A 105,140-nucleotide genomic window follows, 5' to 3' on the forward strand; every position below is an offset into this window, starting at 1 on the left:
CTTGGGGCTCCGGGGAACGGGGCGCGGGGTCCGCCGGGGGACCTACTGCGCTTGCCGGCCGGGCCCCCCAACTCCAGGCCGAGCCCGAGCGCCGGCAGAACGGTTGTCCCAGCGCCGGGGCCGCCCCACGCCAAGTGGTGGGCTGCGGGGGAAGGAGCGTTGGGGGCCGCCTGGTACCGCTGCTCACCGCTCCTGGCGTGATGCTCTGGCCTCTGTGATTTGAGCCGGGCTTTTAGGGGAGGCTAGGATTTCATGAGGTCGAGCTAGACCGGTGGAGCTTTCAGGGAGGGAGGATTGCCTGGGCAAACGGGCAGAGAGATGGGACAGAGCAGGGCGTGTTCAGGTGAAGAGGGAAATTAAGTAATAATAATAATAGTTGTAATTACTGCATAATAAAGTTTACTGTGTTGTATTCAATATAAAATCTAACCCCTAGCTCTGCTGGAAATTCATTAACTACCTGTAAAACCTACCTTATCTATTCTCCCCACATTCTCAGCGAAGTTCCCAGGCATCTCAAGACTCCTGTTTTTCTTGCTGATCAGCTGCAAGGTCACAGGGCAAGATAACACCCAAAGAATGTACAATGTGTTTCTCAAAATGCTATTTTCAAATGTAACATAGATCACAAGACATGTTACAAATTAATTAACTGTTCTTTGTTCTGGCTTTTGTAAACCTGTTAGCTGCTTAGTCATCCTACATGTATAAAAGTCAAGCCCTGTCTTTGTTAGGCGCTCAGTCTTGGGATACTAATCCGCTGAGCCTGTGGCCACCTTAATAAAATCCTCCTGTTTCACCCATTGGTCTGTCCAGTCTCCTGAATATTCTGCAACGCAGGAACAGAATGGAGTCCCATGAGCCTGGAGAAGATACTTTTGGTTTGGAGGCAGTGGGAGAGGAGGCTGCGGAGACTAGGAAGGGGCCTGCATGCGGGGACTTCATCCTGCGAGTGGACAGCGGGTGAGGGATCTGGCTCCTCTTACCATCAGCTTCTCTCAAGAGTTTCGGCTCCCCTGGCAAGAGTCTAAGGAAAGCCCCACATTTTCCAGCCACCAGTCAGTAAGAAGCTGGGCCGGAATGGGCAGCGCACAGTTGCCACCTCTCACCACATAGCGTGAAGACCTCACACGGGGCTTCTTGGCCCCATCACAATTGTAAGAAAACCGTGCATCCTGTTGTCCATGTGTAAAAGATGAGTATTTTCCTGATGAAGTAGTTTATGCAGAGGTCCCTTTCATGCCACACAAAGACTGTAATAATGCATTTGGAGGATGGGTAGGATTTCGGTGGATGGGGAGCTGGTGACCAGGTGCAAGGATGCTTCTGGAGTAAACTCTTGGCGTCTGGGATCACGTGACAGGGATTGATCTGAGAAAGGAGGGGCGAGGGAAGGGACAGTGGCCTTACGTGGAGGGCAGATTCAAGCCCAGAACCAAGTCAGCCCGCCCAGTTGCCTATGGGACCATCTACTCTTTGAGAGCAAGACCCCCACCCACATCCGGGTTTTTGCCTAGAAGTAGTTCTGCCTGTCCAGAACCTCCCAGCCTTGAAGACCCTTTGGAGTCCTACCTTCTTTGGATCCTGCTTCCTTCCAAACAGCCAGACAGGCTATTGACCGCTGTCCTGGACAAGTTTTTTTGGGCCTCTGCTGAAACTCTCCTTTTGTCTCTACTTTTTGAGGTGTCCGTTTACATTCTAGTTCTCAGTGACTTTCTCTAAGTGAATCCACACTGGTTTCTAGTAGCCACTTCTTCATTTTGCGAATAGTCACCAGTCTCTAGTTGAGGGATTATTTTGCAGAATGTCCTAAGGAGGCGTCAATCTTTGGGCATGGATACCAGGAACTCCTCTCTGCTCTGTAGGTCCCACCTTCAGATACGGGTGGCTCAAGTAGTCTAGCTTGCCACCTAAGGCAAAGTGTGCCTGTTCTTCCTTGTCACCAGCTGCCAGTCACTAATACGCCATGTGAATGTGTCCAATGACAGGGAAGCCCCTCGTCTCTAATTAAGATGGTTATTGCCCATATGTAAGTGTAACTTTGTGGCATATGTCAGTTTTTCTCACCAGACTGTAGGGCATGTTACTGTTCCTGGTGTGGCTACTAACATGTCTGAGGCCATCGTTTTAACCTTGAGAGGGGTGGGAATTGGGAAAGAGAAAGAATCTTGTGGGGCTCATGCAGTGTCAAAAAACCTAACTGGCCAATGGAGGTTTGTAGTCATGGGGATTTTAGCCTGTGGGGGAGGGGCAGATGGGAAGGGGACAAAATGAGACTGTCCTGGGGGAGGAGGATCTGGCCATTAGATTGTTATGTTTATTAACAGAGGACATGAAATGCTTTAAAATAAAAATATTGAGCAATACTCTTCTGCGCTGTTTCAGTGAACCAGCTGTTTTTTTTTTTGCTGGGTCATCGTCAGTAGTCAGTTCCTGTGTAATGAAGACAGGAGGGGCAGGCTGGGCTCTAGTAAATCTGCAGTTTACCATTTCTCCACTAAAATGCCCAGCAATGCTAAGTCACTGTTTACGTAGCAAGATTGCACTGGGTACCAACCATGTGTCAAGGACTGTGGTGTGAAAAGATGCAGTACCACGTTCAGGGAGCCCATAGTGTAGGCGTGGGGAGAAAATTACTGTGTAGGTTGGTAAGCGCCATGATAAAGGTCTACATTGTGCTGCAGAGGCCTGGAGCAAGGGCATCCACCCATACATAGACCTAAGATACCCAAGCAGTGATTGCCAACTTGAGATCTGGCATGTGATACGGGATGGCCCCACTTGTCCACACATATGGGCTCCCAGCCCCGCTCCCTCGTGCCTGGAGAGAGAGGGGATCAATGAAGACAATGGGTGGAATGAATGATGCTGTTTCTCTTTTGTTTCTGAAAGATTTCTCCATGGACAATGGCAGCCACGACTCAGGCCACAGAAAGGAAGATTGAATCACAGGCTGCTTGCCTGCTTTCCTTCGAAGGTTGAACCGGGATGGCAGAGAAGAAGCTGGCCAACTGCAAGAATACAGCCGTGGAGTTCGGGAACCAGCTGAGGGCAAGGCCATGTGGGAGTACAAGCTGCTGCAGAGGCAGCTGGAGCCCAGCAGGAACTTCTGGATCCTGCGACTGCCCCCGGGCAGCAAGAGGGGAGGCCCCCAAGGTAGCCTCAGGATGCATTGTGGTGTGGGGGCCTGAGGGGCTGAGCCTTTGAACACATGGATGAGCAAGTGTGACACTTGTGGTTCCAGGTGCCTGTGACCTTTGATGATGTGGCCGTGTATTTCTCCAAGTAGGAGTGGGGCAAGCTGGAGGACTGGCAGAAGGAACTCTACAAGCATGTGATGAGGGGCAACTACGAGATGCTGGTCTCCCTGGGTAAGGCCTGACACTCATTTCTCTGTTAAATGGGATTTTGCAAGTCCTTGTACGTCTCTCTCCACGTGGTTGTTTTCGTGGCAGTGATACCTAAATCACCAGAAACGTTGTTGACCTTGCAAGTTGTTACTTCCTATGAAAGATGAGCCCTGGGTGATGGAATCAAAAGCTCCCCTCTGTGTTGAGTTTCCCAGAATGGCAGGCTGGGAAAGGCGGTGGTGTCTCTTCTCCGCAGGCCCAGGGTGTGAACCTTTCTGTTGGTGCTGACTTGGAGCAGGGAAGGCCCCTCCCGCTCTCAGATCCAGTATGTAATCCACTCACACTTGAGAAAGACTCTTTCTTTCAGCCTTCTCCTACAGAGATGCGTGGCCCTTACGGCGACGTGCCTCGAGGTCAGTGGAGAACATGGGCAGATGGTGCTGCTTGCAGCAGACGTTTTCTTCATGCCTCAAAACTCTGCTTCCCTCAGCCCCTGGGGCTACTGCTGCTCTCCTCGTTTGATCCTGCCCAGGAAGGGCCTGGACTCTGTTTCTTCCTGGGCTGATTTCCTCTTCCTGATGGTTTCTGTGTGACCCCGGAGCTGAGGGCAGTGAGGCCTGATAGAGAGGATGGGAGCAGGTGCAGTCGTGAGGTGACATTTCATCAGCACAAGCGTGCCGCTGTTTCACATGCACGCTCTGTGGCAGTTTCTTCACTCTGGCACTGCTGACATTTGGGACCGGGTGATTCTGTGTCGGGGCCATCCTCTGCATTGTAGGATGTTCAGCAGCAGCCCTGGCCTCTACCCCCCAGATGCCAGTCACCTCTCCCCAAGCCCTGGGCACAGCAATCAGAATTGTGTCCAGACTTTGCCGAACGTCCCTGGGGAGCAAAATTGCCTGTGGCTGAGAGCTCCTGCTCTATGACAATCAAGAGGTTTCCTTTCTAGACCATTGTTGGTTTTCCGGGCTGACTGTCCCCAGCTCTGACTGGAACGAGGCAAAAACTAACCTTCTGTCTTTCCTCAGACTACGCCATCTCCAAGCCCGAGGTCCTCTCCCAGATTGAACAAGGGAAGGAGCCCTGCAGCTGGCGCCGCCCCGGCCCCAAGATTCCAGATGTTCCTGTGGACCCCAGTCCAGGTAAGGGCTGAGAGAAGGCCAGGGAGGCATCAGGTGATCTGCGGGAGACAGACGGAAAGGCCAGGAACGGTGTGATCTTTCCAGAGAGAGCCGAGGAGACACATCAAACTTACTTGTTTTTAGTCTGAGTTTTGTTATAGTGGAGTTTTAACCTCTGACTTACTCAGCTAATGCTCCAGAAACAAACACTTTCTATCAGGGAAACAGGTGGCAAACCTACTCTTTTAGGAAGAGACAAAGCCAGGGCACAGATGACGGGAGGGAGAGGAGGACACTGAGAGGGAAGGCAGGAGAATAGTCGACTCTTGAACAACACGGGCCAGAGGCGACAGACCCCAATCCCACGCAGCCCAAGGTCTATGTCTAACTTTTGACTCTCCAGAAAGTTAACTGCTAATAGTCTCCTGTTGACCAGAAGCCTTAATGATACTATGTACAGTCAATAACACATATTTTATATGTCCTAGTTACTATGTATTGTATACTTAAAATAAGCTACAGAAAAATGATTAGGAAAATAAGGAAAAGGAAATATGTTTACTACTCATTAAGTGGAAGTGGGTCATCATAATGTCATCATCCTCAGCGTCATCTTCAGACTGAGTAGGCTGAGGAGGGAGAGAAGGGGTTGTTCTTGTTGTCTCAGGGGTAGCAGAGGAGAAGGAAATTCACTTATCAGTGGGCCTGCATAGTTCAAAACCATGTTTTTCAAGGATCAGCTGTGTATTGAAACCAAGATTAATTCAAAGCTTTGCAGAGAGTCAGCCTTGCCTCCGAGAACCAATCTTAATTGATGAATTAACGTATTTATTTTTATTTGCGTTGGAGTCTCCCTCTGTCACCCAGGCTGGACTGCAGTGGTGCTATCTTGGCTCACTGTAATCTCTATCTCCTGGGTTTAAGCAATTCTTCTGCCTCAGCTTCCCAGATAGCTGGGATTACTGGTACCTGCCATCATGCCCAGCTAATTTTTGTGGTTTTTTAGACTCAGGGTTTCACCATGCTGGCCAGGCTCGTCTTGAACTCCTAATCTTAGGCCATCTGTCTGCCTCAGCCACCCAAAGTGCTGGGATTACACGTATGAGCCACTGTGCCCGTCTTCAACCTGAATTTAAAGCAGTAGCAGTTGTAGAACATACACCCATTGGTCAGCCATATGGTTCGGTTGATTAGAAGCACACATTTATTTAAGGTGAATCTGGTTACCAGATATCAGTGTCTCAGATTTCCCTGGAGCTACTCCTCACCTTTGAAAGTTAAGAGAAAGACAGGTAGACACAGGAGAGAAATGAAATTCCTAAAGTGAAGTGAAGACCTGCTGGTTCATTTGACCAGGGAGACCACATGTCTGGCAGGCTGGACCCCTGATTCCTCCAGAAGATCCACCCTTGACCGTCCCACCTGCCTTGGTTTTCCCTTTCGTCTGACACTGAGAAAGGTGGTGTTACGCAGGGGCCTCCTGTGCTCCACTTGTGTGAAATTAAACGCGTCTCCCATGTTTGTCATCTCATATCAATTAGATTGGCACTTTCCTAAGGGCAGAAGCATGTTCCGAGCTGGCCGCTTTGCCAGTCGTCATCAGGACATTCACAGTTGAGTTCCACAGATGCATTTGGAGAATCTCCTAGGTGTCAAGGACAGTGCTGAGCACTAGAGGACAGAAAGATGGCTGAGAACAGATAGCGTCAGGCTGGAAAAGAGGGTTACAACCCAGGCGAGTCGAGCCTCCTAGCCTGAGTGGGAGGTTCTGAGTGGGTGGGTTTTGTTGTGTTTACACTGTGTGTGGAGGCTTCCGTTGCTTCCACACCATCATTAAATGAGTAAAGACGTCCCCCAAATTATGTTGGTTGCTGGTAAGACCCCCGCCACACTCTGTCTGCATCGTACAATGTTCAGCAGCATCCGTGGACTCTACCCACCAGTAAACAAGATGAGTAGAGACAAACTCCACTGTCCACCTTGAGCCTGTCGGCAGGGATCCTGTGTGGCCTTTATCCCTGTCCTCTTTGTCCAAGAAGCCAGGAATACAGCTCATCCCTCACCACATTTGGCCTGGCCCATCCCCTTGTGAGACCTCACCTCCCCTTCTCACCTCCTGCGTACCCCTCCACTGAGCCTTATGGGACTCAGGGCTCAGCAGACCTGCCAGGTCCTGAGTGTTCCCTGCTTGGACTGAGCTCCAGGGAACCGCAGCCGTCCTCCTCTTCCCTGCCTCCCTCAGCCTGGGCCTACTGGGGACAGGATCCTCACCCCTCATGATTGCACCTCTGCCACCCTCACTTCCTCTCTAGAGACCCTGCCTCTGGGTCTCATTTCTCGTATTTTTGCTGCCTCTGTAGACCTTCCCTCTCTTGTCCTTCTTCCTGCTCTCAGTCATGGCCATGGCAGCCTCCATGTGGATAGTTCTGTGCCCCCTTCCCCTGCCCCATGGCCATCCATGACTGTGATGACAGTGACTGCACCCTCCTCCCCGACCCTCTCCATCTCCAGCACACCACTCCCCAGCCGCCTCCCACCACCCTTCCAGTTCCCTGTCTGGTGTCCTGATTCCAGCAGTTTTCCAGCCCTTCAAGACCTGCAGGCCATCGATCTTGCTGCCTTTTCACTGCCCTTGCTCATCTCCCTCCATGCCCACCATTGTGTTCCCTGCTTGCACACAGCCTCAGTGCCCTTCCCTTCTGTTGTTCATTGCATCCACCTGGTGAAATCCATCGGTGCTCTGCACCTGCAGCCAAGCAGCTGCACGTGGCTGCAGAGAACCAGGCGAGCTGGCTGCTGGTGTCACGTGACATCCATGACCCGCGACTTCAGTGGGCGCTCTGCCACACAGTCACACTGTGTCTGCCTAGCCCAGGGGCCAGCAAACTGTGGCTGAGGACCAAACCTAGCTTATCTGTTTCTGTATGGGGCACAGCTAAGAATGGTTTTATATTTTAACCCCCCTTTTTTAATTAAAGAGAAATACACCACTCACACAGCCCTCACCACGCCATCTGCCTGCACCTGTGCGCTCTTCTCTGCCTTCACTCCTGTGACTGCTGAACTGTTGACTCTCCAGCCAAAGCTGCACTTCCACCTGGCGCTGCATCCCAACCTATGCCACCTTCTCCAGAGCAACACAAGCAATCCTGCCTTGACCCCTACCCCTCCAGCCACTGCCCGCTTCTCTGCTCCCCTTTGTGCAGAGCCCCTCGGGAACATCTGCGCTTCCCTCCTGTTCTCTGACCGCTTCCACCAAAACCTCTCCAACCTCGGTTGCCAGGGCCCTCCATGGTGCTGAAAGGTCTGTCTGTCTTGGCCTGTTTGTAACACTTGCCGCATTGCTCACTCTACTCCCACCTTCGCCGATCTTTCTTTGCTGGTTCCTATTGTCCTGTGGGGCCTGTTGGCCCCAGAGCGCCCTCGGTGCTCACACCCTTTCTCCACAACTTGTATTTCCTCACACCCTCTCTCCACTCCTGTGTTTCATCCCCCAGGGTCTTGGGGCCACATGTACCATCTAGGAATGTGTGCCTCAAACCTGGACCTTTGCCCCAAATTCCGCATACCCAGCTGCCTGGCCTGCATCTCCACGTGAGTGTTTTATAGACTTACCCCTAAACGTTCCCAGAGCTGAGCTCCTGTCTTCCCTGAACAGACTGCTGCTCCCTCATTCTCCGCATCCCGGTAAATGGCAGCTCCATCCTTCTACTTGCAGGCAAAACCCCAGGAGTCCTCTCTGACCCCTCCTCCACATCCACATCCACCCCACCAGAAACACTATTGGCCTTCCCTGCCAGGTTATCCCAGAGTCTGTCCACACCTCGTCCCCTCCCCTCTGACACCGAGGCCCATCGTCTCTTGCTGAGGTTGCCACCAGCCCCTCTGCTCCTGCCCTGATCCCCGCCACCCCGCCAAGTCTCATCTCAGCCCAGCAGAGTGATCCTTTTTAGGCCCAAGTGCTGGCTTTCCATCTGACCCACACTGTTGGCTCCCTTGCTTCACTTTTCTCTCACTCTCTGCCCAGCTGCACCATCCCCAGTGCTGTACCCTCTGCCCTGTGCAGTGCCCTCTGCCGTGAGTGCTCCTCAGGCAGGTCCCACCTGCAGGCCTTTCCCATCACTGGTACTGGAGCCTCTCCCGACCCAGGACTCCAGGCCTCCTTTCTTCCAGGTCTTCCTGTCAGACAGCATCATGTAATGTATATGTTTCCTATTTGTAGATTCATCATATGTCAGGTCTCCCTCATTAGAATGTCAATTTCAAAAGTACAAAAATTTTTTGTCTGTTTTCTTCATATAATCATTCTAGGCACCTAGAATACTGCCTAGCACAGAGTAGGAATTCAATAACTATTTGCTCAATGTATGCTGTGCTTCGTAATTTAAAACGTGTGTGTGTGCGTGCGTGCATGTGAAAGAATGTACTTTTGATAACATTTAAATCCCTTTTTAGGTCTCCCTAGGGCAGCCACTTGTCCTGAATTGTCTATGTTTATTTTTTTCTATCCACATTTTTTTTTTTTTGACATGTAGTCTCACTCTGTCGCCCAGGCGGGAGTGCAGTGGTATGATCTTGGCTCACTCCCAGGTTCCTGTGATTCTCCTACCTCAGCCTCCTGAGTAGCTGGGACTACAGGTGCACACCAGCATGCCTGGCTAATTTTTTGTGTTTTTAGGAGAGACAGGGTTTCACCATGTTAGCCAGGATGGTCTCGATTGCCTGACCTCGTGATCCACCCACCTCGGCCTCGCAAAGTGCTGGGATTACAGGTGTGAGCCACTGCGCCTGACCTCTATATACATTTTAAAACACCTCCTGTGTGTATTCGTAGTTGTAAGCAATATATTATATATTTTTTTGTTTTGAAAATTACATAGATGTCTTTGTATTTATCACTCATTATTCTGTATTTCAGACTCATCCACGTTGTTACATTTAGATCAAGTTAATTCCTCTTAACAGATGCTTAATATTCCGGAAGCAACTATATCGTAATTTATTTTCCATTCCTCCACTGATTGACACTTAAGCTTTTCCTGATTTTTCACGCTCACAAGCGATACTGTAGTGAGCATTCTTGGGTCTGTCTCTTTGTGGCCCTGTGGGGATGCTTCTCTAGGAAACAGACCCAGCAGTGACCTCACCACATCGTAGGCTTGATTTCATTTCTCCATTGCCATATGGCTCTCCCCAGGGGGACCCCAGTGCCACCGGGTGCGCCCAGCAGCAGCTATGAAGAAGCTGTTTCCTTACATCTTTGCACAGTTTCTATAATTACATTTTTGCCAACCTGATGGGGGAGGGATCCTGGTCCTAATTCATGGCATACTGGAGGCCTGAGCTTCAGGGCTCAAATAGCCAGCCTCTGTGCCTGGTCCTGGCTCTTCCAGTTGTGCTGAGCTAACGGTTTGGGGTCAGCATGGGGCTGGGTCCTCTCTGTTAACGCATCTCCCTTTTAAAGCCAGGGACTAGTAAGAGAGGAAAGGGAAGAAGAGAAGACAGTTGAAAAAATGTAGGACAAGGCCCAAAGTCCCCACTGTGCAGAGGGTGAAAGTGAAGTGGAGAGAGAGTGTGGGAAGTTCGTTAGAGAAGAAAAAACTGAAGTAGAAGAGAAGAGCGGAAGCTTCCAGCTCTAAACAGCAATTCTCCAAACTGTTGCCCTACACAGGGACTGAGGAGGAGGCTACAGGATTCTAGGCAGGGAAGATTTCTAGAAGTCCTGTGATAAGTCTATGGGGAAGGACAGGGTAAATTCAAAGCTAGATAGAGGTCTGTCTGAATGAGGTCAGTCCGTTGCCAGTGGTTCACTGAAAATGACGAGAAATTACAATGTATATTAGATCCTTGGGTGTGGAAACATAGGTGAAACAGTGTCAATCAGGAAAGTCCAAACAGATAAGAGGGCATATTTCAGGAGCAGAGCATCTGGCTGCATATCAGGTAGTCCCTGGTTCAATACAGCGTCACTTCTTGGTCCTTCCTTTCAAGCTGCCCACGTTTGCAATCACGCCGTCCTATGTCATGCCCTAGTGACCACACATTCCTCATTTTGCCAATTTTCCATGGATTGGATCCTTTCTTCTGGTCACTACTTTTATCTGACACATTGTGGGATTCAGTGAATGGAGGATAAAAGGAAAGAAAAAGGCAGTTCATCTTCCTGCCTCAGTACAAAGAGTGTTCAGTGCAAAGAAGCCCTTTATCGTGAATGTGGATTCTTGTCATGACTTGGTCATTAATCAGGTGTGTTTTGTTTTGGGCATGATTTTAATTATTGTCATTTTTTTCTAGATCTATACCATGGAAGGAAACAGATTAAACCAGTAGCTCCAAACCATGAGTTGGAATGGTCCAGGGAGTTGGTTAGAAGTACACATTGTCCCTAGGTTCCTTCCCAGAGAGTCTGGCTTAGGAGTCCTCAAGTGGGGCCCAAAAACTTTTGCTTTTACCCAGCTCTGCCCAGCCCAGCCTCACCTCCAAAGGGTCTGCTGAGCAGCCAGTTCCTTCTTTGAGTCCTGCTCTCCTAGGCAAGTCTGAGGATGTTCTGGTTGCAAACTTGAGTGATTTTAATATCACTGCCTTCAGTCAGAAACTAGAGAAGGAAGGGTGCTAGTTGTAAGTAGAGCTGGCAGGCAGGTGTGGAGGAGGAATGGGGTGTAACGTGACAAAGCAAGTACACATCTCATGACAGTTGACAGTTAGGGTGTGACCATACAGGTTTATAGTACTTATTAGAGACAGGCAATCAAATGGAGGTATAGCTCAGTGGTAGAGCATTTGACTGCAGATCAAGAGGTGCTAGGTTCAAATCCAGGTGCCCCTTCCCTGTTTCCTTTTCGCTCACTGAACGTGATAGGATGTTCTACCCCTAGATTTTCTTCAACACGTGGACTCATTCTGCAAAACAGGAGAGGAGGCAGGTCAGGTCTTCACTAGAAAGCCTCCCTTGATACCTGAAGCTCCAGAGAAACCCAATTTCTTGAAGGCTAAATCAGTGCTTATAGGTCTGGGGAGAATTTTTTTATTTTTATTTTTATTTTTTGCACACCTCAACTCTCTTCATTTGGGGAATTCAGAATTGTGTAAGTCTCGGGGGAAGAGACTTACACAAGTCTCTGGTTAGGAAAACAGTAAAGTCAGATGTGTCCTCCCCCTGAATGTCAGTGTTTGAATCAGGGTTCCTCAAAGAAAGTAGAACCAATAGGGGCTGTGTGTGTGTGTGTGCACACACGCATGTGTGTGTGTGTGCGTGTGTGTGTATACATAGAGATTTTAAGGAATTGGAGTATACCATTGTGGGGCTGGCAAGTCTGATGTCTGCAGGGCATGGCAGCAGCCTGGAGACACAGGGAAGAGTTGAAGTTGCAGCTCAAGTTCCTTTCTTAGGGGACAGCAGACATTTCCTCATAAGGTTTTCCTCTGATTGGATGAGGACCATCCACAGTTTGGAGGGTAATAAGTCTGTAGATTTATTGTTTAATCACATCTAAAAAATACTTTCACAGCAACATCCAGATTGGTATGGACAAACATCTGGCCACCATGGCCTAACTAAGTTTGACACAGTTAAAGGAAAAAAATTTTTTTGAGACAGACAGGGTCTCCCTCTGTCACCCACACTGGAGTGCAGTGGCATGATCTCTGCTTACTGCAAACTCCATCTCCTGGGCCCAAGAGATCCTCCCACACGAGCCTCCCGAATAGCTGGGACCACAGGTGTACACCACCATGCCTAGCTAATTTTTGTATTTTTTGTTGACATGGGGTTTTGCCATGTTGCCCATGCTGGCCTCACACTTTTGGACTCAAGCGATCTGCACGCCTAGGCCTACCAAACTGCTGGAATTACAGGCATGAGCCACTGTGACCAGCTGACACATAAAACTAACCAGCACAATTAGTAATGGCTTACGTTTAGCTAATTATATTCCCCTAAACAAGATTATGAATGTTGAGTAAATCATGCATAGAGGGAGGGTGAATTTGAAATTCATTCTGGAGATGGCAGAGCTCTGGCAATGGCAGTAGGGCCAGAGGCTATAGAGAGTGTCTGTTGTGGTGGCAGTGGGAGCTCCATAGCCAGGGTGGGCTGGGGTCCTGTGTACGTGATGAGCCTGGCCTCTGCAGGCTTCCCTGAAGTGCATGAGCTTCTTGACGTCCTGTCAGCAACTGCCCTCTGTGTCTCCACTCACCTTAGATGGCCTCTTCTTTAATCAAAGTGCCCTGGCTTGTAGCAGGGAAGCCTAACAAGTGATTTCAGAAGAATGAAGGGAATGTGGATTGGGAATCTGCCCTCGTTAAACTTGAAGATAATGGAAATCTAGGTGGCTTTTAGGGAAAGAAATCCAGAAGCCTCTATCAGAATGTAGAAAAGTTGAGTTAATTTTGCCTGCAGTCCCATCAGGACCAATTTGTAGTTCCCAGATTGTAAGTGGCCTCTGGGAAAGATGACTGGTCCTACCAGTTTAAAGAAAAGTCAGCTCATGTGTTGCCCTGTATGATCTGTTCCACATGGATTGAAACACAGACATATTTCTGTCTGTATCACAAAGCTCTCTGATCTGCCGCTGAGTAAGCGAAACAGCTGAAAATGAGAGCCAAGGCTGATCTCGTGGATGCCAAACTTTGATGTCCATGGAATCTGCAGCATCCCCCAGTCTCCTAGCTGAAAATAGTTCAGTGATTAAGAGAGTGGAACTTCAGGGATTATAATGTGCATTTATGGGAGCATTTGAAAAACTCAGTTTATCCCAAAACACCAACTCTACCTAATCTCCAAGTCTGCCCCTTCTTCCCACCTGAAAGCTGACCAGCCCAGATGGAAGGGTTTTCACTGCAAGAGATCTGTTTCCCCACCTCTTATTGTCCCTTGACAATAAGTAGGATCTGAGCTGAGCCCGGGCACCAGTTGCTGGGAGGTGAAGGCTCACACACCAAAATCATTTCCAACTGGCTAATGTGTGTCAGCAAAATCCTCAAGAGCTTGTGTGGATATGGATTCTTGGAGTATTTTATAAAGTCGAAACAGTATAATTTTAAATGACTGAATTTTTTATTAGGAGTGTGCCCCAATTAAAGTTCTATTTAAGATACCATAGCTGGAGCAGCTGGGATAAACCTGTTTGCTCAGTTGGTGGACCTAAGCCTGGATTCACAGGAGGCCAATTCCAAATGCATTTGACATGCTAGGGATTTCTTGCTGTAATGTAGAAAGAATCCGTAGGCTTCAGGGGGTAGGTAAGCTGGAGTGGATTTGTCACACGTGACTTGCCCTGGCTTGAACAACACATAGGTGTGTGGAGCTTCTACATTCTTGAAAAGAATTCTGGTAGCTGTTCTCTGTAGACAGAGATGCTGGTGGGAGGCCTGATAGTGGAAAGGGAGTGCCTGATTTCAATAGGGCTAGGAGATTCCTAGGGTGTCAGAGGCCAAGCAGCTTGATACTTTAGCTTGAAATGAAGTTTGGATGTTACTCTGTGGTCTGTAACACACAGGTCTTGGTTGTGGCTCATCAGTGGTGAGGTTTTTAGGCCTGAGAATGGAGTGCTCATCGTGATCCCCTTGATGTGTAGATCTGAACTATAGCCACCGCCAGCACAGTAGAGGTTCCTGGCCTCTCACCCAGTCCCCAGTTCTGAATCTGCTCAGAGACCCTGCCTCCCTTGATGATGGGGAAGCTAAGCTTGAGCAAAGGACTCTACCAAATACCCAGTCGTGGCCTGTGAATCTTCCTGCCAGATTTCCCCTAATAGGTCCTTCAGCCATTTGCCTGGAATCTGCACTGGGGAATGGGAAATAGCCACATACTTTTGGGATTATTGGTTGTCTGCTGCATCTGTGAAGTTTCTGGAGGTTCATTATTTTGGGGAGCATCAGAATATCCCAGAAAAGACCACGTCATGCATCTTGCTTTGTTTAGCTATCACCACTATCAGAGGAGACTTGAGAGACCGCAGTTACTACCCATGGTGTGCTGCTTTCACCCAAAAGGCTGCAGACTGCAAGGTGTTCATAAGATAATACTGCGATGAGCCTTAGATGACTGACTAAAGGTTCCAGTCGGGTTGCTTTTTACCTGTTCTTATTTTTGCTTACTGATTTTGGAATCTGACTCCAGCTTCCTTTCCCTTGCTGGGCCCATGATCTGTATCTGTCTGCATGGAGGAGAGAAAAGAGGCTGGTAAGGTCAGGTCAGTTCTCTGGGAAGCCCCAGCAGACTTCCTCCATCATCTCACTCCTTGCCCTTAGTCTCACAAGCCCTCCCAGAATCCTGCTCTCCTCTGGTCCATAGTCTGGGTAGGCCAGGGTGTGAGTCTGCAGCACCCCCAGGTGGGAAATCTAGAACACAGAGCCACAGTCCAGGGTTTGGCACTCTGAGCTCCCAAATCTAAGCTCGTTAGATTTCTCATGCCCGTAGGAGGTAGGCATGAGGCTGCTGCTGGCTCATGTAGTTGTGTGCCTCAGCACAAGCTGGGTGCTGTGGAGAATGCAGCAGGACTTAGAGACATGGCCCAGCCCTCTCTTGGGGATCACATGGATATGCCTGGGGAGATTCTGGACAACTCTGCAAAAGTGTTGGAGTGCTACCCAGAGGGCTGCAGAAGACAGGGGTCTGTGCGTCACAAACTTTAAAGTCCATAAAATCACCTGAGGACTATTGAGTCTGCACTTCAGAGATGCTATGGGTCTGAGATTAGATATGCTGTGTCATTTTTTTCCAGGGTGGATTGGGAGGAGCTTATGACCCAGGACCCACTTTGATGATTGAAAGTAAACCAGTGTAGGGGGCACCTGGATTTGAACCAGACACCTCTTGATCTGCAGTCAAATGCTCTACCCCTGAGTTATACCCCCACTGATAGGAGGATAGTGTAATTAAACCCCTTTTCATGTGTCCCCAGCACACCCAAGAGCAAGACCCAGCTCTGCCGGTTGGGATGTCCAGACCAGTTCTGTTTCTCTGAACTCTGGCCTCCCTGTCACTAATACTTCTTTCTCCATCTCTTCTGTGTGCTCCTGGCTGAGGGCACCCTGGTGGCCTGGTTGAGCTCTGTAACTGGAGAGACCCTTCAAATCATCCAGATAATCCTCTTTGACAGTAGCTGTTGAGCATCATGCCAGGTGTGCTGGGCTGGGGCAGAATTCTAACTGGGTGACACCACCTTCCCCTGCACTAAAGGAGACCCTATTTGGAGGCTTGTATTTGATGTAGAATACTGTTCGTGATAATTTGTCAAGTGAAAAGCAAATTGCTTTTGTTAAAAAAAAAAAAAGTGACTCAACAAATAATACTCAGTCTTTTAAAAATGTGGCACATATACACCATGGAATACTATGCAGCCACAAAAAAGAATGAGATCATGTCCTTTGGAGCAACATGGTTGGAGCTACAGGGTGTTATCCTTAGCAAACTAACGAAGGAAGAGAAAACCAAATGCCGCATATTCTTATTTACAAGTGGGAGGTAAATGATGAGCACACGTGGACACAGAGAGGAGAACACCACACACTGGCACCTACCTGCGGGTGGATGGTGGAAGGAGAGAAGATCAGAGAAAAGACATATGCGTAGTATGTGGCTGACAAAATAATCAGATCCCTGTGACATGAGTTTACCTGTATGACGAACCTGCACATGCACCTAAGATAAAATTAAAAGAATAAACAACGTTAAAAATATGGTACTCTACAGAGTACCACTTCTAGGAATTTACCCTTCAAAAGTATTCATATAAGTGTATGAAGACACATGTATGTGGATGTTCATCACAGTGGTTTTTAATTCCTCACAGCAAAACACTGGAGATCATCTAAATATACATTGGCAGGAAATTGGTTAAAAGCAGACTTTGTCTCTTAGCCAGGAGGAGATGAGGAGAAGGGGAAGATGCAGAGCAGCAGGGGATGCTGAGGGGCCTCCAAGGCCTTGGTCTTCTCGGTCAGGTAGAAAACAGGTCATCCAAAGAGAACAGAGAGGTAGGGTGGGACTCATTACTTGGGAAGAAGGGCAAAGCGTGAACCAGGACTATGGGAAATGGAGAAGGGGTGAATTAGAAAGGAATAGGATCATTGCTCATTAGCAGAGAGATGCTGCTTGAGGTCAGAATGGTGTAGATTTGCAGTGGGACCATTTTTCTGTCTCTACAATTTCCTTCAGCAAGGACTGGCTACCCCAGAGCAAAGGTGGGAAAGACCAGAGGTGTGTGTATCCCCAGATGCAGAAGGGGAAGGTAGATAGACCACTGGCCAAGCTCTCAAAGAAGCTAGAATCATGATTGAGAGGCCAAACATGGGGTCCATAATGGGCAGGCAGATAGCTGAACCCCAAGGTGGCTCTGGGGTCATAGGAACAGAGAGAGATGTACAAGATTAAGGTCAGAATGAGGATAATGAGCCGTTTTAAGTAACAGTATGGACAACAGGTAAACATCAGATGAGGTGCCATTAAAGGACTTTTCAGATTTTCAGATCTTGAAAGGGGATAGTTTGAATGATGATCAGGTTTGGCTATGAATGCTGAACAGTTAAAGCAAAACGGAAAGAAACCAACCAGAAGCTTCCTTATCTGCCGCTTAAAAGTCCACAGCTAGGTGCTCCAGGCATGGCTTTCCACAGGTTCAAGAAACTGATTTCGGCCGGGCCTGGTGGCTCACGCCTATAATCCCAGCACTTTGTGAGGCCGAGGTGGATGGATCACCTGAGGTTGGGAGTTCGAGACCAGCTTGACCAACATGAAGAAACCCTATCTCTACTCAAAATACAAAAAAAAAAAAAAATGTATTAGCCGAGTGTGGTGTCACATGCCTGTAATCTCAGCTACTTGGGAGGCTGAGGCAGGAGAATCTCTTGAACCTGGGAGGCGGAGGTTGCAGTGAGCCGAGATCATGCCATTGCACTCCAGCCTGGGCAACAAGAGCGAAACTCTGTCTCAAAAAAAATAAAAAGAAGCCGATTTCTCCTTTCTGGCTGTCTGGCTGGCTTGGCTTTCATTCCAGCGTGCCAATGGGTGACCACATTAGCATCTCATCTGGAGGACAGGGACGGGAAAGGGTCAAGTACCCAAGTTCTAAGCCAAAGCTCTAAGTGTTTGTGAAACTGGAACAGCAGAAGCCACTTCTTAAGAAATTTAAGTGTTTGTGGGTACATACTGGGTGTGTATATTTACAAGGTATATGAGCTGTTGTGAAACTGGCATGCAGTGTGAAATCAGCACATCATGGGGAATGGGGTATCCATCCCCGCAAACGTTTATCCTTTGAGTCACCAATGCCACTTTTTGAAGGGGAATAAAAAGTATGAAATAAAAAGTTCACATGTCTTGTTAACAAAAGGAATCTGCTTTAATGAATAGGAAATTATGAAGCACATCATTGAAAACAAAATTTCTGTTCAGTCCACTACATCTTATAGTAATAAGGAAGGTCACAAGATACAGAGTATTTTCAACTCAGGAGAGTAGAGCAAAGCGCCATTTGCTAAATGATCAAATTAGACAGAGCCTCAAGTGACACTACACTTGACCAGGCTCTGTCTTCAGTGCCTACCTCTCTGCTGTGTTTTCCTGCCATTCAGTGTAGAGATAGTAAGACTTTCTTGCTTTCAAATAGTTTTATTGCAAGAACCTGTTTTGTTTTTTGTTTTGTTTTGTTTTTAAAGTATATCTGAACAGAAAGAACCTGTTTTCAATTTATCTAAAATATTAACTTCTGTTGTTTTTATAAAAATTTGAAGAATTATTAAATGTATTTTAATTTTTAAAAAGGTTCATGAAACAGGATTACTGTAAGGGATACTGAAAGTCATGAATTGTACTTCTGAATTCTATGCTGTATTGCTGAACCTCCATGAATGTTGAGATTTTGTACCAAAAAAGTCGTTTGTTCTCCAAAGCATGCAACACCATCACATCCTTTAGTTTTCGAGATGGTTGATATAATTGAGTGATCCCTTCTGCAGAAGTTTGCTTTTAAAGCTTAAATATGATGTAAAATTGCCTTTGATAGAACATCTATACACAACATGGAGCTATATACTTTCACCTGTTGACATTTCATCCTCTGCAAACTTGGCCTCATAAGGGCTTACTCACTGAGCCATAGATCCTGGTGGTTTGTCTTGGAAATAGAAGAACAATACCCCATCCCAGGGAGAATGTCTAGATCAAGAAGTTGAAAAATTAAGACAGCTAGGAAATGCTAAAGCAGCATTTTTTCTTGGAAGATGCTCTTCTGGTCCAGTTTTAAGTGCTGTACACGTAAGTGTGAAAGGAAAATCCATCTTGGGGCCCCAAATCACTAAAGGGAAAAGTCACGCTGGGAACCGCTTAGGGCAAACCTGCCTCCCATTTTATTCAGTCATCCCTCTGCTGACTGAGATAAATCTGTATCTGATTGCCTCCTTTAGAGAGGCTCATCAGAAATGCAAAAGAATACAACCGTTTGTCTCTTATCTACCTGTGACCTGAAAGTCCCCTCTCAGTTTGCAGTTGTCCTGCCTTCACCTGGAGTTGTCCCACCTTCACCTGGATTTGTCCCACCTTTCTGGACTGAACTGAACAAGTGTACATCTTACACATATTGATTGATATCTCAGGTGTCTCTAAAATGTATAAAACCAAGCTGTGCCCCTGCCATCTTGGGCACAGGTTGTCAGGACTGCCTGAGGCAGTGTCACAGACAGGCATCCACAGCCTTTGCAAAATACACTTTCCCAATTAACTGAGACCTTTCTCTAGATATTCCGGGTTTGCATAAGGAGGAATAAGAAGATGCAGAGTGGGAACAAGGCAGCCTTAGGCTAAGGAGGCTTCTTGGAAGCTCTGCTAAAGTGGGGTCTTACCCTTAGCTATGGTCTAGAGCCCCCTGGGGAGCTTTTACCATGCCTGGGCCCCACCCTAGATGTTCTGATTTGATTGGTCTGGGGTGGGGCCTGGGAAATGGCACTTTTAGGGACTCTTCAAGTGATTCTAATTTATATCTGGATTTTAGAACCACCATATTCTATCCTCACCATTTGCTGGTTCCGGAAAAAAATCTTTACCCTAGTGTCTAATAAGAAGTTAAAATATAGGCACCTATTTAAAATGTCAAAATTGAAAATGCAGAGGGGGTATCTGGAATTGAATCGGGGTCCTAGCGGTCTGCAGTTCAAAGCACTCTCCCTTGAGCTATACCCCCTCCTGCTGTTGTGGGGATCAATTAATGTCTTTGACTTGTAGGATCACACCCTGATGACCAGTAACCTGTGACCCGCCACTTCTCAATGGAAGCTCCCAGGAGCTGCCAGGCCTACCTCACTGAAAACTCATTGACCTTGTATATAACAGGAGGCAATCTCCTTCCTCAAATACCCCGGAGCCTGTGTCTTCCCTGCCTTGAGTCCTTGGCTGGGGACAGCAGCCTGGAAAAGCACTGCTACTGGCTGCTAGAGTGGCCCTCAGAGTCAGCGTCCAGCGCCTGTCATGGTGGGCACCTACAAGAGAAACTCCGTGTGACCGAGGTGTCTGTTCTAACACACCTAATGACAGAGTTGGGCCTCTCCTCTCCCAGTTTTCCAACACAAATACAATCTAGGACAGAGGATGATTCTTCCAACTTCACTTTTTCAATTAATGTTAATGGAGAATGATAGAGAAGGAGCAACTCCAAGAAATAGTGAGAAGTCAGTAGCTGCGTGATTTCAGAATCCCCTAAAGCCTTAAAAGGGCCAACCTTAACATAGTTTTGAGGACCAAAATGTGTTGCTAGAGAACAACCCCACTTGACTTGGTTTTTTTTAAGTGACGGTATTTTCCTGTCATCCAGGCTGGAGTACAGTGAAACAAATAGAGCTCACTTCAACCTCCCAAGTAGCTGGGACCACAGGTGTGTGCCACCATACCCAGCTAATATGTTTTTATTTTTTTGTAGAGATGAAGTCTCACTCTGTGGCCCAGGCTGATCTCAAACTCCTAGCCTCAAGCGATCCTCCTGCCTTGGCCTCCCAAAGTGCTGGGATGACAGGCATGAGCCACTGTGTCCAGCCTCCCACGTGACCTTTTCTGATGGCAGACAGAGCCCTGTCCCATCTAGAAGGAACACTTGGAGTAACACTTGAGTTAGCACCTTTTCGCCTCAGCTGCGCTGAGGCCCCTTTTCTGCTCTTCTCACAGGAGCTGGTAAACTTTCTCTTCTGCAAACTGCCTTTTCCTCCTACTGGAATTTTCTCCTTTACCCACAGGCCTTTGCCTTGTATTTTTGGCAACCTTCTTAGAAGTCAACAAGCAGCTCCTGGCTCAAGAGCCTGGGGAAACACTGGCTTCCGCAGTGATGTCTATGATAACGTTAAAATCCTCTGGCTTTCCTTTTTGGCAGTAGGGTGGACTGCCAAGGAACATGCAAAGGATTGATGAGCCTGCAAGAGCACAGAACGCCCTGCTGGCAGGGCTGGGCAGCAGCCTGAGTACAGGAAATCTGGGACATCTCTGGATTCTGGTGGCCCAGATGTCAGTAGTACAATGATAAATAGGCATTTCTAGGAAGAAGTCTTAGGCCCCACACATGGTGAGAGATCACGAATGAGACTGCCTTGCAGAAAGACAGGCTACAAAAAAAAGGGTTGAGCTCTTAAGGAAGGAGTGAAGAGAAAACAGGAAAAAGAAAACCAGTCCCGAGAATCCCTAGCCGCGGACCGACTGACTGGGGTTTAGAGGACCCTAAATTGACAGTCTTTGTTGGATCTGAAAAACCACAGGCAACTTATTTCAAGTTGGAGTTGGGAGTGTAGTGCCATAGGCTCCTGGCCAAATGAAACTCCTCCCCAGACTGCATCAGGTACCAAACTTCAAAGAATTCCCATCGATAGAGTTTGGACAGATACAAGCCTGGGAGAAGTAGTGCTGCGTGGATACCAGTGGTGTGGATTGTGAAGCCAGACAGTCTGGGTTCGAGGCCTGCCTCTGCTAGAAGGCCTTGGGCAGGTCACTGCCCCTCGCTTTCTTCAGCTGTGTCACCTGCGAAATGGGGGTATTAAGAGTGTATACTTGATGGATTGTTTGTAGATTAAATAAGTTAATCCATATAAAGCACCTAACACAGGACTGGCACATAATAAATTCTGTATAGTGTTTGCTGAACAGATAAAAAGTTTGCAGAGAAATCAGCCAACATTCATGAGAGCCGATAAACACAAGTAAGAGGATAAAAACCCACACGGCAGGACATGGTATCTATTGCACATAACTGATGAAGGACTTTTACCCAAAGTACATAAAGAATTGAACAAGACAATTAAAAAATAGGCAACTTAGTAGAAGAATGACAAAGAGACTTGAGCAGTTACTTTATACATTTGGACATCCAAGCGACCAATAAGCCTATGAAAAGATGCCCAAACCTCATGAGTCTAGAAAGATGTAAATTAAACCACAGTGAACTATTGCTGGAATTGTTGCTAGGATGGTTAAAATGAAAGGGACTGATGGAAGTCAGTGATGGTATGTTGAGTCGTAGTAACTCTCATCCCCTGCCAGTGGCAGTGTTGTTTGCTATAACCGCTTTAGAAAACCATCTGACATTACTGGCTAAAGTTGAAAATAGAAACACCCTCTTCCTCAATAGTTCTATTCCTAGATAGCAGACATCAGAGAGTGTATGTGTACATGCAAGAATGTCCATAGCAGCATTTCTTTTGATAGTCCCAAACTGGAAACAACTTAAGTGTCCATGAACAGTAGGATAGGTACATAAATCATGGTCTAGTCATACAATGGAATCCTAAACAGAGTTTTAAAAAGAATAAAGAGGCCGGGCATGGTGGCTCACGCCTGTAATCCCAGCACTTTGGGAGGCCGAGGCAGATGGATCATGAGGTCAGAAGTTCAAGACCAGCCTGGCCAAGATGGTGAAACCCCATCTCTACGAAAAATACAAAAATTAGCCAGGCATGGTAGTGCATGCCTGTAGTCCCAGCTTGGTGGGGGAAGGTGGGTGCTGAGGCAGAGAACTGCTTGAATTCGGGAGGCAGAGTTTGCAGTGAGTGGAGATTCCACCACTGCACTCCAGCCTGGGCAAGAGAGTGAGACTCTGTCTCAAAAAAAGAAGAAGAACAAAGTACCACTACAGTGGTAAAACACGGATAAATCTTATAGACATAAGATTGGATGAAGGAAGGCAGATTCAAATGGGTAAGTACAATTCCATGTATATAAAATCAAGAACAAGCAAAACTAGTCCATCGTGATAGAATAGTGTTACCTTTTGGGGAGAGGGCAATTGGGAAGGGGAACCAGGGGACCCTCTGAGGTGCTGGAAATTTCCTATATCTTGATTCAGGAGGTAGGTACATACGTGTGCATGTGTACAAATTAATTGAGTGCTACATTGAAGATTTCTGAAATACAACTGTGAGTTATATTTTAATTAAAAGTAAATAAAAAGGAAGGCATTGATAGTTTTCATTTCTGGAATGTCTTAGTTGATTTATTTGGAAAATACATTTGGTGATTTTTCATAGCCTTTTGCTCCTCAATTCAGTTTCCATTTCTCTTTTATTTAAGAACATTTTTGTCTTGCATTCAGTTTTCAATTGAAAGCTTTCAACATCCCACCATTAAATAATATTTCTTTTTATATTTTAGGTAGACACCTCGTAGCATATTAAGGAGGTAGAATATTTGTCCTATTTTGCCAAGAATTTTTAAAAATCGTGAAGGTGTGTCGAAATTGATTGGATGTTTTTCTTCATCTATTTTGATGTTGTAATTTTTCTCCTTTAGTCTCTTGTCTTAGTTTGGATTTCTTTAGAAGTAGACCCTGAAACTAGAATTTAAGAGCAAGTAGTTTCTTTGGGAGATAAGTTCAAGCAACACCAGTAGGGAGTGGTAAGTCAGAGAAAGAAAAGAAGCCAATAAAAGGTGATGCCCGTCTACATAACAGATGGAGAGAAGTTCTCTGAAAGAAAATGATATTTATTTAGGGAATGAGCTTTGGCAATGGGAATACAGGTGTCACAGTAAACTGTGTGTTTGTGGAGGTTGTGGTAAAGGAAAGTTTTTAAAGGCAAAATGAGAAGGATTATATAAATTGTTTTGGAGAAACAATTCTTGGTTACAGCAGTCAGTAACAAGGGTGGCAACAGTCCAAGGTTTGTCAGGCTTTTGCTGTGTGTATGTCCTTGCAGAAGTATTTTTTGTAAGTGTGTAAGGTTGCAATGGCCTCTGGTCAAAGTTGTGGGTTTTACAGAGTCTTTTGTGATAGTTCTTGTCATCAGGAATTCATATATAAGAACCCTACCTTCATGGTCTTCCCTGGCTCCCTTTGTTGGGTTTTAACATAAGTGACTCCATTTTCATTCTGACGACTTTCACAGTGGGATATTGGGGCAAGTTACCATCATAGGCAACTGGAACTTAATACTGTTAGGGACTTTGTAAGAATGTACCACATGCTTTAGGTATCCGCTCCAAAAGAACAAGGCAACTGGTGTGTTTATTTATCTACTCCCATCAGTCATTGGTTGAGGGTTGCTTTTGAAGGCTGGGTGCAAATTCTTTGGTCCTCTTAGCCTGTCATATGTTTGGGCAGCCTGAGAATGCCCTCAGACATAAAGTTACAGGTGCTGACAGTTGAAATTGGGGCCTGCATGCACAAAAATGATAAGTTCTGAAGGAATATCAGTGGAGCACCAACAGCATTTCCTATATCCTATAGTGTGATGAATTACATTAATAGATTTTTCTAATGTTAAGCCAACCTTACATTCTCAAATGATCTTAATTTGGTTATTATGTGTTATTCTTTATGTAATACTGAATTTGATTTATTAATACTTTTGCTTATGTTTTTAAAGTGGATTCTATGTTAATATGTGAGATTGTCCTGTTTTCTTATATTGTCTGTTATTTCTATTTTTATTTTATTTTATTGAGACAGTCTTATTCTGTCACCAGACTGAAGTGCAGTGGCACAATCACAGATCACTGCAACCTTTGCCTCCTGAGTGCAAGCAATTCCCCTGCCTCAGCCTCCTGAGTAGCTGGGACTACAGGTGTGCACCACCATGCCTGGCTAATTTTTTTTATTTTAGTAGAGATGGGGTTTCACCATGGCTAGGATGGTTTCGATCTCCTGACCTGGTGATCTGCCCACCTAAGCCTCCCAAAGTGCTGGGATTACAGGCACGAGCCACCATGCCCAGCCATCTTTGTTATTTTTTATAACAAGTTTAACTAGCCTCATAAAATGAGTTGGGAAAGGTACCACTGTTTTTAGTTTTCTGTTCTCCAGAAGTGTCTGTGTAAGACTTGCATTATTTCTTTCTGAAGTGTTTGGTATAACAAGTGTTGAAACTATCTGTGCCTGGAAGTTTTTTGTTATTTTTTAAATGACAAAATGTTTCAATATGAATTCAAGTTCCTTAGTAGTTCTATGATTAGTCATAATTTCTGTTTCTTCTTGTGTCAATTTTGTTAAAATTAAGCCAGATGTCGAGGACAAATACCGCTAGTATAAGCATAAAATAAGATTTATTTGGGAAAATTGCACACAGTGCATCTCTCTGTATTTCAAGGAGACATGTTATTGAGCTGGACACAGTTAGACACACTGTAGCAAGTACTCCAGAAGAGGCATTCTGTCTCTGTGCCACATCTATATTTGCAGGGATGTTTGGAGGGAGCACTTACAGTAGAAGCGTCTTGGTAAAAGAATCAGCCTTGCTGGTAGACAGGAGAATGTAGAGTATTGCCACCCATGGCTTATGAGGTTGGCATAATGGCACCTGTATCAGCTAAAAAATTGTATTTTTTTTCTTCAAACCAGCTTGGTTCTACCAAACTAACTGAAGTGGATTAATAAGGAGGGAGAGAGAGCCAAGACCATCAAGTAGACAAAGAATTTCTCTCTTCATGTAAGTTTTATTTTTCTAGAAATTTTTCCACATAATGCAAATATTATATTTTGTTGGCATAAAGTTTGTCATAAAATCATCTTACAATCTTTTTATTTGGGGGAAACTATAATAATGTACCCTTTTCTCTCCTGATATTGGGTATTAGTGTTACTTTGTCAATCTTGTCTGCGTTCCTACTTTTATTGTTTGTTTCAAAGAACAATTTTAGCTTTATCGACCCTTTCTCTTGTTTGTTTTCTACTTAATTAATTTGTGCTTCCATTAATTAATTTATTACTTTCTCCTTTATTTTTTCCTTGGGTTTATTTTACTATTATTTTTATGCCTTTGGGAGAGATACTTAATTTTTAATTTTAACCTTTTTTAAAAAATAATACTCTCTTTACATAAGATAGTATTATTTAGGTAGGCCATAAATTGCCCTCTAAGTACTCTAGAGCTGCAACTGATAAAGTTCAATATCCACTATTATTATTTAGTTCAAAATATTTTCTAATTCCTACTACAATTTATTCTTTGACCCATGGGTTATTTAGAAGTAGAATTCTTAGTTTCTAAACATGAAGATTTTCTAATATTTGTTGGATTTGCTAGTGATTTGATGTTATTAATTTCTAGCTTAATTTTAGTCAGCAAACATGCTCTTGATGATTTCAATACTTTGGAGTTTGTTAAGACTGGCTTTGTGATTCAGTGTACAATTCATATTTGTGTGTGTGCCACATGTGCTTGAAAAAAATGCATGTTCTGCAGTTAAGTGCAAGATTCTTTACGTGTTAATCAGGTCAGGTTTGTTAGTCATGTTGTCCAAATCTGTGTCCTTTTGATACTGTGTGTGCTTGTTTACAAATTCACAAGGGTTTTTAAGATCTCTCACGTGAAAGATCCAGTGGAGGTTTGTCCATTTGTCTTTTTCAGTTTTGTTAATTTCCGCTTATTATATTTTGAGGCTAGGTTATTAGGTATACCAAATTTAGAATTACTATATGTTTCTGGTGAATTCGAACTATCAATACAAAATAACTCTCTTTATCCCTGGTAATGTTTCAGGTGTCAAAAACTATTTTGTCTGGTATTAATATAGCTACATCATATATAGTTGTCATAGATACAGACACCTTTTTCTGTTCTTTTATTTTTAACATTTCTATATCCTCTCTCGTGAGCAAGATACAGGTTTTTTTTAATCCAGTGAAATATTTTGTGTTTTAAATGGGGAATTTAATGATTTATATTCCATGTTTATGCTGGTAACACTTTTGATTAAATTTCCTATCTTCTTTGTCTGGCAAGTTCTAGTTTCTGTTTATCTCCTTTACCGTCTTCTTTTGGAGACTATATATAGAGATCCTCACAGTTTAGAGGTGAGAGTCCCACCGCAGCCAAGCCTGGGATGAAGTGGTAAAAATCTCCCAAGTGTCCCCTGAGCAAATGGATTCCTCCACTGAGAGGATCACCCAAAACATGGTAACGTGTGACTGACGGGAGGTAGAACTGGGCTGTACACAAGGAAACCAGTAACCTGGTCTACTCCTGGGAGTGAGCTAGACACCTTGGGCCAGGATCTGCATAGAATTAAAACACGAAGAGCTGGAGAGTAAAATCATTGGCACTTTCCCTGTGGCCACTTAGGCAGGGTCAAGTGTGTCTGGGGACATCAGTCTTCTCAGTGCCCATTGAGAGGTGGACTCCAGAGGGGAGCAGCTCCGGATCCCAGCTCCAACAGAACAACACCCTCCTCTTTGCACTGTTCAGGTCCCTCTGCTCAGACTGCAGGTTCAGCAGCAGCCTGCTGTCTCCCCACACTCTGTCCTTGCAATGTGTTACCTCTGCTTTACAGAGAGAATCGAAGCAGCCAGACCTCAGCTCCTCGGCTTCCCACCCTACCACAAAGACATCTCTCTTCAGCTGTTATCAGCCCCTTTCCTTCTGCCTCAGGGAAAACATTCTCCTCTTTTCTTCCAAAGCAAAGCACCCATCTGTACTCTTGTCCCTGTAACTGAATTGATTGAATTCTTTCTCAGTCTTGTTCCTTCCCCCACCCAAAGCATGCCCAGTCTCTACCCTAAGTTAGGTTGTACTGGCCACTTTCCACTGAAGCTACTGCCATATTTCTCTCTGGAACAAAGGAATGTTTATTTCCCAACTCTTCTTTCTCACATTTTCCTCATCCCTTACATCTGCTGAGTCACCAAGTCCTATATATTTTATTTTGAAAGTTTCTCTGGATTTCCTTTTTCTCCTCTTCATTCCTTTTCTTACTCTGTGTCACTGGTCAAGGTATTTAACTGTATATGCTTCATTTTCTTCTTCTTAAACAGGGATAAGTTTCTTAGGACAAATATCATAACATGATAAACTGCCTAGTATGCTATTAGCACATAGTAGGGGTTCAGAAAATAACACCAGTTCCTGTCCTTGTCTTTTGGCTAACTCCAAACCATTTTCTGTATTGTCTCCTAAATGATCTCCTGAAACAAATGGCCTGAACTGGTGGCTTCATTTTAGGGCACAGGACTCTCTGTGGCCCACAGAACAAACTCAGAATTCTAGTGGGCACAGTGGCTCACACCTATAATCCCAGCACTTTGGAGATCGAGGCGGGCAAATCATCTGAGGTCAGTAGTTCAAAACCAACCTGGCCAACATGATGAAACACCATCTCTACTAAAGATACAAAAAATTGGCGGGTATGGTGGTGCACAGCTATGATCCCAGCTACTCAGGAGGCTGATGCAGGAGAACCACTTGAACCCAGGAGACGGAAGTTGCAGTGAGTTGAGATCGCACTGCTGAGCTCCAGCCTGGGTGACAGCAAGACTCCATCTCAAAAAAAGAACACTGCAGAACCTCTGTCTCCCTTGTTGGAGTAGCTGAGCCAGGCTTTTGGCCTACAGGGTTGAAGCAAGGGTGTGAGTGAGCTCTGGTGTGGGAGAAACTGATTCTCCAGGGGAAAATATCTGCCCTACATGGAAGTGCTGGATGCTGTGATGTTTCTTCCTTGGTCTGGCCACCACTCCAGTGCACAAACTGCTGCTGTGGGAAGGAAGCAGGGGGATGATCACTTGGGGTACCATTCGCTGTCTGTTTCTGGGTGTCTGCCGTAGTACAGCTACCTGGTCTGCCCTGGAAAACCCCAGAAGCATTCTGCATCAGAGCCTCCACCTTCTATTTGAGAATCCAATAGAGTTGGAGAAATTACATATATAGGGGGAGAGGGAGCTGGATACCAAGAATATGAGGGATACCTATGGAACTGGTGCAGGAAGAGAGGGGAAGAAGTTATCCAACCCAAGAAGGTTGCAGCTGGGTTGGCCTGACCTGTAGCTTCCAGTTCAAGGGAAAATCGTAGGTGGAATGGATGAAAAGAAAGTGGAATATGACCAACAGCTTCTGTGAAGAACATAACAGCTTGTATGAACAGAAAAAGTGCAGTAGGGGGCACCCAGATTTGAACTGGGGACCTCTTGATCTGCAGTCAAATGCTCTACCCCTGAGCTATACCCCCTCCTTGTTGTAGGTGTCTAATAAGCACCTTTCATGTTGGTAGTCACACCCAGCAGTCCTGCAACACACTGGAAGTTCCTACTTACTTCTAGAGAGTAAGACTAGCAGCTGATTCTAACACAGACTCACCCCAGAAAAGTCTATCCCCAATTCCCAAACCCTAGCCTTTGCTCACATGCCTGCATGTCTCCCCCTTTTCCCTCAGTCTGTGGTGACAGCAGCAGCTGGGAGGAGCGTTTCCATTTACTGCTGGAACAGCGTTTAGGTCTACATGTCTGATTTCTTCTTGTTTACACTACAAAATAGCAGTTTGGTGACACGAATTGAGACACATGCAATACCGACATCTGAAGTTATCTCTCAGTCTGGAATGTTTGCATTAAATCCAGTTCATGAAACGGTTAGGGATGTTCTTAGGCCCTGACTTGGAGTTGTCCTGGGAAGCATCATGGAGACAACATAGCATGAGGACCACATAGCTCCTTCAGGTTTTGGCCAGAAAACTCTGCTCCTAGTGTAGAAAGCTCTACCCTGAACTACACCTCCATCCCCAGTGCATGACTGTTGTTAACCTTACATATATATATTTTTTTATCTAAGTATCTTGTACAACTATTTTTGAAAGTCAAATACTGCTTTTAAAGCTTATAATAAAAGAAACCTCAATCCTTTGTATTTCCCTCTTGCCACCCAGAGGCAGCCACCCTCCACCCTTTTGGCTGTTCTAGTCTGTTTGCCTCTATAATTTTAAGTAATATAAATATGTCATAATATACTATGTATAATTGATCAAATTTAGATATCATTAGCTGACTTATTTTTGTAAATGAGGATTATAACTCATGTGCCTTCTTCTCTTCTGTTTTCTAATTTCTTTACTGTGTATCTCAACTTTTTAGATAAAATACTATATATTTACCCTTTGTTCAATTTTATCTTCTATGTTTTAATTATTATGATGTCAGTAGTTTTTATGGCCAAACTATATAACCCTAAGCTGAACTAAGAGTTCTGATAGAATTTTTTGTTTTTCCTCAAGTTAATGATAGCCTCACATTTTCAACTGCCCAGTTTTCTTGGAACATCTATGATTTTCCACAGCCTTTCATTGCTCCATGAAATGCTTGTCAAAACCACATTGTAAAAGCTGTTAGATAATTAACGTCTCCACTTCCTGTTTTCCAGTAGCTCTGCAGCTTCCTGCTGTGTTTGCTCTGGTTGCCCTGGAGAGCCTGCTGCACAGCCCATGCTCTGGGACTTCCTCCACCCTCAACGGGACATTCTCTCCATCTCTGTCTCCTGTGTGCGAGTCTCTTCTTCCTGGTTCCAAGTCTCAAATGTTTCTTAATTTACTTCCTCATTTTGGCAGAGGATGTCCTCCAGTTGTTTTCTGGGAATGGTGAGTAGAGGTGAATTTTTTTAAGACTTTGCATGCCTCAAAATGTCCATAATTCTACTTACACACCTGATTAGCAGTCTGGGTAGACATAGATTTCTAGTTTCAACTTATAATCCTTCATATTGTGAAGGATTTTTCCTGTTGTCTTCTAGTGTCTAGTATTGCTTTTGAAGAGTCAGGTGCCATTGTGATCCTCTATCTTTTGTCTATCAACTGTTTCTTTCAGTTTTGAAGCCTTGACGATCTTCCCTTTTGTCCTGATATTCTGTAATCACACTATGATGTATTTGATGAGGATAATTTTTTATTCATTGTGCTGGGCATTTGGAGAATCTTTTCTAATGGATAGCCAAGTCCTTTCATTATGTGTAATCTTCTTGTATAATCTCCTGTCCATCATGTTCTCTTTTTGGGACTTTTATTAGTGTGTTTGTGTTTGTGTGTTTGTTTGTTTGTTTGTTTGTTTTGAGACAGGGTGTTGCTCACCATAACCTTGAACTCCTGACCTCAAGTGATCTTCCCATCTTAGCCTCCTGAATGGCTAGGCTTACAGACGTACCCCACCATGACAAACTAATTTTTTTTCTTTGTAGAAACAGGGATCTAAACTGTCCAGGCTGGTCTTGAACTCCTGGCCTCAAGTGATCCTCCTACCTGGGCTTCCCGAAGTGCAGGGATTATACACATGAGCCACTGCACCAAGCCTACTAGTTGTTTTTCACACATCTTGGATTTAACCTCTAATTTTATTATTTTTATCTCTCTTACTATCTTTTCCTTTGTCTTTTTGTTTTATTTTACTTTCTGGGAAAGTGCCTCAACTTTATTTTTCAAACTTTCTATTTAATTTTTTATATCCTCTATCCTTTTTTCTTAATTTCTAAGCATTATCTGTTCTATAATTGACCCTTTTTATGTGTCTTGTTTAACAGATGGAATACTTTCCCATATCTCTGTCAGGATATTGATTCATTTCTTTGACGTTTTCCTCTCTTCCCAGCTAATATACAAGTGAACAAGTGACCTGCAGTTCTGCCTGCACAGGGATAATAAGCAGTCAGATTCTCTCTTTTCAAGATGCTTAACATAACAGATGCCAAGAAAGGGGAAAGGAGCTGACAGCAGAGGGGGAAGCTGAAAAGACATACAAAGAACGGCCATAAAAGGTATGAGTATGTTGAGTGATGAGTGATCAGAAACTACGAGTGATGTGGTACAGGTGTTTGTAGAAGAACAGGAAAGCCGTTGATCAGGTTGGCTATCAGTGAGGTCCTGTTAGAGAAGGGGCGGTGTAGGCCTGAGTCCTAAAGCTTTGTTAGTGATGTCAGAAGTCATAGTCCCGGCTTCAAAGGCCTCAGTTGTCTGATTATTTCTGGATCCCCATGAAAAGCCCATGACTCCTGTTTTATTCTCACTGCACACCCCTGCCTGTGATGACCCTGAGACACTCCATGCCTTGTAACCCAGTGACAATATCATCAGGGTGGGAGCTGGCTGGCTGCTCAGATGCCCCGCAAGCAGAGTCTCATCATAAGCACCATGTTTAGGTCTCACCTTTCTGCAATGTTTGAATTTCACCCAAAGCCACAGTTTCAAAAAAATGAACATTTCACAACTCTAGATCTTCCCAATTACAGGACTGTTCACACTTCCTAATCAGAGCTCCCTTCCCACATTAGGACAGGCAGGGGGTCTCCAGCAAGGCCAGCGTTAGGGTGGAGGTGGCTGTGCAGCCCCTGGGGTATTTGCTGCTCTAGGCCAGAGCACCCTGCCTCTGCCTGCCCAGCAGCAGAGCCTCTCTCCAGGGATTATTCAGGTCCTGCTGGGAGGAACAAACACCAAGTCACTGGACCTTTCCCCTTCAGATATGTTTGAAGGACTTCCTAAGTCCCCGTCAGCAACACATGTACAAACTGTCTCTTGGAGAAGGTACCTTCTACAGAGAGGCATGCCCATCAGATTCTCAGAAGGTGAGCTGATTTTCAAATTACAGTAGCTCCCTAGGTACCAGAAGAGCCCAAGTGAGATCTGATGAAGTGGTTCTAGCTTCTCTATCCACCTGCCCTCCAAGGAGCTGAAGACTTCAGGCTGAGGAGGGCCGGCTGAAATGGCCGGAAGACGGGACTGAAAGGGAAGCAAGGCTTGGCCTCTTAGCAGGGGAGCAGACCTGGTAGTAAGCCGAAGCCACTCTAGGTGTGAAGAAAGAGCCGCAGGCAAGAAGAGCGTGGGGCTCAGCTCCCAGAGTCAGAGATACTGCTTGGCCAGCCCAGGTGCGAGTGCTAGGGTACAGTAGCTGAGTGCAGATCAGAAGGCCTTGCTTCCAGTCCAAGCACCCTTCGTCTGGGCTTGCATTTAATCAGCAAAGACGGTTCTGCACTTCGCAGTTCTTTGACCCAGGAAGCCTGGTCCTGAATCTGTAAAGTCTGTAAATAAAACTAATAACTTTGAACGTCACAGGTTTGAATTGGGGGTCCACTTAACACAGAGATGGTCTTCTGCCTTTGCTGCCCCAAGACAGCAAGTCCATCCCCACCTCTTCCTCTTCTTCTTCAGCCCACTCCATGAAGATGACAAAGAATAGGACCTCTATGATGATCCACTTCCACTTATTCTATAGTAAATACATTTTCCCTTCCTTATGATTTTCTTAATAACATCTTCTTTTCTCTGGCTTTATTGTAGGAATACAGTGTATAACACATAGAACATACAAAATATGTGTCCATTGACTGTTTATGTTATCAGGAAGGCTTCCAGTCATCAGTAGGCTATTAGTAGTTATGTTTCGGGGGAGTCAAAAGTTATATCTGGATTTTTGACTGCAAGTTGGTAGGGGGGAGGGATGTCAACACCCCTAACTCCCTCATTGCACAAGGGTCACATGTATGCACTGTGGAGCCTTAATGAAGCCCACTTCAGCCTTGGCAAGTGCCTCATCCCAAGCTCCCGTTTCTCCCTCTTGGCCCTACCCACATGGGCCCTTATCCCTCACCATCATTCAAATCTCATCTCCCGTTGTAAAGTCCAGATGAATGCAGCTTCCAGAAGTTACCTCAAAAAGAAGCTTTTATATGTCTTGGGCCCTCAAAAAAATAAGAGTTAATTAAATTGCCCAGTGCTCCTCTAAAGGAGAAGGGCAGTCATCTTGGGGACGATGCACTGTTTTCCCACCAGGCCAAGTCATAGACCCTGGCATAGAGCAGACACGGCCTCTGCCTGGCCCGAGGTCTGCTCCAGAAAGTCAGGTAGACTCAGGGCTGTCCAGCCCCGCAGGCCCATCCCCCTCCTGAGCTACTTATGGGAGCTGGAGGTGTTAGTCTAACGGGGCTCCCCTTCCTATAGGGGACCTAGAGAGCAGGTGGCCCAGGGGTGAAGTGGGGAGGAGAGGAGGGTGCAGAGCCAGAGTGCTGGTGTGGAGCCAGCCAATGAGAGAGCTGGATGCAGAGGACACAGGGGAAAAAGAAGCCTGGAGAGCCAAAAAGGACAGAGGGTAGCTCTGAGCTGCATTGCATGGATCCGTATTCTGTGTGGTGACTATAAAGCCCTTCCATCCTTGGCCTCCTGTTCCCCTGCTAGTCCCTGCCCCACCCTTGCTGCTCCACTCCCCAGGCTCCCCATCCCCACATACTCCAGGGCCCACTCTTGATGCTGGCCAGTGCTGAGGCTCCTCCTTCCTGCATGGCTCCTGCCTGTCGCTCTGCAAGAGCAAAGCCAGGCTTCCTACATGAGGCTCCAACTTCCTTCCTCACTCTTCAAAACTTGCAAAGAAATTGACTTGCCCCTTAGAAGGTAGCAGTGTTTGTTTCTTAGGCTAATATTTTATGGGAGTAAGCAGATTGCAGCTACAATCATGTTATTATGGACTATTATACTCTTGTTTGGGAGAAAACGTTAAGTAGAATTGGGTTCAGATCTTTGCTTTTGTTTTTTCTTTTTTAAAAAATTGTTATAATTTTTTGTTTGTTTTCAATCTTTGCTTTTAGCTGTTGTTGCTTTTGAGTCTATGGAGAGACTAAATGGAGTGAGCCCAGCAGAGCATGCTGGGCAAAAGAGGTCCTGTGTCCCAAATCAGAATTTCAAGTGGTACAAAATGAGGCAGTAAACCTGCACGTGGAGGTCTGATACCGCTTGCAGAAGTGAATTGAACAGATGTCTCTCTTTTGGTAAAGATGTGGTTTTATTGACTTGAAATAAGAATGTCCTCGCGCAACAGCCAGTCACCCATGGGATGCTGCCACAAGGAATAATTGAGCACTGACTCAGACACGGGAAACCACTGCCTCTGCCAGTCTTTCTCCCGGATTCCAACAGTCAGCGTTAAATGTTTCACCTTGTTCACCTCCCTGAGAAGACGTTGCAGCTCACTTGCCCCAGTGGACACTGGGAGGCTCTGCTCGGGTGGGAAACATGCCCCCCAACATGCACATCTGATGTTTCCCTTATGAAGCAGATACTGGGGTCCGCACATGAACACAAGGGGCAGGGAAGTAGCCCCAAGGCATAGTGTGGAGCCTCCTATGGGAAAACAGGGATTAGGGAGGGGCAAGGAAGAGGAGTTGGCCAACAGCTAGCAGGTGGTCATCTAGACGGTCATGATGAGTGAGGGGTCTGGCATCTCACTTTTCAGATGTGGGGATCTGTTGAATTTCAGTTTCTTGATCCTATCTGGGAAGACTGCTGGTAGGTTTCCTGAGAAAGGAGTTCAGATAACACAAATGTAAATTTTGCCTTGGGTTTCAAGAAGAGGAGGGTCAATTTCCAGTTTTATTCAAGAAAAACCATAAACCTCAGTTCTGTGGGACAGTTGGGCCTGTTTCAAGGCTGAGGATATGGATTAATGAGGTGACAGAGTCGCCTAGAGAAGTTCGCTGGGGCCTACAAGAAACTACAGAGGCTTTCTGGCAAAGCCCTCTGCTGTCTATTCTCTCTTCTCTCCTTGCAGGAAGATTCCAATACCATTCCAGACCCCAGAGGTGAAAAGGATTTTGTTCAATAAGTAGAAAACTGAAGGGGTGTGGGAGACGCATGGATTTGAACTAGAGCCCTCTTGGCCTGCAGGCAAATGCTCTACCTTGAGTTGCACCTTTCACTTGTTAGAACTGTTTCTGATAAGTGCCTGTGCAGCCACATCAATACCTCAGTTTCTTCTTGGTCAGTCCATGGGAACAGCCCCACTGCAGACAACCCATTCATGCTCTCCTCTTTCCTCTAAACCCCAACCCCCTTCCACCTGGCAATCCACAGGCCTACAGCCTCTCCTCTCAATGGGAAAGACATCAGCTTGGAAAGCCATTAACATTATCCTAGAAAGGCTTTTTAAATGACCCAGCAGGACAAGTTCTCAGATGGTCTTGGCCAACCCAGTGCTTCCCTCTTTTCTTGGTCGTAGTTCTCAGAATAACTGGAGAATGTGCTGGGAGTGCTGTGTCCTGAGATAAGGAGGAACTATCCTAAACCCGGACTCTGTTCCCATCACACCTAGAACAGGACGTCCTGCAGCACTTTAGCCCAATGATCCAAATTGCCGTTGGGGTATAAAACCGAGAGCAGAGGGTGTTCAGGGTCCCTCAGCTGCAGTGTGTAGTGGGACGCACATAGGTGAGACTCCCATCTGCCCTGGGCAGCCTCCTGAGCCTTGGGGGACCAGCTCACCCTAAATCCCAGGCTTCTGTTGTCCCTTGCCTGTCTGAGGAATAAAGTTGCTTTGCTTAACTTGCTGTGTGAGTGTTCTGGGTCTCTGGACTTGAGCAAGTGGTACAAACTGCACATTAATAATTGGTACATGCTTCATAAGTGGTTGCTAAATTTTGCAGCCCAGGAGGTCATCTGGTGTTTCTGTGATGTGGGGTGATGGAATGAAAGAAAAATAAAACTTCTCAGACCTAACAAATCAGAATCTCCAGGTGGCATTCTGGTGCTCAGACATGTTTGGCAACTTTGATTTTAGTCTGTACTTGCACGTTATATGCCTGAAAGAAAAAACGACTGTCATTAAAGGCCTGCCTGAGTTCACAACATCACCTTAATAACAAGATCATAGCTAGAACCACATTCCTGGTTTTGGGACTTTCCATTGGCCCAGCCCATAGATGACTAGATTCCTTTCCATGTCTTCTTTTTCCACTTCCTTCCTACCAACCTCCCCTTAATCTGCCATAGGACCTGGGGCAACCTGAAGGTACTAATTGATGTGTCTTCGGTACTTAAAGGAGACTCCTTCCAGGGGGCACCTGGATTTGAACCAGGAACCTCTTGATCTGCAATCAAATGCTCACCCCTGAGCTATACCCCCTCAGCTTCTAGGAGTAGCTAATAAATACACTTTCACCTGTGTTGCAACACACATCTATGCATTGAAATTTACATTGATTCTTAGGCAGTTTTAGAGATTTGGAAATTTTGCCTCACAGCAAATTGGCCCTTTGGCCCTCTTCTTCCTTATAGATCCCTCCCTACTTGGGCCCCTAAAAGCCCCCTCATCTCACAACTTGCCATCTCAGGGCTACTTTGAAGGCAATTGCTTGAAGAATCATCGCGAAGAGCTTGGCCACTCCTTTCTTCCTTCATCTCCTCCTTAAAGTCCACTGACTTGAATATGTACCCACATCCTCTCTTTCCACCCTCACCCTTACCCTGGTGGATGGATTTGGGGGCTTTTCTGTCCATCTCCCCCTCTTTTTATTCTCATCTCAACTATTCTTGGTTTTTTGCAGGGTCTGGACTGAACCCAAGAAAGCCCATACCAATAATTTGAATCATTTGACCCCCATCGTGTAGCCCAGGAAGTTTCCCCAGCTGTCCCAAAGGGTCTCAGGCCAGAAGCACAACTGGAGCAGCAAGAACAAGAAATGTCTCCTCTGCTGGGCAGACCCCTGCCCTGAGGCCCAGCGCCACAGGTCCTGCAAAGTGAACCTGGCCCCTGGCCAACATCCTACATTAAGGCCACTGCTGACATCAAAAGGCTATACAGATCTCAAAAATGTAGAGAAAGAACACCCACCCAAAGGATCCCATGAGATGGTGGCAGTGCCTGTGATAACTATCGTGGAGACCAAAGTCAGAATGCACAGAAGCTCACAAAGGAAAATGCAATCTTTGTGTTTTTCTACAGTGCCAAGCACAACATTGAGCATAAAAGTTGGGATGCAATAAATATTTATTGGAGGGAAGTAAACACAGCAAAATTGGCAAAGATAACTAACAATAGAGTTCATATAAATTACTTGAGGTAGCACCAGTCAAATGAACTCTGTTGCTGTTTTGGTGTTCAGTTCTCCAAACCTAAGCATGCATATTCTTCTGAACTCATATTCTGTCTTTCTTGCTGGAGGAGATGAGCCAATTCACAGCCACATGGAGCTCTGTCACTGGCTACTCTCTCGTTGGTCTTCTGGCTTCCTCAGCAATGGTCCACTCTTATTGAAAAGGGAAAAGGCAAGGAAAGAATTAAAGAAATCTCATATTAAAATTCTTTTTGTTAAAACAATAAGACTAGTTAAAAGTCCCAAAGTCTACAACCAGCAAGCATCATACTTAATGGTGCAGCGTTAGAAGCATTCTCTTAAAAACGAAACGAGACAAAGATGTGTGGTAGTTTGTTTCTATTTAAAACCACCGAAAGCTAGAGCTAGTGCATTTAAAAAAAAAAAAAAAAGGGTTTTAAGTGGAATAGAAGAAACAACACCCATTATTTCAGTGATACTGTGATTGTGCAGTTGGATGTTGTGTTACGTAAGTACAATTTAGTTAAGTTGGTTAATAGTGTGGTTTATATTCTTACTGACTTGTTTGTTTGTGCTACTCATTACTAAGGAAAGAGTACTAAAATCTCCAGTTAAAATTGTGTTTGTCAGTTTTCTTTATGCTTCCCTTGGTTTTTGCTTTATATATTTTGGAACTCTAATTAGGTACATATACATTTAAGGTTCTTACATCTTCTTAATGAATTAACTCTTATTATGATGAAATATCCATCTTTATCGCTCAAAATATTTCTTATTATAAACTGCTTTGATAATATAACTTCTCTAGCTTTCTTATATTCTTTGGAGCAGCATGTAGATGTTTGATTTTTTTTATGCTACTAGCTTTTATACATTGATATTGTATCCTGAAATTTTACTAAAGTCATTTATCAGTCTCAGGAGCCTTTTAATGGAGTCTTTGGGGTTTTCTATGGATAGAATCATATTGTCTGCAAATAGAGTTCGTTTGACTTCTTTTTTTTTCATATTTGAATGCTTTCTATTTCTTTCTTTTGCCTGATTGCTCTGGCTAGGACTTCCAATATATTGACTAGGGATGGTGAGAGTGGACATTCTTGTCTTGTTCCAGTTTTCAAGAGGAATGGTTTCAATTTTTGCTCACTCAGTATGATGTTGGCTGTGGATTTGTCATAGACGGCTCTTATAATTTTGAGGTATGATCCTTCAATGCCTAGCCTGTTGAGGATTTTTATGATAAAATAATGTTGGGTTTTATCAAAGGCTTTTTCTGCAACTACTGAGATGATTTTGTTTTGTTTTGTTTTTGATTCTGTTTATGAGGTGAATCACATTTATGTATTTGCATTTTTTTCATTTTTCTTGAATAAATATCCATATACAGGGTCATATGGTAAGTTTATGTTTAGCTTTTTAAGAAACAGCCTCATTGCATTTAAACCTAATATATGAATATGAATTTTAAAGTCTTTTTCCTTAACTAAGCAAACAGCAGTAAGCAATGGAGAGGTTCATAAAGTTGAAGGGATAGTGGGCTGTCACTAAAGGGAATTTTAGTGAACTGTGATTTCTTTCTTTTTTATTTATTTATTTATTTATTTTTATGAGAGAAAGAAAGAAAGAGAAAGAAAAAGGAGGAGAGAGAACAGGGTTCTTGCTCTATTGCCCGGGCTGGAATGCAATCTAAAGATAGGTATTAAAAACCTCTTTTATGCCGATAATTGTGCTTAACAACAGAGACAGGAAGGAATAAGGGAAGAACATAACAAACAGCCAACCAATATTTCATTTAAGTCTGTGAAATGCTATGCAAATGCTGAAGAGTGATTTACTTCCAATTTTCCAATTATGTGGTCACTTTCAAAATAGGTGTAATGTGATACTGAGAAAAATGTATGTTCTGTGGACCTGGGGTGGAGAATTCTACAAATATTCACTAAGTTTACTTATTCCAGGTCTAAGTTCAAATCATGTATGTCCCTATTAATTTTCTATGTCGTTGATCCGTCGAATATTAACAATGTGGTGTCAAAATCTCCCGCTATTATTGTGTGGGAGTCCAGGTCTCTTTATAAGTCATTAAGAACTTGTCTTATGTATCTGGGTGCTCCTGTATTGGGTGCATATATATTTATAATCATTTACTCCTGTTGTTGCATTGATCCTTTTACCATTATGTAATGTCCTTCTTTGTTTCTTTTAGTCTTTGTTACTATTAAAGTCTATTTTGTGAGAGACGAAAGTTACAACTCCTGTTTTTTTTTTTTCTTTTTTTTTTGCTCTCCTTTTAATTGGTGAATCTTCCTCCATCCTTTGTTTTGAGTCTTTGTATGTCATTGCTTGTGAAATAGATCTGGATACAGTGTACCGATGGGTTTTGACTTTTTATTCAATTTATCTCTCTGTGTCTTTGATTGGGGCATTTAATCCATTTAAATTTAGAATTAATATTAATATTTATGAGTTCAATATTGTCATTTAATGCTAGCTGGCTATTTTGCCCATTAGTTGATGTAGATTCTTCATTATAGAGATACTCTTTATGTTTTGGTAAGTTTTTGGGATGACTGATACTGGTTGTTCCTTTCTGTTTGTAGTGCTTCTTTCAGAAGCTCTTGTAAAGCAGGCCTGGTGGTGATGAAATCTCTGAGTGCTTGCTTGTTCGTGAAAAATTTTCTTTTTCCTTCACTTGTAAAGCTTAGTTTGGCGGGATATGAGATTCTGGGTTGAAAATTCTTTTCTTTGAGGATATTGAATATTGACCCCCACTCTCTTCTAGTTTGGAGGGTTACTGGTGAGAGGTCTGCTGTGAATCTGATAGGCTTCCCTTTATGGGTAACGTGACTTTTCTCTCTAGCTGCCCTTAGAATTTTCTCCTTTATTTCAACCCTAGTGAATCTAGTGATTATGTGTCTTGAAATTGCTCTACTTGAGAAATATCTTTGTGGTGTTCTCTGGATTACCTGGAGTTGAGTATTGTCCTGCCTTACTAGATAAGGAAAGTTTTCCTGAATAATATCCTGAAGAATATTTTCCAACTTGGATTCATTCTCTTCATGACATTCAGGTATACCTATCAATCGTAAATTAGGTCTTTTCACATAGTCCCATATTTCTTGGAGACCTCACTCATTCCTTTTTACTCTTTCTTCTCTAATCTTGTCTTCTCATTTCATTTCATTAAGTTGGTCTTCAACTTCTGATATCCTTTCTTCTGCTTGATCAATTCGACTGTTAAAACCTGTGCATACTTCACGGAGTTCTCGTATTGTATTCTTCAGTTCCATTAATTCACTTATATTCCTCTCTGAATTGTCTGTTCTTGTTAGGATTTCATCAAACCTTTTTTCAAGGTTCTTAGTTTCTTTACATTGGGCTAGAACATGTTCTTTTAGTTCACTAAAGTTCCTTATTATCCACTTTCTGAAGCCTAAATCTGTTAATGGAATGCACTCATTCTCCATCAGGCCTTGTTCTCTTGTTGACGAGGAACTGTGATCACCTGTAGAAGGAGAGGCATTCTGATCTTGGGTATTCTCAGCCTTTTTACGCTGGTTTCTTCCCTTCATTGTGAGTTCATCCACCTGTCGTCTTTGTAATTGCCTACTTTCAAATTAGGTCTCTGAGTGTACGTCCAACTTGTTGATTCCCAGCACCGAAATCTGAGCAACCCACTGCGCCGGCCAAAACAGCAGCATCAAGATTCATGGTGCTTTTCTGGCCGGGAATCTCCAGTCTGGCTTCCCTCCTGAGTCCCCTCTTCAATCAGGTAAATGGGCGACTCTGCCTTCCCGGAGCTCCAAACATCAATCAGTCCCATTTACTCTGCACCAAGAACCGCCGCACTGAGGCACTGGCGAAACCGCTATGCCAGCCACAAGAGTCGCCCTGGCGACCCGTGGGGCTCCTCCACTGGGAATCTTCCGGTCCGTGGGTAACAGAAATTCGTCTGAAAGTGTGGCGTCCTCTTGTTCTGTGCATTTTCTCTGGGAGCTACAATCCCGAGCTGCTAGTGATCAGCCATCTTGGATCTCCGTATTTTCGATTTTTTTTTTTTTATCAAATCTGACAGTCTCTGTCTTTTATATAAGTCTTTAGACCATTTACATTTAATGAAATTTATGACATGGTTAAATTTAAATATATTATCTTTGTGCTTTCTATGTGTTTCATGTGTTTTTAATTCCCCTTTTCCTCATTTTCTACCTTTTATATTTCCTCAGTATTTTTAATGATTTTATTTTACCTCCTTTGTCATCTTATTAGCTACAACTCTTTGTTGTGTTATTTTAGCATTGTTTTATGGTTTATACTATACACCTTTAACTTAGACTGTCTTCTAGTGATATACCACCATTGCATGTTTAGGAACTTCACAATGATATACTTCAATTTCTCCCCTCCCAAACTTAGTGCTATTGTTATTGTATATTATACTTTGATATGTGCTGTAAATATCACACTACATTGTTATTATTTTTGCTTGAACAGTTGGTTATAGGCCAGGCACAGTGGCTCAGGCCTGTAATCTCAGCACTTTGGAAGGCCAAGGCGGGTGGATCACCTGAGGTCAGGAGTTCAAGACCAGTCTGACCAACATGGAGAAACCCTATCTCTACTAAAAATACAAAAAAAATTAACCAGGCATGGTTATGGGCACCTGTAATCTTAGCTACTTGGGAGGCTGAGGCAGGAGAATCACTTGAACCCAGGAGGCAGAGGTTGTGGTGAGCTGAGATGGTGCTATTGCACTCCAGCCTGGGCAACAAGAGCAAAACTCTGTCTCAAAAAAACAAACAAAAAAAAACCAGTTGGTTATCTTTCAACAAATCTGAAATTTAAGAAAAAGTATAGAGATGCACCCACGTAGTTACCATTTTGGATGCTCTTTATTTCTTTTTATAGATTCATATTTCCATCTGGTATCATTTTTATTCTGTCTAAAGGATTTCTTGAACATTTGCCTCGCTGTGGGTCTCCTGGTGGTGAATTCTTTCAACTTTATTATGTCTAACATGCTTTGATTTCACATTTGTTTCGAAAAGGTATTTTCACTCAGTATAGAATGAGGTTGAGAGTTCTTTTTCTTTCAGAATTTTAAAGATGTTGCTCTACTGTTTTCTTACTTGCATTATTTCTAATAAGATATTTGTCATCATTATTTTGGTTCTTCCATACCTAGCATTTTGTCCCCTCTGGCTGCTTTTAAGATTCGCTTCATTACTGGTTTTGAGTAATTTGACTATAATGTAATTTGGTATTGTTTTCTTCATTGTCTCTTGTGCCCAGGTCTCATTAAGCTTCTCGAATCTGTGGATGTAGAGTTGGTGGTATAAAAATTGGAATTTGGGGGGCATTATTTTTTCAGTTATTTTTCTGCCCTACACCCTAATTCTTTCAGAAATTCTTTTCTGCTCATGATGCTGTGTTCTTTTTTCTTTCTTTCTTTTAAAATTGTCTTTTCTCTAGGTATCTCACTTTGAATAATTCTATTGCTATGGTTTCAAGCTAATGATTCTTCTACAATGTCTAATCTTTTGTTAAACAGTGTCTTTTTTACTCACCATTGTAGTTTTCATTTCTAGGTATTCACTTTTAGTCTTTGTGACATAATAAAGAAAATACATATTTGGTGTCTGCCTCCATTTCCTGGCACACAACTTCTAAAATCCTTGCGATCTTTGAAGTAATGAGTGTCTGATAAGTATGCTAGCAAGAGGCGTGATGGCTGGGGGCTCTTGGATGGACTCAGAATGGGGGATAGTTGCCAAGAAAATCAACTGTGATTCGAGGGTTGGAAATTTTAGCCCTATCCCCCTACCTCCAGGAAGGGGAGAGGGACTGAAGTTTGAATAGATTACCATTGGCCACTGATTTAACAGTGAAGCCTCTTTTAATATACATGCATAAAACCCCAAAAGGATGACCTTCAAAGAGCTTTCAGATTGCTGAACATGTGAAGGTACTGGGAAGGTGGCATGCCTGGAGAGGGCACAGAAATTCCATGCCCCTTCCCATGTACCTTGCTCCATGTACCTCTTCATCTGGCTTCATTATTTTGGTTCTTCCATACCTAGCATTTTGTCCCCTCTGGCTGCTTTGTAATGTCCATATCCTTTGTAATGTCCCTTAAAATGAAGTGATAAGTTTAAGCACTTCCCTGAATTTTGTGAGCCATTCTAGCAAAAGACCAAATAGGAGGAGGTTATAGGAACTCCCAATGGATAGCCAGCCTATTAGAAGTACTGGAAGCTTGCACTCAAAATTGGCAGCTGAAGTGAGGTCAGACGTGTGACTAAGCCCTTAACTTGTGGGATCTCATTCTAACTCCATTAGATGGTGTCAGAATTCGTTGAACTGTAGAACACCCAGCTGGTGTTTGTAGAAAATTGGAGAATTGCTTTATGGGGAAAAACAGCCCCGCATTTTGGTGACCACAAGTAATTTATCTGGAGTGTTGAGAGTATAGTAGACAAAAAGAGTTTGTTTTCTTCCCCCATTATATACTTTTTTTTTTTAGAAGGAATCTTGCTCTGTAGCCCTGGCTGGATTGCAGTGGCGCAGTCTCGGCTCACTGCAACCTCTGCCTCCAAGGTTCAAGTGATTCTTCTGCTTCAGCCTCCCAAGTAGCTGGGACTACAGGCACCCGCCACCACACCTGGCTAATTTTTGTATTTGCAGTAGAGATGGGGCTTTACCATATTGGCCAGGCTGGTCTCGAACTCCTGACCTTGTGATCCTCTTAACTCAGCCTCCCAAAGTGCTGGGATTACAGGTGTGAACCACCACACCCAGCCATATACTCTTTTTTTAAAGCTTCCATGAAAATACTTGGTTTCTACAACAAACTACTAGAGAGAGGGTAGTTTATACAGAAATTTATTTCTCACAGTTCTGGAGGCTGGGAAGTTCAAGTCACCACAGATTCCATGTCTGGTGAGGGCTCATTTCCTGGTTCAAAGACAGCCATCTTCTTGCTGTAAACTTACATCACAGAAGACACAAGGGTCCTCTCTCAGGCCTCTTCTATAAGGGCATAAATTCTGTTCACAAGGGTTCTCTCTCATGATCTAATCATCTCCCAAAAGTCCTGCCTCCTAATACCATCACCTTTGGGGTTGAAATTTCAACATATGAATTTGAAGGGGATACAAATATTCAGTCTATACCACTACTTAACTTTTTGAACATATAGAATGCAAGTATAATGACTGTTTAAATATCCTTCTCTCTAATTCTAACATCTGTGTCATTTCTGGATCAGTTTCTATTGGTCAATTTTTCTCCTAATTATAGGTGGTGTCTTCCTACTTCTTTCATACCTGGTAATTTTTGGCTGCAGACATTGTGAATTTTATCTTGTTGGCAGCTGGATATTTTAATATCTGCATAAATATTCTTGAGCTTTGTTCTGGAATTCAGTCAAGCTACTTGAAAACAGTGCAAGACACTTCTGTAATCTCTACCCGGTGCCCCATGAATCATGAGGTTTTCTAGTCTGACTGGTGAAAACAGGTCCTATTTCCAGTGTGAAGACCATGCACTGTTACCAGTTATCCTTTCAGATGGTTCTTTCCTTGGCCTTGGAGAGTTTCCTCATGGCATGTGCTGATCAGTGCCTAGTGGAGCATTTGATCATGATCCCCTGCAGAGCTCCAGAGTTCTCTGTCTCTGGGCATCTCTCTCCTCTCCAGTATTCTCTTTAGCAAACTCTGACTGCCTGTATCTCTCAAGGCTCAGAGCTCCATCTGTTTAATTCCTAGAGTCCACAGGGCTTGGCCTGGATTTCTCTTCCCTGTGCCATATCCTAGAAGCTTTCCCAAAGCAGTCAACTGTAGCATTCATAGGATTTATTTTCCATTGCTCAGGGAGGACTGTCCCTTGCTTCTTGATGTCCAATGTCTTGAAAGTGTTGTTTCCTATATTTTTCAATTTTTTTTTGCTATTTTAGATAGGAGGATAAATCCAGTCACAATGAGGATTAATTGTCGTCATAAGCAAAAGTCCATTAAAAAATATATCCCTGGATCCTACTGCATAGGATCTTGGAATCCCCATCACCTTCTCAGACTCAACATGGGCAACACTAAATGCCCAATCTCCCTGCAGCCATCATCTCCGCATTCTCCATCTGGAGGCTTTGCCTCAGTCAGTGGCACCATCCCCACACAGCTGTTTAAGTTAGAGCCCCAGAGTCATTTTAGATTTCCCTTTCCCTCATTGTTCAAACCTAGTTTATTGACTAGTCTGATCAATTCTAATTTATATACATCTCCCTAATCTTTCTCCTTTTCTCCATGTCAACAGTCACTACCCTAAGATTGTACTCCTGTCTCTGGTGGCAGTTTGCTCTGTGTCAATTTGGTATAGCTGAAACTACTTTCCCAGAATCATTTCCTGGTCTAAATTCAGGTTAGAGTTTGACAAAAAAATTTTAGTATTATTTGGGAGAAGAAGTGAAGCCATAGCCATTACTCTGTGACAGCTGTTGTTGCTAGTGGTCGTGGCATACAGACAGACGCCAGTGGATTCCAGCTCATCCTGCTCTCCCTCAATCTGTGTCCAGCTCTTCCCAATGGCCTGTCCTGTCCATTAGCAGTAGCTCCAATGCCACCACCAGATACTTGTTTGAGGACCTACAGAAGTGGTAGCTAAATTTCTATGGAGTTTTTCTCTAAACACTTTGTGGCCCCGCTCCAGCAGCTGAATGTGCTTGGATTATCAGGGCCCCCTGCAATTTCAACTTGTCCACCTTGCCATGCTTTCAGAAGGTTGAGTAGTGGCTGTTCTTTGATATTCCACCTTCCATAACTCATCCTTTAATTGTGCATGGTCTAATTCCTGTAACAATTCCCTCATTCAGTAATACTTAAGTGATTCTGCCTCCCTCATTGAATACTGACTGACACATCTCATTGGTATTTTTTCAGCTTTTTCACTGTGAAGCATACAAAAAAAGCACAAATCATGAGTGATAAGCTTTAACAAGAAATAAATATACCTGTGTAATCTCATATCCAGATCAAGAAATAGAACATTACTCATGGGTAGATGCAAATGAAATTCAAGGAACAGAATAGGGAATGACTCTTCTCTAAGTATACATTTTTATATAGCTTTGACTGTTGAATCATTTTAATATTTTACATTTCCAAAAAATAAAACAAGTGTGAGGAGATAAACCTAAAAGTAAATAGTAAAAAACAATAAATCTCATGATATATTACATTGATACCATGCCCACAAAAATTTTTAAAAACTCTCAGTGGTATATATTCTAAGGAGAAAAGATATTGAAAAAAAATTAGATATTGAACTTAGTAAGTTCGTTTGGTATAGCTTGCAAACCTATATGTTGATATTTGGGGGCGCTAGTGTTCCATTTGTGGAAGACAGGAAATATAAATGTGGAATGGAGGTGTTTGTTACAGTCTTGTTGTCTGAGGTATTACTCAAGCTCATTGTCTAATGACCAAGAAAATTAAGGACCATGGACACCAAGGGTGAGGTTGGAGGAAAAGTTTAATAAGCAAAAGCAGAAAAGTCTTTGCAGCAGAGGGAGGACCTGAGAGGGTTGCTGGTTTTTTTCAGTTGAATACAGGGGCTTTTATAAAAAACTTCCCCTATCTGTGTAGCTGTCTGTGTAATTGCCCTGTGTACACAGACATGCCTGTGTAGCTGCAGGCATGTCTCAGGCAAGCCTCCTTCCCGTGCAAGTTTTCATGAATCCCCCTCTGTACATGTTTATAGACGAGGAGGAACCTTTTCCTTGGGATCTCACCAATTACACAAAGAACAAAGGTCTTTCTATGTTGGGCCTTCTCCCTTGTCTGTGCAGGGGCAGCTTGATTTTTCAGGTTGTTACTCTGTTTAAAAGAATTCTACTGAGGACTGGCCTTAGCTGTGCTTACTTGGGTTTTATTTCCTTTTTCCACTCTCATTTCCCCACTCAGGAGTGGAGACCCTTACTGCTGTTAGGGAGGTTGGATGATGATCTTTTAGCTAATTCCTGCTAAATAGTGGCATCATGTGGGGAACTATAACAGTCAGGGCTCCTCCTGAGGTTAATTTAAGGGTCCCCAAAAGAATGGTGTGTGTCTATGTGTGGTTCCATTTGCATTACCATTTGAAGTGCAATGGCCTCTAAGTGAGAAGTAATGATTTGGGTTATTAGAGGACATGTATCAAAACAAAACAAGGTGGGGGTAAGGACAGCCAAAAATCCTGAGGCTGTTGAGACTCAATAACTGGTGGCTATAGTTATGCCTGTTAAGATTTGTGTGCATGGGGCTTGGCTTTGGTTAGGTTCCTTGGTCTTATTCTCCCAAAAGAACAAGCCTCTGAGTTGTGGGTACCCTACCTATTCCCATCACCTGGCAGGATTTGCAGGATAATTGCTTAGAATTAAAATATTTATCCAGGTTTTTTTGTTTTGTTTTGTTTTGTTTTTTGAGATGGAGTTTTGCTCTTGTTGCCCAGGCTGGAGTGCAATGGTGCAATCTCAATCTTGGCTCACCACAACTTCCCTGTCCCAGGTCCAAGCAGTTCTCCTACCTCAACCTCCAGAGTAGCTGGGATTCCAGTTATACACCACCACACCTGGCTAATTTTATATTTTTGGTAGAGACAGTGTTTCCCCATGTTGGTCAGGCTGGTCTTGAACTCCCAACCTCAGGTGATCCTCCCACCTCAGCCTCTGAAAGTGCTGGGATTACAGGCATGAGTCACCATACCTGGCCCAGATTTTTCATATTACCTATCCCTTTTGTTTCTTCTGAATTGCAGCCATAGATCACTGATGTTGGTCAGGCTGGTCTTGAACTCCCAACCTCAGGTGATCCTCCCACCTCAGCCTCTGAAAGTGCTGGGATTACAGGCATGAGTCACCATACCTGGCCCAGATTTTTCATATTACCTATCCCTTTTGTTTCTTCTGAATTGCAGCCATAGATCACTGGTTGATTTATGGGAATAAGCAAGATGAGTCTAAAATGTAGGCAAAAACTTAAAAACAACTAATGAGATTAGAATTAAATGACAAGTGTATATGTCCTGAAAAATATTTTTTCTCTGTTCAGTTCTCATTTTTTTCTAAAACAAATCATGATAAGATTTAATTGTTTGCAAAATAAACTTTGGTTTTATACTTGGCATGATTTGTGTGAAGTGCAGCAAGAATACCAGTCCTTCACATAGGCTTTTAAATTGACCTTGATAGAACTCTCCTCCACAAAAAATCTAAGATGAGACCTTTTAAACCTGAGCCCAGCCATGGGTTTGTACCCTTAAATACCTATGAGTTGGGTAAATTCCTCTCTTCTTGAGGTCTCAAGAACATGGGGTTCCTGGGCCTGTTAGAACGTGACATTCTTTGCTCACCACAGGTTAGGAACCCTGTACGGGGACTATGTAGGCAAAGTATGAGGCCAAATTTCCCAAGGGCCTTTAATTAGCTTTGCAAGTGAAGCTTGATTCCTTAAAGGGAAGCACACCATTCTGGTCAAAGCCTTGGTAAAACAACCAGCATCTCCAACTGTGTCCTGTTAAATGGATTCTTATTGCACTGGTGCAAATAACTATATTGCCACAATTTAAGAATACTTACAAATAGTTTCCAAATTCTGGAGATGCCAGGCAGAGATAAACAAACATGCTTCAAATTTTGTTTACAGGAATATACATTATTCAATTATTAAATGATGTAAATAGCTCAAGATAAGTTTTCTTGACTCTGAAAAACAAAACAAGGATCAGTAACATTTTAAACAAAAGAGCTAAAAAGATTACTTTCTGTTCAGTCCATTCTGTTAACTCTTGTTTTGTTTAATATTCATGAACATTTCAGTTCTTCATGAATCCTGTACATTTTTACTTTATTCCAATGTTATAATCTCCAAAGTCATCAGATACCTGCATTTGAGAGCACCTATTAAAGTCCTATAGCTGATTATAACCATCTTTTGAAGAGGATCAAAACAAGACAGTTGTCTGTGAAATGATGAAATGTCCAGGTTATTTACAGTCAAGAACATGATTGACAAAGAAATTTGGTTATTTCTGTGGTTTTCAATAACATAATATCCTTAATTTATAATTGGTAGCATATATTCAGACATTATAATTTTTTAAATCATGCAATTTTGGAATATATATTTATATTATTTAGTAAAATATAACCTGAGGAATATTAAACATCATTTGATAATCTCATGTACCCAAATATGTCAATAATCCTGTTTTTTTTTTTTGGGGGGGGTGCTCCAGGGGCCCTCTGTAGCATCCAGAAGCTAGGGGTTAGAAAAGACAACTTTGAAACTGAAGTTTGATTATGGGAAGCCTGTTAAATATGTTAGAGATTCAAAACACTTCACATTAAAAAATACAATTCCGGATGACCATAAGCTATTTATTTTAGCCAAAATGATGACTCTAATCTACAACAACTCTTTAACCTTAGACAGAAATTTACATTTCCATGACTTCTTATAATCTTTTACTATAAAACAAACATTTTACTGTTTTTATATACCTTGAATGTAGATCTATTTTCAGTAGTCTCAGTTACATGTTATAATGGTAACTCTTAGCCATTTTTAACTTTAAAACCTGGCAAGTTGTTTTAATTATGTACTAGGCACATATAAAGTCTGACTCATTCCAGCATAGTTAAGGGCATGGTAAATTCACTATGTCCCCAGGCCTTATCAGTTGTGAAGCAGGCAAGTCAAATAATTCTCAAAGACCAAAGAAGCAGTTTACAATCTTAAAACATTTAGCAAACCTAGTATCTGACCTGCATAATTTAGACTACATATGTACATCTGAAGACATTTGTATTTTACCAATAATCTTTAAGACTGTTCTTATTTCTTAAAGATTAAAGTGACATGAACTAAAGGCATTATAACTTTTTACTTCAAAATATATTTTATCTAAGTGTTTATTTTTCTTTAAGCCAAATGATTAGAGGCTTTTTATAAACATTGCACACATAATACCTATGACTACACAGACAGAAGATGCAGCAGTTATAAGGGTTTTGTTTGTTTTTTTCTTTGTTTGTTAATCTCCATATTGGATTATTGGCCTCAAGATAGAGCCCTTTTAGAGCAGGGTTAGAAAAGCATGCAGTTTCTAGGGCCTAATAAACAGGCATGGCTGGTATACAAAAACAGATTTTGAGAGGAATATATTTACCTCTAATTCCTGGTGTTCCACAAGAAAAATAGAGACTTTTTTCCCAAAATGGAATCCATGCCATTTTTTAAAATTTTTTCCAAGGAGTCCCAGGTCATTAGAAGTTGTCCTAAGGCTTTTTTTTTTTTTTTTTTTTTTTTTGAGATGGAGTTTCACTCTTGTTACCCAGGCTGAAGTGCAATGGCGCAATCTCGGCTCACCGCAACCTCCACCTCCTGGGTTCAGGCAATTCTCCTGCCTCAGCTTCCTGAGTAGCTGGGATTACAGGCACGTGCCCAGCTAATTTTTTGTATTTTTAGTAGAGACGGGGTTTCACCATGTTGACCAGGATGGTCTCGATCTCTTGACCTCGTGATCCACCCGCCTCGGCCTCCCTGTCCTAAGGCTTTTTATGCATGCATTAAGAGTGGCAAGGCAAAGTGGAGAAAAGTAATTTGGTTGACTGAGGAAAAAAAAAAAAACCTTTCCAGAAAAACAAGATCCAAGAAAAAGAAAAAAACATAAAGGCCTTTTTTTTTTTTTTTTTTTTTTTTGAGAGAGAGAGGGAGGGAGAGAGAAAGTCTGGAGACTGAAGTGCAGTGGTGTGATCTTGGCTCACTGCAAGCCCCCTCCCAGGTTCAAGTGATTCTCCTGCCTCATCTCCTGAGTAGCTAATACTACAGGCACATGCCACCATGCCTGGCTATTTTTTTTTTTTTTGGGCATTTTTGGTAGTTATGGGTTTTCATCATGTTGGCCAGGGTAATCTCAAACTCCCGGCCTCGAGCAATCCACCCACCTTGGCCTCCCAATGTGTTGGGATTACAGGTGTAAGCCACCATGCCCAGCCAAGGTTTTTTAAATATACCTATAACTTGGATAGCCACTTTTAATTAAGCTGAGAACTCTTTAGGAAAATCCTTTTTCATTAATTAAAACTTTACAGAGAATATAAACAGTGATCTTTATCATTCCTTTTACCAGTTTGCACAGGGAGAAAGATGCCAAAAGTCCAACTCATCAAAAAAAAAAAACTTTTATCCTTTTGCTGGCATGTCTGGTTTCTGGATTTTGTAGGGGAGTTTCTTTGAGGTCCTCCCTGGCTGCATAAGGTTGCACCACTACCTGTTCACAGTCATGTTCAGGTTCTCCAGTTTCCTTTGGGAGGAAAGTGGCTGGGTTCAGATAAGGACAGGTTTTTAACTGGGCTGTGATTCCTCTAATAGCAGAGCCTGATATTTGGGGAGGCAATTGTCTTTTAGCCAGAGACTCCCCTTAGAAGACAGCAGTTGTACCACATTATGTGGGGATATATACAGTTGTTATTCCCAATGGTTAACTTGGTGACCTCTGGCATCAGCAAAGCCACCACAGCAACTGCTCAGAAGCAAGCTGGCCACCCTTTAGCCACCAAGTCAAGCTCCTTGCTTAGGTAACCCACTGGCTGTTGAGCTGAACCTTGAGTCAGTCAAAACTTACAGGGTCATTCCCTTCCTTTTTGATACACAGAGACTGAAGGCCTTCCCTATGGGAAGTCTAAGGGCTGATGGTTTAACCAAGGTTTGTTTAAACTGGTTAAAGGCTTTTTGAGCCCCAGGATTCCAAGTCAAGGGGTGAGTTTTAGCTGCTTGAGTTTCTTTTATGAGGTGGTATAAAGGGTGAGCTATCTCACCATACCCGGATATCCATAGTTTGCAAGATCCAGTAACGCCTAAGAATCCCCTCCGCTGTTTAAGGGTTTGGGGTAGGGTAAAGGAGGAAATGGGCCTAATATCACCTAGTGCTCTGGTCCCTTCAGATAAGACTAGACCTAGACACTTTACTGAAGTCTAACAGAGCTGAGTCTTAGATGTTGAAACCCTCTATCTCCTTTTAGTTAAGAAATTGAGGAGCGCCTCAGTGCCTTCCTGAGACTTTCTTGGTTAGGGCACAGATGAGAGTGTTATTTACATACTGCAACACTTCAACTTGAGGGTCAGAAAAATCAGAGAGATCTTTGAACAGGGCCTGTTTTTGCAACTTCCTTTTGATACCAGGGACTACCTGAGTAATAAACCTATTATTTAAGATTAGGTATCCTTCAGTTGAATCGGGAGACAGGCAGGTGTGTTTCACTAATGCTTCTCTCAGCCTTTCCAGAAAGGCTGAGGGATTTTCATCTAGTTTTTGATCTATTATGGAAAGCTTGAAGTAGTTAAAAGGTTTGGCTCTAGTCTTTTTCAAGCCCTCCAATATACACATTTGAAAGAACTCCCCTCTCCATTCTCTGATGCTATCATTGTCCCATTTAGGGTCCCTCAAGGACATTGCTATTCTCCCAGCTGATTAAGACTCTTCTGCTTCTCTGGCACTGTATGAGACACAAAGTTAGTCTCCAAATTTCTCTGTTGCTTGCAGGGCTTCCTGTTTCTCAGAGCAGTTAGGGTTTGATTTAAGGGTAACATAACATCCTTCCAGGAGAGTTTAAATACTTGGGTTAAATCCCAGAAAGTCTCTATACGTGAGTGAATTTGGGGCTTGCCCAGAGTAAACTTAAGGGTCTGAGGGTTAGAGGAGATCCAGGCTGCACTTGAGCAGAGTGAAGCCTTGAAGATAGGTTGTTACTCATCTGGAAATGGAGGGGAGAAAAGGTGTCCCTTAGTCTCCTTCCTCCTTTTGGAGTGACCCAGAGTAGAGCGAAAAATAGAAAGGGTGTCCCCCTTCTCTTTCCTCTTGTCTCCTCTGGGTCCCAGCATCCATCATAGGTGCTACCCATGGATGCAAACATGACCTTCACCCATGGATCTGTAAGAGCTAGTTGGTATGAGTAGTCATGCTTACCTGCATGATGCCCTAGCTTTCTGTCTGTCTCTGGGTTTCCCAGACCTCTGTGACCCAAAAGGCTTCCAAGGTACCCCATGGGCCCAGGAGAGATTATGCAGTAACTGGATTTGGGCAAGACCCTTTAATGGAGGGAGTATCCTGACTTTATACCTGACTTCTCTTAACTATAGCTCTAGTGAAAAACCGAATTCCCAGAGAATGGAACCAGTGGATTTCTAGGCATAAGATCCCCTTTTTGTTTAAGTGCCAATGTAGCTGGATGTAGAACAGTTGCCTCAAAAGAATGTAAGGATCAAATGGCTGTCCTCCCTTGCATGGGGACAGTACTAAGGCTAGAATTTGTCTCTTAAGGGTAGTTGCCTTCCAACTTTTGAAAGTGGAGTTTTCCTGCCTACAAATAAGGCATGGGGTTTGATTACTGATAGAGGGAGGTAGGAGGGAAAGGATTTGGGGAACTAGAGGTTTTGGACAAAGGGCCAATAAAGCCCCCCAAGAAGAAAAATTCCATTTCACTAGATGGTGTGGCAGGGACTGAAATGTTAGGTAAAAATTCTGACTTGAAATTCTTTCCAAGCAGAGGTTAGAGAGGTGTGAGCTTGGTGGATTGTCCCCAAAACGTGCCTACTGGCAGGAAAAAAATGATTCGTCTCATAGAGGAACTGTTTGAATTCACTGGGCAGTGTTAAGTTACATGGAGGAAAAAAACAACCCAAATGGAGAAGAGTGTATTCACTCGGGGTGAAATCTCCTGGAATACAGTTCCATGAATGACTATCACTGGGAGACAAAAAAGCCCCTACTAGGTGAAAGTTTAAACTGAAATCTTGAAATCCCCCCATCTCAAGAAAATCACAGAAGCAGCAATTCTTTGAATTACATTCCTAGTTACTAAGACATTTGCCAACTTTACCCAACAAGATGATCTCCCCAGGCTGTAAAACCTCCCTTAACATAGCATACAAAAAAGGGATAGGAAACATGATAGCCACAAAAAAAGAAAGGAGAACAATGTGATAAGAAAGTCTGGAACTCCTGGTGCCAATACCCTGATGGGCTATTGAGGACTGGGGTTAGTCAGGAGCCTTCATGTAACACTGAGATGTAGCCTTGGTCGGAAACCTTCAGTTGCCCCAGGACCTCCTTCCAGCCACATACAATGGCTAGGCCCTCTGTGAAAGGAAACTGAATTGAAATAGAGCCAACATCCCCACCACCTGAGGATGATGGGGAATTGACAAAGTCATCTTCAGCATGCCTGTCCCCCTGAGTCTTGTAAGGCTGCAGCCACACTATTTGTCTTTAACTGGTTGACAGTGTTCCAGTGTTTTGTTTATTTTTTTAAAAACTGAGAATGAGAAGCCTCAGAAATGAAAGTAAAGAGTTGGAGGTCTGTTCCTATTCACTTTTCCAACGTATCCTTTCCTAGCCAACACACCACAATGTTGCAGTCTTATTATCTGAGATATTACCTGAGTTCTTTGTCTCACAACCAAGAACATTAAGGAGTGTGGACACCAAGGATGAAGTTGGAGCAGAAGTTTCATAAGCAAAATAGGAAGGCTTTCCATAGCAGAGGGCCCAGAAGTGTTGCCATTTTTTCAGTTGAGTATAAAGGCTTTTATAAGAAACTTCCCCCATCTGTGTAGCTGTCTGTGTAACTGCCCTTATCTGTGCAGCTGTAGCATGTCTCAGATAAGCCTCCCCCAATATGCAGGTTTCCACAGAGCCTACCACGTACATGTTCATAAAAAGGAAGGAAAACTTTTCCTGGGAGTCCACTGATTACACAGAGAACAAAGGCATTTCTGTGTTGGGCCTTGCTCCCTTGCCTGTGCAGCTGCAGCTTGATTTTTCAGGCTGTTTCTCTATTTAAAAGAATTCTACTGAGGACCTGCCTTAACTGTCTGCTCCACTTGTTTTTTTCCTTTCTCCTCTCTCAGAGGGAGACAAGGAAGTACCACAGTGTTAGAGTGACATTGTAAGTAGTGGTGCGAATACACACACACACATACACACACACACACACACTTCCTAACTCTGCTTTCTGAAAGAAACCAGAAACGACCATTCAGTTGCAGTGAGCACGCCTAATGCCCATACCTTGGAATTAAATTCCCTTAAAAGGAACCAGAAACTCCTGAAGAAATGGCTGATTCCAGGGTTGGGCAGGAAATCTAAAAGGTAAACAATGAAACATCTTGTGCCAGAAGAAAGTGCTTAAAAACTGATGGAGATATGTCAATAGAACACAGGAGCCAGCCTGAAGAGACCCCCTAGCTAAATTTAGGACAATTTAAGCATTGCAACAAAGATAGGAATGTGTTATAGCTCATTAAACAGTCTGTGAATCCATATTAATAAATTTATTTTTTATTTAAAGAGAGAAAGAAAAGTACTTCTTTACCAAAAATAAATTAACTTAATAAATATAGGTGGAATTATGGAAATATGAAATCATCATTTTATAAACATCATTGTAATAATTGGTTTGGGTAACAATCATTATCAGATACTAAATTTGTTAGCTGAAAATTGTTGGAGAACAGAATTTTTAAAAATATGTCAAACACCATATAAATTGAATAATCAAATTCAACTTCACCAGTAGTGGGACAAACTGACTTCCTTGCCTCCTGATGTGATGCACTCAGAAGAACACACCACCACCTCTGTAGTAATTTTGCCAAAATATTGAACTTCGTTTAAATAATGAGAAAACAATGAGACAAATCCTCTCCAAAGTAACCAATATACTAATTTTAGCATATTGGCCTATTTTTGACTTTACGTACTCTTATGTTTGTGAGATCCAGTCATGCTGCTGTATAGATATTGAATGCAGGGACATTCTGCAAAACAGGTGGCTCTCACTCCTCAAAAATGTCAACTTCATGAAAGAAAACAGAAGTCTAGAGAACTAGTCTAGATTAAAGTGATCTTAAAACACATGGCAACCGTATACAAACAAAATCCTTGACTGGAGCCTGCACTGGAAATAGAAGACAACTGTCAATGGTATTATGGGGATAATTGAGAAATATAAAGTGTGGATTACATAACAGCTGATGGTATAATTTATAAAGTTTCTGAGTATATTGTGGATATATAGGAGAATGCCTTTGTTCTTACACGTTGAAATATTTAGGTGTGCCAGGATTTCTTCAACTAACTTTCAAATGATTTGGAAAAATATGTGTATATCTATATGTCCACATATAGACACACGTGTATATAAAGAAAGAGAAATAGCAAATGTAGCAAAATGTTAACAATTGGTGATCCAGGTAAAAAGTGTAAGAATTTCCATCATATTATTTTGATAACTTTTCTATAGGTTTAAGATTTTCAAAATAAAAATTTATTTTTTGGGGACAGGGTCTTGTTCTGTTGCCCAGGTTAGAGTGCAGTGGCACAGTCACAGCTCACTGCAGCCTTGACCTCCTAGCTCAAGCAATCGTGTTGTCTCATCCTCCTGAGTAGCTGAGACTACAGGCACACATCACCATGCCTGGCTAATTTAAAAATGTTCTTTTGTAGAGACAAGGGCTCACCATTTTGTACAGGTTGGTCTCGAATTCCTGAACTTCAGCTATCCTCCCATCTCAGCAACCCAAAGTGTAGGGATTACAGGTATAAGCCATTGCACCTGGTCTAAAAATTATTTTTAACACAAAAACGAAACTAACAAAAAATCATTACCAGCACCCCAGAAACCATTCTTGTGCCTCCTCCCATTTATAATCTCTCTCTCCTAAAGTAACCACTATTCTAACTTCTAACACTGTTTTTGAACTTTATATATATTTTTCCTAATATTATTTTTGTGATATTCAGGCATACTAATGTATGTAAGAATTGTACCTAGTAAATTCTTCCAACTTTGTTTTCCTTCATGAGTGTGTTGCTGTTCTTGGCCTTTTAAATGTTCATTAAAATTTTTAAATCAGCAAGTCAATATCCACCAAAAAAAAATGTAATTTTGGTTGAAATCACTCTGGGTCTATAAATAAAGATGAGAGAACTGATATTGTTACTATATGTAGTCTATCATTCCACTAATTTAGTATATCCTATCATTTTTTAAACAATATATCATTTTCAATGACATTTATAGTTTTCTATGTAGAAATCTTGTAGAACTTTACTTTCATTCCTCTATAGTGGATTTTATGTTGTAAATAGAATTGCTTGAAATTTTTCTTCCACATTTCTGTCGTACAGAAATAAAACTGATATTTGTGTTTTCATCTTGTATCCAACAACCTACTAAATTCACTTTTTAATTCTAATAGTTGATCTGTATATTATTTTGGATTTTCTGCATACACAATATCATCTGTGAATAATGACAATCTTATTTCTTCTATTCTTGTCATTCATGCTTTTTATTCCCTTTGAAGATAAATGGTAACTCCAGGTATCAGTTCCTTTTTCCCAATCTCAAAGAAAACCTTTCCAATATTTCCTCCTTGAGTGTGACACTTACTATAGAGGGTTTATAACACCCTTTATTAGACTAATAATGTTGCCTTCAAAAGTAGGCTGAATAATGGCCCCAAAATATATCAGGTCCTAATCTCTGGAACCTCTAACTGTCACCTTACACAGATAGGGAGTCTTTGCAAATGTGATTAAGTTAAAGATCTTGACATGGAGAGATTATTCTAGATTATCTGGATATACCCTAAATGCAATAAATCAAAAGTATCTGTATAGGAGACAGGCAAAGAGAGATTTACAGAGAAGAAGGCAATATGATCACAGAAGCTAAGACTGAAGGCATGTGAGTACAAGCCAAGAAATACCTGCAGCCACCAGAAGCTAGAAGAAGCAAAGATGGGCTTTCCCCTAGGGATAGTGGTGGGAGTGCAGGCTGCTGACTCCTTGGTTTAGGCCTGGTGAAACTCATTTTGGACTTCTGGCCTACAGAACCTGTCAAATAATAAGTGAATACTTTTAAGCCACCGAGTCTGGTTGTTTGTCACAGCAGCCATAGGAAACTACAACTTCTATCCACATTATGCTAATAGTTTTTAATCATAAATAGATGTTGAGTTTTTCAAAAGCTGTTTGTGCATCTATTAAGATGATTGTGTGATTATTCTCCTTTATTCTGCTAATGTAATGAATTACGTTAATTGATTTTCAAATGTTAACCTTTAATTCCTGGAATAAATCTGATCAGTTATAGTGCTTTATCCTTTTAGATATTGTTGGATTCATCTGTTAATATTTTGTTTAGGATATTTTCGTCTAGTTCACAAGATAGATTTACCTACAATTTTCTTCTCTTGTCTTTATCGGGTTTTAATATCAAGGTGGTATTTGCCTCATGCAATATGTTCAAAAGTATGTTCTATGCTTCTCATTCCCTGAAAGATTGTATCTAAGATTGATATCAGTTCTTTCTTACATATTTAGAATTCACCAGTGAAGCCATCTGAGACTCAAGTTTTCTTTCTGGGAAGGCTTTTACTTAGAGAACTTCTTTAACAGATACAAGTGAATTCGATTTTCTATTTCTTCTTTGTGAGTTTTATGTTGTTAGGAATTTGAAAATTACATCTATTTTTTTCAAATGTATTGGCATCAAGTTGTTCATAAAATCCTTGTTTTATCTTCTTTTCTCCAGGATCTGAAGTGCTCTCCCATTTTACTATTACTGACATTGGCTGCATATAAGAGACTCTTCTTTCCTCAGTGTGGGTTTTGGTGCCTTGTTTTTTCTGTCTTGATCACTCTTGCTAATGGCTTATCAATTTTGTTAGTCTTTTTCACTGATGAACGTTGGCTTTGTTGATTCTGTCTATAAATGTTTCTGTTCTTATCTTCATCATTTATTTACTTTATAAATCCTTTTTATAGATATATAATAGTTGCATATATTTGGGGGGTACATGTGATATTTTGATATTTGCATATAATGAATAATGATCAAACCTGGGTAATTTCACTATCCATCGCCTCAAACACTTATCTTGGGAACATTACAATTCTTTTCTCATAGCTATTTTGAAATCTATAATAATTATTGTCAATTATAGTTTCCCTATTGTACTATCAGACACTACATCTTATTCTTTTGATCTAAGTGTGTTTTTATACTCCTTAACAAACTTCTCTTCAGCTTGCCCTTCCCACATCCCTCCCCAGCCACTGGTCACCACCACCCTACTCTCTACCTCCATGAGATTCACTATTTTAGCTCCCACATTTGAGTAAGAATATGCAATATTTGTCTTTCTGTGCTTGGCTTATTTCACTTAACATAATGACCTCCAGTTCTATCTATCCTGCTGCAAACAATAGGATTTTATTCTTTTTTTATGGCTGAATAATATTATGTTGCATATATAGACCACATTTTCTTTATTCATTCATATGTTGACAGTCACTTAGGTTGATTCCATATCTTGGCTATCATGAATTTTGTTGCAATAAACATAAGAATGTGGGATCTCTTCAATATACTGATATCCCTTCTTTTGGATATATACACAGCAGTGGGATTGCTGGGTCGTATGATAGTTCAATTTGTAGGTTTTAGAGGAATCTCTACACTGTTTTCCATAATGGCTACATGACTTTACACTCCCACCAATAGTGGATGAGGATTCCCCCTTCTCCACATCCTTGCCAGCATTTTTTAAAAATCTTTTTTATGATAGCCATTTTAACTGGGGTGAGACAATATTTTCTTGTGCTTTTGATTTGCGTTTTCCTAATTATTAGTGATGATGAGCAGTTTTTCATATACCTTTGGCAATCTGTACCATTTGTATGTCTTGTGAGAAATGTCCATTCAGGTCTTTTGTTTGATTTTTAATTAGGTCATTTTTTTTTTTTGCTATTGAGTTGTTTAAGGTCCTTATATATTCCGCTTATATGTAGACGTATATATATAATCAGACAGATTGGTAGTTTGCAAATATTTTCCCCATTCTTTATGTTGTTTCTTCACTTCGTTGTTTCCTTTGCTGTGCAGAAGCTTTTTAGCTCGATGTAATCCCATTTGTCGTTTTCCTTTTGTTGCCCCTGCTTTTGAGGTCTTACTAAAAATAATCTTTGCCCAGACCAATGTCTTTGTAGTGTTTCCCCAATGTTTCCTTTCATAGTTTTTGATCTTACCTTTAAGAATTTTGCCAGGCGCGGTGGCTCACACCTGTAATCCCAGCACTTTGGGAGGCCGAGGCGGGTGGATCACGAGGTCAAGAGATCGAGACCATCCTGGTCAACATGGTGAAACCCCGTCTCTACTAAAAATACAAAAAATTAGCTGGGCATGGTGGCGCGTGCCTGTAATCCCAGCTACTCAGGAAGCTGAGGCGGGAGAATTGCCCGAGCCCAGGAGGCGGAGGTTGCAGTGAGCCGAGATCGCGCCATTGCACTCCAGCCTGGGTAACAAGAGTGAAACTCCGTCTCCAAAAAAAAAAAAAAAGAAGAAAAGAATTTAATCCATTTTGATTTGGCTTTTGCGTAGGTGAAAGATGGGAATATAGTTTCATTCTTCAGCGTACAGATAGACAGTTTTCCCAGCACCATTTATTAAAGAGACTGTCCTTTCCTCGATGTATGTTTTGGTGACTTTATCTAAAATGAGTTGGCTGTAAGTGGATTTATTTCTGGGTTGTCTATTCTTTTCATTATGTGTCTGTTTTTATGTCAATATCGTGCTGCTTTGGTTAATATAACTTTGTAGTATAATTTGAAATTGGGTTGAGTGATGCCTACAGCTTTGTTCTTTTTTTCCTCAGAATTGCTTTAGCTATTTGGGATCTTTTGTGATTCCACACAAAGTATAGGATTTTTTGTTATTTATGTGAAAATGTCATTGGTATTTTGATGGGGATTGCTTTGATCTGTATATTGCTTCAGGTAGCATAGACATTTTAACAGTATTGATTCTTCTAATCCATGAGTATGGGATTTCTTTCATTTTTTTGATGTCCTCTTCAATTTCTTTCATCAGTGTTTTATCATTTTCCTTGTTGAGATATTTTACTTCTTTGGTTAAATTGAGTTCCAAGTATTTTGTTATTTTTTGTAGGCTATTGTAAATGAGATTGCTTTCTTGACTTATTTTTCAAATTAATTACTGTTAGTGCATAAAGATATTCCTGGCATTTGTATGTTGCTTTTGTATCTTGCAATTTTGCTGAATTTGTTCATCAGTTCTAAGAGTTTTTAGTGGAGACTTTAAGTGTTTCTAAATATGAGACCATATCATCATCAAGAAACGATAATTTGACTTCTTCCTTTCCAATTTTGATGCCCTTTATTTCTTTATCTTGCTAACTTACTATGGCTAGGACTTCCAGTACTATGTTGAATAGAAGTGGAGAAAGTGAGCATCCTTGTCTCATTCCAGATCTTAGTGGAAAGGCTCTCAACTTTTCACTATTCAGTATGACATTAGCTGTGTGTTTGTTATGTATGGCCTTTATCATGTTAAGGTACATTCGTCTATACCCAATTTGTTGAGAGATTTCATCATGAAGAGATGTTGATTTTTATTGAATGCTTTTTCAGCACCTATTGAAATTATCATATGGTTTTGTCCTTCATTCTGTTAATGCAGTGTGTTACATTTATTGATTTATATATGTTGAACCCATCCTTGCATCCCTGGGATGAATCCCACTTGATCATGGTGGATGATTTTTTAAATGTATTGTTGAGTTCCATTTGCAAGTATTTTGTTGAGTGTTCTTGCATCTATGTTTATCAGGGATACGGGCCTGTTGTTTTCTTTTGTTTTGTCCTTGTCTGGTTTTGGTATCCAGGTAATGCTGGCCTCCTAGAACGAGTCTGGAAGGATTCCCACCTCTTAAATTTGTTGAAATAGTTTGAGTAGAATTGGTATTAGTTTTTTAAATGTTTGGTAGAATTCAGCAGTGAATGAATCATGTCCTGGGGTTTTCTTCAATGAAAAAGTTTTTATTACTCTTTTGATCTCATTACTTGTCAGTATGCTCAGGTTTTATTGTTGTTTCATGGTTTAACTTTGCTAAGTTGTATGTGTCCAGCAGTTTATCTTTTTCTTCTAAGTTTTCCAACTTATTGGTATATAGTTGTTCATAGTAGTCTTTAATGATCTTCTGTATTTCTGTGGTATCCCTTGTAATGTTTTAATTTATTTATTTGTGTTTTCACTCTTCTTTTTGTAGTCTAGCTAAAGATTTGTCAATTTTATCTTTGCAAACAACCAACTTTTTGTTTGATTTATTTTTTAAAATATTTCTTTTTAGTCTCTCTATCTATATATATATATTTTTGCTCTGATCTTTATTATTTCTTTCCTTCTGCTACTTTGAGGTTTGATTTGTTCCTCTTTTCTAGTTTCTTGAGGTAGACTGTTAGGTTGTTTATTTGAAGTCTTTCTATTTTTTAATGTAAGTGCTTATGGCTATAAACTTCACCGTTAATACTGCTTTTACTGTATCCCATAGATTTTGGTATGTTATATTTCCATTTTCATTTATTTCAAATTCTTTAACAATTTCCTTCTCAGTTTCTTCATTGGCCCATTGGTCCTCCAGGAGCACGTTGTGTGATTTCCATCTATTCGTACAGTTTCCAAGGTTCCTCTTGTAATTGATTTCTAGCTTTGTTCCATTGTGGTCAGAAAAGATACTTGATATGATCTTTACTGTTTTGAATTTGTTGAGATTTGTTGTGTGGCCTAACACATGGTCTATTCTGGAGAATGTCCTATGGACTGATGAGATAAATGCGTATTCTGCAGCAGTTGGTTTCAATGTTTTATCAATGTCTGTTAGGTCCACTTCGGCTACAGTAAAATTTAACTCAAATTTTTTTTGTTGATTTTCTGCCTTGGATTATATACCCATTGCCAAAAGAGGGGTGTTGAAGTCCCTTACTATTATTATATTGCAGTCTCTCTCTCCTTTTAGATATGTTAACACCTGTTTTATATATTTGGGTGATTCAGTGTTGAGTGAATATATATTTATTATTGCTATATCCTCTTGCTGAATTGATCATTATGTAATGACCACCTTTGTCTCTTTTTACAGTTTTTGGTTTAAAGTCTATTATATCTGATACAAATATATAACATACACTTTAGTTACTCCTGCTCTTTTTTGTTTGTTTCCATGGACTATCTTTTTCCCACCCTTCACTTTCACTCTTTCTGTGTCTTTATAGGTGAGGTAAATTTCTTGTAGGTGGTATATACTTGAGTCTTGTTGTTAATCTACTCAGCCACTTTGTGTCTTTTAATTGGAGAATTTAGTGCATTTACCTTCAATGTGACTATACTGCTGCTGTGTTGTTACTTGTTTTCTAATTGTTTTGTAACTCCTGTCTTCCTTTGTGATTAAGTGATTTTCTCTAGTAGTATGTTTTAATTTGTTGCTTTTTATTGTTACTGTGTCTAGTATACATTTTTGTTTTCTGATTACGATGAGGCTTACAAAAAGTTCTGTAGTTATAACAAGTTATTTAAAACTAATACCAGAATGGGAAATGAAGATGGCAGATGGGAGGTGAGACTAGCTTGCAGCCCCCACTCAGATGGACAGAGCAGCACATGGAGACTCACCTCATGAACTTTTGCTCCAGGAGCTACTACATAAACACACCAGGAAAGCCAAGAGAATTCACAAGCCCATTGAAGGAACTGAATTTGTGCTGCAGGCTTCCTGAGGTGCCAAAAAACTGTGAGTCTGCTTGCTTTCTCAAAGCGAAGCTTGTGTTCTGGGGCAAGTTCTCAGCTCTGGTCACTGGCTGCCTCGAAATAGACTTGGTGCTGTTGGGGGGCATGGTGGGAGTGAGACTGACCTTTAGGACTGAAGGCTGCATGGGAACAGGGTGCAGGGTGAGGCCTGTGACTGCTGCAAGAATGCTGAGAGAATTTGCCACCACCAAGCCTGCACTACAAGAACTGCTAAAAAATCACTCTAAATCTTAAATCCTCAAAATACACCAAAGTATAACCTCTTAAAGCATAAATCTCACAGGACTTACAAAACAATAGCACAATTTAAAAGCCCTAACAAGGTATTCAAGTGACTAATAACGCAATGAATAGAAAAGTACCTTACATCTCAATACTAACATTGACTATGAATGGCCAACATGCTCCACCTAAAAGATACAGAATGTCAGAATTAATCAAAATCCACCACCCAAATTTCTGCCACCTTCAGGAGACTCACCTGACACATAAAAACTCATGTAAACATAAGGTAAAGGGGTGGAAAAAGATATTCCATGCAAATGGACACCAAATGTAATCAAGAGCAGCTATTCTTATATCAGACAAAATAAATTTAAAGGAACAGCAGTTTAAAAAGACAAAGAGGAACATTACATAATGATAAAAAGACTAGTTCAACAGAAAAATATTACAATACTAAATATATATGTACCTAACACAGGCACATCCAAATTTATAAAACAATTACTACTGGACTTAAGAAATGAGATAGACAGCAACAAAATAATAGTGCAGGACTTTAATACTCCACTGACAGCACTAGATAGGTCATCAAGACAGAAAATCAATAAATAATGGATTAAACTGTACCCTTTGACAAATTGACTTAACAGATATATACAGATCATTCTGCTCAATAACTGAATAATATACATTATGTTCATCATCACAGGGAAGATTCTCCAAGATAGATCACAAGACAGGCCACAAAATAAGTCTCAGTAAATTTAAGAAAATTAAAATTATGTCAAGTACTCTCTCAGGCTACAGTGGAATAAAATTGGAAATCAACTCCAGAAGAAACACTCAAAACCATGCAAATACATGGAAATTAAATAACCTGCACCTGAATGATTGTTGAGTCAACAATGAAATCAAGATGGAAATTTAAAAATTATTTGAATTCAACAATAATAGTCACACAACATATCAAAACCTCTGGGACACAGCATAAGTGATGCTAAGAGGAAAGTTCCTAGCATTAAATGCCTATATCAAAAGTCTGAAAGAGCACACATAGGCAATCTAAGGTCACACCTCACAGAACTGGAGAAACAAGAACAATTCAAACCCAAACCCAGGAGAAGCAAAGAAATAACGAAGATCTGAACTAAATGAAATCGAAACAACAGCAACAACAAAAAGACAAATGATAAATAAAACAAAAAGCTGGTTCTTTGGAAAGATAAATGAAATTGATCAACTGTTGGCAAGATTAACCAAGAAAAGAAGAGACAAGATCCAAATAAGCTCACTAGAAACAAAATGGGAGATGTTATAACTGATAGCACAGAAACACAAAAGATTATTCAAGGCTACTATATACACCTTTACATGCATAAACTAGAAAACCTTGAGGAGACAGATAAATTCCTGAACATATACAATCCTCCTAGATTAAACCAGGAAGATATAGAATCTCTGAGGGCCGGGTGTGGTGGCTCACGCCTGTAATCCTAGCACTTTGGGAGGCCAAGGTGGGTGGATCACCTGAGGTCAGGAGTTCAAGAATCTCTGAGCAGACCAATAGCAAGCAGCAAGATTGAAATGGTAATTTTAAAAATTTCCAACGCAAATAAAGTCCTAGACCAGATGAATTCACATCAGAATTATTTCAGACATTCAAAGAAGAATTGGCACCAATCCTATTGACACCATTCCAAAAGATAGAGAAAGAGAAATTTCTCCCTAAATCATTCTATGAAGTCAGTATCACCCTAATACCAAAACTGGGAAAGAACATTACAAGAAAAGGAAACTACCAATATCCCTGATGAACACAGATGCAAAAATCCTGAACAAATTACTAGCGAACCAAATCCAACAGCATACCAAAAAGATACTCCATCATGACCAAATCGGTTTTATAGCAGGCATGCAGGGATGGTTTAACATACATAAGTCAATAAATGTGATATACCACATAAACAGAATTAAAAATAAAAATCACATGATCATCTCAATAGATGCAAAAAAAGCATTTGATAAAATCCAGCCTCCTGTAGGATTAAACTGCTCAGCAAAACTGGCATAGATGGGACATGCCTTCATGTAATAAAAGCCATCTATGACAAACCCACAGCTAACATTATACTAAACAGGGAAAAGTTGAAAGCATTTCCCCTGATAACTGGAACAAGATAAAGATGCCCACTTTCACCAATTCTCTTCAACATAGTACTTGTCTTTTCCAGCTTCTGGTGGTTTCTGGAATTCCTTAGCTTGAGGCTGCATCACTCCAATCCCTACCTTTGTCTTTACATGGCCTTACCTATGTGTCTGTGTGGTCTGTGTGTCCTTTTCTGTCTCTTATAAGGGCATTATCATCATTGGACTTACATCCCACTCTAACCTCTACTTTAATTACATCTATAAAAACTGTATTTCCAAATAAGGTAACATTCTGAGGTTCTGGATGAACATGAATTTTGGTGAAACACTATTTAACCCACTCCCAAAAGTAACCCATACCTTGTAGCCATCACCCTACGTTACCCAAATCCCCTAGCCCTATGCAATCACCAATTTACTTTCGACTTCTATAGATTTGCCTATTTGGAACATTTTCTATAAATGAAATTATGTAATATGTGGTCCTTTGTGAATGGCTTCTTTTACTTAGCATAATTTTAAAGGTTTATGTCATTCATTTTTTTCGGATTTCCAAATTCTGTCCCAGATCAAGTTACACTACCAGAAGTCTCCATGCTAAAATGATAATAGTTTATCTCAGATGTTTTATTTACTTTGTTTTTATTTTTTAAATTTATTTTTAAAAATTTTAAATTTTCTCAACAAAAAAATTTTCTCAACAATGAGAGCTCCAATTTGTCCTCTCACCGTCTCACCTGAGCTTTTGTGCTTATCTCTTAGCATTGGCCACCCTCCTTTTAGAGCAACCAGTCATACAACCTCAAGGGCAATCTTTCAAAACACCTAATTCTCCCTGCTCAGAATTTATCAGTTACTCTCCAATTTCTAAGTCAGTAGTTTCCAAAGTGTGTTCCATGGAAATTCTTCTAAAATCTCCAGTAGGAATACTCTTCAGGATATCATTCAGGAAAACTTTCCCAACCTAGTAAGGCAGGGTAATATTCAACTCCAGGTAATACAGAGAACACCACAAAGATATTCTTCAAGAAGACCAACCCCAAGACACATAATCGCCAGATTTATTAGGGTTGAAATGAAGGAGAAAATACTAAGGGCAGCCAGAGAGAAAGGTCAGGTTACCCATAAAGGGAAACCTATCAGACTTACAGCAGATCTCAGCAGAAACCCTACAAGCCAGAAAAGAGTGGGGACCAATATTTAACATCCTTAAAGAAAAGAACTTTCAACCCAGAATTTCATATCCAGCCAAACTAAGCTTTACAAGCGAAGGAAAAATTAAATCATTTGTGAACAAGCAAGTACTTAGAGACTTCACCACCACCAGGCCTGCTTTACAAGAGCTTCTGAAAGAAGCACTATACATATAAAGGAACAACCAATATCAGCCTTTCCAAAAATGTATCAAAAAGCAAAGAGCATCAACACAATGAAAAATTTACACCAACTAATGGGCAAAACAGCCAGCTAGCATCAAATGCCAGTATTAAACTTATATATATTCTAATTGGATAAAAAGCCAAAACCCATCGGTATGCTGCATCCAGACCCATCTCACATGCAACGATACACAAAGACTCAAAACAAAGAGAAGGAGGAAGATTAACCCACCAAGCAGAGAGTAAAAATAAACAAATAAATAAAAAGCAGGAGATGCAATTCTCGCCTCCGATAAACTAGACTTTAAGGCAACAAAGATCAAAAGAGGCAAATAAGGACATTACATAATGGCAAAAGGATTAATGTAACAAGAACAGCTAACGATTTTATAGATCAACAAGACAGAAAATTAACAAGGACATCCAGGACTTGAACTCAGACCCGGAACAAGTAAACTTAATAAACATTTATAGAACTCTCCACTTACCACCTCACACCTATTCCAAAAGTGACTACATAATCGGAAGTAAATCACTCCTCAGTAATCGCACAGCATTTCATAGGTTTAAATGAAATATTGGTTGGCTGCTTGTTTGTTATTTTCTTCCCTTATTCCTTCCTGTCTACATCATTAAGTATAATTATTGGTATAAAAGAGGTTTTCAATACCCATTTCTAAACTGCATTCTAGCCTGGGCAAGAAAGCAATACTCCCATTCTCTCTCTCTCTTTCTCTTCCTTTTTCTTCCTCTTCTTCATTCTTTTCTTTCTTTTTTTCTTTTCTTCCTTTTTAAAAAGAAAAAAATAAAATAAAATAAAAAGTAAATAAAAAACAAAACAAAACAAAACAAAAACCTCCAGTAGGGATGTAGAAATGGTCAGGCTGCCAGGGGACTTGTGAACTCCCCCTGCGCGTGCGCGCGTGCACACACACACACACACACACACACACACTCTCCCACAGGGCAGTTTCTCATTGATCCAATTTCTATATTGCACTTCTCAGATTTTTATTTGAAGAAAGGAGGGCTTGGAGCTAAAATGATTTGATAGCACTTGACTTAGATAATAGCATCTAAATAATGAACATGAGGCCAGGCAGTGGTTCACGCCTGTAATCTTAGCACTCTGGAAAGCCAAGGCAGGTGGATCACTTGAGCTCAGGAGTTCAAGACCAGCCTGGGCAACATGCCAAAACCCCATCTCCACCAACAAACAAAATTAGCCAGGTGTGGTGACACGTACCTAAAGTCCCAGCTACTTGGGATGCTGAGGCAGGAGGATTGCTTGAGCCCAGAGGGTTGAGGCTGCAGTGAGCCAAGATCATGCCACTACACTCCAGCCCAGGTGACAAAGTGAGACCCTGTCTCAAAAAAAAAATAGTAAAAATTACAATAAATTATGAAGATGGTATATAGAACTACTTATGATCTCACCTCAGTCTTATTTCTCACCTCTCAACCCTCACCCCATCGCATGGCCACCCACCATTCTAACCAGACTGAAATTTTTGTCATTCTCTATGCACTGTCCCATTCCCCCATATTTCAGACATTCTATTTCCTATCTGGAATATTCCTTGACCTAAGTTTGCTTAGCAAACTTCTACTGATCCTTCACTGTTCAGCTCAAGTTACCTGCTTTGAGAAGAGATCCCTGACACCTAGGCAAGACAGCACTCCTTCACTCTCCTGAATCTTGTTTTCACGTCTATTCCCTTATTGTTGTTGATTGGCACATCCATCTCCGACTAGACAGTGAGCTCCTTGAGGCAAGGACTGCAGCTTTCATCTTTGTGCTGAAGCCTGAGCAGTTTTTATTGAACAAATGACCATGCATAATTGTTTTCCCAGGATAATCATAATTTCAGATATTCTCTTTTATTCAAATGAATACATAAATTATCCCACATTTTTCTATACTTGAGGTCCAAATTGCATCTCCCAAAATATCTCTTTGCACCAATAAGTGACATAAAGAACTTTTGTTATACTAAAAACCCTAAGTTTTCTGTTTAGAAAATACTGTCACCTTGATTTTATACACTTCATGACCAACACCTGGCTGAGGACCCAGTAAGTGCTCAGTATAGACTTGTTGACTAACTTCTACTGAGTGGGTTTTGTCCCTAGCCAAGCTCGAAAGGACTCAGTGTTCCTATAACATATTCTTCATTTCATCTGACTAGCCTTTGATGTGACAGGCTTCCCCACTCTTAAAGCCACTAGGGACTATTGTGAGGTCCTCAAAAATGGATGGCTCAAAGGTCAGCCTTATAAAACTTCAAAACCTCTTGTAAATATGAGTCAGCATGTGAGTAATAAGCTTGTTTCTATTATAATTAATAATATCATTGCTGGGGTGGGCCATGTTCTGCACAGTAAGTGCTCCTGAATGTACATAGTGAGATATCTAATTTTTGTACCTAGAACATTATTTTCAAAAGCTGTGGAGATTTTAGTCATGGGGAAATTCAATAACTTTAGTTATTAAAAATTTTAAATAGATTGAAAAACAAAACTCTGATGCCTGTTTGATATGTCTGGATTTTTCCATACTTCCATATTTGGAGCGTGCTTAAAGTAAGGCCCTCCTGTATTCCTTTACCACCCACCCCATGTCTGCTGGTGCAAGGTGACCTCACTCCTGCCCTGAAGAGCTCAGGCACAGAGACTTGCACTCTGCTGAGGGAGCCTGGAATGCCCCGTTGTTCATTCCTGTCGCTCAAAGCTCTGATCCCAGAGAAGATGCCAGGGCCCTGGGATGGGTCACTGTCTAAGCTGTTGACAGTCATAAACACCCTTGGTATAGGCAGGTTTTAACATCAGCATATCAGAATAACTGAAGCTAGGGAAGGTTCTAGAAAACTTGAAAGGCAATCATGGATGGTAGGGCACTGAAACTTCCCCTGCACAGGTGCCACTTGCCCACCTTGCCTCTGGCTTTCTAATGCCACATCAGGATCTTCCCTCCAGGTTGGTGGAGGGTGATGCCATCATGGTGGAAACTCAGCAACCCCTGAGATGCCTGGAGCTGTGCTTCTCAGACAGAGGCACAGACCCCCTGAAAGGGAGATCCAGAGTGAGGAGGGATGTGGGAGTGATACGGGAGCGGGGCAGGAAAGTGCTGGGTAGAGAAAGGCAGGGTCCCTGGCAAAGGCTCCATCCTCAGGCCTGTGACTGCAGACCTAGGTGAGGACAGGTAATTCTGTTTCTATGCCCAAATGTTGCATTTTCCAACCCTGGCCCACCACAGCCACCCCCAATCCTGTGCCTATAAAAGCCCCGAGACCCTAGTGAGCACAGACACAAGCAGCTGGACATTGAGTGGAACTCACCAGCAGAAGAACACACTGGCAGACACCAGCAGACACCAGCAGGCCATCTGTGGCGGGACGACTTGCAGGTCAGCCGAGGCCAGGTGGAGGAGAGCCCGGCCACTGAGCAGCCCAATTCCAGGGGAAGATCACTTTCCCACTCCATCCTCCTTCTGGCCTCTCCATCCACCTCACTGAGCGCTATGAGCACTTAATTTAAAAACCTTACACCCATCCCCCAAGCCCACGGGTGATCCAATTTTTCTGGCACACTTAGGCAAGAACCCCAGGATACAAAGCATCCTCGTGGTAAGGCAGAGGGTCTAACTGAGTTGTTTGACATAAGCCACCTATGGACGGCTAAACTGAAAGAGTGCATTGTCACACACACCCACTGGGGCTTCAGGAGCTGTAAACACCCTACCCTAGATGCTGCTAGAGCCTCACAACCTGCCTGTCTGCACGCTCCCCCTAGAGGTTTGAGCAGCGGACACCGAAAAAGTGAGCCACAGCCCCCATCTCACACCCTGCAAGGCGGATGAGGGAATGCTTCCCATTTCAGGAGCAAGAGAAGGGTCTTGAAACATCAAATCAACTTTTTTTCTTTTTCTCATTAAACTGTTTTAATGAGTCTCAAAATTCTGTGACAAATTTTTGGTCAAGTTGTTTCCATTAAAAAGTACTGATTTTAAAAACAAATAACTTGGCCAGGCGTGGTGGCTCATGCCTGTAATCCAAGCACTTTGGAGGCCAAGCTGGGCGGATCACCTGAGGTCGGGAGTTCAAAACCAGCCTGACCAACATGGTGAAACCCCGTCTTATTAAAAATTAAAAAAAACTAATAACTTAAAACTGCCACATGCAAAAAAGAAAACCAAAGTGGTCCACAAAACATCCGCCTTTCCTTCTGAAGGTTTAACAATGCACTGTTATCATTAACCAGTCTTTTACTACTAAACTTAAATGGCCAATTGAAACAAACAGTTCTGAGACCATTCTTCCTCCACCACTGATTCAGACTGAGGTGGCAGGTATTAGGGAATATATTCATGTAGCCTTCTGAGTTTTCTGGGCAGAGTTGGTGACATTGCCAGCTCCAGCAGCCTTCTTGTTCACTGCTTTAAGGATACCCATGACAACTGTCTGTCTCATATCACAAACAGCAAAGCGACCCAGAGGTGGATTGTCTGAGAAGCTCTCAACATGCATGGGCTTGCCAGGAACCATATCAACGATGGCAGCATCACCAGACTTCAAGAATTTAGGGCCATCTTCTAGCTTTTTACCAGAAGGGTGATCAATCTTTTCCTTCAGCTCAGCAACCTTGCATGCAACGTAAGCCGTGTGGCAATCCAGTACAGGGACATAGCCAGCGCTGATTTGACCTGGATGGTTCAGGGTAATCACCTGAGCAGTGAAACCAGCTGCTTCCATTGGTTGGTCGTTCTTGCTGTCACCAGCAATGTTGCCACGACGAACATCCTTGACAGACACATTCTTGACACTGAAGCCCACATTGTCCCCAGGAAGAGCTTCCCTCAAAGCTTCATGGTGCATTTCAGCAGATTTCACTTCAGTTGTAATGTTGACTGGAGCAAAGGTGACCACCATACCAGGTTTGAGGACACCAGTCTCCACTCGGTCAACAGGAACAGTACCGATACCACCAATTCTGTAGACCTCCTGGAGAGGCAGGCGCAAGGGCTTGTCAGTTGGACAAGTTGGTGGTAGGCTGCAGTCCAGAGCCTCAAGCAGTGGGTTCCACTGGTGTTGCCATCCTTGCAGGTGACTGTCTAACCCTTCAACCAAGGCATGTTAGCACCTCCAGCATGTTGTCACCATTCCAACCAGAAATTGACACCAATGCTACTGTGTCAGAGTTGTAGCCAATTTTCTTAATGTAAATGCTGACTTCCTTAACGATTTCCTCATGTCCCTTCTGGCTGTCCGGTGGCTCAGTGGAATCTATTTTGTTAACACCAACAATTAGTTGCTTCACACCCAGTGTGTAAGCCAGAAGGACGTGCTCTCTGGTCTGCCCATTCTCGGAGCTACCAGCTTCAAATTCACCAACACCAGAAGCAACAATCAGGACAGCACAGTCAGCCTGAGATGTCCCTGTAATCATGTTTTTGATGAAGACTCTGTGTCCTGGGGCATCAATGATAGTCTCCCACGTTCACGCTCGGCTTTCAGTTTATCCAAGACCCAGGCATACTTGAAGGAGCCCTTTCCCATCTCAGCAGCCTCCTTCTCCAATTTTTCAATGGTTCTTTTGTCACTGCCATCACATTTGTAGATAAGATGGCCAGTAGTGGTGGACTTGCCCGAATCTACGTGTCCAATGACGACAATGTGGATATGAGTCTTTTCCTTTCCAATTTTGGCTTTTAGGAGTAGTTTTCACGACACCTGTGTTCCAGCGGCAAACCTGTTGCGAAAAAGACTCAAATCAAATTTTTACTGTGGCCAATAAGTCCCAATAATCTTTTGAAATTAAAACAAGCACGGAAGTTTTATAAAGGAGACAAGATTTAAATGGATGGTTGAGGTAGGAGAAAGCATCACAACTCTGGCTCCTGGAGGGCCATTTCAGGCAGCGTCCAGACACTCAGGACGTGCATTCACTTTTCTCTGTACTCAAGGGCTCTGGTATAGAATATTTTCGAGGCCCTGGCCTCCAGCCAGCTAATCCCAGAGGCTTGTAAGTCTCCCAGCTCCCAGCAGAAGAGGGACAGGAGGTAGTTTCTCAGAGCCATGGCCCTGACCATCCCCATCTGCAATTTTCACTGAGGGATTCGAGGCAGGAACTTGGCACTGGCTCCATGGGAGAGACTCCAGGGCCAGCTGCAAGTTCTCCAGCACTTCACCACATCTAACAGCTGCAGGGTAACGCTCAGTGTGAGAGCACTCAGACAATGTAAGTGAAGTTAAGTTTGCAGACACCCCCTGGAGCCCAAGGATGCCTGCTGCAATGCCTGGCCAACTTCCACCATGCCTTTGTATCTGTCAGAATAGGCTAGGTTAAACTGTGGAACAAGCAACCCCAAAACCATGTGTCTTATTACAACAGAATCTCATGTTCATGCTGTAAGTAGCTCATCATGGGGTGGCTGGGGATTCTACTCAATGTCCCCTGCCTCCAGGATGCAGGCAAATACAGTACCCACCTCCTCAAATATTGCTGGGTTACCACAGTAGAGGGAAAGAAAAAACACTGGCCAGAAATTGTCACATGGTCCAATCCAGCCAGAAGAAACCAGGAAGTGCCATCCAGCCATGTTCCTCAAGGGAAGCCAGCTGGAAATATTTAGTGGCAGCAATGATTACCACAACCTTTTTGAAAACCCCAAGCCTAAACTTTTAGGCTGTGGTGCCTGGTCCCAAGGGAAAAGCTCAGGTTGAAGGGAGCACCTGGAAAAATAGAGGTACATCTGTTCTGCTGTACCTGCTGGAGTACAGGAAGCACCCACAGGGGTGCATGGATCGGTAGCCCCTACATCTACACAGTCTGTACGGAGTCTGAACCACACACTTCCTGCCTCCCCGATACGCGGAGGTGACATGTGGTCTCATGCTCAGCAGCCCTTCCAGGCTGTTTCTGGGTGTGCTGAAGATATGTTATGAGGTTTTTTTTCCAGGAATGCTCAGCAGGAAGGTGGAGACTGTAGGGGTTGCATGAGTATTAGAGCAGAGGTGGGGGGTGATTATTTGGACCATCATTTATCACACCACACAGAGCAATCAATTAAGACTTATACTAAATCATTACTTCATGTTGCCTAAACCTGTCTGGTATTAGGCACTGCGGGAGAGACAAGAGAAATAATACATAGCCCTTGCTCTCAGGGAACTCATAATCCAAGAGGTGAGTTAGGACACTGTCTATTACCTTGTATTATGATTTTTTTCTCAGTGCCAAACGAATGGTACCATAAATAAAAGTTACGAGAGTTGGGATAATGCAGAGCTTGCTGCAGGCATGATTGACAGGGAGAGACTTCATTGGAAGAATTAGGGCATAAGCTAGTCTGGGAAAGGTGTGAGAACTTTGGTGGGCAAAAGGAGAGGGGAAATGCACGAGGAAAGGCACAGGAGTGGAAACTCTCACGCCCGCTTTTGACACATGTGCACACAGGCTGACTCATAGTTAGAAATGGAGGGAAAAACTTTGGAAGCCTCATATTTCAATCCAAGGAGGTTTATCTTCACACTTTCTGCAGAGGCTGGAGGACTAGGTACCAGAGATGCTTTGCAATAGATCCCTGTCTTTGGAGGAGGACAGAGAAAGTCATCATTTCCCTAACTTGGCAGTCAGGAGAGCCCCACCTTCACCCTTACTTCAACCCGTACAAGGAACTTGTTAAAAAGAGATCTTCTTGTAAAATAAGTTTTCTCCACAATACTCAGGACGCATCCCAGAGACATTTTGATTCAGTAGATGTGAGATGGGATCCAGAAATCCATATCCTTCACAAGCTTCCCCAGAGACTGATGCAGCAGCTCTGAGAGCTAGGCTTGGAAATTACTACCTAGACATGGCCCTGGCACATCCGACTCAGCCTGTCAAAGTAGACTTTTTAAATTGCACACTAAAAAGTGTCTCTTATTTCTAATCACTGTATTTCTGTTGCAGGTGTACTCTCTGTCCATTTGACCCAACGCCTTAGAGCTGCCCTGGAATTTTTCTTTTTTTGAGACAGTGTCTTGCTCTGTTGCCCAGGCCGGAGTGCAGTGATGCGATCTCGGCTCACTGCAACCTTGGCCTCCCGGGTTAAAGCGATTCTTGTGCCTTGGCCTCCCAAGGAGTTGGGATTACAGGCCCCGCTAATTTTTTCTATTTTTAGTAGAGATGGGGTTTTGCCATGTTGCCCAGGCTGGTCTCAAACTCCTGAGCTCAGGCGATCCGCCCAAAGTGTTAGAATTACAGGTGTGAGCCCTGCCCCCAGCCCTAAAATGCTTTATATCTTCCTGTCTCGATTTTTTTTAGGCTGTCATCCAGCTCACACCCCTACTGCCACCCTCTGGTCTGAAATGCTCTCTGCCTATCAATATTGTGCCAGTCCTTCAAGATCCAGCTCAAATTTTACCTATTCTATAAGGTCTGCCTTGTTTGAAAAAGATTACAGATCTCTCACGTATTTTCTTCTCAGTGTGTGCTCGGCGGTTGGCTGGTTAGTCTCAGGGAATACACAGATGAGCAGTCGTGTTCCTTAAAGGCAATGCCCTCTGTAACCACGTGGGGGCCCGTCCAAGGCACCCTCCTTCCCCTGCTCTGGTTTGCCTCTTTAATTTAAATTTTTATTTTTCTCTCCTTGTTTAAAAATACTATCCTTGTTATGAAAAAATAAAAACATGAATTGGAAAAAATTAGAAAATGCATAAAAACGGCCTGTGGTCTATTAGGCCACTTAGGCCATGTTGATATATCAACTTAGGCCATGTTGATATATATGCTTCCAAACTTCAAAACTATAATTATACATCTACACAGTATATAACGCTACACATAATGTTATATATTGTTTTAAAACGCTAATTTGCTTTTTCTCTTAAAATATCATGAACATCTGTCCCTACCAAGACCTTCACCAAAATAATTTTAAATGATGGTATTGCATTCCACTGCTCATGCCATTTAAAAATCTTTACTATAATAAACACATTATAGAAAATGCTAAGTGGCGTCTACCGCGGTTCACCGAACTATATTATTATTGTTGGAAGTATTTATTCCATTTCAAACACAGATGGGCATGAGTACATCTGTCCCCCCGCAAATAGCCCAAACCTCCAGGTCCAGGACCTCGGAGGGCAGAAGCGATCGTGGGGTGCGCGGAGGGGGGCTGGGCCTCCCCGGGCGAGAGGGCCGTCCTGGCCGCGGTCACCCGGGGGACGCCCTGCCCGGAAGCCCCTGCTCGCCCGCTGGCGCAGCCAGGCTGGTCCCATGAAGAGGACCCTCTCGGTAACCGAGTCCCTTGGGCCGGGCCGAGGGGCCGGCGCAGTGACTCCCCTGGAGCTCGGCAGTCGGGCAGTGGTCGCGAGGACCGCCCATAGTCGCTGGGTCCTCCCGTCTGGTCCCGCGGGCGGGGCCGGGCGGGGCCGAACGGGGCGGGGCGGGGCGGGGCGGGGCGGGGCCGCGGGCGGGCGCCGCGCCTGCAGTTCGCCTCTCGGGCTGCAGGTGGGGCTGTGCGGCCGCGCTGCCTCCAGGAAGCCTCACGGGCCTTCGTCTGCCGGGCCGCAGCGCCGGCTCCCAGGATGCAGTGTGGACCCGCCGGGTGCTGACGGAGGCGACGCGACTGCGGGCGGCGCGGCGCAGGGGCGGCCAGCGAGGAGCGGCGGCGGAGGCAGGGCCGGGCGGGCGCCGCCTGTGGAGAGCACCGGGCGGCCGGGCCTGCGTGGGGCCGCGCGCGCGGCGGCGGCGGCGACGACTTCCTCCGGGCCGGGCGGGACAGGGCAGGACCATGGCCGAGGCGGTCGCGGCTCCGGTAAGGGCGACCCGCGCGCGCACGGACTCGCGGCCTGGGGGCCCCAGGCGGCCCGGGCCCGGCACACAGCGCCGCAGGCCCTGGGGAGGGGCTACGGGGGCCGGGCCGGACCACCGGGCCTGGGGCCCCCGCGAACTGGGCGCGGGGTCCGCCGGGGCCTACTGCGCCCGCCGGCCGGGCCCCCACTCCGGGCGGAGCCCAAGCGCTGGCGGACGGTTGTCCCCGCGGCGGGGCCGCCCCACGCCAAGTTCCTTGGGCCCTCCCGGGCTTCCTGCCCCCGCCCCAGCCGCTGTCCCCTCCTTCTGGATGCCCCCCAACCGCTGCTCTTTTCTCTGCCTGGCGCTCGGCCTGTGGGCCTGGTGGCACCTGGGAGGTGTCCGGCTTCGAATCCGCATACAACGACACCCACTACATGCCCAGCTCCCCCGGGTCGGCGCGGAAGGGAACATAGAGCCAGGCACTGCACCAAGCCCTGCTGAGGCGTTAGTATGTCCTCATAGCAAGCCCGTGGGGTGGGTACTGTTACCTCTGTCATACAAAAGAAAAACCTGGGGCCTAGAGAAGTTAACTTGCCCAGGATCGCACAGCTGGAAAGTGTGAAAAGACACACAGCGGCTCTGTGTTTAAGGACCGAGCAGACAGGTACGCGGGCAGTAATAGTGCAAAACAGAAAGGGTGAGTGCTGGCACCCAGGTGGAAGCTTGCACTGGGCTCCAGGGGTAGGAGCATCAGGGGGCCGCCTGGTACCGCTGCTCACCCCTCCTGGCCTGATGCTCTGCACCTCTGAGATTTGAGCCGGGCTTTTAGGGGAGGCTAGGATTTCATCAGGCCAAGCTAGACCCGTAGAGTTTTCAGGGAGGAAGGAGTGCCTGGGCAAAGGCGCAGAGAGACGGGACAGTGCAGGGTGTGGGACAGAAAGGAGTCCATGAGCCCGAAGAGGATGCTTTTGGTTTGGAGGCAGTGGGAGAGGAGGCTGCGGAGACTAGGAAGGGGCCTGCATGCTGGGACTTGATCCTGCGGATGGGCAGTGGGTGAGGGATCTGACTCCTCTTACCATCAGCTTCTCTCAGGCAAAGAGTTTCGGCTCCCCTGGCAGGAGTCTAAGGACAGTCCTACGTTTTCTAGCCACCAGTCAGAAGCTGGGCTGGAATGGGCAGCGCACAGTCGCCACCTCTCACCACATAGCGTGAAGGCCTCACACAGGGCTTCCTGGCCCCATCACAGTTGTAAGAAAACCGTGCATCCTGTTGTCCATGTGTAAAAGACGAGTATTTTCCTGATGAAGTAGTTTATGCAGAGGTCCCTTTCATGCCACACAAAGACTGTAATAATGCATTTGGAGGATGGGTAGGATTTCGGTGGATGGGGAGCTGGTGACCAGGTGCAAGGATACTTCTGGAGTAAACTCTTGGTGTCTGGGATCACGTGACAGGGATTGATCTGAGAAAGGAGAGGCGAGGGAAGGGACAGTGGCCTTAGGTGGAGGGCAGACTCAAGCCCAGAACCAAGTCGGCCCGCCCAGGTGCCTGTGGGACCACCTACTCTTTGAGAGCAAGACCCCCACCCACATCCGGGTTTTCGACTAGAAGCAGAACCTCCCAGCCTTGAAGACCCCTTAGCGTCCTACCTTCTTGGGGTCCTGCTTCCCTCCAAACATCCAGACAGGTTCTTAAGCACCGTCTTGGACAACTGTTTTTCTGCCTCTGCTGAAACTCTCTTTTTGTTTCTATTTTTTGAGGTGTCCATGCACGTTCTAGTTCTCAGTGACTTTCTCTAAGTGAATCCACACAGTTCCAGGTAGCCACTTCTTATTTTGGAAATAGTCATCAACCTTTTGTTGAGGAATTATTTTGCAGAATGTTGTAAGGAGGTGTTGATCCTCGGTCCCCAATATCAGGAGCTCCTCTCTGCCCTGTAGATGTGGGTGGCTCAAGCAGTCCAGCTCCCCACCCAAGGCAAATTGTGCCCATTCTTCCTTGTCCCAGCTGCCAGTCACTGATATGCCATGTGAACATTTCCAATGATAGAGAAGCCCATCGTCTTTAATTACGATGGCTGCTGTCCATATACAAGTCTAACTTTGTGGCATATGTCTGTTTTCCTGACCCGTCTGTAGGCATGTCACTGCCTCTGGTGTGGCTACGAACATGTCTGAGGCCATCATTTTAACCTTGAGGGGGGTGGGAATTGGGAACGAGAAAGAATCTTGTGGGGCTTATGCACTGTCAAAAAACCAAACTGGCCAATGGAGGTTTGCAGTCATGGGGATTTTAGCCTGTGGGGGAAGGGCAGATGGGGACCAAATGAGACTGTCCTGGGGGGAAGAGGAACTGGCCATTAGATTTTTATGTTTATTAAAAGGGGACATGAGATGCTTTAAAAAAAAAGAAAAGAAATTGAGCAATACTCTTGTTTGTGCTGTTTCAGTGAACCAGCTGTTTTTTTTGCTGGGTCATCATCAGTAGTCAGTTCCTGTGTAATCATGACGGGAGGGGCAGGCTGGGCTCTAGTAAATCTGCAGTTTACCATTTCTCCACTAAAATGCCCAGCAATGCTAAGTCACTGTTTACGTAGCAAAATTGCACTGGGTACCAACCATGTGTCAAGGACTGTGGTGTGAAAAGATGCAGTACCACGTTCAGGGAGCCCACAGTGTAGGCGTGGGGAGAAAATTACTGTGTAGGGTGGTAAGCACCATGATAAAGGTCTGCATTGTGCTGCAGAGGCCTGGAGCAAGGGCATCCACCCATACATAGACCTAAGATACCCAAGCAGTGATTGCCAACTTGACCCAGCCCAGCTCCCCTGTGCTTAGGGTAGAGGGGATCAATGAAGACAATAGGTGGAGTGAATGATGCCGGTTTCTCTTTTGTTTCTGAAAGATTTCTCCGTGGACAATGGCAGCCACAATTCAGGCCATGGAGAGGAAGATTGAATCACAGGCTGCTCGCCTACTTTCCCTAGAAGGTCGAACTGGGATGGCTGAGAAGAAGCTGGCTGACTGTGAGAAAACAGCCGTGGAGTTCGGGAACCAGCTGGAGGGCAAGTGGGCCGTGCTGGGGACCCTGCTGCAGGAGTACGGGCTGCTGCAGAGGCGGCTGGAGAACGTGGAGAACCTGCTGCGCAACAGGAACTTCTGGATCCTGCGGCTGCCCCCGGGCAGCAAGGGGGAGGCCCCCAAGGTAGCCCGGGGACGCCCTGGGGTGTGGGAGCCTGAGGGGCTGAGCCTGTGAGCGTGTGGGTGAATGAGTGCGACACTTGTGGTTTCAGGTGCCCGTGACCTTTGATGATGTGGCCGTGTATTTCTCCGAGCAGGAGTGGGGCAAGCTGGAGGACTGGCAGAAGGAGCTCTACAAGCATGTGATGAGGGGCAACTATGAGACGCTGGTCTCCCTGGGTAAGGCCTGACACTCATTTCTCTGTTAAATGGGATTTTGCAAGTCCTTGTACGTCTCTCTCCACGTGGTTGTTTTCGTGGCAGTGATATGTAAATCACCAGAAACGTTGTTGACCTTGCAAGTTGTTACATCCTATGAAAGATGAGCCCTGGGTGATGGAATCAAAAGCTCCCCTCTGTGTTGAGTTTCCCAGAATGGCAGGCTGGGAAAGGCGGTGGTGTCTCTTCTCCGCAGGCCCAGGGTGTGAACCTTTCTGTTGGTGCTGACTTGGAGCAGGGAAGGCCCCTCCCGCTCTCAGATCCAGTATGTAATCCACTCACACTTGAGAAAGACTCTTTCTTTCAGCCTTCTCCTACAGAGATGCGTGGCCCTTACAGCGACGTGCCTCGAGGTCAGTGGAGAACATGGGCAGACGGTGCTGCTTGCAGCAGACATTTTCTTCATGCCTCAAAACTCTGCTTCCCTCAGCCCCTGGGGCTACTGCTGCTCTCCTCGTTTGATCCTGCCCAGGAAGGGCCTGGACTCTGTTTCTTCCTGGGCTGATTTCCTCTTCCTGATGGTTTCTGTGTGACCCCGGAGCTGAGGGCAGTGAGGCCTGATAGAGAGGATGGGAGCAGGTGCAGTCGTGAGGTGACATTTCATCAGCACAAGCGTGCCGCTGTTTCACATGCACGCTCTGTGGCAGTTTCTTCACTCTGGCACTGCTGACATTTGGGACCGGGTGATTCTGTGTCGGGGCCATCCTCTGCATTGTAGGATGTTCAGCAGCAGCCCTGGCCTCTACCCCCCAGATGCCAGTCACCTCTCCCCAAGCCCTGGGCACAGCAGTCAGAATTGTGTCCAGACTTTGCCGAACGTCCCTGGGGAGCAAAATTGCCTGTGGCTGAGAGCTCCTGCTCTATGACAATCAAGAGGTTTCCTTTCTAGACCATTGTTGGTTTTCCGGGCTGACTGTCCCCAGCTCTGACTGGAACGAGGCAAAAACTAACCTTCTGTCTTTCCTCAGACTACGCCATCTCCAAGCCCGAGGTCCTCTCCCAGATTGAACAAGGGAAGGAGCCCTGCAGCTGGCGCCGCCCCGGCCCCAAGATTCCAGATGTTCCTGTGGACCCCAGTCCAGGTAAGGGCTGGGAGAAGGCCAGGGAGGCATCAGGTGATCTGCAGGAGAGAGACGCAAAGGCCAGGAACGGTGTGATCTTTCCAGAGAGAGCCGAGGAGACACATCAAGCTTACTTGTTTTTAGTCTGAGTTTTGTTATAGTGGAGTTTTAACCTCTGACTTACTCAGCTAATGCTCCAGAAACAAACACTTTCTATCAGGGAAACAGGTGGCAAACCTACTCTTTTAGGAAGAGACAAAGCCAGGGCACAGATGACGGGAGGGAGAGGAGGACACTGAGAGGGAAGGCAGGAGAATAGTCGACTCTTGAAGAACACAGGGGCCAGAGGCGACAGACCCCAATCCCACGCAGCCCAAGGTCTATGTCTAACTTTTGACTCTCCAGAAAGTTAACTGCTAATAGTCTCCTGTTGACCAGAAGCCTTAATGATACTATGTACAGTCAATAACACATATTTTATATGTCCTAGTTACTATGTATTGTATACTTAAAATAAGCTACAGAAAAATGATTAGGAAAATAAGGAAAAGGAAATATGTTTACTACTCATTAAGTGGAAGTGGGTCATCATAACGTCATCATCCTCAGCGTCATCTTCAGACTGAGTAGGCTGAGGAGGGAGAGAAGGGGTTGTTCTTGCTGTCTCAGGGGTGGCAGAGGCAGAAGAAAATCCACTTGTAGCTGGGCACAGTGGCTCACACCTGTAATCCCAGCACGTTGGGAGGCCGAGGCGGGTGGATCACGAGGTCAAGAGATCGAGACCATCCTGGTCAACACGGTGAAACCCCGTCTCTACCAAAAATACAAAAAAAATTAGCTGGGCATGGTGGTGCACGCCTGTAATCCCAGCTACTCCGGAGGCTGAGGCAGGAGAATTGCCTGAACCCAGGAGGCGGAGGTTGCGGTGACCCGAGATCGCGCCATTGCACTCCAGCCTGGGTAACAAGAGCGAAACTCCATCTTGGGGGGGGAAAAAAAAAAAAGAAAATCCACTTGTAAGTGGGCCTCCGTAGTTCAAACCCATGTTGTTCAAGGGTCAGCTGTATATTGAAGATAACATTAATTCAAAGCTTTACAGTCAGACTTGCCTCTGAAAACCAACCTGAATTTAAAGCAGTAGCAGTTGTAGAACATACACCCATTGGTCAGCCATATGGTTCGGTTGATTAGAAGCACACATTTATTTAAGGTGAATCTGGTTACCAGATATCAGTGTCTCAGATTTCCCTGGAGCTACTCCTCACCTTTGAAAGTTAAGAGAAAGACAGGTGGACACAGGAGAGAAACGAAATTCCTAAAGTGAAGTGAAGACCTGCTGGTTCATTTGACCAGGGAGACCACATGTCTGGCAGGCTGGACCCCTGATTCCTCCAGAAGATCCACCCTTGACCGTCCCACCTGCCTTGGTTTTCCCTTTCGTCTGACACTGAGAAAGGTGGTGTTACGCAGGGGCCTCCTGTGCTCCACTTGTGTGAAATTAAACGCGTCTCCCATGTTTGTCATCTCATATCAATTAGATTGGCACTTTCCTAAGGGCAGAAGCATGTTCCGAGCTGGCCGCTTTGCCAGTCGTCATCAGGACATTCGCAGTTGAGTTCCACAGATGCATTTTGAGAATCTTCTAGGTGTCAAGGACAGTGCTGAGCACTAGAGGACAGAAAGATGGCTGAGAACAGATAGCGTCAGGCTGGAAAAGAGGGTTACAACCCAGGCGAGTTGAGCCTCCTAGCCTGAGTGGGAGGTTCTGAGTGGGTGGGTTTTGTTGTGTTTACACTGTGTGTGGAGGCTTCCGTTGCTTCCACACCATCATTAAATGAGTAAAGACGTCCCCCAAATTATGTTGGTTGCTGGTAAGACCCCCGCCACACTCTGTCTGCATCGTACAATGTTCAGCAGCATCCGTGGTCTCTACCCACCAGTAAACAAGATGAGTAGAGACAAACTCCACTGTCCACCTTGAGCCTTTTGGCAGGGATCCTGTGTGGCCTTTATCCCTGTCCTCTTTGTCCAAGAAGCCAGGAATACAGCTCATCCCTCACCACATTTGGCCTGGCCCATCCCCTTGTGAGACCTCACCTCCCCTTCTCACCTCCTGCATACCCCTCCACTGAGCCTTATGGGACTCAGGGCTCAGCAGACCTGCCAGGTCCTGAGTGTTCCCTGCTTGGACTGAGCTCCAGGGAACCGCAGCCGTCCTCCTCTTCCCTGCCTCCCTCAGCCTGGGCCTACTGGGGACAGGGTCCTCACCCCTCATGATTGCACCTCTGCCACCCTCACTTCCTCTCCAGAGACCCTGCCTCTGGGTCTCATTTCTCGTATTTTTGCTGCCTCTGTAGACCTTCCCTCTCTTGTCCTTCTTCCTGCTCTCAGTCATGGCCATGGCAGCCTCCATGTGGATAGTTCTGTGCCCCCTTCCCCTGCCCCATGGCCATCCATGACTGTGATGACAGTGACTGCACCCTCCTCCCCGACCCTATCCATCTCCAGCACACCAATCCCCGGCCGCCTCCCACCACCCCTCCAGTTCCCTGTCTGGTGTCCTGATTCCAGCAGTTTTCCAGCCCTTCAAGACCTGCAGGCCATCGATCTTGCTGCCTTTTCACTGCCCTTGCTCATCTCCCTCCATGCCCACCATTGTGTTCCCTGCTTGCACACAGCCTCAGTGCCCTTCCCTTCTGTTGTTCATTGCACCCACCTGGTGAAATCCATCGGTGCTCTGCACCTGCAGCCAAGCAGCTGCACTTGGCTGCTGGTGTCATGTGACATCCACGACCAGCGACTTCAGTGGGCGCTCTGCCACACAGTCACACTGTGTCTGCCTAGCCCAGGGGCCAGCAAACTGTGGCTGAGGACCAATCCTAGCTTATCTGTTTCTGTATGGAGCACAGTTAAGAATGGTTTTATATTTTAACCCCCCTTTTTTAATTAAAGAGAAATACACCACTCACACAGCCCTCACCACGCCATCTGCCTGCACCTGTGTGCCCTTCTCTGCCTTCACTCCTGTGACTGCTAAACTGTCATCCCTCTAGCCAAAGCCCCCCTTTAACCTGGCACCAGATCCTACCTCATGCCACCTTCTCAAGGGCAATCCTGCCTTGACCCCTACCCCTCCAGCCACTGTCCGCTTCTCTGCTCCCTTTTGTGTCAGAGCCCTTTGGGGACATCTGCACTTCCTGTCTCCTGCCCCTTCTCTCCCACTCTGTTACCCCTTGCACCAAAACCTCTCCAACCTCCGTTACCAAGACCCTTTATGGTGCTGAATGGTCTGTCTTCTTACTTGGCCTCGTCCCCTCCACTCTGCCGCCCAGGCTCATTGTCTCTTGCTGAGGTTGCCGCCAGCCCCTCTGCTCCTGCCCTGATCCCCCAGAGTCTCATCTCAGCCCAGCAGAGAGTGATCCTTTTTAGGCCCAAGTGCTGGCTTTCCATCTGACCCGCACCATTGGCTCCCATCCTCCACTTTTCTCTCACTTTTTGCCCAGCTGCACCATCCCCAGTGCTGTACCCTCTGCCCTGTGCAGGGCCTTCACAGTGCCCTCTGCTGGGAGTGCTCCTCAGGCAGTTCCCACCTGCAGGCCTTTCCCATCACTGGCACTGCAGCCTCTCCCGACCCAGGACTCCAGGCCTCCTTTCCTGCTTTGGGTCTTCCTGTCAGACGGCGTCATATAATGTATATGCTTCCTATTTATAGATTCATCGTATGTCAGGTCTCCCCCATTAGAATGTCAGTTTCAAAAGTACAAAAATTTGTATCTGTTTTCTTCACATAATCATTCTAGGAACTTAGAATATTGCCTGGCACAGAGCAGGAATTCAATAACTATTTGCTGAATGTATGCTGTGTTTCAAAATTTAAAATGTGTGTCTGTGTGTGTGTGTGAAATAATGTATTTCTGATACTGTTTAAATCCCTTTTTAAATCTCCCAGGCCTCCCTAGGGCAACCTCATGTCCTGAATTTTCTGTTTATTCTTTCTATCCACATTTAAAAACATCTACTGTGTACTTTGGTAGCTGTAAACAGTATACACTATCGTTTTTTGTGTTTTCAAAAATTTCGTAGATGTCATTATACTTTTCACTCATTATTCTGTATTTCAGACTTATCCATGTTGATACATGTAGATCAGGTTCATTCATTTTAACAGATGCTTAATATTCTGGAAGCAACTATATCGTAATTTATTTTCCATGCCTCCACTGATTGGCACTTAAGCTTTTACTGATCGTTCACTCTCACAAGTGATAGTGTAGTGAGTGTTCTTGCCCCCTGTCTCCTTGTGCTCCTGTGGGGATGCTGCTCCAGGGAACAGACCCAGCGGTGGCCTCACCATGTCATGGCCTTGATTTCGTCTCTGCCATTGCTGTATGGCCCTCCCCAGGGCTACCCCAGTGTCAGAGGGTGCTTCCAGAACTTGCTTCTTAACCTCTCGGCCCAGTTTTCATAATTACATTTTTGCCAACCTGATGGGAATAAGATGGCATCTCATTTCCACTCGTAGTTTCCCTATAGTTAGTGAAGTTGCGAGCCCTTTTTGTATGATTATTTGGCTGCTTCTCTGGTGAATTGTCTTCTGTTTTTCTGTTGAGATATTCTTCATTTTCTTATCGATTCAGGACTTCTTTGTATGTGTTCTAGATACGAATCCTTTGTCTATTATTAGCATTACAAACATCATCTCCATGTCAGTGGCAGGTCTTTTTTTTTAGACAGAGTCTTGCTCTTGTTGCCCAGGCTGGAGTGCAATGGCATGATCTCAGCTCACTGCAACCTCCACCTCCTGGGTTCAAGCGATTCTCCTGCCTCAGCCCCCCGAGTGGCTGGGATTACAGGCATGTGCCACTACACCCGGCTAATTTTGTATTTTTAGTAGAGACAGGGTTTTCTCCATGTTGGTCAGGCTGGTCTCAAACTCCCGACCTCAGGTGATCCGCCTGCCTCAGCCTCCCAGAGTGCTGTGATTACAGGCGTGAGCCACCGCACCTGGCCACAGGTCTTTTAACTTTGTAGTTCTTGAATAGAAGTTTTCACTGGTAAGAGTCAAACATGTCAGTCTTTTCCTTTATGATCTTTGCTTTTTCTGTAGTAAGATATCCATGCTTACCTCACTCAAGGTCAGAAAGATAACTCTTCTCTATTTTCTTATAAATTTTTTTTTATTGCATTTTAGGTTTTGGGGTACATATGAAAAACATGCATGATTTCTTATAAATTTTTTAAAGTTTTGCTTTTCAAATCTAAGTCTTTAATTCATCTACAATTAAAATTTGTGTAGCTTGCAAGGAAGGGTTTCAGCTTTTTCTCCCACAACGATGGTCTGATTTTCCAACAAAATTTGCTGAATGTGTTAGCTTTTCTCCACTGATTTGTGATGTGATTCTGCCCCGGGCCTGTTTTTCACATGCATGAGGCTGTTTCTGGGTGCTTTCTTCTGTGTCATTGGTCTCTTTGTCAGTCTCTGCACCAACACCATGCTCTTTAAGCTTCATAATCAGCCTTGATATCTAGTAGACCAATCCTTCTCTACTTGTTATCCAAAATATTGTCTTGACTATTCTTGGATCTTTGTTCTTTTATATGAATTTTGGGATCTGTATGTCAAGTTCCTAAGAAAATCCGTTTGAAATTTGGTTGGAGTTGCATTTACCTTACAGTCTTAATTCCTTGGAGAATTGCTCTCATGACATTAGCCTTTCTACTCACTGGGATACTCATTTATTGAAGGCTTCTATATGCTTGAATAAGATTTTACAATTTTCTCCTGATAGTTGTTTTTCATTGTAAATGGGATTTTTACAATTTATTACATGTCTTAAATAGTTATTGCAGGTGTACAGGCATGCCGTTGACTTTTGTTTATTTAAAAAAAAAATCTTGCTCTCTTATGTCTAATGGTTTGTTTCTTTATAGTCTCTTGGATTTTTATACAGACAGTTATATCCTCTACATATCACACAAAGGTTTTGTCTGCTTTGTCACTTTTTATAACTTTAGTTTTCTTGTTTAGCAGTTTGACTAGGACACTGTTGAATAGCAGCAGTGATAGTGGCATCCTGTCTGTGGACAAGATATATTTCTAGGCTTTCAGCCTTAAGTATGATTTTTGTCTTTGGTTTTCGAAAATACTGTTAAAGACATTTCCTTCTAATCTGGCTACCCAAAAGTTTTATGGTATCAAATGCTGGTTTTTTCCTTTTTAAAAATATTGTGTTTTGTTTCTTTTAAAACAGCGGTCCCCAACCTTTTTGGCATCAGGGACCAGTTTCATGGAAGACAATTTTTCCATGGATGGGGGACCGGATTGATGGTTTTAGGATGAAACTGTTCCATCTCATAAGAAGGGGTTGTGACCCAGATCCCTCGCAAGCACAGTTCACAATAGGATTCATGCTCCTATGAGACTCTGATGCCGCCACCAATCTGATAGGAGGCATAGTTCAGTCAGTAATGCCAGCGATGGGGAGTGGCTGTAAACACAGATGAAGCTTTACTTGCTCACTGTCTGCTTACCTCCTGCTGTGCAGTCCAGGTTCCCTGGGGCATGGGGACCCCTGTTTTACAACATTGTTACTGTGTGTTATACATAACAATAAACAAAATGCATACAGAACAAAATTCATGTGAAGTTTAGAGAACAGTAGTAAATGCCCATATTCCCAACACCCAGCATGAGAGAGAGACCACAGCTTGAACCTCCTGGAATCCCGTCCCTCCCTGATTACACCCCCTTCCTTCCTCTGATAGTATACAAAAACTGAAAATTCAGAAATAAGAGTCCCTTGCTTTTCTTTACATTTTTATTCCCTCTGTATATATCCTAGATAATACATTTAGTTTTACCTGCTTTTGAACTTCTTATAAATGGAATCCTACCACATATGTTCTTCCTTAATCTGCTTTTCTCATTTGCCATTATGTTTTTGAGAGTCATCCATGTTAATGTAGTATAGCTGTAGTTCATTCATCACTTTACGGTTTTGTATTTTATGAGCATAACACAACGTATTTATTCCTTCTACTGTTGGTGGGTGCTTGTGTTGTTTCTAATTTTCTTTTTGCTTTTAGGGACAATGCTGTTGTGAACATTCTTATGCATGTGTGAAAGTTTATCTAGGTGTAGATCCAGGAGTGGAACTGCTGGGTCATAGGAAAAACACATGTTCAACTTTTCCAGGTGATGTCAAGTGTGGATACCAACTGGTATTCCCAGGAGGGCTTGGGGGTTCCAACCACACCTCATCCTCGCCAGCCTAGGAAATGCTGTTTTTATTTCTGCCGGTTTGGTGGGAGTGAAATGGTTTAAAATTTATGGCTTAAAACTTGGATTTTCCTAATTAATGAGATTGAGCATTACATCCTCTATTGGTGAGCCATTTGTCCTTCCTCTTCTATAAAATGCGTGTTTTTGCCTTTTGTGCATTTTTTTTAAGTTGTTTTTTGTTGACAGAGTCTTGCTCTGTTGCCCAGGCTGGAGTGCAGTGGTGCAATCTTGGTTTACTGCAACCTCCGCCTCCTGGGTTCATGCAATTCTCCTGCCTCAGCCTGCCAAGTAGCTGGGACTACAGGTATGCACCACCATGCCTGGCTAATTTTTGCATTTTTAGTAGAGACAGTGTTTCACCATGTTGGCCAGGTTGGTCTTGAACTCCTGTCCTCAAATGATCTGCCTGCCTTGGCCTCCCAAAGTGCTGGGGTTACAGGCGTGAGCCACTGTGCCTGGCCTGTAAGTGTTCTTTACATATTCTAAATATTAATCTTTGTCAATTATGTATGTTGCTGTTATGTTCTCCATTTGTGGTATATTTTAAAGAACAGATGCTTTTCATTATAATGTACTTGGATTTACTAGTCTTTCCTTTATGGTTTGTCCTTCTGTGTCTTAAACAATTAAGAAATGTTTATGTTCCTCCATGTTGTAGTGCACCTTTGCATATTTCCTACTAAAGCGTTTAAGAGTTTGTCTTTCACGTTCAAGCTCTTCATCCTTCAGAAATGGATTTTTGTGGTGCTATGAGGTGGAGACCCTGCTTCTTTTTCACTGCATTTTGGCTTGTCTTTTGCTTTGCTCTTTCAGATAAACCCTCAAATTGCCTTATCAAGTTCCATGAAAAATTCTAGTTGGAATTATGGTTGGAATTTTATTCAATCTATTAACATTTTGGAGAGAATTGATACTTTTACTATATTCAGTCATGTTATCTGTAAATGTCCTAAGTCGCTCCATTTGGCTTTTCTGTAATGTCACAATGAAGTTTTATATTAAGGTCCTGCACATATTTTTTTAGATATATTCCTAGATTCTTTTTTTTTTTAATCACTCTCGTCAGTAGTATATTTTTTTAACTTACATTTTCTGTTTGTTGCTGATGGGGACTTGAGGGCAGAGAATACCCCTCTCTGAATGCTTTTTCCCCCATCACAAGAGCTCATTCCAGTGTCTCTGCCCTTAATGCAGAATTATATCCTGAATTATCAGTAATAAAATTATCTTGTCCTCACCTGTCTTCCTCTTTTGTTTTGTTTCTGTGTTAAGATCCTTGATAAGGAAGAAAAATGGTAATTGATAGACTTTCTCAAAAACCTCCCAGTATTAATATATAAAAATGTAATTGTCCTTCATTTACTGATAACGATCTAGGGACCATGCTAAAATTTTCGTTAATGCTAATAACTTTTCTATTAATTGTGTAATCATTCTCAGATCTTCTGAAAAGTTAATCATATCTGTGAGTAATAATCATTTTTTTCTTTTAAAATATTTATGGTTATTTTTTTCTTGTTTTATTGTGTTAACTGAGAACTCCCAGAAAATCCTTAAATAGAAATGACAATAACAGGTATCCTATTGGTTCATGATTTTAAAGAAAGCACTTTTTAACTTTTCATATTAAGTATAATATTTGCTAAAGATTTTGTTTACAAATATCCTTTATCAGACTAAAGAAGTTTTCTTTATCTGGTTGGCTAAGTGTTTCTAACAATGACTTTTATTTATATAATTTCTTTTGGTATCCATTGAAATAATTATACGTTTTTTTTCCCCTTAACCTAGTAAGTAAATTATGTTACTTTCTAATGTTGAACCAACCTTGCAGACTTGGAATAAACCTAGCTTCATCATGATCGTTTATGTACATTGCTGTATGCCAATTATTTTGTTTAAGATTTTTGAATCTTTGTTCATGGGTGAGATGGGCTTGTAATTTTCTTTTCTCAAACTGTCTTTGTCTGGTTTTGGTATTAAAAATATGAGCTGTGATGCATTCATTCTGTTTTTAATTTTCAGAGCATTTTTGTAATGTTGGAATTATCTATCCCTTGAATGTTTAGAAGAAAACACCAGTGGGGCCACCTGAGCCTTAAGTTTTCTTTGTGGGGAAGATTTTTTACTATTGATTTAATTTATTTTAGTTATAGGACTATTCAGTTTTTGTTGTTGTTATTGTTGCTTTTTTTTTTTTTTTTTTTTTGAGCTTGAGTCTCGCTCTGTTGGCAGACTGGAGTGCAGTGGTGTGATCTCGGCTCACTTCAACCTTCACCTCCTGAGTTGAAGTGATTCTTCTGCCTCAGCCTCCTGAGTAGCTGGGACTACAGGCATGCGCCACCACACCCAGCTAATTTTTGTATTTTTAGTAGAGGGGCTTTCACTAGGTTGGCCAGGATGGTCTCGATCTCTTGACCTCGTGACCCATCCGCCTTGGCCTCCCAAAGTGCTGGGATTACAGGTGTGAGCCACTGCGCCCAGCCGGACTATTCAGGTTTTCTCTTTCTTCTTTAGTTTCAGCAGGTTGAAATTTTTCTTTCTTTCTTTTCTTTTTTTTTCTGAGACAGAGTATTGCTCTGTTGCCCAGGCTGGCATGCAATGGAGTGATCTCGGCTCACTGCAACCTCTGTCTTCCAGATTTAAGCAATTCTCCTGCTTCAGCCTCCTGAGTAGCTGGGATTACAGGCACGTACCACCACTCCCAGCTAATTTTTGTATTTTTGGTAGAGATGGGGTTTCACCATGTTGGCCAAGCTGGTCGCAAATTCCTGACCTAGTGATTCACCCACCTTGGCCTCCCAAAGTGCTGGGATTACAGGTGTGAGCCACCACGCCCAGCCTAGTTTCGGCAGGTTGAAATTTTTCTAGGAATTTGTCCATTTCCCCAGAGTTTTCAAATTACTTGAATTAATATTCATAGTATCCTCTATATCTTTTAAATCTCTGCTGCATTTATCATTATGTTTCCTTTTTCATTCTTCCGATTGGTTATTGGTGCTGACCCTCCTGTTCTCTTGATAATCCTGCTAGAGATGAATTGGTTTAATAGTCTTTTCAAAGAACCAACTTTGACTCACTATATTCTATCTTTGTCTTCTCTTTTATTAATTTATAATACTCTTCCATGTATTATTTCCTTCTACTTTTTAAAAGGTTCTTAAATGTTATTTATTTTCTAATGTCTTGCATTGTCTGCTTAACCCATTAATTTTTGACCTGTGTTATCTTTTTTAATATAAACATACAAGGCTATAAAATTTCCTCTAAGTATCATTGTAGCTGCAGCCCATACATTTTGATAGATAATATTTTCATTAATATTGAGTTTCAGATATCTGCTAATTTTCATTATGATTTTTTTCCTTAGACTCAGATTATTTAGAAAGCTTAAATTTTAAAATTTTAGTATGTATGGGGAGTTACTGATTTCAAACTTAATTGCCTTGAAGCTAGAAAATGCAGTGTGTAAAATACTAGTTATTTAAATTTTGCTAAAGTCTGTTGACCTAGAAAATGTTCATTTTTCCTTAATTTTCTGTGTAGCTTAAAAAGGTTGTGTTTTCTCTGTGTTTGGAATCTACTTAGCTCCCTTTGATCATGTTTGTTAGTAGAGTTGGTCAAATTTTCTGTACCCTTTAGTTAGCTAGATTTATCAATTACAGAGAGATATATCAAAAGATGTAAAAAGATACATGTAAAGAGGATTTTTTCATTCCTCCCTAGAGTTCTATCAATTTTGCTTTATTATTTTGAAGCTATATTATAAGCTTAAAAACTTAGAATTATTTTATCTTCCTGGTTAGTTTACTATTATGCAGTAATTTTTTATTTCTATGACTGTTTTTACTTTTAAAGTTTATTTCATGTGATATGGTATAGATACATCATTTCTTTAAATTGTTCTGGCTTAGTACATCTTTCATTCTTTTACATTGCTTTCTGCGTCCTTCTGTTTAGGCATGTCTCTTGTAAACAGCAGATAGCTGGGGGTTTCATTTGGTTTTAGTCTGATAATCTTTACCTTTACCTTTTAAATATCCACAACAGTAGCCACTATCCACATGTGGCTAAAGGGATAAAATACATACCACATTTCAAAAACTGTACGAAGAAAAAGACGTGTGCAAGAGATGCATGTGTAAAATAATATGAATCATTTTATGTTGATTATATATTGAAATAACCTTTTCGATATATTGGGCTAAAGAAAATGTACTGTTAAAATTTATTTCACCTATTCTTTTTTAACATGACTACTAGAACACTTAAAATTAGATATGTGGTTCACATTCTTTTTTCTTCTTAGCGCTGGTCTAGACCATTTACATTGACTATGGTTATTAGTTTATTTGGCTTCTTTTCAGCCATCTTACATTGTGCCGTTAATCCTTAGTTCTGCCTTTTCTGTATTTTTCCCTGCCCATCATTTGGGAATTATTCATTTAGGTTTTTTCCTTTTCAAACTATTGTTATTTGTAATTAATTTGACAGTTATATATTCTATTGTTTTCGAGGAATCTTTGGAAGTTTTTTTCTTTCTTTGGAAGTTATTTTTTGTGGTCTGATGATAATGAACCCTCAGTTTGTGTGTGTATATGAGTTTATATGTGTCTGAAAATATCTTTATTCCATCTCTATACAGTGAGTCCTCTATATTTATGTGTTCCACATCTGTGGATTCAACTAACCGCACATTTGAAAAAAAAATGTCTACTAAACATATACAAAGTTTTTTTCTTATCATTATTCTCTGCACAATACAGTATAACAACTATCTACATAGCATTTACATTGCATTAGGTATTATAAGTAATCTAGAGGTGATTTAAAGTATACAGGAGGATGTGTGGGGGTTATTTGCAAATACTGTACCAGTTTTTATAAGGGACTTTAGCATTGTGGATTTTGTTATCTATGGGCTGCCCTGGAACCAATCCCCCACTGACACCAAGGGACAACTGTAGTGAAAAGACATAATTTTAGCTTGAGTGTTATTTTATCTTAGCTTTTGAAGTTAATTTGCCCCTTTTTTCTGGCTTCTGTCATTGCTATTGAGAATCTGCCATCAGCCTAATCATGGTTCCTTTGTGGATGATCTGCCTTTTTTCTTTGCCTGCTTTTAGGTCTCTGTCTTCGGTGATCTGCAGTTTTGCTGCAATGCATCTAGATGTGAATTTATTTTCATTTATCCTGCTTTAATCACTAATTGTTTCACCAGTTTGGGAAAATGTGATATCTTCCCTCTTGGAATTTGCCTTGCCCCCTTTCTCTCTAACCTTTTATTCTGGAACCTTTTCATATTAGCATTTATAACTTCAAACCCTTCTTTATATTTTTAGCTCAGTCTCTACGTTGAGGTTAGAATAATTTCTTCTGTCCTCTAGTTAGTTCACTATTCACTATTCAATGATTCCCATTCTATTATTTAACCTATACATTGGATTTTAAAGTTTCATTTACTGCCAGGCACTATGGCTCATGCCTGTAATCCTAGCACTTTGGGAGGCCGAGGATGGGGGATTGCCTGAGCTCAGGAGTTCAAGACTAGCCTGGGCAACACAGTGAAACCCCATCTCTACTAAAATACAAAAAAATTAGCTGGGCATGGAGGAGTGCACCTGTAGTCCAAGCTACTGGGGAGGCTGAGGCAGGAGAATTGCTTGAACCCGGGAGGCGGAGGTTGCAGAGCCGAGATCGCACCACTACACTCCAGCCTGGGCAACAGAGTGAGACTCCATCTCCAAAAAATAAAATTCAATTATTTTTTCTTACCATTCTAAAGTTACATGATTCTTTTTCAAAATTTGGTCAGTTTTGATAGTCTTGTTTCTCATACTTTCACTCTCCCTTTTTATTTCTGTAAATAATTGAATTTTATATGCCTCATATGATAATTTTTAATATCCAAAGTCTGTAGGTCATATTCTCCAGTTCATGATTTCTACTGAGCTTTTTTGCAGTGCTGGTTTTCTTGAGATGGTGATGTGTAATTGTTAGCACATTAATTATTTGAAAGCTGTGTTTAAAAGGCTTTCCTCCTGAGAATGTGTATGCATTACTTGGCTGGTCATTTGATGCCAGTGCAGACTTAGGGCCACTTCAAGCTAGAGTTTTGACCTGGCAGTTTTTGGGCCACAGGGGCATGCCCCAATGCCTGGCTATTTTTTTTTTTAACTTTTCTTCTCTCTCTGTGGAGACAGGGTCTCCCTATGTTGCCTAGGCTGGCTTTTTTTGTTTGTTTGTTTGAGACAGCATCTCACCCTGTCAACCAGCCTGAAGTGCAGTGGTGCAAACATGGCTCACTGCAGCCTCAAACTCCTGGGCTCAAGAGCTCCTCCCACCTCAGTCTCCCAGAGTGCTAAGATTACAGACATGAGCCACTGTACCCAGCCTACTCAGCAATTTTAGATATTCCACATTGGGAGGAATTGCTGTTTCTCTGCACATCTAGCCAGCTGTATGTCAGAAATAGAAGAGCTAAATGCTGTTTTTACATCTGTGAGATGATTAAATTGTTTTTGCTATTAATCTTAATTTTGTTTGTTATTATATTTTCTAGTGTTATCCTTGAGCTCTCAGGATAAACCCAATGTGTTCATAATACATTATACTTTTTTCTTTTCTTTCTTTTTTTTTTTTTTTTTACTTTTTTCTTTTTTGAAAATATATTGCTGGATTTGATTTGTAATTCTTTCATTTAGAATCTTTGCATATCTGTTCATATATGAGATTATTTTATAAATTTGTTCACATACTATCCCTCTTGTTTGTGCAGTAAAAATTGTATTAGCCTCATGAGTTGACAGATGTTTTCTCTCAACATTTGAAGATACTCCATTATCTTCTGATATCCTAGTTGCTGAAGGAAATCTACACTTAGTCTGAATGCCTTATTTTCTCTTTGGTACCTTTTAAGATTTTTCTCCTTGTCTTTGCTGTGGTTCCATTTCACATGAATGTTGTCCAGGTTGGTTTGTTTGTTTTATTACCTACTTGGGAATTGTTCTGTTCCTTCAAACTGTGGACTGACAGTGCTTTCAATTTTGGAAAATTCTCAATCATTATTTCTTTACCTATTTCTCTGTTCTCCTCTTCTGGGATTTCTACCAGCATGTGTTGGAATTTCTCATTCTATCCTCTGTGTCTCTTAACTTTTTCATATTTTTCATTTTTTATCTTTCAGTGTTGTACTCTGGATTATTTCCCTGGATCCATCTCTTAAGTCACTAATTTTCTCTCTAGCTATGTTCAGTCTGTTGTTGTTGAGCCATCCATTGAGTTTTTCATTTCCACAACTGCCTGAGTCATTTCTAGAATGTTGAGTTCTTTTTCAAATCTACCTTTTAAAAAATAGTCTTTTGCTGTTCTTGACTTAAAGATTCTGTTCTTTATCTCTTTGATGATCTTGGATATACTTACATTTCTGTATCATTCAGCCTCTCCTTTTTTTCTCTAGTTCATGGGAGTGAACTCTGCCATAACTCTCATTGCTATTTGGCTTCTCTTCTGTTTTGTAAGTTTTCGTTTTTCTTCTGGTTTTAGTTAGTAAGGGAGCCCCCTGTGGCCTGCATTGTGTGGGTGCCCCTCTGGGGCGGATCTACATTTGCCCATGCTGGGGCCTCCTCAGTTGCCATGGCTGTCAGCCAATTTTTCTGTGAATTTCTCAGTTTATGGTGTCTGCCCGTGTGGGTAGTGTGAATTCTGTGTGGACATGGGATTCCAAGTTTTTGTGGGTTTATTTCCCACACAGCCCTGGAATGGTGGTTCCCACAGGCAGTTGGGAGTTTTCCTAGTCCCCATCTCATAGCCAGGCCAGAGTCTACAGTTACTGGCGTCAGGCAGGTGACTCGGCCACACTCCCAGCCTCACATGGGCATGCAAGCCCAGCCCTTAAGGCCTGTATCCTACTCCAACCACTTTCTAGGTTGCTTGCCTTCCACTGTAACTCTTGAGTGGACTTTGTGTGTTTTCTGTCATTCTTACCTCTAGGATCTTTTCTTTTGTACTTACTTAAATAAATGAGGGCGGTAAGGTTTTGGGGGGACTTGGGGTTCACTTTTGTTAAGCATTTCTGTGTTTCAAGTGAGAGCAGGCCATCCTCAGGGCAACTCAGTCTCCCCCTGGATGGGTATCCTCACCCTGAGAATGTACTTGTGTATTCCTCCCCTCCCCCACCTCACCCTTTCCTATCCTACCTACATTCCCAATACCATGTGACCTTAGGCTCTGCCTGAGGCCCCCATCCTGTTTGCTGCTGCCTCCCTTCCTGCCAGGCTCTTTTGCTGTTGGACCCTTGTAAGGACTCTGTGTCCATCTCTCTGGCTGGGTGCGTGTCTGCCTCAGGGCCAAAGGGCTGTGATGCTGTATCCTCACACTTGCTCCTTTTCCTAGGCTCAGGGCCCCCAGTTCCTGCCCCTGACCTCTTGATGCAGATCAAGCAGGAGAGTGAGCTGCAGCTCCAGGAGCAGCAGGCCCTGGGTGTGGAGGCGTGGGCAGCCGGGCAGCCAGATATCGGGGAGGAGCCCTGGGGCCTCAGCCAGCTGGATTCTGGAGCAGGAGACATCTCCACAGACGCCACCTCTGGTGAGTGGCTGAGACGGGGACATAAGGAACGAGTTGCAGGGATCTCAGGAGGGACAAGGGAGGGCTCATGGCAGCATGGGGGAGCTGTGGGCCCTCCACACTTCTGGCCTGACATTAGAAATTTTCCCATCTTGAGGTGGGACTGTACTAAAGGACTTATCTTGAGCCTCTCTCAGGTTGCTGATGCTGTTCCTGGGCATCTCTGGATCCCCTACATCTGTAGGCATCCCCTACATCACCATGCTACTGCCCCTCTTGCCCCAGCATTGGGCATTGAAGTCACTGGCTGCTGCTATTTGAGAGGCCTGTGTGAAACACACTGGTGATGTCTGAGCTTCCCAGCACCTCAGAGAAGGGGACAAAAGACACTGGGTTCAGAGAGGCCAGGTCTCGTGCTCAATCAGAAGAACCCCCAGTGTAGGAGGACTCAGAGCTTAGCCTGCTCTCCTCCCAGACAGTCTTCAGCCATCCCTCCCCTAACCCACAGGCTCTGCTCTTTCCTTACCGCAGGTGTCCATTCCAACTTTACCACCACCATCCCGCCCACCTCGTGGCAGGCGGATCTCCCTCCCCACCATCCCTCTTCAGCATGCTCAGACGGGACCCTGAAGCTCAACACAGCAGCCTCCACGGAAGGTACAGGGGTGGGAGAGGAGGAAGGGAAGGGCCATGCCTGCCTGTGGGGAGTACCTCCGCCCAGGCATCCCGTTTTCATTGGTGAACTGCTCTAACCTTCCAACCAACAGACAGTAGGGGCCTGCACTCTGATGACACCTTGTACATTCTGTTCTTTATCTCCTTCCCAAATCATAGGCGTCAGCAGCCCTTCTTGAGGACATCCATGTTTCAGTCTGTTGCTTTTTCATATGGTGTTAAGTGGTCTGTTCTCATAAGCTGATTGCTTGAAGGATATATACCTCCTTCCCAAGCTCAATCAACTGTGGCTTCTCTCTGGCAAGGAAGAAAACAAAACCGAACTGAAACGACTTCTTATATATTGGTACTACCAAAGACAGGTGTCTGAAGGCTGATTTCAGAAGAACCCCCACCAAATTTATCTATTAGTTTTCTGTTTACTTCTGTTTTGAGGACCAGTCACCTTTATTACTTTATTATGTTATTACTTTGAGTAATAACGTCATATTTTAGCACCCAAAAAATGTGCTAAAAGCCAAGATTTTTGATACCAAGCCTCAGAATGTGAAGTTCAAGTACACTTATATGAAATCAAACACATTCTTACTTATTCACTTGTATTTTGATCATTAGCTAGTGTCTCCATTTATTGAATGCTGCTGCATATCAGATAGCTCACTAAGGCACTTTCAGACGTGTTTTCTGGTTTAATCCTCACACCTGTGAAGTGGGCATTCACAGATGAGCTGTGGGTTAGAAACTGCCTGCAGCCCGCAGCTGGTGTGTGTGTGTGTAGCAGAATTGTCTGAACCCCCATCCCCTGCGCTGTGGTGGGGCACAGTGCCAGCAGCAGTCTGAATTCCTTTCTGAGGATCAATTCATGCTTAGCCTTAACAGCCAAACTGAAAAATGGAACCTGGGTAGCAGATAGAATGGTGGCTTTTCCTGTGCCAGAACATTGGTGTCCTCAGGTGGGAGGCAGCCTCACGACCACCAGGCTGCTCTGCCGAGCTGCCATCTGGGCTCGGCCACGGGAGGCCTAGGTGGAGTTCCTGTGGCTGAGCAGCTGCTGAGCAAATGATGATGGCAGATCGTGGCTCCCTCAGCAGGTAAGGGATAGGTTGATACCTGTCTTTCCGTCTTTCTCAGCAGATGTAAAAATTGTAATAAAAACAGAAGTCCAGGAAGAGGAGGTGGTGGCCACACCCGTGCATCCTACTGACCTAGAGGCTCACGGGACCCTGTTTGGACCAGGCCAAGCCACACGATTTTTCCCTAGTCCTGCCCAGGAAGGAGCCTGGGAAAGCCAGGGCAGCTCCTTCCCCAGCCAGGACCCTGTGCTGGGGCTGCGAGATCCGGCCCGGCCTGAGAGGGACATGGGTGAGCTTAGCCCTGCCGTGGCCCAAGAGGAGACCCCTCCTGGGGACTGGCTCTTCGGGGGGGTCCGGTGGGGCTGGAATTTCCGGTGTAAACCGCCAGTGGGCCTGAACCCCAGGACGGGGCCCGAGGGGCTCCCTTACTCCTCCCCGGACAACGGAGAGGCCATCTTGGACCCCGGCCAGGCCCCGAGGCCCTTCAACGAACCCTGTAAATACCCTGGCCGGACCAAAGGCTTTGGCCATAAGCCGGGGCTTAAGAAGCACCCTGCGGCGCCCCCTGGGGGCCGGCCCTTCACCTGCGCCACGTGTGGGAAGAGCTTCCAGCTGCAGGTCAGCCTGAGCGCGCACCAGCGCAGCTGCGGGGCGCCAGACGGGGCAGGCCAGGGGGCAGGCGGCGGGGGCAGCAGCGGGGGCAGCGCGCGGGATGGCAGCGCCCTGCGGTGCGGGGAGTGCGGCCGCTGCTTCACGCGCCCCGCGCACCTCATCCGCCACCGCATGCTACACACGGGCGAGCGGCCCTTCCCCTGCACCGAGTGCGAGAAGCGATTCACAGAACGCTCCAAGCTCATCGACCACTACCGAACGCACACGGGCGTGCGGCCCTTCACCTGCACAGTTTGCGGCAAGAGCTTCATCCGCAAGGACCACCTCCGCAAGCACCAGCGCAACCATGCGGCCGGCGCCAAGACCCCAGCCCGCGGCCAGCCGCTCCCGACGCCATCTGCACCCCCTGACCCCTTCAAGAGCCCTGCCTCCAAAGGACCCTTGGCCTCCACAGATCTTGTGACCGACTGGACTTGTGGCCTCAGCGTCTTGGGACCCACCGATGGCGGGGATATGTGAGCGCCCCCAGCCCCGCGGCCCCAGCTGCACGTGTAAAAAGCCCAGTGTGCAGGCAGCAGGGCAGCGTGGAAGTTTCAGGCAGACGCGGGATGGGGAGAACCAAAATGTCCGAATTGCTGAACTGATCACTGGAGAAGGAGAAACGATCCACCAGGACAGCTGCCACCTCTAAACCAAGTAGAATTCTCTGTGAAATCTGAGCGCTGTAGAATTTGGAGTAATTTAATTACAAACCTGTTTCTTTTTCTTTCTTTCTTTCTTTCTTTTTGTAATTCTTGAGGAAAAAGCTGGAAAATAGTAATAGGGCCACTTAAATTTTGTAGGTACTTTTGGTTTTCAGGGTGTGTGTTTCTGTCACTATCTCACTGAGTCTGATAGTGAGTGTGCTGGAAGGTTGGCTAGCTGGGGACCCCTGGCCCCACTGACTCCTGGGGATGGAGTTTTGTAGGCTCCCCTGCTCTGCCCGGGTGGGCCAGGTGGGCTTTGAGTGCCAAGCCCCTGGGCAGTGAGGGCCACTGGGTCCCTTGGAGCCACCTCAGAGCAGCAGGAAGGACCCCTCCAGGAGCAGCGGTTACATTTCCCAGCTTGCCTCTACTGAAAGGCCCCCCAAAAGTGCTGGCCCCAACTTTTCTCTATTTCAGGCCATCTGCAGTACCCGTCCCAAGGGCACTTGGTGGTGTCCCGTAGTGTGACTCCTTGGCCTCATAAGGGCGAGTTGTCTCAAATCACAGCGTTAGGTCTGGAGAGGTGGAGAAGCCAAAACTGGGAAGCTGCACCGCAACGTCTAACTCTCACAGAGCCGGGAGCGAAGCCTGGCCACCCACCCCACCTGGGGCTGCCTCCCACTCCATAAGCTGCTTCTGTCTCCTGTTCCCTTTGTGTGGTGGTTTCTCATCTTCAAAATGCATCTCATTTGATCATTACTGTGACCTTGGGAAGCAGCAGGACAGGGATTTCTTTTTAGAGGTGAGGAAACAAACCACTCAGAGGGGACACCTCTCAGCCTCTCACTGTGGGTACACATGGTGTGCCATGAGTGGGGAAAAGCAACAGGTGAGACGCTTCATCCTACTGGAACATTGGTGTGGGGGAGCAGAGGTTTTCGGCTTTGCCCTCTTAAAATATTTGTCCCACACCATCAAGAGGCCAGTCACCAGGCCTCGAAGGAACTTTGCTTGTAGCAACTGCCTCCACTGTGCCCCAGCCTCCTTAGGGTGTGCACTCTCAGAACCATTAGGGGCACGTAGAGGGCACAGCTCTTGAGGCTGGGTATGGGGGCCAAGTGGCTTGTTCATTCCAGCATCTAACATCAGAAAGGTGGGCCCAGATTTCTTGATTCGACCACAGTGCTGTTCCTACCACACAAATATCCATTCCTGTTTTGTTGAAGCAGCCACTGGTCCTCTTGTCTCCCCTGCAGAGGGAGGGACCTGGCGACGCCCATTTGTTCAGCTCCCTTATGCATACTTTTATTAGGCGATAGACTAGTTAAGAAAATTGTTTCTATGTACTGTATATTTTGTACCTGTTTACACTTCTAATATTGATATAACTGATATTTTGAAAAATAAATGAAGAGAAAACATCCTGTTAAAATAAAACCTAACCAGCACCAAGGCAGTTTGTTGCGTTCATTCCTAGGCATGTGTCTTTGTCACTGATGCCCCTAAACACACCCTCCAAGGGGCTGTCCAGTCAGCTTTCTTAGTGCCCTCCTCTGTGCTTGGTCACCTTGCACCCAGACAGGTGACTGACTTTGAGAACTAGGAATGGAAGATTCCAGAGGAATTTGACTGTGAAGAGAAACTGACATTTGGAGAGAGAATCAAAATGCATCAAATCACTTTCCAACAGGATATAAACATGGTTTATGTCATTAAGTTGTATATGATTCGAAATGACAGAGATGAAGATAGGAAGGTCTGGGAGAAAAATTGCAGAGTATCAAAAATAAATGGATGTTGGGTGCTTTCTTCTTGCATCTTTTCGGGGTTGTTTTGTTTTGTTTTGAGATGGTGTAGTGTGGTGCAACCTCGACTCACTGCAACCTCCCCCTCCTGTGTTCAAGCGATTCTCCTGACTCAGCCTCTCACATAGCTGGGATTACAGCCACCCACGACCACACCCAGCTAACTTTTGTATTTTTAGTAGAGACAGAGTTTCAATATGTTGGCCAGGCTGGTCTCAAACTCATTATCTCAGGTGATCCGCCCACCTTGGGCTCCCAAAGTGCTGGGATTACAGATGTGAGCTACCACACCCAGCCTTTTCTTGCATCTTATCTTGGCTCGGCAGGAAGTGAAGAAAGGACCATGATTCCTGTAGTTGTAATCCAGGTCTTGGAGCAAAGTCCAGCTGATGCCAGTTGAGCCAGGCTAGCTCCCATATTCCCACCAGAGTTTTTATCTCGTGTTTTCAGTCTTTTTCGTTCTAGTCATAGTCTTTCTTTCTTTTTTTTTTTTTTTTTTTTTGAGACGGAGTCTCGCTCTTGTTACCCAGGCTGGAGTGCAATGGCGCGATCTCGGCTCACCGCAACCTCCGCCTCCTGGGTTCAGGCAATTCTCCTGCCTCAGCCTCCTGAGTAGCTGGGATTACAGGCACGCGCCACCGTGCCCAGCTAATTTTTTTTGTATTAATAGAGACGGGGTTTCACAATGTTGACCAGGATGGTCTCGATCTCTCGACCTCGTGATCCACCCGCCTCGGCCTCCCAAAGTGCTGGGATTACAGGCTTGAGCCACCCCGCCCGGCCTCTAGTCATAGTCTTTCTAAGAAGTAGATCTGCCCTGGCTGCTGTGAGGGTAGCTGGGGATGGGAACACAGCTGCCCTCCTCACCAGCCCTGACCTCTCTGCTGTGCTTCTGGTCCACCTGCCTCACTGGATGTGTCTCCAGCAAGGAGAAGCTGACTGCCCAGCTTGGGGCACCTCTCCACTCCATACCCTTCCCAGCCGTCTCGTGTGCTCTCACACTCCCTCTCATCCACACACCGCATGCAGAAATCTTGAGTATCATGACCAGAATCCTGGATCGTCGTTCCCTAAATAACAGACTCCTTGGTCTCTGGTTTGAGTGCCACTCACCAAGACAGAGAACATAGGAAGGAGCAGGTATGGGCAGGGGAGTCGAGTTCTGCTTCATACATCCAGAGGAGGTGCCCGGTCAGTTGTGAGGAAGACCGGACAAGTACCAGCAAATGAGGGGGCCACCACTCCCCATGGACTTCCTGGGAACCCTTGCGCTACCACTGACCCAAAGCATCCTGCTTGGCCAAGCACGGGGTTCCCTTCCTCTAGTAGTTTCCTGCTGCTACTGTAACAAATGATCACAAACCTAGTGGCTGAAGCTAGCACATGTTTATCTTAAAGTTCTGGTGATTAGAGTCCAGAATGAGTTCTGGAGCTAAAATCAAGGTGTCATGAGGGCAGAATTGCTCCCAGAGGCAGAGGCTTCAGAGGAAAATTTATTTCCTCCCCTTTTCCAATGTCTAGGGCTCCCTCCATTCCTTGGCTTGTGGCCCCTTCCTCCAACAGGAATCACTGACCTGTTTTCACTGTCACATCTTTTTCTGACTGTCACTGTCTTCCTTTCATTAAAGACTCTTGGGATTACATTGGGCTCACTCAGATCATCTCTCCCTCTCAAGAACCAAATTTAACCACATCTGCAAAGCCCCTTTTGCTATATAAGGTTAACACATTCACAGGTTCTGGGGACTAGGATGTGGACATCCTGGGCAGGGGGTGCATTATTCAGCTTACCACACCTCCCAAAACTCAGGGCAACCCTCGTTGCTTTTCTGAAGCCAGGCCAAATACTCCCTGGAACATTCATATATGTTCTGGCACTGAAATAACTTGTGCCAAAATGAGAACATTTGAGGTTCATCATTCCAGCCATTCCTTCATCTTGGCCACCCTCTGTTGCCCATCAAAAGGTGCTCATTTGCCGCTGGCTCCTCTTGACATCTTTTCCTTCATCTTTTTACAGTTTTGTTCTCTTATTCCCGATGCTTCTGAAGATGGCCCCCTCCTTCCAACTCTTTCCATTGTTAAGTAGCAATGCTACATCATTGTCATGTTCACAGGCAGACTGAAGACAAGATGGGTCAAGCTGCACTTTAACCATCTCAACAGTATCAAGATCTTTGAAGATTGTTCTGCCCACT

General features: G+C 43.7%; 2 protein-coding genes, 3 non-coding genes and 1 pseudogene across 8 annotated transcripts; 2 read left to right on the forward strand and 4 right to left on the reverse strand.

Moving 5' to 3' along the window:
• Positions 1-226: 226 nt before the first annotated feature.
• Positions 227-47,380, forward strand: LOC105711040 (zinc finger protein 746). Its single transcript, XM_064372341.1, is given in 11 exon segments — positions 227-963; positions 2,893-3,046; positions 3,049-3,140; positions 3,142-3,156; positions 3,245-3,371; positions 4,379-4,492; positions 30,056-30,160; positions 30,163-30,192; positions 30,195-30,269; positions 31,270-31,435; positions 34,253-47,380. Coding segments are annotated over 10 exon segments (768 nt in total). The 5' UTR covers positions 227-930; the 3' UTR covers positions 31,293-31,435; positions 34,253-47,380.
• TRNAC-GCA (transfer RNA cysteine (anticodon GCA)) lies at positions 15,257-15,328 on the reverse strand. The gene has a single exon. It is a non-coding gene; the product is annotated as a tRNA-Cys (tRNA).
• TRNAC-GCA (transfer RNA cysteine (anticodon GCA)) lies at positions 28,800-28,871 on the reverse strand. The gene has a single exon. It is a non-coding gene; the product is annotated as a tRNA-Cys (tRNA).
• TRNAC-GCA (transfer RNA cysteine (anticodon GCA)) lies at positions 36,491-36,561 on the reverse strand. Its single transcript has one exon. It is a non-coding gene; the product is annotated as a tRNA-Cys (tRNA).
• Positions 47,381-72,163: 24,783 nt separating the features above from the next.
• On the reverse strand, positions 72,164-79,855 carry LOC105711048 (elongation factor 1-alpha 1-like; annotated as a pseudogene).
• On the forward strand, positions 77,694-101,220 carry ZNF746 (zinc finger protein 746). 4 transcript variants are annotated; one of them, XM_064372346.1, is made up of 7 exons: positions 77,694-77,750; positions 80,633-80,932; positions 81,021-81,147; positions 82,155-82,268; positions 97,924-98,115; positions 98,626-98,751; positions 99,901-101,220. In XM_064372346.1, the coding sequence occupies exons 1-7, from the start codon at positions 77,727-77,729 to the stop codon at positions 100,971-100,973; spliced, it is 1,956 nt and encodes a 651-aa protein (XP_064228416.1). In that variant the 5' UTR covers positions 77,694-77,726; the 3' UTR covers positions 100,974-101,220. The 4 variants fall into 4 exon arrangements, with proteins under 4 accessions (XP_064228416.1, XP_064228421.1, XP_064228430.1 ...); XM_064372351.1 differs by having other exon boundaries at positions 99,904-101,220; XM_064372360.1 differs by having other exon boundaries at positions 81,066-81,147.
• The last annotated feature ends 3,920 nt before the right edge of the window (positions 101,221-105,140 follow it).

Source organism: Aotus nancymaae, unplaced genomic scaffold, assembly GCF_030222135.1.
Source record: "Aotus nancymaae isolate 86718 unplaced genomic scaffold, 86718_ANA_hifiasm-v0.15.2.pri h1tg000002l, whole genome shotgun sequence".
NCBI classification, from domain to species: Eukaryota; Metazoa; Chordata; class Mammalia; order Primates; family Aotidae; genus Aotus; species Aotus nancymaae.

Coding starts and splice junctions, on each gene's coding strand:
- ZNF746 (XM_064372346.1), top strand. CDS start 77,727: ATGGCCGAGGCGGTCGCGGCTCCG. Junction 80,933..81,020: donor GCAAGGGGGAGGCCCCCAAG/GTAGCCCGGGGA, acceptor TTGTGGTTTCAG/GTGCCCGTGACCTTTGATGA. Junction 81,148..82,154: donor TGAGACGCTGGTCTCCCTGG/GTAAGGCCTGAC, acceptor GTCTTTCCTCAG/ACTACGCCATCTCCAAGCCC.